Consider the following 133,076-nt stretch of genomic DNA (forward strand, 5'->3'; position numbering starts at 1 on the left):
TGCCCGAGCAGTAGCACTGCCGCAAGGTTCAACATACCGGCACAACCACGTAATACCCGTTCTTATTTTCAGGAAACACAGTAATTTTCTGCAAGGCATAGAAGAAGCCAGATAGCTAAACTTGGATCAACAGCCCTTTCTCAGCCCAAATCAAGTATGTGAGGCTCTGTGCTAAACTAGCTGTAAAAACGAATCCTTTGTCACGTCATGTGTTAAGATTCCCTGTAAAGATTTGATGAGCATGCAAACTAATTTGGACAAACATTAAAACTGCCCTTGTGATAAGATGATCTTTATGGTATCAATAAAGTATTATTTTTTTCACATGTATTTTTGATTCAAGTTTTGTTAAAATTATTTATAGCAGATTTCTCATGTAAAAAATACACTTTCAAATATTTTTACATTTATACATTCAGTCAAGCCTTTATTTAAAGATGGCAACATACAATATGAATTCAAAGTTCAAGTATCCTTTATTCAAGGTTCAAAAAGTGTACCACACTGCATTATTGCAAAAGATCAATGGTACAAAACTTGATGCAGCTGGTGAAAAGGCATTAAAAAGTTGATTTTAAAATGTCAATATAAATTACAGGTACAGTACTTTGCAAATTTTGCATTCCAAATTGCATCAATTCAATTTTTAAAAATAAAATTGCCCATAGTAGAAACTCCTGAAGATAAGGCAGCTGTTTTATAGGCGAGGTAGTTGGTATCAAGGGATTTCCATTTCTCTTTCAATGCCTACATACTTGAGGGCATCAGCCTGACTATATCTAGAACAAAAAGAAAAATAATTTGCATTTGTTTTTAAAGCAAAGTGCCCCAAGAATACTATGTGTGTGTATATGTATATATTAAAAGTTTTATTAAAAACATTTAACAGTAATAATAGGGTAAATTAAATTAAAAGAAAATGAGAAAAATAAAGAATAATCTAAAAAGCTTTGAAAAGCTACATTTAAAAAGAAAAGTGGGGGGGGGGATATAAAGTAATGGCTTCCAATCTTCTTTACAACAGTTAAGAAGTACAATTATAATTTTAACTTTTCTCTAAGTTGGCATCATGACTCTATAATCTATTCTGGCAAATCAAAACCATAAATCATTAGTTCATTTTTTTATTTTTTACATTAAGGATTTTCAGTTACTCCAAGGATGTATAAAAAGCACACCATAGAAATGAAATTAATTATCCCTACATCAAATAATTTATGAAGCTTACAATTAATATTTCTGACTATACATATTTTTGTAATTGTTTATTGATAAAAGCTAGTAAAAGTATTCTCATAATTTACATACTGAAATGTATTATTTCCCTGATTTAGGTTTTACCATTATTATCCCTACCTGTAATCAAAAAAGAGCTCTTCACCAGTCTGAATGGCTCTCTTAGCAAATATGCCTATTCTATGATCTCCATTAACCATCATAACTGTAAAAGAAAAAGTGAAGTTAAGGAAAGGTTTTACAAAAATCTTCTGTTTAAAAAGTATGATATACTCCTGTAACAATATTCACCTTTTGCATAGCAGTTGGGATTGACTGAATGGTTTGCAAATCTTATTTTGTTACCCTTCCGTGTTGCATCAACCACAAAATCTAAATTAAAAACAACAGATAAATTCACAGCTGCCTGAAAAGTAGGAAATATAGTAATATTCTTAGAAAAAAATGATTCATTCTGCAAGTATAGCTTTGTTTATGTCACTTGAATTATTATGCTATAATTACTGATTTTGCTTATAAACTTTCCCTGCATCATAACTCATGATGTATATTTTTATCTGTATTTATCAGGTATTATACATAATATTTAAATACTTTCTATAAAATATTCTGGGTATTTTCATCAAACAACACTTTTCTGGTTTTCATGAAGTGCCATTTTTGCGGCTCACATCTATAAATTAGTCTGCTTTTTACTATTGTTTAACATTAAAATATTTTCTTCCATTGTTAAGAACATTAAACATTTCAAACTTAAAATCTTAGCAATTCTGATTAGATAACTGGAAGCAACATTAGTATTGTGGCCAATATTTGAGTTAAGAAATATGAATAAAGGAGAAGGTTAAAGACAGCAATATACACACCATTATTCAAATTGAATAGAAAGCTGCACATGTATTTATCATACACTTTCCCTCTTCTGTCTGCTTCATCCTGAGAAATAATCTGAAAATAATATTAAGATGGTTTTGGTAACAGGCAGAATCTCTTTTGACATAATGGATATTTTAAAAAAGTGATAGAGCCATACGTTCCGTATTATTCAAAACCTGCTCTGAGCTTTGTTCTTTCCTTTCCCAAGCAAAAACTTAGGCAACTGTTGATAGTGCTCCTGATTTATCTGATCAATGATAATGGAAAACACACCCCTACAATCTCTAAAAATTGCTTGACCCTGGAAAGATGGTACCAGAGTTTGAAAACTATTGTTGGTGTTTTTAATCCATCTTTCAGACCCTACTTTTTGTAATGCCTTGCCTTAGACAGAATGTACGAGCTTTTTATATACAATATAAATTTTATTCTCAGTTGAATATCAAATTTACAAACAGCATTTTTTGTATCTTAAGCTGCTCCTTTAAATTTTGAGAACATGTTGTCCTAATACTTTTCAAAAGGTTTACTTGAATATGCCAAGCTACAAAATACTAATTTATTAGCAAACAAACTGGTGAAGCTGTTCCTGCATCAAGCCCTTCCTGCATTTTAATATTCTTCCCTTACAAATTTATTTTATTTGTTGTTTTCCTGGCTCTCAAAATGGTGGCCTGGAATTACCTCACAATTTTTTTATGTCAATGAAAATTCTTCGCAATCTTGCAAAGAAAGATGAAACTGCACTTCACAGTGCAACATGCCACAAGTTATCTGTAGATTAGAAAGTGGATCATGTCATACTGTTTTCCTGCCTAGTGACTGAATAAAGAAGTTTTTCTATACATTTGATCCATTGGAAAAACTGGTGGAAGAAATTAGACTCCTGGCCCAACTGATTTTCAGATGATCCTCTAAACCAGTGGTTCCCAAACTTTTTCAGCCCACTGCCCCCTTGGTGCTACAAACTGATCCTCAGTGCCCCCACAGTGGTGGAATTCAATTTTTTTTAACTACCGGTTCTGTGGGCATGGCTTGGTGGTCATGGCTGGGGGGTGTCATGTGACTGGGCGGTTTGCATGACAGAAGGAAGATAGTAACAGTAAAATTCAAAACTGTAACAATTAATTGCACATTTATTCAAAATCCAATTTAAAAACATTAGTTAATGTTAATTCAACAAAATTGTTGAACATGATCCAGTGATACCAGGTTTTCAAAGTCTGATAGTCATTTATCAAGAAACTTAGTAAATAGTAACTTAGTAAACTCAGTAAAATTTAGTAACTACTTCACTGTTCTTAGTAGATGATAATTCCTGTGTAGATATTGAAAGAAGTAATCTCAGTAAGGTATTATTACAAAGCACAAAACTGCAACAGATATCATTAAGATATCACAAAGTTACACAAAAAGTTGTTCTTGTAAGAAACCCAAAATGGATAATAAACACTTTTGTCTTTTATCTAAAGTTTTTCATCTTTAGATCAATGCCCTTAATTATTTTTTCTCTACCTCACAAACATACACATATACCAGTGGTGGGTTTCAAAATTTTTTAGAACCTATTCTGTATGTGTGGCCTATTTTGTGGGCATGGCTTGGTGGTCTTGTGACCGGGTGGGAATGGCCAACTTGTAAAATGTGGTGAAACTCATTTAACAATGCTCTTGCTTAGCAACCAAAATTTTGGGATCAATTGTGATTATAAGTTCTCTTTCTTTTTCTTTCTTCCTTCCTTCTTTCTTTTTTATATCTCTCTTTTCCTTTCTTTCTTTCCTTTCTTTTTCTTCCTTCTGTCCATTCTTTCTTTCTTGTGTGTCTCTCTCTTTTCTTCCTTTCTCTTCCTTCCTTCCTTCTTTCTTGTCTATCTCCCCCACTTACTTTCTCTTTCTTTCTTTCTCTCTCTTTCTCTTTGTCTCTCTTTTCTCTCCCTCTCCTCCTTCCTTCCTTTTATTCTCTCTCTCTCTCTCTCTCTCTCTCTCTCTCTCTCTCTCCCACTCTCTCACTCACACACACATACCTTCCAGTTAGCAAAAAATTCTGTTTTGCCAGCTGGGAAGCTGGCAAAGAAGCCTCATTTTCCCTGCCACCTGCAGCTCTTGGAGGAAGGATGAAGGGAAGCTAGCTCCGCGCCTCATCTCTGCCTCCTTCCTTGAGAGTTGGTTTCGGGGACGGCCAGCCTCTCCGGTCACTGCACCCTTCACTCGCCTTTTACCCAGAAGATCTGCCAGTGGGGTGCCTGCCATTTCATCTCCCGAGAGAAGCTCGGGGGAGACATGCAAATGGCCACAACTCGAGGCTCCTGGTGCCCACTGCTGCTCTTCTGCTGCTCCCAGTAATGCAGGCTTCTTGGAGAGCATTAAGTTGCAGGCGCACCGATTCCAGCAGCTGCATTTTCCCTTGAAATTTGCTGTCCCAGCAACCCGAAGGGGACAATCTCCCAGCGGCATCTCAGGCGCTCCCACCCTTAGCTGCGAGGAAGCGAGAACGGCTGGGTGCAGTTTGGCACCTCCCGGCTCCCCTCAGATCATCGAGGGGCCTCGTGTGCCTGCTCGCTCACATGAGCTACGTGCTTCCAGCAGAAATGGGAAGCATGGGGATTTTAATGTAGTAGGACAGGGGAGGCTGGAGCCGAAGGTTAAATAAACAAATTTGGTTTCGTTTCCTTGTATGGCAAGAGAGAAAGGTGCCTGAGACGCTCCTGGGAAAATGTCCCCTTCAGATTACTGGAACAGCAAGTTTCAAGGCAAAACCTAGCTTCCTTGCGTGTCAAGAGAGAAAGTTGCCTGAGACGCTGCTGGGAGAATGTCCCCTTTGGGTTTTCCCCTTACCGGCCCCCCTTGCCTCTTAGCGCCTCCCTTGCTTCTTAGTGCCCCCCCCTGCCATCCCCCTTGCCTCTTAGCGCTCCCCTAAGTCATCCCACCTCCCCCCAGGGGGCGGACCATCCACTTTGGGAAGCACTGCTCTAAACAATTGAGGATGATTAACTTGAAATTTGAATGGAGTCACTGAAGCAGTTGGTGTGATTTTAAATGGACTCTGGGTGATGAGAGAGGATAGGAAGCCCTGGAGGAACATTGTCCATGAGGTTACAATGGGTCGGACACGACTTTGCAACTAACACAACGACTTGAAATTTGAGTGATGGGGAGGAATCCTATCAAAATCAAAAGGAACGAATCCTACTTCTGTAAAATCTGTACATAAGCTTATAGAGAGACATAATGTTTGTGCAGAAGGGTGTCAACAAAACTATTTTTATAATCACTTGAATACTGAGAATGAGGAAAAATAGATATCTCCCTCTGTGTGTCTATTTGTGTCATCCTTATGGGGCTATTTTTGTGTTTCTCAGAGGAAAAAAACAGAATTGAAATATTCCCAAGCTTTCATTCCTAAAACTATCAATTATTAGCAACATCCTTTCAAATTACTATACCTCTATCACTTCTAAACCTAGGGATATTTAGATATTGTATATTAGAATGCAGGATATTTTTTCTTAAAATATCATCCAATTCCCCTTCTCATCATGTATACAACATTCTTCAAAATTCTAATACAAACCAAGCAACATATGCTCTTTCATATGAATGTTTATAGATCTATCATCTCTCCCACATTACTTATTTATAAAAACATAAAACTGAAAAAGATGTAGTTATTTGGAAGAATTCCCAATAATTTGGATGTAAAATGCTAACTATGCAAAACAGTTGTTCTTACCTCTCCACAATATTCAGAGATGAATTCATTTTTCTGCACTGGATCCTTAATGAAAATCCCCCAGCCTGCCACATCAGAAGGTGCTAGCAGCAGATGCTACAGAATGAAAAAGCAAGTGCCTTAAACAAGCCAATAAAACTAAAAAGATACTTAATTCTAACAAAATACATAGTATGCAATATTAAAAGGGACAAAAAACAAGCAATGTAGTTAAGTAATAATAAATGATTTTGTTTTAGTGCTTATTCATATATAGTGAAGTTCTGACAGGCAGACTCATAGGCATTAACAGAAAATACAGTTTTGAAACACAAAATGATTTTCCATTGAAACTTTGCATCATCATGAATGCGGGTATTTCAAAACTGCAAAGGCATCAATGAGGCAGCTATGTCTCAGTTAAAATTATACCTCATATAGGAGCAGCATTTCACTCAAAGTTTATTTGTATTGTGTCACTGCTACTGTATTATCTACAAGGGAATTCTATAAAGGTCGGAAAAAGAACAATATAGCACTAATTTTCATAGAGCTGTGCCATTAAAAGCAAGCTTTAGTTAAGACATAAAAACTAATCTCTGGCAGTCCTATAAAATTCCACTGTGAAATATAACAAAAATGAATATATTGTGTATTAGTGCAATTTCCTATTTTTACACAAGCTTAACATGATGAAACCTTCAGAATAAACTGCTATTACAGAACCTTCTGCTTTTCACCACTGAATTTATTTTGTGTTGCTTAATTTCTTTTAAAATGAAAGTAGCAGCTTCAAATGTGCATATCTTTTATCTGTGTAGATAATGCTGTATGTTTACTAAACAACAAATTATATTGGGTAGTCTACCATAAGAGTATTATGTTTATGTGCCAATCCTATTGTATATTTGGTGGTTTCTATGTTAGAACAGTGTTCCAGATGGCTGATCACACAAACTACAATATACAAGCATTTGATAACTGAACTTCCAATAGTGTATGTAAACTGTGCATTGAGAATATACAATTTCTGAATATACAGTTTCACACATTCTGTAGCTGCAAACATGAAGTAATAAAACTAGAATGGTTTACAATCCTAACAAAAAACACACTTAAATGACTCTCCAACAAACTAAGGAATATAAATTAGGGAGCAGGTTATGTAAAAACCATCTTCCACTTTCTTGAAGAAGAATGCTCCATGCTCTATACATTTTGCAGAGATCTCTATCATGAATAAAGATAAAATGTGTCATCTGTTCATAAAAAGTTGAACCACCTTTTTGGACCCTCGTTGAATGCTGCAATTCTTGCAAGACACGTTTTTACTATCCCAATGATCAGCTGCTCCACATGTCAAACAGAGATCTGGATCACACTCACGTACAGCTAAGTAGCAAGGACACTGCTTTGTATTGCATTGTGCTTTACAACGGCATCCAGGAAATCTATTTTGGCCTTTAAAAAGAAAAATGAAAACTGAATCAATTTACTTAACTCCTATTAGAAACTGCTATATTGCATTTTTTGCCTCCCAAAGCCCCGCCCCCTTCACCAAAATGGCCATGCATAGCCTTATGGAGGCTTTCAGAGGGCTCATGGGGGCTGGGGAGGGCAAAAATGACCAAAAAAAAACGGCCCGTTTCCCCCCCCAGCACTCTATAAGCCTCCATAAGGCTATACCTGCAATTGTTTTGACTAAAAATGGGCCTGTTTTCATTTTTGGCCCCCCACCCCCTAGGAGCACTCTGCAAGCCCCCCCAAGCTTATTCATGGCTTTAAAGAGGGGGGGCATTTTTACAAAAAACGGGCCGTTTTTGGGAGATTTGCAGAGTGCAAAAACTTTTTTTTTCCTTTTGGAAAGCTCTTTTTTTTAAAAAAAAATAGTCTTTATTGGTAATACATATAGTATTTCGTGGCCTCAATACAGGACCACCAAATATGGAAAGGTGCCATCCCTTCTTCCACATTTCCAACACAGTGGGGATAACCCAGGAAACATTTTGGCTAACTTTGTTGGGGGAAAGTGCCATCTATAAACCATCTTGTATATATTTTCTTTAAACAGTATAGATACCGTAAGTTTAATAGTCTTACTCCATAGATCCCACCATTTACCCATTTCAATCTCATAGCCAAAATTTCTCTCCCATGCTATTAGAAGGCTTTTATCCATCTCTTCTTTAACTTCTTGACAGGTCAAAAATTGATAGATCTTCGACAACATTTTCTTATCTCCGCCAAACAAAATCTTATCCAACTCCTGAAGGTTTGGGGAGATCCCAAACCATTCCTTATCGCTTTTAAACCTATTTCTAATCTGTAAATATTCCCACCATTCCAGATTCCTGCACTGCTGCTCTAATTCCATTTTTGTTTTCATGTTGCCATCTTCTATGATGTCTTTATATATTATGTTTCTTGTCCAATTAAATATACTGGGATGCGTTAAGGCCGCCAACGGTGCCAACCAACATGGAACCCTAAGATAGTACTTTTTCCTCATCTTTTCCCACACCCCCATCAAAATCTTCCGAATATAATGTCCCTTGAAGTACCTATGGGGGATATCTCTTTCTTGCCAGAGGGAGGCGTGCCATCCCTGTGGGAGGTCATATCCCTCTATAGCCAATAAGCGCCTTCTTCTCAACGTCACCCAATCCTTCACCCATGTCATAATTGCTACACTATAATACGCTTCCCAGTTGGGTACTCCGAAGCCTCCCAGTTCTTTACGTTTTTGCAACATTTGGGCTTTAATTCGTGCTTTCTTGCCTTGCCATATAAAGTGAGCCACTATTATCTCCAAGGATTTAAAAAACATTTTGCCCAATTTGGTCGGTGCCGTTTGAAACAAAAACAGAAATTTCGGTAGTACATGTGTCTTAACTGTTGCAATCCTGCCCATCAAAGACAGTTGTTTACCACTACAATTAGTCATATCCTTAGATACCTGTTGTAATAGTTTCATATAATTATCTATTTTGATAGAGGAACATCTCTCCCTAAGCCAAATTCCCAAGTATTGTACTTTATGGGCCATATTAATATAAGTCATATTCTTAATTAACAGTTTTGTCTTCTGTTTATTTATACGTAACTCCGCTATCATACCGTACTCCTCTATTTTACATAAAAGCTGTATCCCAGAAGCCATAGGATCCTCTAAAATAAAAACAAGGTCGTCGGCAAAAGCCTGGACCTTAAATTCCTTAGTGAAAAGCTGTTTAACTGATTGATGAGAATTACATTGATCAAGTGTTGTGCCAGCAGAAACAAAGTCTTAGGTGCTGCAGATTGTCAGTGATTTCCTTCTCCAGCACATGGATAAATACACCTGGAAACATCTACCTACCTACCTACTCTCTCACTCTCTCTTTCCCTATCTACCTACTGTATTTCTCTCTCTCTCTCCCTCTATCTACTTACCTACCTACTTTCTCTCTCCCTACCTATCTATTGTATTTCTCTCTCTATTTCTCTATCCATGTACTTACCTACCTACACTCTCTCTCCCCATTACCTACTATATTTCTCTCTCTATCTACCTACCTACCTACTCTCTCTCCCTACCTATCTACTATTTCTCTATTTCTATCCCTCTACCTACCAACCTACCTACTCTCTCTCTCTCCCTATCTATCTACTGTATTTCTCTCTCTCTCCCTCTACCTACCAACCTACCTATTCTCTCTCTACCTATCTACTGTATTTCTCTCTCTATTTCTCTCTCTCCCTCTACTTACCCACCTACACTCTCTCTCCCTCTACCTACTGTATTTCTCTATCTCCCTCTCTCCTCTTTATCCCTTTATCTATCTACCTACCTAACTACTCTCTCTCTCCCTACCTAGCTACTGTATTTCTCTCTCTTTCTCTCCCTCTCTATCACTCTATCTACTTAACTACTTTTTTTTTAATTTGCCTCTTCAAAATCTTGGTGTGTCTTATACTCTGGTGCGTCTTATACTCCAAAAAATACGGTATCTGGAGATTACGTATCTAAACAGTTCAGGTAGTAGCATGTACAAACACGTCAAACATTTTAGATATATTTTAATCCTCCATAAACTCTCTGTTTGTGAAAAAAACCTATATGCTGCAAAAGATCTGGAGACCTATAATAGAAAATCCTTCAGAAACATTTTCAACTTTTCAAAGTTTAAAGTTAACTTTTAAATGTAGGTGTACAGGAGATATAGGATGCAGAACAAAAAAATAGTTTGGGCCATAACAAAAATGAAATGTGATTTATATTGAATTAAATTTTTAATATATACAAGTAATATTCCTTATAGTTAAAATAATCCTTTTCACCAAAATTATATCCAGCTGAGGCAATTTTTTGATGGGCTATAGAGGCCAATATAGTTTTCCTAGAGCTGGATATGGTCCAGGACCTGAAACTGTGAATCTGTCTGCTTCCATGAATGATTGCACTTTAGAATATTCTCTATAAATTTTTTTATAAATGCCTTCTCTGAAAGAATACAAAAAATACTAGGAAAGATTCTTTTCTATGATCTTATTCATTATTGCTGATCTTCATAAAGAAATAAAAGCTTCAAAAGAACAGAATCGGGGGGGGGGACAATTGCACTGGGAAATGTTAATGGCTGCTACGATTGACACAATAACTGCCTGTTTTAAATGATATTTATCTACAATTTAACTAAGAAAACAAAACATAGAATCATAGGGCTGGAAGGAACCTCAGAAGTCTTCTAGTCCAATCCCCTTTTCAAGGCCGAAACCTTATAACATGCCAGTCAAATGGTTGTCCAATCTGTTTCTGAAACAACTAACCTGTCACTGAGTTTTGTTTTTTTAAATCCAGTCTTTCAATAGGAATGACTATCTACTCAGTTTCCTTCCTCTGATAGGCTAACCTTAATATCAAAGTTTTCAATTGCAGGGCTATTGGTTTTTTTTTTTAAACTATAACAGCTCCAAACCAGAAACAGAAGAAAAAAATCAGCTAACTAGACAGGGAATATGGAATGAAGTGGAAGAGCTTTAGCAATTTTCCCCGGATATACTTTCAATTAGGGATCATTCTGTCTTGAATCTTCTACCATTTTCTATCACTGGGAGAAAACTTCAGAACAGCACCAAAAAAGCAAATTGTAAACTCTTTTTTTCCATTTCCTGCCATCTGACCAGATTTTTTAAAAATCAAAATGAATTATTAAACTTTGTTAAGCTTTTCACAAGTATGGCTTTAAATCTTCATCAGTGAGACAACTTCTTGTTCAAATCATATTAAAATGAAATTTCCCCAATACTTACATTCTGAACTGCACTGACAGAACTTTTCACAAAAGTTCTGTGCAATGACACACGGACATGAATTGTCACAAGGCTGGCGTGGATGATCACATGGCTGGTAGTTGTAAACATGATTAGATGATCCATCTGAACAACAACAAATGTAGACATTATGAAGGACAAAAAAATTGATAAATGTTCTGAAGAATATATTTTCAGCCAAATAATTACATAAAACCCCTGCACATCCTTATACATTTTCAATAATTAGGGAAAGATAAGAGAAATAATCTAAATTCAATGCACTTAAACAGAATCTTTTAGTACTCCTATCTTTCCCTTTGTTGAGCCAAAGGAGCAATATGGAAAAGGTATTTTTGTCTCCTGATGCAAGAATGATAAAGACACACCATTACTGTTTGTCTACTATAAGATTTTTGGGAAAAGATAATGTTTCATGTTCTGGAAGTGGATGAAGCCCAAAATCTTCCCACTTCCCTGCTATATTCTTAGAACTGAGAAAATACTATACTGAGCCTAGAATCAGTATAATTTCTATTCCTCCCATGTAGTACAATCAAATCAAGGTAGCTTTCTGACTTAAACTCAACTAGAATATCCTTAGAGACAAAATGTCTCCATATACACACTGGAACCACTTTTTTATTAAAAAAATTACAGGATAATAAACAAAAACAGAATTTCAGGATATAAGTTTAAAGATACTAACCCTTCTTTAGCTGTATCTTTCTGCAATGAGCAGCCCACAGTCTATAAAAAGAAAAACATACAATATGGTTAATAGGTTTTTTAATATGGAAAATGGACCAAATTCAAGCTGCATTTTAAAAAATAAGATATTTTGTATCACTTTCAGAAACAAGTGTCATAATATCACCTAAGACTGCATTATTTAAAAATAATACTAATCAGTGAATTCAGTCTCTTGCAAAAATGAAGAAAATAGTGAGGGTCAGTTGGTGCAATACAGTGCAGTGCAGTGATGGAGGGTTGGATTAAATCTGTTGGAGAAGGCTGCTTTGCACCCTTGAAATCTCCAGGGTGTTTGGAGCTACCTGCAGGACAGCTGTTTTGCAGTCCACTGTGAATGCTTCCCAGGTAATTCAGCTTCATACTGCATTGGAATTTTCCCAAAGCATAGATTGGGGGGGGGGGGGGGAAGGCAAGTGGGAGAGTTGCAGTATCCCTGTGACTACTCATAGGTATAGGCATACTTCCAAGCACCTGAACTCTGCTTACATGACTGCTTGGAAGAGATGTGTGCAACAGACATAATTTCAGGCACAGATTGTATGTGCATTTGTAAATCAAGAACTACCTGTATAGGTCAAAAAGAATGGGCTGGCTCTGTGGTTTCAGATCATTCACAATATACACTGCTTGAATGGAGACAATCCTTTAACCAGCAGAATACTGACTAGATAGAAATGCTTACAGCTTCATATTACTACCGGTCTACAAAAAAAATAAGATATAGCCATTTTTTCATAGAAGAAAATTAGATTTTATATGGGTGGGTTCACTAAATAAAGGCAGTAAAGTATAATTGCCTTACAGATAAATGTGGAAATACTGAGGGACCCTAAATTCAAACTGCTAGTATACAGCTGTTTACACTGACTACACATTTTTGTGTTTTCTAATGATGAGCATTCTGGGCGAGAGGAAACATAAATGATCCAATCTTGATAACTGGAAAATTCAGAAGTCAGCAGATGAATATCATCCCCACTATTTGTTATGGCATTATGAAGATTCCATACTCATTTCCCTTGACAATACAGTTCAGCTGATTGATGCGATTTAAAGTAATTTTCATATTTGTGGCTTTAACTATTATTTATTTTTGGTTAGCTATCTTCAATGATAGGTCAGGATACAAATTAAATAACAATTGGGATAGAAATTATCTATTATTTTACAATCACAAATGGTGAGATGATGACATAATGATTTCAACAAACAAGACACAGCTAATTTCATCCCCCTTTCTCTACACTGCCACATTTCACTGCAAATTTTGGCACGGAAATTATTTTACAAAAAATCCATTATTTATATTTGTTTTAAACTTTAAAAAATTAGTATAGGAACATTTAAAGCATTTTTAATATATCTCAAGAAGTCTTTATATTAAGGACATTTTAATGCATTTCAATTTCTATACTGATTTGCAATAGATTCTTCCACTATTGAAAATTTTCTGAAGCAATCCTAAAATGAACTATTAACAAAAAGTAACACTTTATACTTTTTTTATTTGTCCCATTCCTTTCATTCTTATTTTTTAAATTCTTTTTCCCCATTTTAAAATGTTGTGGGATGGTTGATATATTATTGATTTACCTGTGTTTCCTTTTTTTCTTTCTTGGAGGAGTATCAACATCTTCAGCAGGTGCTGGAGCAATAATACTAGATTCCTTTACTCTAAATTCATATACCTGTAAAATATTAATTATCTCCTAAGTTTCATTGCAATGTTTTATTAAGCTGAATTTGATATATTAATGGTTTCCACAAAATCAGATGCATTTAAATTACTAAATTTCACTAGTAGTATTTTTGAAAACATTTTCAATATTTATGCTTACCTGCCTGCATGTTTTGGTCCCAATTAACCTAGCTATTGCACAGAAATTGTCATAGTAGGTACCAATGAGAACCCTGAACATAGAAGCTTCAGCACCACTCCAGTCAACATTTTCTGGAGGCTCTATATTTGGCTTCATCTTGATTGGTGTTTGACACCTAGAATTTGCTTCTGCAATATCAAAAGCAAACAGTTTCAAATCTCAGAAATCACGGCAATGATCATACCAAAAAACAAAACAAATAATCAAGTATCCTACTTTCAGTAACATACCATTTTAAATATAACCTGGTAAGTAATGTGTGCACTTTACAGCCAGCAGGCATGACCAAAGTGAAGAGATTATGGGAACTGTAGTCCAAAACATATGGAAGACTTCAGATTACTAATTCCGATATACAGCACTGTATGATGTTATTAAACTCTACTTTCACCCCTCAAATTTCTAAAACAAATTTTTATTTTATATTTTCAATTAATGGCACATCTAGGACTTCCAGGACCTTTTAAAGAGCAGTAGGTTCACAAACGTCATTTTGTAATCACTTTCTGAAATTGTCTTATAGCTAATGGAGAATTTCAAAATGCAAAGCCGCCTGGTGAGTTTACCTTCATTCCAGAATAAAATAAAAGTTATAAGCTTGAGAATATTTTTAAAAATGGCAAAAGGCTAAATAAGATTTTATTTCAATCAAGTTATAAACAAGCTAAAGGACAAAACAAATTTGAATGTTTTGCTATAGGATTTTGGAAATACTTATATAAACAAATGACACCTTCACAGGAAATAAACTATCTTAAGTCATAACAGAAATTTGAGATTTTATGATTTTAAAAATTGAACACCAAAGGGGGGCAGATATTCTAGATATAAAGGAATGTTGAGGGAGACAGGGTATGGTATGATACTTAAAACATTCCAGGAGATATTTCAAGAATGGAGACACTATAGATAGACTATGTTCAAAAGATGTTAAAGAAGAAATAAAAAGTGTGAAAGAGAATAGTCTGAAAGATCTATAGGACAAAGAACTGAAACAAACCTCATGTGATGCAGAAATATTAGAATATAAAGAAACTGTTGAAATATACAATAAAAATGTGTGTACCCAAACCCCAGTCCACAGACCAGTACCAGTCTGTGATCTGTTGAGAACCAGGCAGTGCAAGTGGTAGGCTAATGCTCAAAGTTTGATTTATGAATATGCAGGATCTAGGTTGTATGTGTGAAACCATTCCCTTGCCAATGCCACCAACGCTGGTTCATGAAGCTAGAAAGATTGGGGACAGCTGGATTATAAAATAGAAATGATAATTAAAGTGGAAAAACAAATGATGAGAGAATGACCATGATCATGACTCCTTAGTGGATTTACAAGAAAGTTTTCTGAAGCTCAAATAGGCAAAATAAAAACTGAAGAGAGATCAAATCCTATATCCAAAGTTGATTGAATTAAAGATCAAGACTGCTAGAACCAAAAGGATTAGGTACAAAGTGAGTTTGTTTCACAAATGTTAAAATAAGACATACTTCTTTAAAATGTTAGCTACTCTTTATGGATTTTTTTGCTGATATCAGAACTGAAATATTAATGATTGATGGATTGGTATATAGATAAGGCATGAGTTATGAGAACAGATACCTGTGTGCAATCTTACAGGGAGTGAAGAATTCTAATTTTGTTTGTACTTGAGATGAAAATCAGAGGTCACTTCATTAAATATTTCTCTTCCCTTTTTATTTTTTTCTTCTTTTCTTTCTTTTCTCTTGCATTTTCTATTCTCTCCCTTCCTCCCTCTTTACTCTTCCTTTCTGAGTTTGGTTTTTATAGTCTTTTTTTTAAAAAAATCAATAAAATGTTTTTAATCTATTTATGGTACAATAAGAGTAGCAATAAATACAAATGTCATCAATCATATCCTCAAAAGATAGGAAATTCTTAGGGCATAGCTGTGTCAGGTTTGACTGAATTATTCATTTACTCTTGACAGAAAGAAAACAAAAAAGCCTAATGTGGAGAAGGTGATTGTCTGAAACAGGGTATGCCAACATAGACAAACAAGCAAAATAATTTTGCTCAGTTTAGATGAATATACTTGCATCCATAAAAATATGTAAAACCAGAAAAATATATTCTGAAATTTTCATTAATTACATTCTGAATTTAATTCTTATTACCTAAAGGATTTTCAGTAATTTAAATTACTTGTGAATTCTGGAAGGTGCACAATAGATGATGACTATATTATAGAACTCAAAACATAACAGTTCAGGAAATTTTTTATAATGAAAAATTAACTTCATTATTTTCAAAAGAAGGTGGTACTTTTTTTTCAAAAGCAGCAAGTAGTATAGCCCTACAGTAGAACAACTGAACTTTGATCCAATACTTCCAGCCCAACATAAACACTTTTAACAAATTTAGCAACATTCCACAACTATCTTACCAGAGGAGCTTGAAGTCTCATCTTTTTTCTCTTCTTCTTCTTTATCATTATTTTCACCTCCAGTCTCAGTTCCAGCTTCTCTGTCACTGTCTGTATCCTTTGATTCTAGAACATTTATGGTTGGTGTGCTGGGTCTACTGGTATTATTTGGAAGCCTTCCCCTTCGGCGACCTCCTGGACGCTTTGGTGGTGTTTTTATTCTCTCAGCAGTCAAAGCAGCAGCAAACTCTTTAGCTCCTTCCTGACAGGCACAGAAATATTTCAGGATATAGGAAAATGCATAGAGAATAGAAGCTTACTAAAATGTGATTAAAAAACATTGGTCTAGTATTAAAAGCAAATTTATATGATAGATCAAACTACAAGTAAGATTGCAAATCATAAAGGTAAATATTAAATTATAACTAAAACTTTAAAAACTTTGATTTATTCCTATTAATTCCCTGAAGAATTCTGTACAATATTCAGATGATTTTTATTACCACAAAGAAAATTGGGGTTTAATATGTCATGGTGCAGATTCTATCAGCTAGGAAAACAACTCAAGAAATTTGTCTGCATGGCTAGGATGGGCATGGCTGGGTTGGGCATGGCCAGCTCCCACTGCTACTGTGTTCCCTCTCCTTGGTTAGGTTGCTCATGATGTGTGCGGAGGGCAAAGTGTGTGGGTCAGATGGAGGCTCACGCCCTCTCCTTGTGAGGTGACCCAGCTTTGTAATCAAAGCATCGTCAGCAATAGGATGGGAATCCACCAGGAAAGGTCTGGAGGATGGGACAAGGGAATGGCTAAAGGCAGCAGGACTGCTGGTGGCCAAGTGTGAAGATAGGATTTACTTCAGACCCTCACTCTCTCATTATAATCTTCTTCCTTTTTTCCCTTTCCTTCTTTTTCCTTCCTTCTTTATTCTCCTTTCTTTCATCTTCCTTTCCTTCTTTCCTTCTTTTTCCTTCCTTGCTCTCTTCCCCTCTTTCCTTCTTTTTCTTTAACTTTTCTACCCCTTCTTGTATGCTCAAATGCAAAAGGGGAAACATTTCTTGATGCCTCTTCGCCTTGTGATCACATGCCACTTTTGTTAGTAGTTTGTGACCACTTAAAAAACTGAGAACAAACCAGGCTCAGTTTATCCCATACTTGCATTTCATGGGGGTATCCATAGACAACAGTATACTTTCAAAATGATGGCTCTGATAGTTAATCAGAGCTCCCCTGTTTTTTATGTGCAACACTTTTAGCATTTAAAAGAGAGATAAGATAGTTGCTTTTCTATTAAAGCATAATCATTAAAAGGGCTGCCCTCTAGGGACCCTGCCATGGTCTAATTCAGACTGGAAATATAGCACAGGAATCAATGCTGTCCATGGCCCAGAGTGCCAATCGCTTGTGCGCGCAGGCCTTTCTGTTTGAGTGCACCTCTCACACCCGAGTGCAACTTGCCGGAGTTCAACACACCAGAGGAAGAATAAGACCCTGTTGTCCCATGGAGCACGTATGCATGCAAATGAGGTGTCTGCATGCAAATAGGCGCTTGCAGCGATCTTTGAAGGCAAGCCTGCTGCTGCATCTCCACTTTCTTCAGCTCAGACGCAGTCGGGGCACTCAAGCTGCTGGTAATAATCCCCCCCATCCACAGTAAACCAGCATGCCTGACCTACTCCCTGCCTGGCCAGCTGACTGACACAAAGGTTCACCATTCTTCTTCTCCTCCTCCTCATTCAAGTGGTGGCGCACTTCATGGAATAGGGATTCATTCCTCCCCTGGTGGTGGTGAACTCTGGTGGACTGGACACGGGTGTGAGGGGTCTGACATTGTGGTGCTGCCTTGCTCAATTGAAAGCTTTGTTTCTGCCCTCAGACAGGCTGTGGAATCAGAATTGGAGGGCACAGGAACCAACGCTGTCCATGGTCCAGGTGCGCTGCTCACTTGCATGTACCAGCTTTACTGTTTGAAGGCAGGAACAAAGCTTTCAACTGGGTGAGGAAGCAGTACGGGGCCAGGCTCCTCACATCAGGGTCGCCGCACTGTGGGAAAAATGAGACACCCTGTTGTCTCTCTCTCTGGTGAAAAAACAATTCTAGTGACCATCTCTCAAAAAACACATTGAAAGCTATGTAGCCAGTTGCCCAGTGTGTGCATCAGCCTAAAGTCGTCCAGGGAAATCCATGGGACTACTGCAAACATGAAAAATCCCCATGCCCCTTAGAAAGAGATCTCTATAGACTTTCAAATTTCCTGAGAATGCTACAAACACCGTAATTTGGGTGGTTGCTGACTTGTTCTCAAAACAAGTCCACTTTATTCCTTGTTCAAAGATTCCAGCAGCCCGTAGCTTAGCAGAGCTAAGCTATTTGTGCAGCATATTTACAGACTTCATAGCATTCCTGATTGAAGTATTTCGTACAGGGGGTGCAATTCACCTTGTTCTTTTGGTGTGAATTTTTGAAACTCATGGGGAACACCCAAGCCTTAAGCCCCTCCCACCACCCTAAATGAATGCAAACGAGCTAACTCAGTAGTGGAACAGTACCCCAGATGTTATATTAAATATCAATAAGATAAGTGGACTGATTTTTTACCATTTCCAGAAGTGGTATATAATAATTCAGAGCACAGCAACACTGGATATATCCCCTTCAAGGTAGCTTCAGATCAGAACTTCATAGCAATTGCAGAACTACCTTTGGACGAACCCCAGAACCCCTCATTACAAGAATGGATACAACAACTACAAAATTCATGGCCAGTAGTGTGCAAAGCGCTCGAGGAAGTGCAAGCCTACACATGGCAAGCTGATAAAAGATGAGCCAAAGAGACAGAATATATTTCTCCACAAAGTAAATACAGTGTACCCAACAATTCAAAAAACTGGACCCTAAGTACATTGGTTCCTTCTGAATTAACAAAATTATCAACTCAGTCACGGCATAATTAGAATTGCCCAAAAACCTGTAAAGAATTCACCCCATAGTTCATTGTAGCCTGCTGAAACCAGAAGTAACCTCTCCCCTTCGACCATCTCCTCCCACACCACCCCTTCCTATTTTCTTATAAGGGGAACAATTTGAGCTGAAAGAAATTTTGGATTCTCAAAAACACAAGGGCAAGATCCAATACTTGATTACATGGAAACATTTTCCTGCTTCCCAATCCAAATGGATTGATGGAGTTGACAAACTCCTTTGTGCTTTCCACAAGAAATATCCCAACCATCCAAAAGGTAGGACCTCAATTGAATATTTAAATTTCATTTTTGTCTTTTAGGGTTAGCACCTTTGCAAAGAGGGGAGAGGAATGTCAGCTACTCATCTTTGCTTTCTTTGAAGCTTGCTAGCAACTCCCATAACCAGGGGGGAGAGGGCATCTGGAAAGGAAATCTGTGCTGGAGGTGTAAAAGAATGCCATGGGAAATTGGGGAGTGTGGACACTAATAGAAACCAGAGGTGCAAAACCAAGCCATCTGCCGAGCTTCAAGAATGCCAGTTTTCACCAACATGAGAATCAGATATGTTTGAACTGCTCTCTTGGTGGGGAGAGGTGTTGACCTTGGGGGTTGCTTTCAATATAGGACTTTGCAGTTTTTCTTCAGAGCTTGTCTCATCCACACTGCACTCAGCATCTCTAGTAAAAGCAGCTATTCTCTAAAACCTGTGGAGTCGAGGGTAATTCTTTCCTAGGGAGTAATTGGGGCCATTCATTTCAACAAATCCAGCTTCAGTTTCTCCCTAATCAGAATCTGATTTATTTTGAAGTTTTGAAAACAAAACTTCAATATATTAGCCAGCCTTATAGTTTACTATTAGTTTACTATTTATAAGTAGTTTATAAATAATTTCTGCAAGTCCTATTATTTGTTCATTTATCATGACACAAAATTTTGAGGTATGTTTTTTTAAATATCATTTTTACCGACCATATTTTTTGTTTTATGTCAAATTAAGTATGTTCTTTATTATATTTTGATTACTTATTTTATGTTTTTAATGATTACATGAAATATCTAAAATAGGCACTTAAATTTATATGCATTTTTTTACAATAGTACCTCTAAAATAACGAGAGAAAAACTTAATTTTTCTATATTTTGATAACCAACTGAAATAGTGTTTATTTTTCAATATGATTTGCTACACCAGGATATTTTCAACGAAGATTTTATGTACATTTTTATTTCTAAAAGATACTAGGTGATTTTATTTAATAGAAGAAATAAAACACAACAGCTTTCCAAATTTATTAGATTTCTTATCATCAATACAAATAATACTTAACAGCTGAAAAAGGATATATCTTTATCATCGCATTAGGATTGCTTTTATAGGGAAGTAGGACAACTGCCTCATATTTTTACAGCTTGTCATGATGTCCATGAAAAGATATGGTAGCTGTTTTTTTCTTCCTCTGTGAGGAACAAAGTGCACCCATGAGGCATACAGATAACTTAAGAAAGATGATAATTAGAATTTAATTTACACCCTGTAAAAATCTTTTATTGTCTTGAAGAAGTTTTAATGTATAATGTTTTGGGATTTAATAAAGTAGAAAAATTGCTTCTCCTGATCAAATGAAAAACGAGTGAGATACTGAAAAAATACTAGGCTTGAACAGCCTCATGCATATTTCCAAAACATTTGTAGACTTCTGAAAAATAAAAATATTTCTGGGGAAGAGGAGCTGACATTGCAACAACACAGCATGCAATCCTGGAGCTCCAAGATTGCAGTTGATACCTTTGCTGCTGGATGGACCTTTTGGACCTAAACCGTCCCGAAGAGACAGTGATAGGTAAGAGTACGTCCTGCTGATCTCAGGGACACTGCAGAATCCCTGATTGATCCAGGAGAATCTCTTTTTGCCGACGACAGAAGCGCAGCCATTGAAGCTGCTGAAGTTGGGCCAGCTCCGGAATGGGAAGAAAACGGAAAGAGAAAGTGTGTTCATCTGATGAGGAAATCTTATTATTATAAGAGACTACCCCCAAAAAAGTTTAAGCTAAATTAAATTTGAAAACAGAAGAGAACAAGCTGCGAAATTAAGTTACATTAGATAGTGTATTATCCTTTTTTTTTAATTTTCTTTTACGGATGGAACTTTTGCAAATGTTTCCTATTCTTTAAATTGAACTGATTAGTTTTTCTTCTACTACTTTTTATATATATTTTTATACCTATGGACTAAAATCTTTATCCTTATTTTTATAATGCTGGATTGGATGGTTTTTTTCTTTTGCTCCATTTAAGAATTTTGTTTTCTTAAGCCTGGAATAGAAAGAAGATATAAAAGGAATACAAAGAGGGCTGTAATAACAGAGGGAAAGGAAGTAACACTGCCACTGCCACTGCCACTGGAGCCTAGAGGCTTGGAAAGCTTGGAAATATTGTCTATTCTTTTTTCTCTTTGATTATTTGATTTTGCATTTCAAGGTTCCTCAGCTTGTTTACAGAGAGTGATAGTGAGAAGAGCATGGGTTGTTTATACAGGTGCTTCTCGGGAGCTTCATTGGCAGCTGGAGTGGAGTGAAAACAAAGCCTTGTCTTGAAAGATTATAAATGAAATTGCTTTAAATTTAATAAAAAGTTTTGAATGCCAGAGTGGCAGTGTTTACAAATTGGAAGAATGGTGCAACATGAAAAAGAAACTTTAACATTGCAAAAGATTGTGTTGAAATTCAAAAACTATTAGAAATAACAGAGAATTGAGAAGAGATTGGAGAACATAGATCTCAGAACAGCAAAATTTGATGGAAAAATTGAGGATGTTCATCAAATGAAGAAAATGGCGGGCAGAGTTCTAAAAACTGAAGGGAAAAGTAAACAGAGACAAGAAAATTGTTGATACTGACAGTGAACTGAGCGTGGTTGGAAATGGAAAGAGTGGAATATGGAAAGGGGAAATAGATGGACTGGAGCTCTACCCCAGATCTCAAAGTATAGAAGAAGAAAAGAGAGAAGAATTGATGAAACTAAAAAGAAATTTTGTCAAAAGCACTAGTGATAACCAAAGATAAGCTGATCGAAGAAGCAGATGGAGGGTTTCGAGTTTATACAAGATATGCAATAAGCAATAAGTTGCAAAGAGGTGCATACAAAACTTACTAAAGAAATAACCAGAATACTAATGCCACAAATGGCAAGACTGCACTATTCCGGGAAAGACACAGGTTGATGTAATTAAAGCTTATAATAAAAAATTAAGTCAATTTAGTTACATTTAGAGGATCATGTATAAAATGAAGTGATAATGGCTACAGTTAAATAATTGATAATGATGATAATGCATATAATATATGTGTGTGTGTGTGTTTGATAAGAAGAAATTTGATATAAATTGCAAATAGTGAGTACAAAAGAAAGTTTAGACACTCTGTTATTAAATATAACCAATTTTTAATTAGAACATGTTATAAAGATGTAATATAATTAAGTCAAATTTAGTTAAATTTAGAGCATTATGTATAAACTGAAGTGATAATGGATACAGTTAAATAATTGATTGATAATGATAATAATGCACATATATGGATTGGTTTGATAAGTGGAAATTTGATATAAATTGCAAATGGTGACTACGAAAGGAGGTTTAGAAACTCTGTTATTAAATATAACCAATTTTTATATAGAACATGTTATAAAGATGTAATGTTACTGGGATGATATTGGGAAGAGCTAATGGAATGCCATTATGTGGTCTTGCTTTAAATTTGGAATATTTTATATAAAAGGATGTAAAAACAGTTATAGTCAAGTGAAAGTTGAGGTATGATGATAGTAATATATATAAATATACTTGATTTAAAATATATGATTTGATATGAATTGTAGGTGATGACTGTGGAAAGGATGCATGGATGTTTTTGCAACCAATCAACACCTTTCTACAATTTGTAATGGAAGATGGTTTTGTGGGGTTTGTGTGTATGTGTGTAAGTCTGTTTGTGTTTATTCAAAAATAAAAAAAATCTTTATAAATGAAAAATAAAAATATTTCTTACCGAAAGCTTAACAGTAGACAGAAAGTCTACAATAAATTGATATGCACATTATTCAAATGTTTTTCATTTGTAATTTCAATCTTCACTCAAATCCTTTGGTCAATTACATACATACATACATACATACATACATGAACAAATTACAGTAAAGAGCCCAAATTTACACTTTTAAAAATTAGCATTCAACTATACACACACACACACACACACACATTTTCAGGAATGCTGCCAGTTTGTCACCCAAAATAAGTACATTATAGAGCTAAGACTACTTGATAACACGCAAGTTTGTTATTTAGAACAAGAAATAACTTTTCAGTAGAGATATGTAAAATATTCCATCCATTAACAGCCTATAAATGGAACATCTGAACTTGAGTGGTCCTAACATTTCTATTTTTGGAATTTTGGTTGTATATATAAGAAAATGGGATTATTTTGTATTGAGACCCTGACAAGGATAAGGAGAACGATAGAAAGAAAGCTTGTGGATGTTTGGAGAGATCTGGTAGGATGTCAGCAGTGGCAAACACCCCCCCCCAAAAGGGGGGGGAATTATAATGGTATGTAGTAATGACTTAGGAAGATGGGAAGACGTAAAGATACTGCCTAGGGAAAAGACAGTGAAAGGGCACAATCCACAAGTGCATAATGTGGGGAGACTGGAGTAATTGGAGGAGTGGTGGTAGTGTGTAAGACAGAAATATAGAAGGAGTGTATGAGACTATCCTGATGCTCCCATTTCTCAGTACATTTTATCAAAACTACTAGGGCAAATCAACTGATATGTTTCTCTTTGTTAAGACAATAACTCTTGGGATAGTAACAATAGCTGGGAAGGTAAATACCTTGAGGCTTGCTAATTATGAATATTTACACACATAATCTATTATCTATGCATTATGTATGATTATCATTTTTCCTTCCTTTCCTGAAATGTACAGATATGAGTGCATCCTTCTGACTGCAGGAATCCTTTGCATTATTTTCTGGAAGAAAATTTCTCCATTGTACACTGAATAAATAACTGCAGTGGGACTTGAATATTGGTTTTTTTGGGGGGGAGGGGGGGGTTCTACGTCTAATTCCATATACACCTAATTTCATAGGTGTCAAACATGGGGTTCACAACTTCCAGGTAAGAACATGGACAACAAAGGGTGAGTGTTGTAAGACTGATCCCATATCCCTTCCCACTGCCACATAAGTGCATCCCTTCTGTTCCAATTATCAGTTGTCTTGGTCCTGTTGCAAGTTCAACTGAGCAACAACCAGAGATGTCCAGAAAGCAAGGCAGAATTTGACTTTGGAAGAATGAGTGTGACCTTTCTGTATTGAGTAGAGACTGACCCTTGAGGCTCTGTTCAAACTCCCCTTTTTCCTATTTTTTCAATGAATGAAGTTCTCTAAGCTGATACTCGGGCAGGCAGGGAAGTGTATAAGGGTGCTTAGGCAGACCTGTGATTAATGAAAGAATATTTCCCAAACAGATAAATTTGTTGTGGCCCAGGGCTGGGAATGAGCCTAGAGATATATAAAATACCTGGGATGAAGGCAATTGGGAAATTGCAATCCCAAGGTGTCTTTCAGGAGACTCCATAAGCTGGTTTATGAAACATTGGACTGGGTGTGGTTAAATATATGGAGCAATGGAAATAATAAAACTCAGTGGTCATATTGGACATTGGAAAATTGACAAGTATCCTGGACACCTTTCATCAGAGGAAACATGGTTGCAGTGGAACTCCTTTTGATACAAAGCTTCTGGGGGCAGTATGAGCTCAAACTGAAAGGTTTTTAAAAACTACACCCTTCACCACTTTCCTTGTTCTACTAGTCTCATCCTACTTTCAGAGAGCTAAGGATGGTCTTGGCCTTCAGGAAGACAGTGGAGTAAAAATGTAGGACGTGCAATCATGCAGGGTGCTTCCCCCTATAAAGCACCGGGAAGGGTCTATTGAAGAAAGAGCTATGTTTAGCTCTGACTAAGCAGATCAAGTGTTCAAGGAGCGTATGAGCATGGGAAAGAGGAGAGCCTTAGAAGTTCACCACTTTCTAAAAAAATATTAACTGTAATGTAATGACAAGAACAACAACATGAAAAGCTACATCAACTGAAAGCAAGTAACACTACCACGGAAGCAGCTGGACTGCTGTCTTTCAAAATCATTTGATATAGTTATTTACAGAAAAAACTGGCAGATATTTTTGGATAATTATGATAAATAATATCATATTTATTGTATTTCTGGAGAAAGATTCTCGGAAGAGACCCCATCCCCAAAATTCTCAGACTATATAGAAGATAGTAAGAAATAGGTATTTTCAGACTTGTAAGACTGATGTCACACACACACACACACACACACACACACACACACACACACACAAACCCCTCAGGTAAAACAGACAGGAAATACAACCAGATAATTCTTCTGGTATGGTAATATGGTAATTCTTCTTTATTGTAAAGCTACATTAACAAGTCTGAAAGTACCTTCCAATCCCTCCTCATCTCTCAAAGTCAATCCCATTTAGCATTACAGAAAAAGAGGAAAAATTCTGGTATGATTGTAAGGAGGAGACTAGCCAGCCAAAACATTAACCTAATTTGAAATAATTTAATTTAATATGAGCAGAATCAAAATGATAAAGTAAGAATAGTTAATATCATTTTCTGGGTAGATCACAAATTTCTCCTCACATCAGAAATTACAATATTGACAATTTTTGGTAGCACTATGAATACATGCTCAAGGCTTTTGGAGCCTGCATGTAATCCTGGGCCACAAATTGTACAGATATGAGTAAAAATGTATATATTATAGTGTGTTGCATATTATTTTGGCATTTAGCAAACTACCAGTCTCACTGAATACATATATCTATTTTACTTCAGTTCAAAGAATTAAAAAAAAAAAGTTAAGGAAATAAAATAATCTTACCAGATGTTGATAACAGTGTGGCCCACAAGGTTTATTATCTATTGCAGTTTCTGTATTTTTCCGTTTGTAAGTATTAGGAGTCGCATGGAATGCTGCAGAGAATTTTGAAAGAAGTAAATAAATCTGGAAAGTTTATCTAAGAGTATTTTTGTAGTATAATAATAAGGCTTCATTTATTCTTTCTCTCAGCAACAAACTTAATGTAATAAATCACCATTACTCATGATAAAGGTATTTATAAATAATACAATGGGATGACTGCAAATTTCAGGTACCTCCTGAATATTGGAATGCCTCCAGTATGACTTTATTGTATGTAATTATATGATAATTCTGTTTAATAGTTGTATTACTCTGACCTATCTTTGCACAAATAATCCTTATATACCTTATCAGAGGATAATATTAGATGTCCACCTCTTGTATTAACTGATAAATCCATTAAAATAGTTTGGAGGTGACATTAAGATTTCAACATTAAAAATATTATCTTTCCAGATTGTCTTTTTGGAATAGTGGTATATGTTTTCAGATTTTTTCAATCCTTTCTGGAAGGAAACTTTTTTAAAAAATTGCTGGAGAACTAGTCTTTCAACTTTTTCTAAAATCTTGTAACTTGGAAATACAGTGTCATGCAGATCACTGTTTCGTTTTACTCTAGTTCCAAGTTGCTAAAGACTGTTTGGCAACTGTGATAACAGGACACAGCTAATCAGCTAGACAATGTTGATTCAGATTCAGATTCACTAATACACAATATGTAGTTGGTTAGTGTAAATTCCTAAGTCAATTTTGTTTTTATTTAAACTTCCTTAACCTGGTATTCTTCATATGTATGGTCTTTGATTCCTTACTACGCATCATTTTGCTTGCTTTTTTACTTACAAATAGCACATAAAAATAAAGCATTCTTAAATCATAGTCTGGTAAAATAACCACAATGAAACATGATTTCATATTAACTTTCCACGTAAGTATTGCATATTGAATTAAACTGGTAGCACATGCAAAAATTCCTGGTCCCAAAACCAAAGAAATTGGAAATTGATTTCAGGAAAGGACTAAATGATCATGCACATTTCAGTTATAGAAAAAAATAGATCATTGAAACATTACACTAATTATAATACTGTGTTTCCCCGAAAATATGACATGTCCTGAAACTAAAGTCTTGCCACATTTTTCACGTGGGCAAAAATATAAACCCACCCCCGAAAATAAACCTCATGGACAATCCCCCACTCCGTCCAGGCAGAGCACTGCTCACCGACATAGTGGTATCCTGAAGGCGCCAAGCCGCAGGAGTCGGGGGGGAGAGAAAGGCGCTTACATTGCTTGGCGCCTTTGGGATAACGCTAGGTTGGGGAGTGGCATTCTGCCTGGCCGGAAGGGGGAGTTGCCAGGCGGCTGTTCCCTTGTGAACTGGTTCCTGAAGAGCCGGGCACAGCCTCAGGGGCGAAGCAGTCATGAGGTGACCAAGCAACTGCCCGGCAACCTCCTCTCCAGCCGGGCAGAGGGCCATTCACTGACCTAGGGGGTATCCCTAAGGCGCCAAGTCACGTGGCGCTCTGCCCGCTCCCCAGCTCCCATGGCTTGGCACATTAGGGATACCCCATAGGTCAGTGCATGGAGCTCTGCCCGGCTGGAGAAGGGGGTTGCGAGAGTGCTTGTTCCGCCCCCAGCAGGCATGCCTCCTAGCCTCAACATATCCGGGCCCAGCTCTCCCTGCAGCCGCCGGCACGCTCTGAGCATAACATCGTCTCTGGTTCCAAACTCCAACACTCGGCTGCCGAGTCTTCCAGCAGTGTTATGCTCAGAGTGCGACGGCGGCGGCAGCTGCTGCAGTGAGAAATGGACCCAGACATGTTGAGGCTAGGAGGCATGCCTACTGGGGGTGGAACAGACGTTCGCGCAACCCCATTCTCCAGCTGGGCAGAGCTCCATGCACTGACCTAGGGGGTATACCTAAAGTGCCAAGCCACGGGAGCTGGGGAGCAGGCGGAGCACCACGTGGCTTGGCGCCTTAGGGATACCCCCTAGGTCAGTGAATGGCGCTCTGCCGGCTGGAGAGGAGGTTGCCGGGCAGTTGCTCGTGAGCTTGGTCACCTCATGGCTGCTTCGTCCCTGAGGCTGAGCCCGGCTCTTCGGGAGCCAGTTCACAAGGGAGCAGCCACCCGGCAACCCCAAAACAATAAGCCCTCCCCTATAATAAACCCAAGGCCATATTTTGTAACTAAAAAAAAAATTAAGATCCAGTCGTATTTTCGGGGAAACACGGTAATGTCATTCTACTTGCCATTCAACTTGCCAAAGAACAAAGAGTATGGAAGTAAAAAAACGCTACCTTCTTTGGATTCTCTAGTGCATATAACAGGAGTAAACCACCAGAATGTAACATTTTAATTATTTTTCCTGATAATAAAAATATTTTAAATTCCTTTTCACTTACGATGTAAAAAACAATCATATTTGAAACACCGTCTACAAAAAAGAGTATGAAAAGAGTGTAGACTTTGCTCCCTTTGAACAGATTTGGCATTTGGTCCATCTATGTTTGGTGTGCACTCAGGAGGAAGTGCTCCTGGAAGCTGCTGTTCAGTAAGTTCTTTGTATCTACAGAGAAAGTAAACATTGCTATTATTTTATGTGATTTAAAAATGGATTTTACCGTACTTTCAAGAAATACAGAGCCTACCATCTCAATGAAATAAGTACACGACATTTAGCAAGAAGCCATATTTTAAATTTGGAAAATTAGATAAAATAAATAGCTTTTTGTAGTATACTGCAAAAGTAAACCTTCATCAATTAGTGATGTTATACAAAAAAGAAAGATGTTATCTGATAATATGTCAGCATTGGACAATAACATTTCCTATTAATAACAATACAGAGAACATTTATTATGTATTCCTTGGACTTACAGCCCACAAAATGCTAAAATGAGCTTCTATGGTATTTCCATTTTATACCAACAGCAATCTCATGAGATACATTAGGTTAAAAGAGAGTGCTTCTTTTTAAATTACCCAGTAAATTTGATGACTAAGATTATACTTAAAGTCTTAATCTAAAACCTTAATCACTACACTAACTGGTTCTTGATTTTATAAATATATTCAAAATGTAACCATTTTCACCAAGTCAAATAGTATGTTCTTCAAACATTTGATCAATATTAACAGACTCAGACAATTTGGAATACCAATCTAAGTCTACATTTAGCAAGCAAATTTAAACACTCTGTTTAAGCTTCTCTACATCCTACAATTTGCTATGACCATGCTACATCATCTTACTTTTCTTTCAATTCTTCTGCTGTACCCTTATCAGGAAACATTGAAGAAATGGCTTCAAATATCTTATCAGAAGGAAACTTCCGAGGTGGATGACACTCTTTCTCTATATAAAAGAAAGAAAAATCTGTAAAGTTACATCTTAAGATATTCATTTAAAAGGAAACAATTTTTTTGTTTGAATTTTAACTGCTTTTAACTTTTGCATTTGGATTTTTGTACATATGTGTGGTGCTTTAACTGTAAAGGAAAGAGGACAAAAAGGAAGGGAAAAAAGAAATTCACAGTTAAATACAATTTGAAACAAGCTCAGAAGAGACTAGAAAATTTTATTTATCCAGAAATGTGACAGTTAAGATTTTAGCTCATTAAAATATTAAGTCAGATTTTTTTAAGTAATTGGAAGAGGAGACTGAAGGACTGTAGGATCTGATTATTAGAAAGCTTCTAAAAGGAAATGGAGGTCTGCTTTCAATAGTTGCAGATTGTGGTCACTATGTTGATTGACTGGACCCTGCAGAGATTATGTGAGCAGCAATGTTTTTCCAAGTTTCAGTGAACCACCAGTGTCACTAGAGTTACTGATAGGACTGGAACCAGGGGAATGGAACCCTATATAGAACTCGATTCTTTAACTGGATTATCTGCTGCAAGAACTGATCTGCATAACAAGAATTTGTTATGACCTTGTTATGGCTGGCAAAAGAAAAGGTTACTGGGAAGAAATGGACGATTCAACAGAATCAAGGGGGTGTCATAAATAGATGCTGACAGTATCTTCTCTACCTAGGAAAGTAGTGGTTCTTCTTCTTGGAATGAAGCTCTGATGTAGCAAATACCATTGTTACATATTTGAATGAGACAGTCATAAAAAACAGTTGCATTACATTAAAAGAAATGGCCAATCCAAATGGATATGGTTCAGCTTCACAGAAAACTCAAGACTGTTGAAAAAAAATTGTGAAAGTGGTAAGGTAAAGATTTTTGTTATCTGACAAGATATTTCCAAGAATAACAAGAAAAAGAAGGCATTTTTGACAAAGAGTAACAAGGGGCTTGAAAAACTATTAGTGGGATTAGAGAAAATTGTATGGAAAGCATTCAAAGATGTCATTGAGGATTTCCTTGCAACTAGAGAGCACCAAACTACATTCAACTGGTTGACAAACATCTTATAATATATAATACCATGAAATGCAACATGTCACTGAAGATTCATTTTCTGCATTCACACTTGAACTTATTCCCTGAAAATTTAGATTCAGTCAGTGATGAACATGATGAAAGATTTCACGAGGACATTGCCACAATGGAAAAACAATACCAGGACAAGTGGAATCCATCAAAGCTGACTTATTATTGTTGGACATTGTAGCAAGATGCATCAGTCACCAAGTGACAGACGTCCTGGTAGCGTAGTAATTAGAATGCAGTATTGCAGGCAAACTCTGCCCACAGTCTGGAGATCGTTTCTGGTAGGGGTCGAGGTTAATTCAGCTTTTCATCCTTCCAAGGTCAGTAAAATGAGGACACAGGTTGTGGGGGCAATATGCTGACATTGCATACATGGCAATATGTAAATTGCCTAGAGAGTACTATAAAAATTATGGGACAATATATAAATCAAATGATCACTCCTGCAGCCTAAAGATTCTTGTTATCAATATAACATCTTCATTTAAGACCAGCATGAGATGAGTAATTTCCTATTGATAAATATATGATCCAATTTCTATAACATGGGGAGTATGTTATTACATTATTTATTCAAGATGTATAGAAATAAAATTGTATGTTATCTTAACCAATTCCTCTAGGCTAGCTGAGAGGCACATGGATTTTTGTCTAACAATGTTAATAGCCATCATATCAAGCTTGACTAGAGGGTTAAAAGCATTAAAACTTGTTGTGCACTATTCAGAAATCAAAAGTTTGCTGTTGTTTTATTTTATGGTAGTTATTCATTGAATAGCCATAGAATTTTTAGAACGTTGAATGAATTTAGTCATAGGATTAATCAAACTATAATAAATGAGAAAAACAATTTTAAAATATAATTTTTGAGTCCAATTGACCAGGTCATGTTTTAATTACTTACAAAAAAAAGCTTCATTCTCCATGGGTGAGAAATGCCCATGTCATGGATTTTCCTGAGATGTTTAGCAATTGCAGAAAATTAGCAAGTTGAAAAGATGGTTTAGGTTAGGTTTGGTTTATCTGGCTTGTATGCCGCCCTACTCCCGAGAGACTCAGGGCGGCTAACAATAAGAAAGGGAAGGGGGTACAAAAATAAAAACAACAATTAAAAATTCAGCAGCATAACTTCGGATGGGGCTGGATAATTCAACAGCCCCAGGCCTGCCGGAACAGCCAGGTCTTAGTTGCTTTGCGGAAGGCCGGAAGGGTAGTAAGGGTTCGGATCTCAACGGGGAGATTGTTCCATAGGGCCGGAGCATCCACAGAAAAGGCCCTCCCCCGGGGAGTCGCCAGCCGACATTGGCCGGCAGATGGAATCCGGAGGAGGCCTAGTCTGTGGGATCTAATAGGTCTTGGGGAGATGACTGGCAGGAGGCGGTCTCTCAGGTAACCAGGTCCGATACCATGTAGGGCTTTAAAAGTAACAACTAGCACCTTGAAGCGTGTCCGGAGACCAATGGGAAGCCAGTGCAGCTCGCGGGGGGATAGGTGTAACGTGGGTGTACTGAGGTACATCCACAATAGCTCGCGTGGCTGCATTCTGGACTAGCTGAAGTCTTTGAACACTCTTCAAGGGCAGCCCCATGTAGAGCGCATTACAGTAATCCAGTCTTGAGGTGACGAGGGCGTGAGTGACTATCCGAAGGGCCTCCTGGTCCAGATAGGATAGCAGTTGGTGCACCAGGCGAACCTGGGCAAAGGCCCCCCTGGTCACAGACGACAGATGATGTTCTAGAGTAAGCTGCGGATCCAGGACTCCCAAATTGCGAGCCCTCTCTGAGGGACGTATAATTTCACCCCCCAGGCTGAGAGATGGAATAGCTGGACCATCCTTGGGAGGGAGCATCAATAGCCACTCGGTCTTGTCGGGATTGAGCGCAAGCTTGTTCATTCCCATCCAGACCCTGACAGCCTACAGGCACTGGCGCATCACTTCTACTGCTTCACTAAGTTGGCACGGGGCGGACAGATACAGATGTATATCGTCCACATATTGATGATATTTAATCCCGTGCTGGCGTATGATCTCACCCAGCGGCTTCATGTAGATGCTAAATAGGAGGGGGGACAGGACCGAACCTTGCGGCATCCCGTAATTGAGGGGCCTAGGGGTCGATCTCTGCCCTCTGACCAACACCAACTGCGACCTGTCCGAGAGGTAGGAGGAGAACCACCGAAAAATGGTGCCTCCCACTCCCACCTCCCGCAACCGTCGCAGAAGGATACTATGGTCGATGGTATCGAAGGCCGCTGAGAGGTCAAGAAGTACAATGATAGAGGAGTGACCCCTATCCCTGGATCGCCAGAGATTATCGATCAGCGCGACCAAAGCAGTTTCCGTGCTGTAACCAGGCCTGAAACCGGACTGAAAGGAATCCAGATAATTGGTTTCATCCAAGGACCATCGGAGTTGAAAGGCCACCACTTTCTCAACAACCTTCCCTACAAAGGGGAGGTTGGAGACTGGACGATAGTTACTCAGAATGGCTGGATCCAGAGAAGGTTTCTTCAGGAGGGGTCTCACCACCGCATCCTTTAGGAGGTGCGGGAAGGACCCCTCCCGAAGAGAGGTGTTAACTATCGTCTGGATCCAGCCACGTGTCACCTCCCTGCTGGTCGAGACCAGCCAGGAGGGACACGGGTCCAGTATACAGGTGGAGGCACTCACCGCTCCTATGGCCTTGTCCACTTCCTCAGGAGCGACAAGTTGAAACTCGCTGCATAAAATTCGCTCAAGACCTTCCCCTGGTACCTCGGCTGGTACCGTGCAATTGGAGTCCAGATCTGTCCGAATCCGTACGACTTTATCTGTTAGAAATTGAACAAATTCCTCAGCTCTACCTTGTAAAGGGTCGTCCGCATCCCTCCCTTTCAAGAGGGAGTGGGCTATTCTAAACAAGGCGGCTGGGCGCGATTCAGCAGATGCAATAAGAGCGGCAAAATGCGCACATTTCACCGCCTGTATTGCCACGAGATAGGCCCTGATAAAGGCTGTCATCAGTGCTCAATCTGACTCGGAGTTACTGGCCCTCCAGCGGCGCTCTAGGCGTCTCTTTTGGCACTTCATCTCCCGGAGTTCCTCGATGAATCAAGGAGCTCTCCTGGATCCACTACCTCGGAGAGGCCATAAAGGCGCAATCCAGTTTAGGGCCCCCGCCGTCGCTGTACTCCAAGCAGCAACTAAGGACTCCACCGGATTGTGGATGAAAGTGTCAGGTATTTCTCCAAGTGCCGTCTGAAATCCCATAGGTCCATCAGGCGTCTGGGGCGGAACCACCTAGTCGGTTCCTCCTCCCTACAGTGGGGGATTGGCCACTGAAAGTCAAGCCTCAGTAGGAAGTGATCAGACCATGACAAGGGCAAGATCTTAATGGTGAAAAAAAATAATTCTGGATATTGAATAACTACAGATGATTTAAATTGTGAGGTACCATTGGAGTACAAGTCCAGATGACCATGTCCAATCTAATAAATGCAAAAGCAAATTTGGTGCTTTTTATCTTTCGGTTTAGTACCTAAATATCTATGGAACTGTCTTCAGCAACTACAATTAAACATCTATTATTTTTGTGCCACAGAAAGCTATTGATAGTGCCTTATTTTCAAGAAATAAGAAGGGCTGAGAACAGGAAATATTAGGTTTTTCTTATCAGCACCTATATCCTACACTTTAAAACATTAAAACTAGGTTCTATGGAATTCTAAGATTCCCATGAGACTTTGATGGGTTTATTTGAACTTCAATCAATATTCCATCACTGGAGTTTTACTTCTTGATTAGAGCTCCAGAATTTTGTTTTAAACAATTTACATAGCCTTCAAAATAGTATGAAAATTTCTACCCTAGAAAGCCTTTTTCTGGAAGTTAGATTAATCTTAACATCTTCATAAATGATTTAGATGAGGGGATAGAAAGGGAACTCATCAAATTTGCAGATGACACCAAACTGGCAGGAATAGCCAACACTCCAGAAGATAGGCTTAAGATACAGAAAGATCTCAACAGACTTGTAAACTAGGACTATGTAACAAAATGAAATTCAGGGTGAAAAAAGTAAGGTTTAGACAAAAAACTAACCCTAAAATAAACAGGTATAAAATAGGTGATGCTTGGCTCAACAGTAGTAACTGTGGAAAAGATCTTGGAATCCTAGTGGATAATCATTTAAATATGAGCCAGCAATGTGCTGCAGCTTCTTAAAAAACTCAACACAGTACTAGGCTGCATTAACAAAGGGATCAAGATCACATGAACTATTAGTCCAACTTTGTAATGCCTGGTAAGATCTCACTTGGAATATTGCATCCAGTTTTAGTTGCCATGATATAAAAAGAGTGTTGGGGAAAGAAAGAAAGAGTGTGGAGAAGAGCAAACAAAGATAATTAGGGGATTGGAGGATAAAACATATGAAGAACAATTACAAGAATTAGGTATGTCTAGTTTAATGAAAAGAAGGACTAGGGGTGACATGATAGCAGTGTTCCAGTATCTAAGGAGCTGCCACTATTCTCCAAAGCACCTGAAAGCAAAACAAAAAGCAATAGATGGAAACCAATCAAGGAGAGAACCAACCTAGATCTAAGGAAAAATTTCCTGACAGTTATAACAATTAAACAGTAGAACAACATACCTCCAGATGTTGTGGATATTCCAACACTGGAGGTCTTTAAGAAGAGACTGGAAAACCATTTATCTGAAATGGTATAGGTTTCCTGCTTGAGCAGGGAGTTGAACTAGAAAACTTTTAAGGTTCCTTCCAATTCTGTTATTCTATTATTACTTTCTGCCATAGCTTTCCAGAAGTTGATGAAAGCAGAAGGTTTCTGATGGAGTGATTGGAAGGTCCAATCAGCAGAAGAATTGCTGTCACCACCTATCTTTTGCAAGTTGCTGGATCTAATTTTTATTTTATTCTATTTTTTGCTTTTTTGTTGTTAACCGTCAAAAGAACTTGGACATTAAATTGTTACATAAAGTTAGCAAATAGATAAAATGTGAACAGGCAGAAAAGCTTCTTTATTTCTATGGTTTTTACATCTGTCCTGAAAACCGATTCTTAGAATAAGACCTCAAAGTAACAATATATGATGGGTATACATCTTTCTTACTTAAACTCTCAACCAGAAGAAACAGAAGAGTTATTGTGTATGCCCTCAGACTGAAGATTTCAGCACCCCAAAAACTATTTCAGTATATATAGTAGTATGCATTTTATACATTACTGGATTACAAGATTGCATAATTTGTAAAATTAGAAAAAATAGTTCATATATCTCCTTTCCCACCAACTTTCACTATCAGGGCAATTATATCTTATAAAATTAGGTACAATTTATAAAGCACTATAGAGTTTAATTCCCAGTGGACTTTTGAACGTCATAAATTCTATAATAATTATAACAGTTGCATGCACATGATGAGTCCCAAAAAAGATAAAACTAACCTATACTGCCCCTTGGTGGTCAAATAGTCACTAAATATTAATAAAACAATCATAAGAACCTTGAAGAGGCGTTTGGACTAGAAGACCTCCAAGTTCCAACTTTGTTATTCTATTATAACCCCAGATTTTTTTCAGGTCAAATAAAGTTTCTTTTAATGTTTCTCTAGAGTTTCTTTATAGACCTAAATAATTCTTATTAACCAATCTAAATTAGCATTAGTTTCCCCCTATCTTAGATATTAGAAAAGAGGGCCTTAAAATAGTAAACTTTTCTTAAAAAATAAATTATAAAAAGTTACCAGGAAGAAGTTGTGGGTTAATTAGTGTATGTTAAGTGATGCACTGAGAAGAGTGAGAAAGTGGAAACAACCTGAGAGTCAACAAGGAAATAATAACCAAAGGAACTGATATGAATGAAAGTTATAACTGACCACTCAAAGGAAAGGAGCTAGTCTACGCAAGTTGACAGTGCTGATATAGATAGACCTCGCTTAATTAATTAATGCCACCAGATTGCATTTACAATTGGTTGCACGTCCCACATATGACTATATGGCAGTGTTTCTAACATTTTTGTTGGTTTGTAGCAAAAAAAAATGCCTATTTAGAAGAATGGATTCACTTAAGATCCATGTGGTTTGCTTAACAAACACAGTGAATCATCATTATAAAAACAGATGTAAAATCGAATCAGGTCATGTGGTAACCTATTTAACAACTGAAATGCCTTATGACCAATTGTGATTTTTTTTTAGCGATAACTACTATCTGTACACTTACCCAAAATAAATGTCTTGCTCTTCAATGGTAAATGCTGTTGGTATGGCATCCATTACCCAGGATTTAATCCTGGATATAGTTCTGATGTGGACTTACAAAAGTAATGGCTCAGAGAAAATAATCACTCTATCTCTTCCAACAGTGTTTTCATGTAACTATATGATGCAATAGGCTGGATGGAGACTAAAAAGTAGTTGTGTTCTCTAGGAATTCTAACTTGCTGACTTACTAGATAGAAACAACATTCAAACTCTTTTGCATCACCTTCTCTTGCCTGCCCTATACAATATTTTTTTTATTTTTAGAAAATTTCCTTTCAACATATTGCATTAAATAATTATAGAAATACAAGTGCAGTTATATTTATTAAAATAATTAAGTAAGTACATTTTTATTTAATTTATTAAATTAAAGGCAGTTAGCATTATTTTATTTAACCAGAAAGTGGGAATATGTACAAACAGTAAATTTCAAGAATTACTACTAGACAAATTAAATAATTCACGATTACTGCAAAACTCCCTTTTTGCACTACTGTATTGCCATCTGCCTTTTGTTTTTGTAACAGTTAAATTTGCTAATATGTTGTTCTTGCATTGGATACAAGAGTAGCACTCCCCCCATTATTTCAGCTTGTCTTGGCTACATACATACTTCAGAGAATATATTCAATTTGGTATTTCTTTCATGGAATCATGCTGTAATCTGGTGATATCTATGCAGTTTTCTTGGCAACAATATGGATGCCTTTTTCTGAGATGTGTTTTACAAGACTAGCTTTCTGAGATCATCTATTAACCCATCAATATTGTTATATATTGGCCTGCCCATCTTTAAGTCGTTTTAAAATAATAATAGTCACAAAATTGTATTGTGTTTTGTTAATATTTCAGAAACATTAATCATCAGTAATAATTAAAAGGTGATGCTTGATGGCATTCATCTTTAGACACCATTATTTCTACTGACATTACATCTGAAAGTATGTATTTTGATTATCAAACTTTCCTTGTTTAGTCAGTCCATCATACTACAAATATCTTTAAATATTATTAATATACCCATTCTGTTAGTCTCCCCTGTTTTCAGTTTTTCATTTCTCTCATCAAGATTGTCATCATCATCATCATCATCGTCGTCATCATCATCATCATCGTCATCACTGTACTGACCAAGTGCATTGACTAACTCCACAAATATTTCATCATTGATGAATCCACACTCTGAAATTTAAACATATTTTTTTTTAATGAAGCACATTTTTATTAAAAGGCTGGGTAAAGAAAGTTAGCTTACTATGCAGAAAAAATAACACAATTTCTTAAGCCTGAAACAAATTAAGCACTTAAATGAGAGTAGGTGCCATGGAGTTTACAACATGCAGACCTGGGTATACATATCCATATAAAAGTAAATGTATGTGGGAAAAACAGCATTTTTCAGAATTTTTCAATTTACTAGGTAGTGCTTTTTATTTATTATTTTATTGTTTTCGTTTACTATCAAATAAAAATTGAAAGAACTATGCAAGATTCAAGGTTAGACAATAGCCTAAAATCCTTTATTTATGAAGGAAATGTAAGACTCCTATGAATAAGTTATCAGCTTAATATTCAAGACAATGAACACACATATCAATGCATTAAAACTCAATGTCAAAAATATCATCAGTGTAACAAAGCAGATTTCCATAGTAATCAGGTGAAACTATCCAATGGGAAAAAAAGGATACGAGAAATGGAATCACAAAGAATTGCAACCATGTTATTTGATGTAATGAATGCTTTTTCAGGAAGAATGCATGATATATTTAACAGAGAGACTGTATTAACTAACTGGGGAGTAAATGCTCAACAAAATGATAAATCATAACTTACCCCTATCTCCATGTACCTTTCCATCATAATTTTTGATTAATTCTTCAATAAATGTTCCATCCTGATCAAGCACTTCATCACCCATATAAGGAATGTTATGTAAAACTGTCTCATCCTCTACCTAAAAAATATTGAAATATGATGAAGTAAACATTTTGCTTTTGTGAACAAAGATAAAATGCTGTAAATAAGGAAACCATACATAAGTCAACATGATATTCTAGAAACTAGTATTGACAATATTTCTGAATTTGATAGCTGTCATGATCTCAAGGCGCTCACTCACTCTCAGTCTCTCTCTCTCTCCCCCTGCCTCCCTCTCCCTCTCTCAGGAAGACTGCTTTAAAACAAAAACATTCCCTATCTTCTGACTTCTTTTGCCAGTTTCCAACCAATTGGTACAATGGATTTGCTTAATGTCTCAATGACTGGTTTATAGCATAGCATTGCAAGAATAACAACAAAAGGAATAAATAGCACTAATTATATATATATATATATATATATATATATATATATATATATATATATATATATATATATATATATATATATATATATATATATATATATATATATAAAAATAGGAGTAGGTTGCCAAGTGATCAAATTATAAACATATAATTACAGTGGCACTGCAACAGTTATAACTTTGAAGGCCAGCTGTGACTATCATTTCTTCAACACCATTATATATATATATATATATATATATATATATATATATATATATATATATATATATATATATATAAAAAATAGGAGTAGGTTGCCAAGTGATCAAATTATAAACATATAATTACAGTGGCACTGCAACAGTTATAACTTTGAAGGCCAGCTGTGACTATCATTTCTTCAACACCATTATATATATATATATATATATATATATATATATATATATATATATATATATATATATATATATATAAAAAAAAAATAGGAGTAGGTTGCCAAGTGATCAAATTATAAACATATAATTACAGTGGCACTGCAACAGTTATAACTTTGAAGGCCAGCTGTGACTATCATTTCTTCAACACCATTGTAACACTGAACAGTCACCAATGGAATAATTGTTAAGCAAAGACTACTTGTGGAAGGGGAGGGGAGGGAAGAGCTCCCTGCGCATTATAGGCTGCTAGTCACTGCCAGCTACAGAGACAGGACTCACTTCCGTTTCAATGCTGAGCCAGAGCTGTCAGAAGACATTTCTGACGTTATGTGGCCAGTATGACATCACAGAATGTACTGAGCATTGATATTATTTATTATCACTTAGGAAATATGAATTTACAACATAATATAAATCTGACATTCATATTTAATATAATCCAGCAACTATAGTCTACAAAGTATATTGATTTGATGATTTTAATTTCATAATTTTCAGGATCATAATCACTTACCATAAAATTTTGTTGAAGAGGTGACCAAGAATACATTATGGGAACTGAGGCAACAGCATTCAGAGTTTTGAGAGGAATAACTTGTTTTGGAAAGTCTAAATCACTGCTGACAGAACACTAAGAGAAAAGATAACTAATAGTAAATTGTTTTCAAATTAGATACAGCAATAGCAAAAAAAAATCCTGATTTTAGCAGAAATCAATGTTTTCAAATGATAATTTGAACAATTCTTTTAAAAACATTCACAGATGTAAGTATACTCAAACAGAACAATTGCTTTCACTCTTATGGGTTTACATATACATGAAATATCTATATAATTTTTTGCATGTAAAAGAACCAGAAGATTTTGATCATTCTCTAAGAGGGCTAGGATAATAAACAGTCATGTAATTTAGAGTTTAACTGAATTGTATATGCTACTTAAACCAATCTTTCTTTTGAGGAAGAGATGCACAGTGAATATGAATTTCATACATATCAAATAGAAGAGCCTTATAGGTATTCCTTGACTTATGATCATTTGTTTAGTGACTGTTCAAAGCTACAATGGCAATGAAAAAAATGACTTACAACCAGTTCTCAAACTTGCAACTGTTACAGCATTCCCATAGTCACATGAACAAAATTGGCAACTGGCATGTATTTATGACACCTGTGGCTTTCCTGGATTACATGATCATTATTTGTGATCTTTCCAACTAGCTTCCCACAAACAAAGTCAATAGGGGAAACTGAATTAATTTAATGATTGTGTGATTCACGTACTTACTATGGTGATTCACTTAATCGCTGCAAAAATGGTCATAAAAATAGGTGTGGCATTTAACTACTGGTTCATATAGTGATAAAAGTTTTGGTTTTATTCTGGTTATAAATTAAAGACTACTTATATTTAATATGAAAGTGGTCAACTAATTGCCACTAAGGATGGGGAAATTAGTTTTCATCAAGAAAGTTCTTCCAAGATTTTTTCCTCACTTCTCTCTTTCTCACTTTCCTCAGCCTTCTCCTTTTAATTTGGTTTTATTTTACTATCCACCAAGATTTATAAAAGAAATACTTCTTAAGGCTTCTGTTCCTTCTCATATGGAAAAGAAAGAAAGCCAATGGCTTTATAACAATTACCAAGGGAGAAAATTGCCAAGTTATACAGTAAAGAGATCATGGATTGAATTCCCAGAAATCAATTCTATATATAAAAGCAAAAAAATGAAGTTTTTTCTTTGCCAGTTTTATGTGAAATTTATTTATTTTTCCTAGTTAACAGATAGACACAGTAATATCTACAATTACTCCTCACAAATAAAGAGGATAGATGGAAGGAAATCCTTTAATGCTGACATGATCAAGGATTGGTGGATGTTAATATTGGTCTCTTACCATAGATATATCAGATTCTAATGCGAGGGGAACATTTACCTTTTTATAGTTACCTCCCACTGCAAGGAGAACCCCATTTGACTAGTCTGCAGCATTTGACTAATGGATCTAGTGGGGTTCAGAGAGAACCTGGAATTCTTCCCAAAGCTTTGGATCACAATCCAACTGACACCTTAGTAACAATTGGAAATAAGTGAACAATGATAGTTTTAGATTAAATGGTGTCAGTGAAGTATCTGACTATTCATGGAGCTCTCCCTGGTGTTCAAGAAACTTCAGAAAATGAAACAAGAGATATCTAAAGTGCCACTGCAGGAAGATAGAAATGAATTTAATTGAGAATAGGTAGGTATCTTAGGTATTATCTTGTAGCAACAAGATGGTGAAGCAAGTTTTCTTTCCATCTCTTATTGCATCTGCAGATACCTTCTTTATATGTAATGCAGTGGGAGCTCTTGCTGGACCACTGTGTTGCTTGTGTTTTAGGTCCTTATTGGTCAAGGCTTCCCAATAGGTGAGACGCAGTTAGTTCAAGTAGTGATTTCTGCTTCTTTCATGTATAGAGTAGTTCCACCTTCCTTGAAGGAGGCAGTGGTCAGTCACTTTTTCAAGAAGTCTTCTTGCATTCAACAATGTTGGAAATTTTTCATTAATTCAAAGATGGATGGAACAATGGAAGGATTGGATAATCAAGTGTCTAGAAATAATAGGAGTAAGTAGAAACATCAGAAGCTTTGTGCAAAGATAGATGGCACAGTTGCTGGTCAATAGTGATAGAATAAAATAGGGTAAAATTAAGAATCTTCCAAGGAGTCTCAATATTGCTACACGGTTTGTCATTGCACTGATTCATATGTCAACAATACTGAATAGTTCAGGCCATCAAACGTCAAAACTATCTGCCAAGCTATCCCATCTCCTTTACATGGACAATTTGAAACTATATGGATAAATAACATCTGAAATAGAATTACTGCTCAATGCTGTCTGTATTATAGCCAAGATATTGAAATGGAGTTCAGCCTGGACAAATATGCCATGCTTATCAAATGAGAGAAAATAGTGAAAACTGGAGGAATCAAGATACCCTGGGAAATAGCATCAAGAGTTTGGATGAAGATAGTCACTATAAATACCTGAGCATCCTTCAAGCTGACGTCAAGCACACTGAAGTCAAGAAAAAGATTACAGGTGAATTCATCAAGAGAATCAAGAAGATCTTAAAGTCCAAACTCAACAGAGGCAATACCATCAAGGCAAACAACACCAGGACAATTCCAGTCACTATATTCACAGTTAGAATAGTGGACTGCACTCAAGCTGATTAAAGGCCCTGGATAAGAAAACTAGAGAAATAATGATAATAAATCATGCTTTCATCCACACTTGTTGACAGAACTACTTACCAAGGAAAATGGATTGGTATGGAATTTTGCAAATACACCAGACAGTTGAAGAAGAAAAAAAGGGGATTGGAAGGATAGTGAGGCAGATGCACATTAGGAAGGCCTACTGAGTACTGGAGAGATCAAACTAGCTTATAAAAAGGAGCAAGAAAGCATGGAAAACATTACATGGGCAGTACTTTAAAAAATAGCAGGGAAAGCAAATAATAACAAGACCTGGCAATGGCTAAGAGCAGGAAAGTTGAAGAAAGAGACAGTGCAGCTAATTCTAGTTGCACAAGACTTAAGAACAATTGCATATACCAAGACAGAATTGAGAAGACAGCAACAGATAGCAAGTGCCGCCTCTGCAAAGAAGCTGAAGAAATAATGGATCACATAGTTTGGTGCTGCAAGAAAATTGTATAGATTGACTACAATGACATGACAAGGTAGCAACAATGACGCATTGGAAGATGTGAAAGAAAGAACTGGTGGAACCATAAACTAGAGAAAGTAATAGAAAATGAAGAAATACTCTGGAATTTCAAACAGATGGGCACCTGCCACATAATATCCTAGACTTAACAATTGTCAATAAGAATGAAAAAAGTCTTGACAGTGGATGTGTTAGTACCTAGAGATAGCATAGAAGAGAAGAAACTGCAGAAAACTAGAAGAATACAACAATCTGCAAATAGAAACAGAATGACTGTGGCAAAAGAAAGCAAAGGTAGTACCAACAGTAATAGATGCTTTGGGATGAACATTACTTGAACATTGACAGATTTATCATCAGCCAATTGAAAAGGCAGCTTTACTTGGAGCAGCTTTCATCCGGTGGTAATATCTGTAACACTATCAAAAATCCATATATACCTATCCCTGGGAAGAACTCAGTAAGTGGACAAAAATGCCAAATCTAGTCTGAATATCTGGCTGACTGTGCAAAGGACCATAATAATAATAAATAAATAATAAATAAATATTTTCAAAGGCCCTGAAAGAAGATTATTTTGATCCTTTTCAGTTAGGATTCAGTTCAGGTTATACCATTGGTCATAGTATTTTTTGGACCAGCTTAATTGATTTCATTTTCATTTCATTTCATTCATTTTCATTTTATTAACTTGTATGCCGCCCACTCTCGGAAGACTCAGGGCGGCTTACAAATAAAAAAGGGAAAGGGGAATATAAAAATAAAAAAACAACAGTTAAGAATACAACAACATTCATAACACAAGATGGGGCTGGATAATTCAGCAGCCCCAGGCCTGCCGGAACAGCCAGGTCTTGGTTGCTTTGAGGAAGGCCGGAAGGGTAGTGAGAGTCTGGATCTCAACGGGGAGATCATTCCATAGGGCTGGAGCAGCAACAGAGCCTCCCCCGGAGGGGTCGCCAGACGACATTGGCCAACAGATGGAATCCGGAGGAGGCCTAGTCTGTGCGGTTTGGCACTGTTGTAGTGTGTTTTCCTTCAGAAATAGTTTCAGTCAATATCTGAGAGACGGAGAAAGATCTAGTCCTAGATTCCTCTTATATAAGATACCCAAGGGGGTTCCACCACAAAACCGCACTCGACTAAACCGCGCTCGACTAAACCGCGTAGCTGACGTCATCAACAGGGCGACAACAGCGCGGAGACAGAAGCACGCTGTAAACCCTAAACCTAAAATTAACCCCTAAACCTAAACCCAACCCCCCTAAACCTAATCCTAAACCTAACCCTAAACCTAACCCTTAACCTAACCCTAAACCTAACCCTTAATCTAACCCTAAACCTAACCCTTAACCTAACCCTAAACCTAACCCTAAACCTAACCCTTACCTTAAGTTGAATCGGCTTGCTTTCAAAGCGCTATTTAAAGCGCCCTTCTTTCTCTGCGCTGGCTGTTGTCGCCCTGTTGATGACGTCAGCGACGTGGTTTAATCGGGCGCGGCTTAGTCGAACGCGGTTTTGACGGGTCACGACCCAAGGGTACCTCTAGAATGATAATTGGGAATAAATGTGGGAGACAGGGAACACACTTTACAACCAGCAAGTAAAATACATCTCCCTCCACAAAAGAAGAGGAAGGAAAGTGCAGGGAGCATTTCAAAGGGGACCCTCCTTAGTTTTTCAGAGAATAAAAGAAAAGAAGGGAAAAATATTTTCATTCTGACAAGAGTCTGTTAATATGCTTATAATTATAATTGTTCGGGGGCTTCTGGTGGTGACGTCATTGTGCCTAGAGCGGGGTAAGGGAACTCTCCTAACCCCTAACTCTAACCTCTTCGTTTGATCAGCAGATCAAAGGGGATACTCTGTAGACGCTGGGGTGATGGCAAATCCCCTGCGGATAGGAGAAACCCCATAAACTGGCGAAGAAATATCCTGCCTTTTGGTTAGGACCTTAGCAATGGCGGCCGCATAGAAGGAAGAACAGAGATAGAAGCAGTTGTAATCGGATGCTTGTTATTATTGCTTACAATCCAGAGAGGAGTGCAACGCGAAACTGGCAGAGAGAGTGTGCTGGGAGAAGAAGTAGCTGGGAGAGAGGCTGTTTTTACAGTACAATTTTGCCGAGAAGGAGCGGAGCAGAGAGGCTGTGTTAGAACGGACAGGAAGGGACAGCCGGAAGAGACTAAAGATCAGCCACAGTAAGAACAAAAACCTGACATGGACTCCAGAAGATAAAAGTTGCTGAAAAGAGTTGGAAGGTTCAAAGAAGTGATTGCTTAATAGACGGGTTGGTTTACCGGAGTTCCCTTTTCTTTTTGCTCACCAGTTCTTCTGCTGCTGTGTTGAACTTTTAAGCATTTTAAGCATTTGATATTTATCTGACTAGGAGCTTGGAACAGAGATCTGTCTGGAAATAGACTTTTGCTTCGTGGATATTAACAGTGATTCTAAGGAGAGAGTGACACCTAGTGGACTGTAAATTTGAATGGTGAAGCTTGTCGTAAAAGAACATAGAGAGACTAATTATCAGAAGTGAATACTTGTATAACCGATAAAATTGAGAAACATTTATTGATATAAGATAAGTGTGTGATATATAAATTTATAATATATATTAATCAAATTAATTAAATAGAATACTACATAGGAATGTTTAAGTACTGAAAGGTGATATCAAGGAAGGTTAATAGTTGAATTGTTGCTGAATAGTGGATTATACAATTATTTATATTATTGATATTACTGATAAGTATAAACAAGGTTAAAGTTATAGCCAATTGTGGGCAAGGACAAATAGGGGGTTAAAAATGGCAACCTCAGTAAAATTAGGGAAAAAGACCACACCCAATGTGAGTTCAGCAATACCCCCCTCCTCAAACCAAAGGTCAATCAAGAGTGTGTGGGGGTTGGAGAAAGCTGAAAAGATGGCAGAATCAGCAGGACCAGCACTAATGATGCAGTACATGCAATCAATGCTCCAATTGATACAGGAGACTTTGACAAAAAGCTAAGAAGAGTCAAGGAAGAATCATAAAGAATTAAAAAATGAAATGGGAGAATTGAAAGGAACTATCAAGAATGTAGATGATAAAATCGAAAAGATACAGAATGCCTTAGCAATCAATGAACAGAAAATTCAATGTATGGAAAAAAACATACAACACTCAGATCAGAAGATGGGAAAGATGGAAATAGAATAGACAACTTAATAAGGAACTAGAATTATCAATAATCAGACTTGAAAACGAAAAAGCGGCATTCTACCTAAGATTTCAAAACATACCGGAAGAGAAGGAGGAAGACCTGAAAGAAAAAATGATTAATACCCTCACTGAATTTCTGCAAAAAAAAGAACAGGAAGTGGGAGGGAATATTGATGAGGCTTACAGGGTGAATACTAACTACGCAAGAAGAAATAGACTCCTGAGAGAAGTGCGTGTAAGGTTCGCTAAGAAAACTGCCAGAGATGAAGTGTACAAAAAAACTAGAGAAGAGACGATTATACTACATGGAAAAGAGCTGACCACGCTTAAACAGATGTCACGGAGAATTCGGGAACAACGTAGGCAATACCAATTCTTAACAAACGAGTTAAATAAAAATAGAATAATGTACAGATGGTTGGTACCAGAAGGGGTTATGGTATCTTGGCAAGGAAAAAGATATTAGAGAATTTAGAAGAAGCACACAAATTCTATGAAGAACACTGCAATAGGAAAAGAGAACAAGAAAGCAAAGAGGAACTAGAATGAAGAGGTCAAGAGGAAGAAACATTAGAAGACAGCGGAAGAAGCAGGAGAGAAGAACAGAGGCAAGAAAGAGAGAGAGCAGAGAAGGAAGGCGCAAGAGGGAAAAGTCAGATACAAACTAGAAGTAAAGAAACAATCTCAACTAAAGATGGATCAAGAAATAACAATTATGTCGATAAACTTGAATGGACTGAACGCACCAAAAAAAAAAAAAAAAAAAGAGCCCAGATGTTTAATATTCCTAAGAAATTGAAAGTAGACCAGATATGGTATAGAAGGATGGAGCAAAGAAATAAAAAGCAATGAAAGAATAGAACAACTCTCAAAAATAATAATTATGAATAAAACAAGGGGGTCATGATTGGTGAAATCAAATCAGGATGGTAGCTGGCATATAGACTGTAGAATGATAGAGAAAAAAGGAAATGATATAAAAAATGGACCTGTGGAAATAACACCCTCAAGAAAACATAAACTGGATTTGAAAGAGACACCTATAACAATAGAAAAAGAAAGGAAGGGAAGAAGGAAGGAAAGGAGGGGAGGAAGGAAGAAAGGAAGGAATGGAGGGACGAAGGAAAGGAAAGAAGTGGAGGGTGGAAGAGAGAGAGAGAGAAGGAGAGATAGTAGGAGGAAGAAGAAATGTGGAGGCGAGGCAGGGGAAGAAGAAAGAAATAAGGAGAGGTGGGTGGAAGGGAGAGAAAGAGGAGAGGAGGGAGAAAGAGAGAAAAAGAGGAGGGTAGGAAGGAGAAGAAAGAGGGTAGAAGTAGGGGAGAAGTAAGGGAAGGAGAAAAGAAAAGAAAGAGAAAATAAGGTGAGATGTGGAGGAGAGGTAGGGGAAGAAGAAAGAGGTAAGGAGAGGTGGGTGGGAGGGAGAGAAAGAGAAGGAGAGGAGGGAGGAAGAGAGAAAAAGAGAAGGAGGGTAGGAAGGAGAAGACAGAGGGTAGGAGTAGGGGAGAAGTAAGAGAGGGAAGAAGGGGAAGGAGAGGAGGAAGGAAGTAGAGGAGGAAGGGAGGGAGAAAAGAAAAGAAAGAAAAAATAAGGTGGTGTCACAGCAGGTGTGAAGGATAGTAAACAATACATTCCAAATTATACCTTATATCCTTTTAAATGGAATAATAATAATATAAGAATGGCAAAGAAAAAGAATAATTATGTGAATGTATACCTAGAACTGTATGTAAGAGAATAAATGACAGTAAAAATATAAAGCACAATATAGGTAAATAATACTTGATCATTAGTAGCTAAGTATAAATAAATAAAGAAATGTATATAAAAATGGATAATGAATAACGAGATTATGAACCTAAGATAGAAATGTATAGAAAGGAAAACACTAACTGCAAAGAAACCGATTCGGAACTTTTGTATGCTATACGATGGAACTTATTGTTCCTATGTTGTTTTTAAGTTACGTGGTTATTTTTGTTAATGTGTTTATGTGTTCTGTTGATGTGCTTATGTGTATAAAAAATTTTTTAAAAAAAAATAATTATAATTGTTCTTCTCTGAACTACCCAACAGGGCTAATATCTCTCTACATTCCCATTTTCCTAGTCCATATAAAATGCCTGGAAAAGTTCATTTGTTAGCATAAAGTGAAGTAGCAACAGTATGCTGCTCATATTCATGTATGCATCTCTACTCCTAGCCAGACAAATGATGCAATCAAAATATTTGGACAATGCCAGGAGCTTATGAGGGTCTGGACAGGAAGAATAGGTTTGTGACACAACCCTAGCAAAATTGAGCAGCTTTACGTTTTTGGAACCTTTGAAGGGGAAGATTTTGTAATCTTTTATTCTCAGTGAGTTAGCGCATCTCTGTGTGTGTATGTATGTGTGCATGCACGTGCGCACACACACACATACGTACACCCCTCTCCAAAAGAGCACAAGCAGAAACTCCTTTTGGACTCACAGCTCTGATTGAAAAGTAGTTAACAGCCAGGCCTATAACTGGTTCAATATTCATTCTCATACCCCAAATGAATTACTGCAATATGGTCTGCGGTGGGGGTGGAGTGGCTATCCTTAAAAAGCACCAGAAGCTTTGTCTGGTCCAGAATACATTGGCACATGCACTTCTAATACACCAAGGTCCATCCAGGTTACATTATTGTTGCACAAGTTGCATTGGATCCCAGTCTGCTTCAATGTGCAATTCAAGTTTGGCCTGGAATAGGCAAGATTAATTGTCAGATCATCTATCTCCGAGGGTGTCTGCCTCTCCCACAAAATTGGATAAGACAAGTGAATGCCAGGACCTTTCTATTAAATATTATCCTGCAGGACCAAGTTTATGCTTGACTGTTGTAGTGCCTGACCTATAGAATAGCCTGTCTCCAAAATCTGGAGGGTGAATGTTCTGATCTCTCTGGCCTTTGGTAAAACTGTGAATATTAGACTTTTAATGTAGGTGCTGGGTCAGGATGTTACATTAGCCCAATATAGGTGTGATTTGTAAGGTAAATTTATTATAAATGTTGGTTATTGTATTATGATCATTTTAATTCTGCTTTTTGCTTGATATATAGTAATTTTATATTGGTTTTTGCTAATCATTATCACCTAAAAATAGGCAACCATATACATTTTCTAAATAAATAAACGAATCCCTTTTCTTCCATATAATTTTATATAAATTAGTTGCCCAACTCAAAGGAATAAAGTTCCTAAGGACAATTCATAAGCACATAATGTCATATTGCATGAATAAAAAAGCAAACTAATTTTCCTCCAGTAAAAAAAGAGTTGACAACTTTGTAACTGGGTTTCCACAACACAGGTTAACCAACCTCCCTGGTCCCACGCAATGAGCTCACAGAAGTCATGATGTGTACAGGTTGTATCCGGCGTTGTTTCCATTCTTGATTTAAGATTTCTGTTCTTTCTTGTATCTTCTGACGATTATAATTAAACATGCTCTGGAAATAAATGGTAGAAACAGAGACTATATCCTCATAGTTTTTTAATTATCAGGACTTCTGAATAATATACATTTCACTGTTAAAGATTAGTATTTTCATTAGATGTATATCCACTATATGTATCATACATATTTATATACAGTAACATAATTTAAATTTTAAAATACACTAATTTTCAATTCTTACAGCTATTAAGTGAAACTGAGTTTTCCCCATTGACTTTGCTTGTCAGTAGATGACTGGGAAGGTTACATGTCCCAGTGATGACATAACACTGGGACAATGCAACTGTCATAAATACACGTCAGTTGCCAAGTACCTGAATTTTCATCATATGACCATAAGGATGTTGCAATAGTTGTAGATGTGAAAAATGATCATAAATCATTTTTTCAATGCTTTGTAACTGAACAGTCCACTAGGTCTATTAATATGTAACAACATTCAAATATCTCAAAAATGGCTAATTAAAATCTAAAATTTAACCGTTTCAGGCAAAACAAGATCAAACAAGCTATAAAATATTTTATTATATACTATTATATCCATCACCATACAGCAGAATGCCAACACTACAGGCATCACAATCAAAGATGTATAAATGTGATTGAAGGATGCTGAGGTAAATATCTTGCACAACCCTTAATATCTTAAGAGTATAATGAATAAGCTAATGGGAAGCCATATTAATTAATTATCTAGAACTGAAATAGAATGAAATCATAAAGCTGGTATCTTTTACTATCAACTTTCTTAATCTGTTTCTAGTCTCAGATTTTGAGTTTTAGGTACAAATAACTGGGAAGAAAAGAAATAAACTATTCATAGAAAAAGTCTTGAAACTTCTTATGTACATGCAGAAGTTTTTAATTTTGCACATAATGAACGAAAAACATTGAGCTCATATATTTATTAGTGAAAAATATTCCTATAGGATGAAATTAAACCAAAAATTTAAAAACATAAATCATTCTACCAAACTACCAATTTGTATTTTTTCAAGCAATCATTTTAATTATAATTTTCAAAATATATTTAAAACTATTATTGTGTGGTTATTATATTCTGCATATAAATATGTCCAGATCACATGTGGATATTAATTTAATTTTTCACCAAATTGATTTTCTGAGCAGAATTAGAAGCAAGTCAAATTTTACATATTTTGGAAAGTCAATTCTATTAAATTTAACTGACTTGTCTTCAAATTAATCGCCACTTAATTTTGCAGCTAAATTTGACAAGACTCTATATCTTAATTACACCATGCTTATAAGTAAAGGCACTTGAGAACTATACTAATTTCACACTCAAAAACTGACTTAAGCTTATATTTTTTTTCCAGCAACAATCTTCTCACACAGCTAGCCAATTTAAAAGCTAAAGAAAATTTCAATAGGAGATGGCAACATGACATGGCTGAGTCTATGTAAAGTAAAAAAAAAAATCATATAATAGTCATTCTACTATTAAACTCCAAATTGTATGATCAAGAAGATTAAAATTATACATTTTTGATATATATGCATTATCTTTATGGTAACAATTTTTAGAATTTATCTAAAAGAGACAAAAATATCAAATGGAAAACAGCTAAATAGCCATACCAGGAACAACTGCTAAGAAAGTCTTATTATTTAATACTGTTATTGTGGGTTTCCTTCGGAATCAGCATATTTTAGTTACAACTTAAAGTAACAAAAACAACTAGAAATACTTTTGTATCTTTGGAATACGAAATGAATTACCTTTACTTCATCTGCTCGCCTGAACCTCTTGAGCTGTCTAAGCCTCATATATTCTGATTTCACACGCCTCCTCCAACAAGTTGGTCCTTTCTCAGATTTCTTTCCAGTCTGACCCATAGTTACACCTGAAAAGAACAAAATGTGGATGTAAGAGCAAACACAATCAGCATTCTATATTTAAGTACATGACCTGACATTGATTATGTAAAAATGTATATATAAATAAAAAGCTTATGCTTACGGACATCACTTGCCAATTGGAAAATTCTTTTCCTCGTTAGAAATTCAAATCATGTATTGTTCATATCCCTCAGCAAAATAGTTACTCCATTCTAATGATGCTGGATTCAAGATGCTATATTGATAGCAGATAGTTATGACAGTTGCTATTTGTAATTTCAAATACTATCAATAAGTGGAATCATTTACCTTTTGCTATTAGAAAAGGGTTGATCAAAAGATAGTAAAAAATATGTGCAATTTCTAGTCATGAAAAATAATTCAAACATCCCATCAATAGGTCATAGGTAGGGGGTGGATGTAAAAGTAATCATCATTAGCAGTCATGGACATAAATTCTCATTCTGAGATTACTATTATCTCATGAATAAGGCCTCCAATTTTATCTGATTGTCATATTTAGAAGAATCCCACCTCCCCACTGACATTGTCTGAAGCTGTCTGGGAAGATTGCAAATGGTGATCATGATGTGCCTCCCAGATGCTGCAACTGTTGTAAATACATGCTGTATTTTGATCATGATACTTGAATTTTCACCACATGCCCATGGGGATGCTGTGAAAAGTCATAAATGGGAGACTTAATTGTAAATCACCATTTTCAATGCCATTGTAACTTCAATCACTAAAGGAATGGTCAAGACATACATGTGTGTGTGCAATATTTCACAGTAACTGACTTTTATCCAGAACTGAGATTCTTCCTACAGCTTTGACAGCTAGGATCAATAATTTTGTAACCTCCGGATGGCAGTAGAGAACAATTTTTTTTACCAGTTGAAGGCTGATAAGCAGCATTATTAAGAATAAAAAAGATCCTTCATTATTATTTTTTTTAAAAAAAGCACTTCATTTTTCAGAATCAGAATCCAGCTCCAAGAGTCTTCTAGTCCAACACCCTGCTCAAGCAACAGATTCTATATAATTTGAGACAAATGCTGTCCGGTCTCTTCTTAAAAACCTCTCTAGATTAGCCATACCCAGTTCCTGCAACCATTCTACATGTTTTATTCTCCAGGCCTTTAATCATCCTAGTTGGTCTTCTCTGCATTTTCCAAAGCCTCAACATTTTTTTTGTAATGTGATCAAAACTGGATGCTATATCTTTTTTAAAGGGAAGTTTAAAAGATTTAAAAGATGTTATGGCAAATCCAATGTTCTATTTTCCCACTGTGGCTGAAAGGTATCTATAAAGAGAATGTAATAGAGCTGTCTTCAGAAGGTTCGGTAATACTTGTTGTGCATAATTTATTTAATATCAGCTGTTGTTAGTTGCAAAGAGTTTACTTAACATGAGTGCTCAAAGAAAATTTCTAAAGGAATCCAGTAAGACAGTCCTTGTTTCAAGAGTCTTCTACTGAAGAAAGCTTCTGACAAGACCCAACATTTAAATTATGATACATCAAATCAGGAGTGTAGTACCTATCCAAGCTAACTTGATTTATTAAAGGCATATATATGATGACTATATTCATTTAATCAGATGCATGGAGCATGTAACTCTTGTGATGCCTCATGCAAATAGTCTAAAGAGCAAGCTGTTGCTTCTTTATGTTATTCAACAGCATTAATGGATAACATAGCTGAAGTAGCTGCAGCTGTAGTAGGAAGTAAAACCAGTAAGTCAAACAACTGTATCATTTTCTAGCAGTGCAAGGTTTGATACACCTGGAAATTATCATAGGGTACTTTTATAATGAAAAAGATTCTGCTATAATATAAGACAAATTGATAGTTTAAGCAGCACTGGTCCTTGGTCTTCTTGAGATAGTTTGATGGCTCATCAGCATCCAGCTTAGACTATGGTTTTTGAGGTGGGTGGTTAAAGACAAAGAATGGTAGGCATTACTCTTCCATACAATTGGACTGAAATAAAACAAGGAACACCCAAAGAAATAACAAAAAAGTTCCACAGGTATTATTTGGACTTTGTCCCTTCTCCCTTCTCCAATATTGCTAATATTCCAAAAGGCAATTTAGATGCTGTTTGTCAGAAATACAACAAAAACATGCACAATAACCTTATTTAAATTCTGAAATGAAATTTTTGAACTGTAACTTCAGTTATATTACCCATAAAGTGGGAGATATGTGAATAGTACAATCTACAATTGTAAAAAATAGGAACAATACAGAACTGGAAAGTGAAGCCCAATTGGAACAGTTTATCTTACTTTTTTTAATGTGAAATCCAAATGTTCCCTTTTATACAGATGCTGATTTAAAAAAGCAGCTAATAATTCAAGTTATCTGAATAGTTTATGCTTCCTTTTGCACAATGATAGTTTTCTTTTGAAATGATACTGAGATGCAAGGCTACGATTAAGAATAAAAACTTAACCGGAGAGCATGTATTCAATAGTTAAGCAAGGGAATCATATGGGCACCCCCTTTAACAACTGTCATGATTTTTAATTCTGGACTCAATTGTGATTGAATGTATTAATATAATATTTATCCTTCACAAACAACTGAATGTCTCTTAGATGTTTTTTTCAAACATCATTCTGAACACTTATACTTAATATAAGCTTATAAATTACTGCTTATACAATAAACAACTTTTAGTGTATGTTAGGTATTTTGCATGTAAGAATCTATAAGCTTTCATAAGTAGAAATAGAAATATTTTTGAGAAAATGAAATGCTTTAATAGGAAAAATAATCTAGTGATTTTTCAGAAAAACATTCTGAATACCAAAGAAATGAAAAATTAGTACTCCAATGTCAGCTTCACTTAGATATTTTATAGGAAAAGGTGGTAAATGAAGGCTCCATAGTTTTTAAGCTATATAGAAAAACCTATCTTTTTAATGTTTTATCAAATGAACTAGAATTACATCTTAAGGGTAAGTTTTCTGTTGTTAGTAAATGGTTTATCACTACCATGTCCAACTGTGTCACAAAAAGCATGATGATGGGGAAGAAGCCCAAGGATGTAGTATCCAGCTGAGCAGGAAGCTGTGAAAAGGGTATCTATGTTGTGGCCTGTCAGCCACCAGCTCCTGCAGAGTCAGATGAGGTGGCGTGGGAGTCAGTGTCAGCATCGAGGCAATCTGAGAGCTCCAAGGGAATGGAGCTGAAAAGAGAGAGGGGGGGGAGGGAGGGAGGGAGGGGGAGGGTGGAACTTCGGCCGTCCATCAGCCTTCAGATGGGGAATCAACAGCCCCAGATCTGGAGAAGGCTGATGAGGAAGAGGAGAAACAGGAGGGTCCAGTGCCTGATGTGCGGATGGCAGAGGAGAGAACAGTGGAAATCTGTGGGCCAATCCTTGGGAAGAGCCCAACCCTAGCTCTCAAGATAAAAGGCAGGGGCAGAGACGAATAGATATGGCACACAACTATTCATCTCCCTGCCAGACAGACTTGTTAGCCTGTGGTGAGAGACAAACTTTTTGCCAGGGCTGCTGATGCTCCTAATAAAGGAATCTTTGAGTTAACTTCAGAGGGTTTGTCGTGTTTGGGGAATGGGGTTACAACAATCTCAGGGACTTGAAGAGAACCTGGGAGGCCCAGTGCAGGCCATGTATAGGTTAGGGAGGTGTTGCAGGTGTTGTGCACCACCACCCTGTGCATGTGTGCATGATCCCCTTGTGCCCCATTTTGGACTTCCTTGCAGCTTCCTGGGAGCAAAAACAGGCCATGCAGGGGGGTGGGGGGTGTTTTGCAAATTCATTGCATTATGGATGTGGCCGTGCGTGTGCTATCGTGTGTGTGTGTGTGTGTGTGTGTGTGCTTTGGCACCTGAGAACAAAAAGGTTAGCCATCAGTGGTACAGACTTTCCTGCTTGAGCAGCGGATTGGACTAGAAGACCTCTGAGATCCCTTCCAATTCTGTTATTCTGAGAGGATTTAAACCTCCCGCCCCCTACACATATGCACTTCTCCTGCATGTGCTCTGCCCCCTGCGCATGTGCGGCAGATACCCAAAAATCAGTTGGCCAGCAGGAGCCTCACACACAAGGGTGGGCGGCGCGGTGGAGCTGAGCTAAGGCGACAGCTCATGTGCCCAGAGAGGGCTCTGCGTGCCACCTGTGGCATGTGTGCCTTAGGTTTGCCATCATGGGTCTAGATAAACTCAAAAACAATTTCATAGGATTTCTTGGATTTTTTCATTCCAGTGATGAAAAAACATTAATGAATACAGAGGTCAATTTTCAAAATTTTACTCATTTAATTGTCATGCCATCTAATCTACTAATCTATTTAAGAAATGATCTGAGATAAAGTTTATCTGGAAAAATCTATTTTTGATAAATCCATGCCAATTTCGTATCATTATGACTTTGTACTACAAATCTTACATTTTAGATATGGTAAGAATTTAGATAGGAATATCATTTTTAGTTCATTAGAATTATTGTATTTCTAAACATAAGATTCATGTTTGACTACATTCCATAGTAGTTTTCCTTAAAGAACTTCAGCATTACATGGATTATTTTCAGAGGTTATTTTTCTGATAATCCTGCAATTTCCATTTCCTTAACTATACTTTCAGTATTAGTGATTATCAGGTCAAGGATGATTGAACTTGTGTCACTATATGCTTCATACCTCCAGTCATCATTAGTAGTAGTATTGTTCTTTCTTTCTAATTATCTACATCCAAAATATTTAACCATCCTGAAATGTGACTCAAAATAAGACCCCATTACTACATTTCCATTTTCTTGTATAGCAGATAAGCACTTATCTGAAGATTTTTCTTCAGGATAACTTGAATCCCATGTGATAAAGTTTAAAGCCATTCTCATGAAGCTCACCACATTTAAGACAGTTTGCTTTTAACAGATAAAAGATATTTCATACCTATAGTCTATGATCTAGATAATTAAGGCTATGGTCCCAGAAAGTAAGTATCATCACCACCATATCCACAGTCATTCACTTGTAATATAATTCTCTCTCTTCCAGTGTTCTTCCACAAACTGGGAAGCTGGATGATAAACTATTCATAACTTTTCTTCCTAGATCTTCTTTATAGTATCTTGTGTCCGTGTAGTTAATAATTACTAGTGGATTTGATAAAGAGTTGAAAATAGTTTTGTGGCATATCTGGCCCTTACTTTTGCTTCACAATGGGCACAATCATTCTGTATTTATTATGATTCCTCATAATAGTAACTATCCTCTTTAGGAAGCTGTATCCCTAATAGCCTTCAATGATACCCTGTCCTTGTTGCCTATCCTGCACTGCTGTTTATCTTAACTCAAATCTTATCTCATCTGCAAAGGTCCTTCAAGTGTTTCTAAGTTTTTATAAAGTCTTGTCACTTGCTTCTTATACATTGGACTTGCCACTTTGTTCTCCTACTTAGATAGAAGTGTTTCTCTTGTTAATTATGGCAATTGCTTCTTTATCTAATAAATGACTGCTTTTTAGTATAGTTATTTGCTGCTCCCATCTTTTGACTTTTCCTCAGATATCCCTACAAACTTTCAAATGCCTGGTTGTTTGCAAAACCCTAAAATATGCCATATACATTGCAACTACAGCTTTTGTCTTCACTATTGTTTAAGGCATCTTCTCAAGTTAATCAAGTGTTTGCTATTGAGAACTGCTGATAGGACCTCCATTAAGAGAAGGCCATTTTTTCTTACTATATCTGAGTCTGACAATGTGAGGTGATCTATAATTTTTTAGACAACTTACTGACACATCAATTCAATGATAAAACATTGCTAGAAAATGAATGGTAGGAATAGAGACATTACCTGACCATATAATACACAGAAAACACTTTATATTATGAAAGGATTAACATGCTTTCTGTGCTTTTCAAATCTATTTATATATCAGCACAATTTTCTTGTAACTTTTTAAAAATTATTTTTTCAGTACAAATTATTTGCACTGTCCCTTTATTCAATTACATATATATGACAAATCCTTAATTTTGTTATTTCAGGACAATTAGTGTTAGCTCAGAAATAGACGTACTAGGCAAAAATCAGAAAACCAAAAAGGGAATATGCCTAAATTTAATTTACACCAACACTATTCATTACACTCCTCCTTAACTTTCTAACTTTCAAATCATCTTTGCTTCATTTCTTCCATACAATTTGTATAGTCTTTAGTGTTTTACTATTTAAATCTATACTTCCATACACAGCCACAAAAGTCCAAGTAACACTAATGCACTCTTTCTGATATGTATCTTAATTTTTTCCCATTATTAAAGCTATCCTTCATTTCCACAACCATCAATTCAACTTCAAAATTCCAGGATACTTTCATTTAAATTTATGACATTCTTCATTTTTCTCTTAGTTTTTTATACACTCACATCTATTCTTCTTTAATTTAATTCATTAATTTATTCTATTTTGCATTTACTCTCTTGTATTCCATGCAATCTTCTACAGAATAGGTAACTAGGTTACTAATCTTAGTCATATCCTTTTCATATACAATCTTCATTGGGTATGATTTCAGTGAGCCTTACCTTAGTTTGGCCGGTTTATCAGAAGCACCACTCATTTTTATCCCAGTCTATTCATTCTAGTTTATGCAAACTTGATTCTCTTATGAAGCCAACATATTGTTATTCATACCCCATTACCTAAAAAAGTACAGGCAGGCTTGTATGGCAGGAATTTTCTTTTTTTTCATGCCATAGAACTTGCTTGTTAAAAGTAAAGTCTCAGAACCCCTGATCAACTGGCACTGCTTAGTGATAGAAAGTTGGCAATAAAAATGATTTAATATAATTTATGCTAATTTATGCATTAAAATTATTAAAATTTCATTAAAAAGCATGCATCACTTATTCCATTTATTCCAAGCATACAAATTTCACTATTTCGATGTACAAAAATTAAAACGTAAACTTCATAATTACTCTATTAATGTTCTGGCCAAATAAATCAGTATTCAGTGACTATTTTTCCCTCAGAAAAATTATTACAGACAGCTGTGGCTGCATTCCAGATATTTTTTTTAAGTTGATTTTTCCAAAACCTTATCAAAACCCCTTTTTTACATTATGATAATGTGATCTGCTTTGGTCATCTTTACTGCTCCCTCCCTTTGCAAATATCTCTGGTATTCACTTCAGTGAGCCTACCCATATCCCTGCAACTGCTGGATATTGAATTTAGGCAGATAAGAAGTTGTTTTTAAAATCCATACTGCTCTATTTTGTCAATGGCAATATTTGCCACTCAGGAAATCTAAAAATTAATATTCCATATATTTAAAAAGAACTGCAGTAGATTTGAAAACTAAACTATTTAACTCATTTAATTTCAACTTATTGTGGCACTCCTGGACTTTAATGAACTACAACTTCAGCAACTTTAAGCCTGGTACTGTAGTGTAGCTCGGCAATCTTTAGAGATTGCTAGTTCTCTGCTTGGGTTTTGGTATTTCGTTTTTTGACAAACTATCTTTTATGCTTGTCAAGTGTGCTTGTAATGTAGTGAGATAAAACTGTGAAAACGTTTTTAAAAAGCAAAGCATAAATTTAAAAATTCCTGATGTATGTGACACAGCCTTATCATGCATTAATAATGTTCAAAATTCTTAAGGAAGTATCTTATTTAATTCTGATTACACTGTATCAGTATATACTGACAATTCACGTATGTCTGTACAAAAACAGTAATATGGACCAATTAGTATATTAAAACACATATTATTTATTTGATTATAGCCATCCCACTCCAAACGACGGTACTTACTGATGCTAATGTGAAGGGTTACTACAGTAAAGAGCAGGTATTTTATTATATAGTTTTGTTTACATTTTCAAATAATCTGTATATGAAATACACACAAGCCAGAAAGTCTGTCATTATTTTCCTCACTGTAACAAATACAAAGCAATAAACAATTGTCTAAAAAAGAAAGTACACCCACTTTGAGTTCTATGGATTTATGTACCCTGTTTCTCTGAAAATAAGACAGGCTCTTATTTTCTTTTGACCCCCCAAAATAAGCGCTTGGCCTTATTTTCAGGGAGTCTTATTATTTTTGTGGTGCAGGAGGCAGTGAGTGTGGTCATCTCATGGCTGCTGCTGTGTTGCAATATTTTCGGGAAGGGCTTATTTTAGCGCATGGGTTCTAAAGCCCGATTGGGCTTATTATCTGGGAAGGTCTTATTTTCAGAGAAACAGGGTATTAGGACATAATAAAAATCATCTGGTCCTTACCTGTTCTTAAAAGTAGGTAAATACAACCTCAGTTGAACAACAATGCATGATATATTGCACCATGTCATCATTTATTTTACAAAAATAAAGCCAAAATAAAAAAGCCAGTTGTATAAAACTAAGTAAACCTTATGATTCTATAGCTTGTAGAAACACCTTAGCGACAATAACTTGAAGTAATCATTTTCTACATGACTGCATTAGTCTTTCACATTGTTGAAGAATTTTGACCGTTCTTTATAATATTGCTTTAGTTCATTGAGATTTGTAGGTATTTGTTTATGCTCCCTTGAGGTACTGCCACAGCATTTCAATCAGGTTGAGATCTGGACTTTGACTGGGCCATTGCAAGACTTGGTTCTGTTCTTTTTCAACCATTCTGTTATAAATTTGCTGGTGTGCTTGGGATCATTGTTCTGTTGCAAGACCCAATGTCAGCCAAGCTTTTTCTGGCAGACAGATAACCTCACATTTAACTCTAGAATATTTTAATATACAGAGGAGTTCATGATCCATTCAATGACTATAAGGTGTCCAGGTCTTCTGGCTGCTAAACAAACCCAAATCATCACTCCTCCATCACTGTGCTTGACACTTGGTATGTTTGTGCTGATAAGCTACGTTTGGTTTTTGTCAAACATGGCACTGTGCATTATTGCCAAATATGTTCCTCGCTTCTGTCCAAATGACAGTGTTCTAAAAGTCTTGTGATTTGTTCACGTCAATTTTGCAAACCTAAGCGATACTGCTATGTTCTTTTAGAGAGAATAGGCTTTCTCCTGGCAACCCTGCTAAATAAACCATACTTGTTCAGTCTTTTTCTAATTGACTGTCATGAAACTTATCATTTAAGAAACTGAAGTTTGTAGTCTGAGATGTAACTGTCATATTTTTTTTCAATTCTGAGTCTTGCACGGTCTGATCTAATGGTGAACTTGGTAAATCTACTCCTGGGGAAGATTGGCAATGTCTTGAATGTTTTTCACTTATGAACAATCTTCCTCACTGTAGAATACTGGACTTTAAATTGTTTTGAAATGTCCTTAAAAGCCTTCCCAAATTGATGGGCAGCAACAATTGCTGATCTCAAATCATCGCTAATCTCTTTACTCCTTGGTATTGTATTAACCTCAAAGCCAGAGACCAGCAAACTCCTAAAACTTTGGCTTTTATAAAGGTAGCTATACTTGCTGATGAGCAACAGATGAAGGGCACTTGATTAGCAATACCTGGCTGTTAAATAGTCTGTTCATATCGATGGAAGCAGTAAAGATGTATTAGTTTTTCATAGACGGCTTTTCTATTTTGACTTTCTTTTTGTAAAATAAATGATGACATGGTGTAACATGCCATGTGTTCCTGTTCATCTGAGGCTGTATTTACCTACTTTTAAGGACCAGATAATTTTCACTATGTTCTACATAAAACCATACAACTCAGAGGGTGTACTTTCTTTTTCACATCACTGTAGACAAGACCTTTTTCAATATAATTATTGCAGAAGGCATTTACCTACCCAATATCACTTTTAGTCAGGTAAATGTAACTTTTAAAGTTCTTGCTCATTTTATTCATAATCATTTAATGATTTCAAATGTTAATCCTTTTACAGCCACAAAAAATACTACAAAAATGACAATTTTCTTTCTTAAAGAAAAACCTTTGTAGGTTATATGCTATAGGAAACTATATAGCAGTATTAATTTCATACAGTGAGCAGAGCTGCTAGTGATCATATAAATCAACTGGAAGTTTTTAGATTAATTTTAAAAATCTGCTAATTAAAGTGAACAGTTCAATTCAAAATAAACAATCTTATAAATATGCAAATATTTACAAAACTTTAAGTGGCACTTCTTAAATGAGGTTCTCTTTCAGTACAGTATAGAATGTTACTTCCATAACAGTACATATTGAGACATCTCCAGGGATTATCTGAAATAAAAAATACTTCCATTGATAAAATATTCTTAGCAAAAATACATTATGGGTTAAAATTGTTCAGAATAATCACTTTGCCATATTGTAATCTGCTTACAAAATCTAAGTATTTTAATATTAGCACTTTAAATATTGATATTTAAATCAGAAATGAACTGAAGTTCAGCATTTTATTGTTTTTTTCACCAATACTGCTCTAGGATACACTTACTCATCCCTATTGGGAAGTCAATCTTTTCTACTCAAACACATTTATTTCCAAACAATTACTGCAGCCCAAAATAGAATGCTGTGAAAAAGAGAATTATTGAATTTGAGTAGAAAAAGACAGGAATACATTCTTATCTCTAAAAATAATCAGCTCTGCCCCTTCCTTCTGCAGATGAGCTTCTGACTGTTCATCCATTTACCTGTTCAGTAACATTATTTTGTCTACAGATCTTGACATACTTAGGTGGTTCAGAGAGCACCAGTGTGAACAAAGGATCATTTTCATTCAGCACTTGTTCTCATCACATCCCAAGAGTTTGCATCTCTTGAAAGCATTCTTATAAAAAGCTGGTTCCTTACTTCTCATTAAAGGAAATTGGACAGGAGATTCAAACTGACCCTCTAAATATTCTTTAAATTCTCTTAAAATAACTAAATAATCATATACTATTCATGTCACCATTTAGAAATGTTTAGTTATGTGCTAAGTGCTAAACGAAGAAGTAAAATTACAATGTCTCAATTTCGAGGCAATCTCTGCTTCTCCGGAAAACACCTTCCATTTCTCATACATTCACTTCCACCTCGTTATCTAATCTCCCATACGTCCTTCTCAGTCATCATCCCCCCACAATTTATCTTCATTTATCCGCAGACTTGCTGTATCTTCACAGCCTCACTTACCCTACCAGTACCCCTTCTAATTCAAGCCCTACTGTATTTAAATAGAGGAGGGGCTTTCAGAGACAACTCTCCCAGACTGCCCTTCGTAGCAAGCCCCACCCCTCTTGCCCTATAGACAACCCCCACCTTAACTTGCGTGGGTCCCATCCCCCGCCCCCAAGCACGACAAAGAGCCCCTGAGCGGGTGTGTCTTTCCCGTCCTCTGCCCCTCGCCCGTTTACTCGCTAGCCCACTCCCTGGTAATAGCACCTACTGCCGCCGGTGGCTTCCCGCCCACCGCGCTGCCTTTCACTTTCTGTCCGAGCGTCGGGTTCACTTCACTGATCTTCCCTGTCTTCTTGTCCCCAGCTTCGGACAACAGAGCGCCAAACCCCGCGGCGGCCCAATGGCCACCGCTCTCATTGGAGAAAACCTGCCGTCGTCGGGATTGGATATCTCTCCCCCTCCCCGCCCAGCAGTGCTAGGCAGCTACCAATCGGCGGCAGAAGGAGGCAGTGTCAGTGGCAATGTAGAGGTGGAGAATTCGTTTCTCAACTCCCCCCTCCTCCCCACGTGCGGGGCGGGAAAGGAGAGGGAAGTTCTTTGTTCTCGCGCTGGCTGGCTAGAAGAGATGGGGAGCTTTCTCCTCTTTTCAGAAACTTAATACCCCCCCCCCTTTCTTTACCGGCAAGGTCTGGTCCCGTATACTTTGCGTAAAGAGGTGGCTGAAGCGTGAAAAGTCTTCTTTCTGGGGTGCGATCGGAGAAAGAAAATTCAAGCCGTGCTTTAAACAGAAGGAATAAGTGTCCTAGCGGAACATTCGCTCATATCGGCTCTTTAAATCAGGCTACCGTTAACGGTCTCAATAGCTGGAAATCCCCCCCCCCTTTTTTTTTGCGCGCGCGCGGAAGTGCCAGTGAGCGCGACTGCTGTGGAACACAAATGAGCGCCTCGAGATTGGGCTCGGTGCCCAAATCCCGCCGTCTCCTGTTGTAGTCGCCGCCTACTCGGAGAGTTGCTGTTTGCTCCAATAATGAAACTGATGTAGGCAAAGCGTTGTCGAGCGAATTTGCCCAAATATTTCCCTTATTTCGAACAGTATTATATTGCATCAGCGTATATTCAATACCCACATTATATCAAGAAATACTTAATAGGTGGATGGTGCTTTTGTTTTCAAATTCAGCCGCAAATCATATTACATAATAACGTAGACAAAATTGGCAATTATCTTGAACTTAGAATTATATATTTCCCGCGCCTTAGAAACTTAGGCTGCAACTGCTATAAAGGCATGTATACATTTTTTCATTAAAATCGATAAAGTTGAATTGTGGTGCACTCATTAACCTCATGCCACCCATGCCTTGGAGACAATTGTACTTCAGAGTATGTAATTTGGGCTGATCGGCAGTAGTATATTTTATCTTGAATGCAGCAGGTAGTACTCAACTTACAAAAACAATTGAGCCCAAAATTTTTGCTGATGTGAAACATTTATTAAATGAATTTTGCTCCATTTTATGACTTTTTATGCTACAGTTAAGTGAATTGCTGCTGCTGTTCAGTTAGTTAAATGAATCTGGCTTTCCCATTCACTTTGCTTATCAAAAGGTGATCACATGACCCCAGGATACTGCAACCATCCTAATTTTGATCACCTGACTGGGGATGATGTAATGGTGGTAAGTGAAAAATGTTCATCTCACTTTTCTCAGTGCTATTGTAACTTTGAACAGTCACTGAATAAACTGTTGTAAGTTATTTTTATTCAGAAGAAAGCCTTACTGGCTTTTTTTGCAGGACATAAATTTTCAGTTAACCATGATATATCAAATTAGTTATTAAAGTCAAATGAAAAATTAGTCTAAGATGAAATATAGAGAAAACTAATTTAATGGCCATAGGTTGAGCACCCAAACACTACCTATCATATTTTTACGAGTATGGCACACCTTTGAATTTTCACTGAATACAGTATTTGTTTCCTCCTGAAACACCACCCCCTTCACTAAAATGGCTGTGCATAGTTTTTAGGAGCAGAGTGCTCCGAGGGGCTGGGGAGGGCAAAAATGAGTGAAAAACAAGCCGTTTTTTGCTCAATTTTGCCCCACCCCCACTATAAGCCTCCTAAAGCCTATGCATGCCCTTTTTTTTACAATAAACAGAACCGTTTGGGGGGGGCACCCCCAAGAGCACTCTACAAGCTTCCTAAAGATTATGCCTGTCCTCTTTTTTTAAAAAAATCAACAGGCCCATTTTCATGAAAAATGAGCCATTTTGGGGAGGTCTGCAGAGTACAAAAACTTTTTTTTTAAAATTGCCTCTTCAAAACCTTGGTGTGTCTTATACTCCAAAAAATACAGTATATGCTGTACATAATAATAAATTAAGATATTGATCGATAAGCTCTCTCTTTTAGGACTGATCATCTACAGTAAAGGTACTGCAGTCAAGAAATATTCTGCAAACCCATACTTGGTAAAAGGGGCAATGCATCTTAGAAAATATACTTAGAAGCTGTGATGTGTCAATACATACAAAGATCAGATTTGTACAAGAAGAGTTGTGACAAATATGGAAATGAAAGTTCCCAAAAGGAGAGCTTTCAACCATGAAGGTCTAACAGTCAGGACAAAAGTTCTGGAAATAAATTTACAGTATCCTATTTTCTATGCCAATTAAGGCAGGTTTCAAGCAAGCAGAAGCCCCAAAATTCTTCACAGCCATGGTTTTCCTTTAAGTTACTGACTGCACATTTCCAAGGGATGGCTCTTGAATATGTCCTAGCTCTTATTTTGTGAGGCCAAATGGAGATTAGCCAGTATGCAATCCAGGCTATTTAGTATTTTAAAATTATACACAATGAGCCCTGGGACTCCTACTCATGAGACCACCAGTACAACATATCCTGCTTTACTGGGAACTGGGCAGCATCATTTGTGAGTCACAGTCAGGGCTTGGGTTTTGGAGATCCTTTCTGCTAACTCTTCAAGTGGGGGAATTGTGCCCTCCCCCATGAAATTAGCAAGGAGATATGACTGCTTGGGCTTTAATGCCACAGAGAAAAAAATCACTTGGGGAAGCTTTGTATGGAGGTAAGAGGAGAAGATAGTTTCAGTCTAATTCTGAATAGGATTTCCCCGTGTGTGTGGTGTGTGTGTGTGTGTGTGTGTGTGTGTAGCTGCTTCTACAGTACAGACATTTTGGACAAATTTCCCTCCCACCAGACAGAAATCTAAGGTGTTCAGAACTTGCTGTGCCAGCCACTCTCAAATACAATCCTTACATGAGTACAATATAACTGAGACAAGAAAGGAAACCTTACAATTAATTTCTGTGAATGAAGCCAAGAAAGAAAAACCTTACAGTCAATTTCCACCCCCATAGTCTTTACAGCTGTCTTCTGGGGATTGAAAAGAGTCTTTCTGTCTTACTTGTCCATCTCAGGGTCCTTTCTGCTAGGTGGTATGCTTGGTGATAAGGCTGGTCAATCAGGCTTGGGAAGGTCTGCTCCACTCTAGCTGTTGTGATGACTTTCTAATGGAGGGCTGGATTCAAACCCAATTCCTGGCTCAGTGAATGGAAGGTCTCCTCTAGAAGCATCTGGATCCATGTGCTCTACTCATCTGTGCAGGGCTGAAAGACATGAGAACAAGGTCCTCTCCCCCCTTTCTGGTTGAGAAAGGCATTATAGGGGAATAAGAGATGGAGAGAAAGAGTGGGGTGGGTAGATGGCTTGCAGGCAGAGTTTGAAAAGGAACAACAAATCAGTATTGCAGTTATTAAACAGGTAAACTGGTAACAATATGGGGATATCACAGATGAGAAAAGGGAGCTGGATTCACATGCTTCAGGAAAGATATGAACAGATGAAATCATTTAAACACATACAGTAAGTGCAAGACTGATTTTTTTTTCGGTAAATGAACTTCAAACATTCCCTCATAATCTTAGGTTGTTACTTTAAAGTGCAGAGAGGGAAGGAAGGAAGAATACGTTGCTTTATTCTGTTTTTGTTGGCCAAACAAACACAAGACAAAGGCTCCTTTTTTTCTTCCTTTCCTCTTCTTCACTCAGCTTTATGGGCCCAACAAAACAAAGCAAAGGCAATTTCTGCCAGTGTACTCTTTTCTTTCTTTGAACAATTTAAAATTCTTGTCTTTTTGGATTAGAGATATTTTACAATTACAATTACCTTGAGGGTGCACAAAGACCTAGACATACACACACACAAAAACAAGGAGGCCAAAGAGAGGAAAACAGAACTTTGAGGTTTACACACACATTAGTCATTCCTGCCATAAGTTAAATTAGGGAATTAGGCACAAATTAGGCACAAATCTTAACAAACATACCATGTGGTTGCATAGAAGACAGAGAAAGATACAAACAGACAAGAAAAAAACAAAATCCCCAACATTTTTCCTTTTCTTTTAAATACCTTTATTTAACCAAATTGATTTTCGTATGTCATCCCTCAGCAAAGCTGATTTCTTACATATTTTTCTTTCTTTTTATTCATGCTGACTAGGACAGGCATCTGCCATTTGTCCCAAGCCTCAATCAAATCTCCAATGGGGGTTCCTATCAAGACCTTCAAACTACAGTCCCCATGTTCCCCTTCCAATGCAGGGCTCACTTCAGTCAAGTCAACAAGGTATCAGTTTTGTGGACTGAAAAATGTCTGGGGGAGACTCCGGTTTCCTTACAGAGTATGTGCACTCCCCTCAAATGGAAACTCAAGCCAAGTTTTTGGACTTGGGGGAAAAACCATTCAGGAGCACTTGCCATCCCCCCAGCAGACAAGTACTGGCCCTCCTAACTCAAGCCATAGTTTTCGGACTGGGAATAGAGACAGAGGTGGGTTCCTACCAGTTCGCACCTATTCGGTAGAACCGGTTCGTCAAATCTACCGAACCGGTTAGAAGAGGTTCCACCAGTGGACCCGGAAAGCAGGCCACACCTACAGAAGAGGTTCCAAAAATTTTTGAAACGCACTAGTGGTCCTTGGATATGATTATTCTACACTATCATGCTCATATTTATAAAACTCAGTGCCTCTGTGAAAGGTAAGGATGACTACTGCGTTTGTGGTGCAATCAGAACATTGCGTGTGTTGAATTAACGCAAACCAAAGATGCCTTTTAAAAAACAAGTTTACATCATATTCTTATGCATGCCAGTGCTGTGTGTGAGGTAATTTAAGGTGGTTCTGACAAGTGTCGTCGGCATCTTCATATCCGGTCACATGGGCGGCAAGCCACTCCCACAAAGGAGGCCACACCCACAGAGTAAGTTCGAACAATTTTTGAAACCCACCACTGAATAGAGACCATCCAGGAGGACTTGCTGCCTGGCAAGCAGGTACTGGCCCTCCTACATTTTACAACTTCACAACTGCACAATTACCTAACTAACTAACTAACTAAATTCACAATTACCTGAAAATCCTGGGGTTTGCTCTGGGATACACTGGACAGAAACAACAACAACATTTTTTTCTTCCCACCCTTCAATCACTGCCTGCTCGGCTTTCCTTCTTATATACAGAAGCTCCCACACTCTGATTCCCCCTCCCTTGCTTTCGCAATCCTGCCGGTCACTGCTCTTTCAAACTAGCAGCAGGTTGGGGGATGGCTAGAGGCCAATAGAAATGAAATCCAGCTTCTTTCCAATGGTGAAACATGCACACATGCACACCCATTCTTCCTCCTTCCCTAACAGAAGGTCCTGTGCTCTGGCAAATCCCCCATACTTTCCAGACTGTTTCTGCGGTTAGGAAATGCAGAGGAAGCAAGATCCAGCTGTGATTGGGAGGATCCCGTCTCTCACACACATGCAGGCATACACACATTTTCCACGCTTTTCAATGCTTTAAAATTAATTTAGAAGTACTCACCTTCTTTCCAAGCAGCCTTTGAGCTCAAAACTCAAACCTAGTTCCAAATGGCCAAGGTGTAGGAAAAACCCACCCACAGACTCAATGGGGTCTGTGCTAGCAACAGAGGCTTACCTGGGCCATATCCATTGGTTAGGTTAGCTTGGAGTCCTATCTTTGGGTGCCAAATTGTTGAAAGAAATGTCCTTCTGGGTTCAGTTCCAAGTGGGAAAAAAGCCAGTGGAAACATGGAGGCTGCTTGGAAAGATGGTTTAATGGTGGACAGGATCACATGGCTTGAGTTCCTGAAACAGGACCACATGCTTCAAGATGTTGGGTGAAGAAGAAAAAAGGGGGGAAAGAGGATTGCTGAGAGTTCCTGAGTTTTTTTATACTCTCTGTTTGGTCCCACCTCTCTGTTTCCTGTTCCTTTGTAAGAAATATATTCTGATTGGTTGTCAGATTCCCAGGGGCGGTTGGTCTTAGCTAACTTTGTAGGTTGTGTGTCTTTTGAGTACCAAGCTTGGTTGAGTTCCCTGATGCCATGTGGTGAGTTTCTGTTGCAGATGGGTCTGCCTGAAGGAGGTAGAACTTTGTTATGTAGAATAGATTGGCTCATTTACTGGCCCATTGACAAAGGTGGGGGGAAGCTATTAAGAGTGAGTCTGTTTCCTACCTAAAAACATGTTTCTCTGGCTCCTCATTGACAAGAGTGGGGGGGATGAGTTTCTGCTTCCATTTTAGGGGCAGCTATTCTGCCCTTTTAATATTTCCTAAAATAATTCATTTTCTAGGAGAGGTGGTTGCTAACTTCCTACACCATGATGCTCAGTAAGTTGAAAGGAAAGAAAAAAAGATAACTAATAATAAGCTGGATGGGCTTAATTATAGGAGAGATAGATGCATTGTTGGAAAACTTAAGAATCAGGCTAGGACAGATCATTATGGAAAAGGTCTATTTATATGACTATGTCAGATTTGATGGCATATAATCATAGATTAACACAGTTCACAGCAATTTTCTTAATTGCTAGTCACTTAATAAGGATTCAAAGTTACAACCAACTCCCCAAAAGTTATTTTTGACATATCCACAGAGTTTCAGTGCTTTGTGTACATGCGCTGCATACACATGCAGAGAGAGGGGGGAGGGAGGAGAGAGAAAGAGACCAGTCAAATGATCACATATTAACAACTGCAATAACCTACAATAGAAATTCTCGGCTCAGCTGTAATTTGGAAGACTACAGTTGAGTCTTCTGGATCACAATAAAGAGAATTAACTCGCTGTGGATCTGGGTATTGTTTGAATGCAATTCTTGTGTTCAGAAGAATAACATTTTTTCCCTACAATGGAAGACATTGCTGATTATAAACTCCTTAAGGGAAGAATTTTAATACTTTGTTCATATGGTTGTGTTACCTGCTAAAGGCACAGTTGATGCTAAATAATAAAGGAAGATACAAGTATACAAAAAAAAGAATATAAGTTAAAATCAATTAACATGCATATCATTGCATTGTTTTTATTTATTTCATGATGTTCTTGGATGCTCAACTCTAAATTATAAAGAAAACAATTACACAGTTATTGCAAACAACTATTACAATAAAATTATTATTTTGGGTTTAAAAGTTAATCTAAGAATGTATTATTCTAGTAGAATTTTCAGAAGAAAAATTTGAAGTCAGAAGGATTAGAATTTGCAGGTGGTCAAGAAATGTGTTTCTATAATGAAACTGAGAAAATGTTGAAACAGAAAATATTATGATTTGCTCAAAATTGTTTAAAGGAATGTTTGCTTTCACAAATACTGTATAAAATACATGGTATAATAAAATATGTGCAATACATATTGTTAAGTCCTCGGACTTCCGACCTGGGCTGAGCCAAGTTTCACTGATTGGTTCCAGCTAAACGTAGCTGCAGATTGGCGGGCCGCCCGATAACGGTCTTACAAATAGCTGTCAGACTGTCTCTTGTTTGTCTGTCGTAGTTCTATGCTAGCTTGTTAATAAATGGTTCAACTGCAACTTGGCGTCTGGTGTTACCTGCGAACAAAGCACTGACGATGAGGATGGCAGGATTCTCGACCACACATTTGTTTGCTGAGTACAGCCCAGACCATGAGGCATGGGACGCTTTTTTGGAGCAGTTTGAATGTTTCCTGCAGGTGCAAGATTTGGCTGAACTCTCCCCTGATAGGAAACAGGGAATTTTTCTAAATTCCTGTGGGCCTGAAATGTTCGCAACTGCCCATGCATTGGTCGCGCCAACCCCAGTTCATACTGTTACCTGGGATGTTTTATTGGACAAATTAAAAGGGCATTATGCCCCCGCTCTCTCTCGTTATGCCCGACATTACGCCGTTCGATATTACCTGCAGCGGGAGGGCCAATCTATAAACCATTATGTTGCTCTCCTCTGGGCAGCGGCTGTGAATTGTGAGTTTGTAAACCTGGAGGAGGTTCTATTAGAGCAATTTATCTGCGGCGTTAGGGATGTGCGGTTACAAAGGCATTTGATTTCTCGAGCAGAATTGACTCTCTTCCTAGCCGTGGATGAAGCGCGGGCCTCCGAGATGGCTGGCTACATGACTTCCGTCCTGCAGAAGTTTCAGCAGGGTTATGTGCCATCTGTCCAGCCACCCTCAGTTCACCACCAGATCAGGGATGATGAAACTCTTGGCTCTGAGGCTGCTTCCGGGGTTGGCCGCCTAAAGACAGTGGCCCGACCTCCTCAACCTCAAATTGGGGGGGGGGGGGAGTTGCCTTAGCTGTGGTGGCAAACATCTCCGCTCTCAATGTAAGTTTAAGGCTGCTACTTGCCACCGTTGCGGCAAAAAGGGGCATTTGGCCGCAGTATGTGGGCTCCTTCGCCCTGCCCCACCCCGCCTATTAACCAGCCCATGGGCCGTCACAGCAGCATTTGCTCAGCCCACGATGATAGTGACTGTCTTTCTGACAATGTGTGCGGGTTTGATGAGTGGTCTGTGAGCTCCGCATCTGTTGCACAGAGGGGTCGTTCAAAGATCTACCTCGTGGTTTTGATTGAGGGACGTGAATGTGAGATGGAATTGGACACGGGCTCCGCGAAGACTATCATGTCGTGGCAGGCCCTAGAGAAGATTCTACCCTCCATTTGTCGGGACCAGCTCGTTTCCTGCCCTTGCCGCCTTCGTGACTATCAGGGTAATGCTATCTCCATCCTAGACTGTGAACAATTTACTGTGCAATATGGGACTTTCAAGAGTCAATTGCCCTTGATTGTTGTGGCCCAACCTTTGGCTTTACTCTTGGGGATGGATTGGTTTAGGGCCCCGGGGTTTACTATTGAGGGAATTCATACTATGCGTCATGGGAATCTATTCTCCTTGCTGGTGGATAGGTTCGCCGATGTTTTCGACAGCTCTCTGGGCTCTTATACAGGTACTCCTATTTCCCTCAGCCTTGATCCCCAGGTGGCACCTATTCGCCTCAAGACGAGATGTGTTCCATTGGCACTCTGGGAGAGGGTGTATGCGGAGATGGACAAATTAGTCTCCTAGGGCCTGTTGCAGCTGGTTGATCATGCCCACTGGGAAACCCCTATTGTCACGCTAGTTAAGGCGGATGGTTCAGTGGGGATTTTAAGTCAACTTTGAATAAAGCCTTACAGGCCCATCCTAACCCTGTCCCTTTGGTGCAGCATGTATTGCACTCGTTGGGACAGGGAAAGGTCTTTGCTAAGCTTGATTTGGCAGAAGCTTACCAACAGCTGCCAGTTGACGACGTCACCATGGTTGCGCAGACCATTGTTACTCATGCTCCATGGGATCAATGGCGTCGTCCCATATTTTGACAATGTTCTAGTCGTAGCGTCAGGCAGCGTTGAGCTTGCCCACAAGTTGCACCAGGTTTTTCTACGATTCCGACTGGCTGGTCTGAAGCTTCAAAAATCAAAGTATTGCCTTGGAGTGCCATCAGTTGAGTTTCTTGGTTTCTTGATTGATAGCCGGGGCATACATCTGACCCCTTCCAAGGTCGACGCTATTTTGGCGGCTTCCGTTCCCACCTCCAAAGCTGATTTGCAGGCATTTCTGGGGTTGCTTAATTTTTATTCTGTATTTTTGTCCCATAAGGCCACTGTAGCAGAACCCTTGCACTGGCTACTGGATAGCTCGGCCCCATGGGTTGAAGGGACCATGAATCTCAGCCATTTGCAGCTGTTAAGAATTTACTGACCTCTTCTGCTGTGTTGGTGCAATACAGCAAATGGCTTGCCTTAGTATTGGCCTGCGATGCTTTGCCCTTTGGGGTGGGTGCAGTGTTGAGCCATGTTTTGCCCACTGGCCTTGAGGCTCCAATTGCGTTATATTCTCGCACCTTATCGCAGAGCGGAATTATAACCAACTCGATAAGGAAGCCTTGGCAGCCGTTGTGGGAATTAAACGATTCCATTACTACCTTTATGATCGGCCATTTCATCTGGTGACCGACCATAAGCCCTTATTGGGTCTGCTGGTGAGGAATCACCCTACCCCGCCGGTTTTGCCCCTGCGCATGTTGCGGTGGATGGAATTTTTGGCATCCTACAACTATTCCCTGTTTTATAGGCTGGGCAAGGCCATCGGGCATGCAGATGCCCTCAGCCGTTGCCCTTTACCCATCTTGGTTTCAGACCCCGCTCCTGTTTCCACTGTTTTTCTAGTGGATGACAGCGATCTACCCCTTTCTGTCATTGATATTGCCTGTTATTCTAGGAAGGATGCTCTGTTGTCCAAGGTGTTGGAGTGGGTCCAGCGGGGGTGGCCTAAGGGGCCGGTGGTGCCGGCCTTTTCCCCTTTCCTCCACTGCTGTACAGAGCTCTCTGAGCTCCAAGGTTGTTTGTTTTGGGGGACCAGGATTGTAGTGCCGGCGGAACTGCAGGCTATTGTCCTCGCCTGCCTCCATGATGGCCATCCGGGCATAGTGCGGATGAAGGCACTTGGCCATGCCTATGCCTGGTGGCCTAATATGGATGCTGACATTACGTCCTGGGTTCAGCGATGCCGTCTGTGCCAACATAGCCGGCCGGTTCTCCCCGCTGTTCTGGTTCATGACTGGGGGACGCCACGCAGCCCATGGTCTAGGCTCCATCTTGATTTTGCAGGGCCGTTGGAGGGACATACATATCTCTTCGTGGTGGTGGATGCGTTGTCTAAGTGGATAGATGTTTTCCCCATGACATCCATCACCTCAGATGCTACAATCAGGGTGCTGGGCAAGCTGTTCGCGACGCATGGGCTGCCGGATACTATTGTATCCGACAATGGCCCGCAGTTTACGCCCGCTACCTTTCAGACGTATTTAGCCTCCTTGGGTATTAGACAGGTTTTTATGGCTCCTTATCATCCGGCAGGGAACGGTTTGGCAGAGCGAGAGGTGCATTCAGTTAAGACGCATTATTTCGCCTTGGCCCTGGTAGCTGGCGCTCTCGCCTTGCCATGTTCTTGCTAGCGCAACATACCACCCCATGCCAGAACACGGGCAGGAGCCCAGCTGAGATTTTGATGGGTCGCCGGCTTCGCACTACATTGGATAGAATTCATCCTATTTTGATATCGGGCTGCCACAGCTATCCCCTGTCTGTAGGGTTTTTCAGGTGGGGGGGTTGGATTTTTGCACAGAATTTCGCAGGAGACCCTAAGTGGCTGCCAGCAATTACCCTAAGTAATTGCTGTCACTGGGCCCTGTTCTTACAGGGTATGCCTTGACGATGGCAGGCAATGGCAGCGTCATATAAATCAATTATAGCAGCGGGGTTCTGAAAACCCTCTTGATTTCCACTCCCAAGAGGACGCTGACCTGGCCTCTGACGTCACCTGCCAGCCATGCTCTTCACCATTTCCAGCTTCGCCTCCTTTACAGCCCGACTTGCTCACGCTGGCTCCCATACCAGAAATGGGTCATCCTCTTACGGGGGCGGAGTCTTCCGTGGGCCATCCTTGCCCATCGGGTCTGTTGCCAGAGACCTGTAACACTCCTTATCCTCCATCAGTATCATCCCCCAAACTGCGCAGGTCGGGGCAGATCCGCTGTCGGCCTGCCTATCTGTCTGACTATGCTTGTGCGATCTGGGGGGAAGGAGTGTTAAGTCCTCGGACCTCCGACCTGGGCTGAGCTGAGTTTCACTGATTGGTTCCAGCTAAACATAGCTGTGGATTGGCTGACCACCTGATAGCGGTCTTACAAATAGCCGTTAGACGGCATCTTGTTTGTCTGTCGTAGTTCTATGCTAGCTTGTTAATAAAGCTAGCGTCTTGTGTTACCTCGGCTTGTGAACAAAGCACATATCTTTAGAAATTTTGATTTATCTGTTTTAGATGTACAATCACCATATCCAATATTGCTACATGTTGTGCATGAATGTAGATAATTTACCTGATTTTTCCCCATTTTAAGTCCTTTTGTAAATAGAAAATGTTCTTAGTAAAAATTAAAAGACACTTCTGTATAAATATTTCCTAGAACTTATTATTCATTGCTATAAATTCATTGTATATATTGCATTCATTGCTATATATTACAAGTAAATTTGCATTTGATTTTTCCATATTTCAGAAAGAAGGTTGTATGTGCATACAATAGTTCTGTACAAAGCATTCTTTCAAATTCATTCTTTCAATATATATTGCAATGTACAGCTGATGTAAGTAAAGCACCTCTCTATGTATATTGTACTGCACTTACACATAAATGGGATGTGCCACATGACCACCATGGTGGCAATTTTTTCTTGGTGGTAATCAGGAATGTTACTGTTCTTTTAACAACAGTTAACTCTGAATAAAATTCAGTTGATTTAGCAAAGAAGTGATTTATATAAATCTATATAAATGAGTAATGCTTTAATTGGCAAGTGGTTTTTCCATTGGCTGGTGATGTTGCTAAAGTCGGAGGAGAGCAGCCATTACTGTAAAACAAATGATAATAATGTTCTCTAGATGCAAGTCAGAACAATAAGGCTGGCAATAGGAACACCAGAATTTCTGGCTGTTTTTCTGTTAACTCACAAATTCAAAGAAACTTATGCTGTGGGAAAAAAGTCTTATCTACACAAGCATTTTTATCTGGCTGCATGAGTTTTTAAGGTAAATAAGTTTGAACTATTTAAACTTCAAAAAACAATAACTTATTAAAATAAGCCAAAAATATATAGTTCATTAATATGACTAATTTTTAAAAAGCACGTGTGGGGTTACATTTTACTACCAGATGATAGAAAGGTAATTACATGTAAAATAATATAGGACTATCACATGAATGGAGCATAGTGGTTCACATGGTTAGGATGCTGGGCTGGAGGTTTACAAGCCTGCATTTGAGACTCAAATGCTGCTATATGGCAGAGTAAGTTCCCATCGTTCGCTACAGTTCCTTGATAGGGACATGAAAGGAACTCCCATGTGCATGGGCAATACTGTGGGCAACTGTGATGTCACCAGCTAACCCTTTTACTCTGGAAGTGCTTTAAAAGGTGGTTCCGGCATGACCAGGATAGGAGGATCACATCAATATTTTTGTTATAGCAGAAAAGAATTAATGGGCACAAGTTTTAAAAATCAAAATGAAAACAAGAATACATTTATGTTAAAATGTTTCAGTTTCCCAGGCTACAGGTGGTTCTCAATTTAACAACTGTTTGTTCAGTGGCTATTCAAAATTATAACAGTTCTGAAAGGACATGAGGCCTGCTCTAAATTCTGATTGTTGCAATGCCCATGACCCTGTAATCAAAATTCAAGCACTTCATAGGTTTACAACTATGAGAGCACTACATCTCCCCCACTCCCGCTATAAACTGGAAGGCTAATCCCTCTGTAGTAAAGTCAATCTTCTTCAAAGCTACAGAGGAATCTTTCTCTGGCTAGGCAGAAACAAGAAGATTGTCTTTCTAGCCTTGATGAAGATGCAGAAAAGGGAAAAGGATTTGGACTCAGGTGTAGTACGGCAGGGCAGAGTGAAGGCCCAGACTCTCAGGAATGATTGTGAGGAGAGGAGACTCACACACTGGTGGACCTAGTCAGTCAAGACTTTTTGACCTGCTGCAGGTTTTTGTCTGGCCATCTGAAGCCTTCTGCGTGTGGTAAGACATAGAGAATGATGAGTAGCAGAAGGCCTTCTCAGTAGTCGCCCCGACCCTTTGGAACGAACTCCCCGTGGAGATTCGTACCCTCACCACCGTCCAGGCCTTCCGCACAGCCTTGAAGAACTGGCTAGCCCGTCAGGCCTGGGGATGAAGATAGTTGCCCCTCCCGAATGATGAATGCATGTTGGTTACTGTTTTTATTATATGTGTCTTTGTTATTGTCTGCATTTCCCCTTCCCTGATTTTATGTGAGCCGCCCTGAGTCCCCTCAGGGAAAAGGGCGGCCTACAAATGTCAATAAAATCAAATCAAAATCAAGGAGAATAAGAAAAATGTGTGCTGGTTGCCTTAGCCAGCCAAGGCTTCCCAACCAACAGAGGTTTCTGCATGCCAGTGAGCTCAGGGGTTCCCAATGCTTCCCCACCTTCTGAGGCACCTCTGTGTGATCACTTAATGACTGCAATGGGGAAAGCTGAGATCTTGGTCATTGAGCAAAGCAGTCACAAGCATATCTCACTTAATTATTACAGTGATTTATAACCAACATTTCAGTCTGTGGTCATAATCATATTGAGGCAGAGAACTATCAAGACAATTAAGCTTAATGTTTCTGAAATAGTTATCTTTTCAGTTACATCGCAAGAATTAAAATATCCAATAATAAGTGAGCATAGCCATAGAAAAAAAGCATTGTAATCTGAGTAAAAGTAAATGAAACTTTTAAAGTTAAACAAAAGACCGTTGGCTTACCTGAACGGTCGTTTTCGGGGCACTGCAAGGAGAGTCCAAGCGTGGGTTAACACAGCCTATCTGCCCTTGGACTGAGTGATGTTTTTCTGTTGACCACCCCTCCCTTTGCCTCTGCATGCTCAGTTTCAAAACGAAGGAGACAGTCCTGTAATCAGTTACAGTCAATACAGTCACAACAATCAAGGAAATAAAACCCCGGGCGGGATTGGACTCTCCTCGCAGTGCTTCGAGAACGACCGTTCAGGTAAGCCAACGGTCTTTCTCCAGTGCACTGCTCGGAGAGTCCAAGCGTGGGATATGCCCAAGCTATTGAGTCCCAGGGTGGGGAAGCGCCGGAACCTCTGGAACTTCAGCTACTCGTTGTAACACTCTTCTCCCGAAGGAGGCTTCGGCTGAGGCAAAGGTGTCAATTTTATAGTTTTTAATGAAGGCGGTGGGGGAGGCCCACGTGGCCGCCCTGCAAATGTCTAGAATAGAAGCCTGGGTTGCCCAGGCCGCAGAAGCTACCGCGCTTCTAGTAGAGTGTGCGGTGACCTGGCTCGGAGCCTTCTTGCCTTGGTGCTCATACGCCAGTATGATGCAAGCGTGCAGCCAACGACCCACTGTGTGTGATGAGACCTTGTGGCCAAGGGATGCAGGAAGGAAGGAGATGAAAAACACCTCTTTATATAGGTACGCACTGCACGTCTCACATCCAACTTATGCCATTCACGCTCTCTAGGGTGAGAAGGATTGGGACAGAAGTTCGGCAATATAATCTCTTCAGTCCTGTGAAACAGAGAGTTAATTTTCGGGGTAAAAGACAGATCGAGTCTCAGAATGACTCTGTCGGGGTGAATCACGCATAGGTCCTCCCTGACAGAAAGAGCTGCCAGCTTGGATACCCTGCGTGCAGACGTGATAGCCACCAAGAAGGCAGTCTTGATGGTTAGGTGGCACAGGCTGGTTGTACGCAAAGGCTCAAAGGGGTTTTTTGTCAGAGCCTTCAGCACCAATGGAAGGTCCATGACAGATAGCGGTGAACAGCCGGAGGACTGATGTTTGCAGCTCCCTTAAGGAAAGACTTGATCTGAGGGTGTTGACTCAGAGAACAAGAGGAGCCCCTGGCCAGGATGGTGGACAGCGCTGCGACCTGACATCTAAGCGTGCTAACAGCCAGACCCTTATCCAGACCCCCATGCAAAAAATCCAGGGTCTGAGGTATCGAGGCGGATACCTGCTGCTTGTATCGTTCAAATGACCTGGTCAGAAAATTTTTGCTTCCTCAGGAGTTCCCCCTCAAGTGCCAAACAGCTAGTTGCAGCCACTGGGGTTCCGGATGACTGATGGCCCCCTGGCTGAGTGAGATTTGGTCCTGAGGAATTCGCCACGGTCTCTGAACCGAGAGACTGACCAGGTCTGCGTACCAGGGCCTTCTGGGCCAAAAGGGAGCCACCAAGAGAAGGTCTGCTCTTTCGGCCAGGAGCTTGTTCACCACCTGAGGGATAAGAGGTAGAGGAGAGAACGCATATAACAGTCCCTGGGACCACACAGACCTCAGCGCGTTCGTTCCCTCCGCCAGAGGTGAGTGGTAACGGCTGAAGAAACGTGGGAGTTGTGTGTTGTGTGTGGCAAACAGGTCTACTTGCGGTTTGCCGAATCTCCTCACGATCTGCTGGAACAGGTCCGGGTGCAGGCGCCACTCCGAGTGGTCGATGCGTTGACGGCTCAGCCAGTCTGCCCCCCGATTGCTGGTGCTGGAGATGTGATCTGCACTGAGAGAAGCTAGATAACACTCTGTCCACTTGCCCAGAGCCTCTGCTTCGAGCATCAGAGCCTTCGAGCGAGTGCCCCCTTGCCTGTTTATATGGGCTTTGGTCGCCACATTGTCTGTCTTTAACAGTACGTGAGCCCCTTTTACAAGACTGCCAAACCTTCACAGAGCCAGTCGGGCTGCCCTCAGCTCCAGCCAGTTGATGCTGTGGGCAGCCTCCCTCTGAGTCCACTGGCCTTGGGCAAGGTGACCCTGACAATGGGCACCCCACCCCAGAAGGCTGGCATCCATGGTAACCACGAGTCTTTCTGGCTCTTTGAAGAGGCAGCCCTTCCTGACTGCCTTGGATCTCCACCAGGCCAGAGAGTGGATCACCTTCCTCGGGAGCCGAACGCACCTGTGGGAGTTGCTGATCTTTGCCCTCTGCATTGGCAGCAGAAACCACTGCAGCTCCCTGGCGTGGAGCCGAGCCCAAGGAACCACTTTCAAGCACGATATCATAATCCCCAGGAGCTGAGACAGCTGGACGATTGGTACTGACCTGGCAAGGCTGCAGTGCTTCACTCTGCATCTCAGGTTGTATAGTTGGTCCGGAGACAGAAATACCTGGCAGGAGGTGGAGTTGATGACTGCACCCAGATGCTGTATACAGATGGATGGATGGAACTGGCTCTTCTCCATGTTGACAGAGAAGCCATGTTTTTGGAGCATCTGCACAGTCAGTGTGACATCGTGGGAGCCTGCTCAGTGGTGAGAGAATGAATAATTATATTGTCCAAATAACATTCCAGATGGACCGGATGGCTGCGGAGATGGGCTGCTAACACTGCTAGTATCTTGGTAAATGTTCTGGGTGCAGATGATAGCCTGAAGGGAAGCGCCTTGTATTGATAATGCTTCCCTTCCGAACAGAACCTCAGCAACCGTCTGTGGGCCGCATGGATGGGGACATGCAGGTAGGCCTCTTTGAGATCTATGGAGGTCAATAGGTCCCCCTCCCTCACACAGTCTAGGATGGAGTGGAGTGAATGCATCTTGAACCTCTTGTAAGCCAAATGCTGATTCAGGCGTTTGAGGTCCAAGATGGCCCTCCATCCCCCTGAGCGCTTCGGCACAAGGAAGAGGATGGAGTAGAATCCCCTCCCCTCTTGATCTCTGGGGACTGGCTCTATCGCCTCTATCTGAAGGAGGTGGCGAATTTCTGCCCTCATGCGATCCCTCTTTTCTGGGTTCCTGGGAGTGGGGCAATGAAGAAACTTCCTCTGAGGGAAGGTCAGAAAGTCCAGGACAAGGGCCCTCTGAATGGTGTTGAGGACCCACTTGTCCAATGTTATCTCCTCCCACCTGTTGGCATACAGCCGCAGCCGACCCCCAATGGGAGGACCCTGTAATCATCACTTCCCTTTACGAAAGGGGCGGGAGTTGCCACTATTGTTTCCACCTCCTCGGAATGGCTTCCGAAAGGAAGACTGGGATTGATTAGCACAAGATCCAAAGGAGGATCTGTCCTGGTGTCTATCCCCCCCTGTCTGAAAGGATCTCTGGTAGGAGGAAGGGTGAGAAGATTGTCCTCATTCCTAATTCCTATAAGGTCTCTTACGGAAAGACTCTGACCCCTTACGCTCGCCTCTTTTAAGAGTTGCAGGAAGGATTTTTCGTTTGTCTTTAGTTTCGGTGACAAACTTGTCCAGAGCATCTCCGAACAAAAAACCTCCCTTGAAGGGAGCCGATGCCAGTTTCCATTTGGCTTTCATTTCGGCTTGCCAATGCTGAAGATATAGGAGCTGGTGAGAAGTAATATTGGAGGCGAGGGCCCTGGATGCAAATTTCACAGCTGTCAGAGAGGCATCCGCCAAATACTCAACAGCAGTAATAATTTTAGTGAGCTCATGGTGCCATCTAGATTTCTTGGGGGGGCGGCTTAGATCTGAGCTGCCGTAGCCAAAATAAGGTAGCCCTGATAAAGAATGAGGCCAAGGTGGATGCCTTAATGGCCCAGGCAGACGCCATATGAGTTTTATGGCATGCCTTCTCCGACCTCTTGTCCTCTGCCTTCAGTCCCTCTAAGAGCTCAGCTGGCAGGTTTGAGTTGGATGTTAGGGATACTACTCGGGCATCCACCTCTGGAAACTTCAGGATGTCCTCCATCTTCCCTTCCAGGGCATACAGGGACCTGTCTCCCCCACTGGGGTTGGTCAGCGTGCCTGGCTGTAGCCACTGGCGCTGAACCACATCCATAAAGAGGTCAGGAACAGGAATGACCTCAGGAGCTGACACTATTTCTTTAAACAGCCCATGCTTGTGATCCTTGGATGTAGAAGCCTGAGCAGCCTCAGGCTTGGAAGTGGGGCCTAGTTCCGTAGCCGTCATAGCTTTGTGCAGGATTGATTTAAATAACAACGGCTTGAAAAGGCCAGTGAAGGCCGGCTTGTCAGGGGTAAGATCTTCGTCTTCAGAGAGAATGAAAACTTCCCCCTCCTCCTGCTCAGAGCTGGAAGAATCAGAATGAGATGAGCTGGATGAATCAGAAGTAGAAGCAGGTTCTTTAGAAGTGGAGGCCTTGGGTTGACGCTTCTACTTGGGGGCCTTGGACTTGCGTGAACCCCCTATGCTTGATTCCTTCAGGTATCCCTTGGGAAATGGCCAAGGATATCACCTCCCTCATCTCAGCTGAAAGAGCAGGACTTTTACCCTTCTTTGGGCATTGCTTGCTAGGCCTGTGGTGGCCAGCTCTGCCTGAGCTGGATTCACCCTCCTCACACAGGGAATCCTGGATGGAGTCACGTTCCCCCCGATGGAAGAGCTAGGGGAGTCAGGGTAGCCCCAAGAAGCTTCTGGAGAGGGATCCCTGGATCTATATTCTTCCCCAGAAAGGAATTCGCTGTCCCCAGGGGATTGGGCCACCCGACCAGTGGGGGAGATATCCCTGCTGCGATGGGTAGGGGTAGGTTCCGCCACCTGATAGGGCCTAGACACCTCCCTGGGTTCCACTGTGGCTCTGGCAGTCCCTGGAGAAGACCTGTCACTAGAGCCCCTTTGCCTTTCTTAGTTGAGGGATCCAGCTTGCTGCGCTTGCTGGAGGGCCCTGCCTGCTCCTCTAAGGCCTCCCTGCATTCCTCCACCATGCTCAGGACACTCACGGGGCCTGGAAGCTAGCTGATGCTGGGATGGGCTCACGTGGTGGCCGAACGGCTCGAAAGATGCCTTGCAGACTCTTCAGGAGGGAAGGGCCGTCTGTTGGCCGGATTCTTTTCTCCCACCACTCTTGGAGCCCCGAGACTTATCTTCTTCAGAGGGGAAGGTTAGCTGGCTCCCCGGACTAGCCCCAAACCTCCCTGCAGCGTTCTGCAGTCGCTGAAGGCCGATTGGAGCTCTCCCTAGGCTGCCTAATATCTTCGCTCTCCCACGAGCTAAGCTGCCGAAGATCTTCGCTCTCCCACGAGCTAAACGTCCTCTTCGCACCTCAACCTCGCTCTGGAGCAATCAAAATGGTGGCGGGTGCACGCGCAGCCTCCTCCCGCCACTTTTTGCCGCCTCAGAGAGAAAAGCGTGTGAAGCGGCCAACGGTCGCCGCTGTTGCCGGGCAGAATGGAAACCGCCCTAGCCAGCGGCGCAAAGGCCTGCAAAGCTTCCCTGTACGGCGGTTGGGGGTGAGAGCCTGGACCTATGGCCGGGACGGCCTCCCACCGCCCCCACCGCTCGCCAGCAGCTGCTGGACAAACGGCTCGCAACTCCCTGAAGCTCTTGCGACCAGCAGAGTCAGGGAAAGCCCGGGTGCCCTCTCAGCGTGATTCAAACCTGCACAGTAGTCAAATCAGACAATGTTCCAAATATCCAGAAGTGCAATGGTGGTCCAATGTGGGAAAACACTCCAGTCTATCTGACCTCGGACTGGAGCACTCCCAAAACAGTCCCAATGGGCGGACTGAGTTTTCAAACTGAGCATGCAGAGGCAAAGGGAGGCGTGGTCAACAGAAAAACATCACTCACTCCAAGGGCAGATAGGCTGTGTTAACCCACGCTTGGACTCTCCGAGCAGTGCATTGGGTAAGACATTCTCACTGCTTCCCAACGTTCAGCTTGACTATTTTATTTATTCGCTGAGAACAACTAAAAATGAAACTGTTATTTATAATGTATCAAATGCTCTCCTGCCATCCTGGTTTTTCTTGAAGGTTAAGGCTTATGGGATATTATTAGCAATATAATTTTAAAAGCAAATTTAAAATACAAGTAAAGTTAGTGAATGCAACAGTACTACAAAAACCATGTTTCAACTATTACAAAGTCCATCTTGTATGGCCCTCAGAACTCACGGAAATATTACAGGTTATCTTTGAAAGTGTCAACAAACACCATGGATTTTTAACATGTAACAACTGTTAATAGATAAAGAATTTTAATTTACGGTATCTCATGCATATAAACAACCTGTCTTCTCTCTTTCTCCTACCTGTTCCATCCCAATTTTAATTTAACACTAGCCATCTCCTTGCTGTGATTCACAAAAGCTTATGCTCTTGAATAAAATATATTGCTGTGAAAAAGTGCTACTAGACTCCTATTTTTGGCTACCATAGAATACTGATTTATCTCACAACAAGTCCAGCCTTCATTCAAGTGGAAGACCCACCTTATAGGCCAATTTAGATTTGTTTTATTTCCATTCAATTGTATCTGCTTTTCAGAGACTATCTAGATTTTCTTAGCAATATTTTCAGAAGCGTCTTGCATTTGCCACCCTCTTAGGGCTAAGAGAAAGTTACTAGCTGGCTTTGTGTCTAAGGTAGGACCAGAACTCACAGTGTCTGGTTTCTAATCTTATGCCTTAAGCACTATATCAAACTAGTTCTATTAATATTGTATTTCTTTTTTTAAAAAAAACTTATTTGGCAGAATATGATCTGAAACAGTTCATATCAATATAAAGAAGGCAGAAATGTAAAAACATGTTAGGAAATGAATGTCATTTTGTATTCAATTCAGGCTATTCTGTTCTCTTCTTTTATAGATGAAAGCTAGAATCATCTTCCTCTTCATCCTTATAATCTCTACTGTTGTATGTTTTTGGTTATATGAGAAACAAGCTCATGCACTTCTTTCTTTCCTATAAATTGGAAATAGCCAGGTTGAACTCCCCCTTTGTTCATTGCTACCATATCTTGAATACAAGAATCCTGTTTTACCAATTTAAAGAAATACCTTGTTTTCAGTTGCATCAGCTTGATACTACACTTCAAAAATGACATCATACATTTGGAACTCATAAATTGCATTTAAAACAGTAATAGTTTAATTTTGACAAAGCAGAAATGTTGCAGAAATGAGACCAAACCAGCTCTTTGTCGAAGGGAAAGGTTTATTGAATGGATAAAGCGTCGGGGCATTCTTGCTCAGCTTAACCTTACCTATGTGTTAACCTTCTACTTTATTCCCCCCTTTGAAACTCTTATGACTTTTCAAGAGAAGTTTCACAATCACCTACGCCTGTTATTTTTCATATTCCCACATTGACATTATCTGGGCTACTGCTTCACTTTTTTGCTAATAACGACAGGCTGTTAGATATGGTTCGCACAAAAATGGGGAGGACACATGGGAGAATAACACAGCCAGCAGCAATTAGACCAATAAGGGCAACTATGGCTTGCAAACCGGGTAATTTAGGGAACCACCCACTAAAGATCTCTTTGAAATTAAATCCACTGAATTTCTGATCAGCATTATGGGTAAGTTGTCTCATTTCCGTAGTTAATTGTTTAATAACTTTCCCTGTTTCATCAATCTGTAAACAACAGTTAGAGAGGTTAAAGTTTCCACACACACCTCCCATCCTGCACATTGCAGTGAACCTGCACAAGGTAACCATGTCGTATGTCTGGCTATAATCCAGGTGGTGTCAATTTTACACATATACTTATGGTTGTGTTTGTATGCATCCTTCCAGGAGTCGAACCCACATCCCACTCTACCTGTTTTGCCTGGTTCGTCTATGGCCATGCAAGGATCAAATTCCAATACTATCCTTTCCTTTCCTTGTTTAAGGTGGTGTGATTTACATATGCATACAGACCTTCTATCTTTCCATGCCAGGAGAGAGGAGGCGGGTTGGTTTGAATGCGGGTGAGGGGGCGGTTTGGGGCTGGCACCTCCTTCACTCATTTGGGCAGGCAGAGAAAGAAAGAGGGTGCACGGTAAAGCATCCCCGCCACAAAGGAGAAGGGGAATGCCTTCACCCTAGGTTTTCACACACCTTTCTTTCACCACCTGCCCGAACGGCAAAGGAGGCAGTAAACTGCCTGCTTGCCTGCATTCAAACCAGCCCACCTCCTCTCTCCTAGCATTGGGTCTCAGGAAGGAAAGGGAAAGTCCCTCCCAAGCCCGGCTTCTTTCCTTCCCTCCTGCAGCATCAAATCATAGGGGGAGAGCATGGACTGTTCAGCAGCGATGAGGAAATGGAGGTTTTTTTGCCAGCCTCGTAGCTGGAAAAACAGACATTTTCACTTCAGAGAACTTGGTGAAATATGAGGCAGGAGGCAAGCTGCGGTAAGAACAGCTTCTTTATTTAGAACCCAAAACTATGTACAAGCGATTCAGCACCTTTCCCTGCTTGACAGCTATTTATTTGACAGCTGTCAAGCAGGGAAAACCAATAGGCATGTCCCTAGCGGCCCGTGCTCATCCACGCCGCGCCTTAGCCAATCAGGATGCGGCTTGGCTTGTTGCTGGCCACTAGGTCATAAGTCGAGGACTTTTCAATCCTCAACACCCCTTCCCTATAGCGAGAGCGCATGTGCGGACGTATAACATGCGTACTCGCTCAAATAGGTGGGGCGCCGCTGAACCTGCCCCGAACGCCTCAGTTGGATCGGAGTTGTCGAAGGAGTGAGTCGTGCTCATGGTGGCTCCTCCCCAAAGGGAGTGGATCTCTGAGTGACACCATTTTGGACAGGCCCAGAAGGTGGGTGCAACAAATCAGGTAGGCCGTGCTGTGGAGGCGCGCTACTAGGGGGAGGAGTATACCCCGGCTGCCGGTAGACATAGAGCCCATACTAGATCCCCCACCCCAAAGAAACGAGGAGGCACCCCCAGGTTGCAAGGCTGCTCCCTTGAATAGAACAGATAAAGCCTATCCAGGGGTTTTTGCAGGCGCCGACCCATCAGGAGCTCCGCAGGGCTTTTGTTGGTAGTGGGGCAAGGGGTGGAGTGCTGGCTTAGCAGGTAAGCCCCCACTCTTGCCAGCCAGTCACCCCATTCCATCCTGCCGAGGGCTTCCTTGGCCAAGCGGACAGCGCGTTCTGCCCGGCCATTGCAGGCCGGATGATAGGGGGCGGTTGGTGCATGCCGGATGCCCTGCAAGGCCAGGAATTCCTGGAACGCGGCAGACGTGAATTGAGGGCCATTGTCAGACACCACGACGTCCAGCAAGCCGTTTGTCGCAAACAAGCGGCGCAAGGCCCTGATAGTACTCTCAGCGGTGGTGGAGGTCATGAGGACCAGCTCCACCCAGCACGAGTATGCGTCCACCATGACCAGGAACACCTGGCCATGAAAGGGTCCAGTGAAATCAATGTGAAGCCGTGACCATGGCCCTCTTGGAGCCTCCCACTCCCTAGAAGGGACTGCTGGAGGGGCGGGGCAGGAAAGTTGGCAGGAGGAGCAGCAAGCCACCCAGGCCGCTATCTCAGCATCCAATTGGGGCCACCAGACAAAGGTGCATGCCAAAGCCTTCATGTGTGCTATGCCCGGGTGGTCCCTATGGAGCTGAGGGAGGACCTGGTGGCAAAGGGAGGGAGGAATGATCACCCTGTCTCCCCAGATGAGACACCTGCCATGGATGGCTAACTCCATCTGGTGGATTTTAAAAGGCCTGAAGGCATCCAGCACCTTCCCTAGAAGCCAACCCCTGAGGACCCAGGAGTACACCTGGGACAGGATAGGGTCGGCTAAGGTGTTGGCCACCACATCAGTGGCGGTAAGAGGGAGGTCTAGGGAAGCGATGGACAAAACAGAGGGAAGGCACCGGGGAATGGTCGGTGTCCAGCAGGGGGCAGCGGCTGAGGGCATCAGCATGCCCGAGCTGCTTGCCAGGATGGTACAGCAGCGTATTCATATACGCTGCCAGGAATTCCATCCAACGGGTCATCCTAGGTGAAAGGATGGGAGGGGTCGGCTTGTCCCTGGCCAGAAGCCCCAGGAGCGATTTGTGGTCCGTGACGAGTGAAATGCCGACCATAGAGATAGCTGTGGAATTTCTTAATCCCAGACACCGCAGCCAGAGCCTCCTTGTCAATCTAGCTGTAGTTCCTCTCAGCCGAAGAGAGTGTCCGGGAATAGAAAGCCATGAGGGCCTCCGAGCCATTTGGGAGAACATGGCTCAGGACAGCCCCCAGATAGAAGGGAGAGGCGTCACCTGCAAGCGTCAGTGACAACTTGTCACTATATTGGACTAAGACAGCCGCTGACGTAAGCATGTCTTTGACAGCCGCGAACACATGCGCTTCACGGCTGCTCCAGTGCCAGACTGCGGATCAGTCGAGCAACGGATGCAGCGACTCGACTAGTGACGCCTTGTGTGGCAAAAATGGTGCGTAAAAATTCAGGAGGCCCAGGAACACCTGCAGCTCCGCCTTAGAGGAGGGAGTGGGGGCGTTCCTGATGGCAACAACCTTAGAGGGGGTAGGGTTGGATCCCTTGGGTGTCAATCATGAAGCCCAAGAACTCCACTCTTGGCACAGCAAAGGAGCATTTGCTGCACTTTAATTTTAAGCCCACGCCCCTAAAACAGTGCAAGACCTTCCTGAGCACTTTGATGAATTCTGAGCGGTTGTTTGCAGTGATCAGAACGTCATCGAAGTAGGGGATGCCAGGGAGCCCATGGAACAGTTGCTCCATGAAGCTCTGGAAGATCCCGGGGCAATGGAGACGCCAAATTGGAGGCGGTGACAATGAAAAGCCCCACGGTGGGTGACGATGGTCTGGGCCACTGCCGCATCATCATCCACCGGGAGCTGCTGGTACGCCTGCACCATATCCAATTTGGCAAGGTGCAGCTCCGGCCCAAGGAATGGAGCAGATGCTGCACCACAGAGACTGGATAGGAGTTTGCCTGGAGGCCGAGGTTTATGGTGGACTTGTAGTCAGCGCAGATCCTGATGGACCCATCGGCCTTGACAGGGACCACTATTTGGGTCTCCCATCTAGAGTGGACAACGGGCTCCAGGACACCCTGCGCCAACAACTTGTCCAATTCCGCATCAACCTTCGGCCTCAAGGCAAAAGGCACCCTGCGAGCCTTCAGCCTAATAGGAGCAACCCAGGGGTCAAGATTAAGAGAGATGGGGGTCCCCTTGTATTCCCCCAGCTGGCCATCGAAGACATCCGCAAACTCAGCAAGGACATCCTCTAAGCTGGGGGAGGAGCCAACCACCGATGCACCCCCTAAATAGTCAACCCCAGGGCAGGGAACCAGTCCAACCCCAATAAGGCAGGCAAAGCATTTTCTACAATTAAAACAGGAAGGCGGCCATGAAAAGAGCCGTAGTCCACCCAAATAGGGAAACAGCCCAGGGTAAGAATTAGAATCCCCGGTAGTCTCTCGGGGAGGTGTTAGCCGGTGCCAGCTGGTCATGGCTGATCTTATGTCACAGCTGGATGAAAGATGACCAGGACAGCAGGGAACGGGATGACCCAGAGTTGACTTCCATCTGACAGGGCTGACCTTCCAGGTGTAGGGACGCCAAGATCTTCTTTGAGCCAGCCGTGGTTTGGCTGACCGACTTCCTGGGATCATCAGGCAGGGTCACAGCGTAGCAGTCTTCGGCCTGCCGCTGTGGCCAGCAATCTGGTTGGCGGCGAGGCTGCGCCAGCGGTGTAGCCTGTGGCTGCTGGGCAGTAGGAGCTTGCAAAACAGCCCGGCAGACCTGCGCCAGATGCCCTTTTTTACCACAGCAGCGGCAGACTGAGGCTTTGAAAGGGCAAACGGAACAGCTACGTTTGTCCCCACAGCCCAGACAGAGAGCGGTGGCAGGGCCAGCAGGCTGAGGTGGCAGGCGCCTCGGCTGGGCACGGAGCAGGTCGTAGTCAGGCTCGTCCAATGGAACAAGTTTGTCTATGAGGCAGCCACGGGCAGGAGGAGGAGGCAGCTGGAACCTCTGCATGTCGGCCATGGACTGTTCGGAGAGCTCTGCGGCTCTGGCCTCGTCCACGGCCTGCTGCAGGTTGACCTCAGCCCATGCTAGCAAACGGCGTCTCAGGCGAGGGTCTTTCATGCCGCAGACGAACTGCTCCACTAAATTGTCACCTAACTCAGTAAACTCGCATTAGATCATCGCCGTACACAGAGACTGAAGGAATTGGCTGACAGTCTCCAATGGCTTTTGTATGCATTGCTGGAATGCGTAACGGCAGGCGATCTGTGAGGGAGTAGGAGCATAATGATTGTGGAATTTAGTCATTAAAGTCTCCCAGTTCAGTTGGTAAACTGGTAAGGGAGAGGCTAGGGCTCTGGCTGAGGCAAACATCGCCGGTCCATAACAACTGAGGAAAAAACTACACTTTTTTTCAGGCAACAGGTTGTGGTTCTTCGAGGCGATGAGGTAGCATTCGAAGCACTCCAGGAACCCAGCCCATCATTCGCCGGAGGTTCCGAAGGGAGCGAACCGAGGCAGCGCTGCCATCTCGTAGATCGTGAGGCGTGGGAGGAGGCGAGAAAATGGAGGAAAAAAGTTCTTGAGGGTCTCCACGGCCTCTTGGCTAACAGCCTTTCACTCGTCCTAGGTGGCTGTTCAGCTGAAGCGCCGAGATCCCACCCTTGTCGCCAGATTAGAGGACTCGGCGAAAGACGAGGCAGGAGGCAGGCTGCAGCTTCTTTATTTAGAACCCAAAACTATGTACAGGTGATTCAGCACCTTTCCCTGCTTGACAGCTATTTATACAGAGCTGTCAAGCAGGGAAAACCAATAGGCATGCCCCTAGCAGCCCGCGCTCAGCCAAGCTGCGCCTTAGCCAATCAGGACGCGACTTGGTTTGTTGCTGGCCGCTAGGTCGTAAGTCGAGAACTTTTCGATCCTCAACATTCACAGCAGCGGCTGAAGCACAATGGGCAATAGCAGCTGAGCAAGGGAAGGAGGAATTCTGGGAGTCCACAAGTCTTAAAGCTGTCAAGTTTGAACACCCTTGGGGTTTTTTTGTAAAGGGTTAGGGGTGCAAGGGTCTTGTAAATTGACAGCTTTAAGTTTTGCACACTTCAAATGCTAGAGATCCTGAGCCAAAATGACTGGAGAAGGAATTCTGGGAGTTGAAGTCCACAAGCTGCTTAAAGCTGTCAAGTTTGAACGCCCTTGGTTTTTTTTTATAAAGGGTTAGGGGTGCAAGGGTCTTGTAACTTGACAGCTTTAAGTCTTGCACACTTCAAATGTCAGAGTTCCTATGCCAACATGACTGGAGGTGGGATTCTGGGAGGTGAAGTCCACAAGTCTTAAAGCTGTCAAGTTTGGACATCCCTGGGTTTTTTTTGTAAAGGGTTAGGGGTGCAAGGGTCTTGTAACTTGACAGCTTTAAGTCTTGCACACTTCAAATGCCAGAGTTCCTATGCCAACATGACTGGAGGTGGAATTCTGGGAGGTGAAGTCCACAAGTCTTAAAGCTGTCAAGTTTGAACGCCCTTGGTTTTTTTTGTAAAGGGTTAGGGGTGCAAGGGTCTTGTAACTTGACAGCTTTGAGACTTGTGTGCTTCAAATGCCAGAATTTCTGAGTCAACATTTTGGTTGCTAAGCAAGAGCATTGTTAAGTGAGCTTCACCACATTTTACAAGTTGACCATGCCCACCTGTTCACATGACTGTCACACAATGCCCACCCGGTCACATGACCGCCAAGCCACTCCCACCCAGTCACATGACCACCAAGCCACTCCCACCTGACTGCCAAGCTGCTCCCACAAAACAGGCCACACCTACAGAATAGGTTCTAAAAAAATTTGAAACCCACCACTGCAGTGTACATGTAATAATTCAAACAAGTAATAATAAACAGGTCATTCTGATGAGAGTTTAACATAATTTATCCATGCTTAATGCATGACACACTAGGAGAATAACAGAACCACAGAGCATCCTGTGATTGCATACATTTGAAGCTTTCCCCCTGTCCATTCATTGTTTCTTTTACTCCTTTCTATTCTTTCACTATTATATCTTTAGCTCAACAGACTACAGTAAAGAAGTACATTTTTCAAATAAAGTATAGTCAGCACAAATGCTAGAGTGGTACAGTGTGTCATAAAGATTTTGTACATTATATTAGCTATAGAGATAGTGGCCTTTTAAGGCAGTGCACAAGTATATGGGAAAAATCAAGTTGCAGCATCATTTCTATGGTTCAGATTAGATTTATTTTTTGATATTGCAGTGTAATTAACTAATATCCATAATAGTAACTTGAATACGTATTAATATATAATCATCTTTCTATTCTGCTTGCCATTCAGTTTAATATTTGAATTAAATATTTATTTGTCATCTTTACAAAAATTCTGTTTTCGGAGAGGGGAGGTTTGAACTCATTGCAAAATTGGTGTGGAGATTTGAGGTGAAGGAAGAAGATATTGTTGAAGTTAGAGATGCTAAACAATCAGTATTGCTTTTGTGGGAGCATTTGTGTACCGCCAGAGGATTTTGGGAGAATGAAGAAGAGCTCACAACAAGAAACAGACAAGTGGGACTTCTCATTGGAACAAGCTAGCAGCCCTTAAGAGCAATAAAATATTGAAGAAAGATGCTATCATCATGTGTATTCCTGCCGGAAGAGGACTCAGACTACTAGTGCAAACTATCAAATTGCTAGAGGAAAAAGTGGAGGGTCTAGAGCAGTGATTCCCAACCTTTTTTCGGCCGTGCCCCACCTAAGCATATCTAAAATTCTGATGCCCCCCACCCGCCGTGACATATAATTCTTAGTATTCTAAAAGTCAACTCCTACTCACGTGGAGGAAGCCTAAAAGGCCATTAGCTTAGTTTAAACAAGGTTCTAAAGAACATGGCATCCATGAAAGAGAAAAATAAAAGAATAAAAGACAGTAGAAGTACTGAGGAACTTAAAAAATAATAGTATGAAGGGATAAGAAAAAAACAGCAAATAAAGTTTCAAAACATATAATAGAGAACTGAATTGCATAAATATAAAATAATTTTAGCGAAAGCTTTTTCTGCAATACTTTGATCATATTAATTACTATACATATTAAAATAAAAGTACCTAGCAAATTCAAAATACAATTTGAGCTCACCTCAAGATCATATTTATAATGCAATTCCTATGCATGTCTACTCAGACATAAGTACCATTGTCTTCAATCAGGCTTAATTTTGAGGAAATGTTGTAGGACTGCAGCTTTAGTCTACTTAAGTTAGTGAGATTCTTGGATTGATGCCTGCTTCAGACAGATATTATGTTAGGCTCCAATTTAGTCAATTTCATTCTCAAGTCTCCTCATTCAGTGACATTAAAAGAAGATGGCATAGAATGAGGGAAATTTAAAAACATTCTTAGCTTAATTTATGAAAAATAAGATTGTCATGAATGAAAGGGGGTTGTAACCTATGACCCCCCCCCCTACTTGTCCACTCAGTTTGAACTGCATCTTAGTGGGGAAATGCTTTGGTATTTCAGTAGATGGAGGTGAATCACAAAGGCCTGCCAAAGCCTACCCATGAGTGGCCCAGCCCCAAATTGCTCTGAGAAGAACAGTCTTGTAAAACATGGCCTGGGAAAACACAGGCTAAAAACAACTATAAATCTAACAATTTCTTACTTAAACTTAAGTCCTGGTTCTGTATCCTCACTGGGTGTCAGCCTCTGCTTCGCTACTTGCTTTCGGCTGTCATTGAAACAGTGAGGGGAAGGCATGGTATTTGGGAGGGGAAGTCTTAAGTACAGGAGTGATTGTAAAAAGGGAGTTTTGTTCTCACCATCTACTGCGCATGCTGGAGATAGTGAATTTGCCCTCCAAGGCCAACTGTCCGGCATACTAACCTGATGATGCTTTTTGAAGATGAAATCCACATGACACCTGAGGGTTGTGCGGATTGGACTATGGGAGGGAGGAGGGAGTTGGGTCACATATGCGGATTGGACTATGGGAGGGGGAGGGAGTTGGGTCACATATTGATATCTATGATTACGTGCACTTTTGCCTCAGATCTTGCTTTGCTTAACTGCTATCTACTCATAACCAGTAAAAGTACTCTTAATTTTGCAAAATGGAGTTAAGTGATTTCTTTCTTGGTTGCTGAGGGAGGCTGGCTTGACATTAAGCAAGATCTCAGTTTCGCACTCATCCCAGAGCTAACACCTTCCAAGGGGAGTGTAAAAAAACCCCAAACTTTCAAAAGAATGTCCCGCCCAGGCAGCGATCAGAAAGACGACATGGGTGCTGCTGCATCCTCGTGCCCTTTGGAAATGGAGCGAATGGTTGGACTAAACTTGAAAGAATGATCAGTCCACCCCAGGTGGTCATTGGGAGTGGGACAGAAATATGACCTGAGGAAATTCCGGCTAGAGTTACCATAAGGCGATATCGGTGACCAGCAGCTGCTTGGCAGGATGCCAATGAGGAGAACCTTGTGATGTCCCAGGCTATGAAACTCTTTGAAGAGGCTTGGGAGAGGCAACGTTTACGGGAGAACGGTCCTGAAAGAGAGGCTGATCTCCCAGAAACAGAGGAGAGAACTGCAGAGACCCTGTTCTGCCCAAGGGGGGCTGGGAGGGCAGATGGTAGAGCTGATCAGGATGGAGAAACCCTGGCCCCAGCAGCAGCAGCTGCCAGAGCCATTCCAAGAGGGGGATGGCTAAAGTTCCTCCGCTTGGTGAAATTTGGTGGGGAATCAAAAGACCTGGGATTTTTCCTGGTTCAGGTCTGGAATTTCATGCAACAGTTCATAGCGGACCTCCCCACAGAAGAAGCCAAGGTAAGAGTTGTTACCATGGTGCTGGAGAACAAGGCAGCAGTTTGGAAGGTTGCCCTGCATAACGATGACTCCCCCTTACTGAGAGACTATAATAGATTTATGGCTGCCCTGAGGAAACGCTTTGATGATCTGCTCACAGAGCAGAAGGCTAGAACCAGAATGAAAACCCTTACCCAAGGAAAGAGCCCAGTTGCTGAATATATACAAGAGTATCGTGAATTGTCTGTTTATATGCGGGGGTGGTCTGAAGAGGCTCTGATGGACAGCTTCATGGACAGTTTAAACAAAGATATATACCAGAACTGTGTAAACGGGAGGGGGGGGCACAGCTTGCAACGCTGGTATGAATTGGCAACGGACGTGGAAATTAATTTATCCTGCGACAAGTACCGTGAGGTCAGTGAGAAAGAGAAGGCTACCCCTCCCCCCAAGGAGCTCCAAAAGGAGGGGAAAGTTGGTCTGCAAGCAAGCCCCGGTCGATCACCTGTTTCCGTTGCGGGAAGGAGGAGCACCAAGCAGCAAACTGCCGCACCAAAATGGGCTCAAAGTCCCATGCCGGGGGGGAGAGAAAGCCAGATAAACAGCCTGGGAAGAGAAGGGATACTACCATGAAAAGGGTGGAGCCTGCTGCGCAATTCCTTCCCACTCCAGAAGAGGAACCATCTTCCTCATCGGAGGAAAGTGAAACCAAATCTGACGACGGACATCTGGTAAGTTCCCGATCGGGCCCCATGACCATCCCAGTAGAACTTAAAGTGCCCTCTACTGGAGCCCAAGCAAAAATGCTGACCCTTTTAGATTTGGGTTGCACACGTTGCATCATTAGCCCTGAAGTGGTGGAAAAACTAGGCCTGAAACTGAGAACTTTGAAAGTCCCCATTGCTTTTTGCCAGTTGGACGGGTCGATAGCTGGGGGGAGCCCTGCCCATTTTGTGACTGAACCAATAGATATGTGGATGGGAAATCACCAGGAGACAATAAGTTTTATTGTCACACTGGGAATGGACCGGCCTCTCATACTGGGCTTATCCTGGTTACACAAATGGAACCCACACATCAATTGGAAGAAAGGGTGGTTGCGCATCCGATCTGCTACACCCCCTGAGGGAGAAGGGAGGGCTCCCAGTATTGCTAATGCTGAATCTAACCTAGCAGCCGCAGTGTAAGAAAAAATTGTGGGGGAGGAGAAAATCCCAAAAGAATATTGGGACCTAAAGGATGTTTTCAGTGAAAAATCCTCTGATAAATTGCCCCCTCACCACGCAACAGATTGCAGCATTGATATCCTCTCAGGGGTAAAACTTGCAAAACCCCAAATCTATTCAATGACCCCCCACGAAATGGAAGAATTACGGAAGTTTATTGACAAAAAATTACAAAGGGGGTTTATTGAACCTGCTAGGCCATGAGTGGCCGCTCCACTGTTGTTCAGAGAAAAAAAAGATGGCTCCTTTCATCTCTTATGTTAATTACAAAAATCTTAATGCTGTATGCATACAAAATGTTTACCCCCTCCCTCTGATGAAGGACATGTTGGCCCAATTGAGTAAAGGAAAAATCTTAACAAAATTGGACCTAAGAGAGGCCTATTACCGAATCAGAATTAAAGAGGGAGATGAATGGAAAACTGCTTTCAACTGCCCACTTGTTTGTTTCCAATTCCGAGTACTCCCATTTGGCTACAGGGGGCACCAGCGGTTTTCATGCAATTAATAAATGAGGTTTTGCATGATCACCTGTACAAGGGCGTGATGGTCTACCTTGATGACATCCTTATTTACATGGAAACATGTGAAGAACACGTGACATTGGTACGATCAGTACTCAAAAAATTCTGGGCCGCAGAACTATATGCTAAATTGTTTAAATGTGAATTTCATCAGGAAAAAATTGATTACCTTGGCTATCGCATCTCCCACAACAGCATCGAGATGGACCCAGCAAAAGTCCAGGCTGTCACTGAGTGGGTGCCCCCTTGTACCCGCAAACAATTACAAAGTTTTTTGGGATTTGTGAATTTTTATCGTCAATTTATTCCCTCATTCGCCAGCATTGCTCTGCCCATTACAAATCTCCTAAAGTCAAAAGCGGAGGCCAAGCCCAGACCGGGGAAGCCATTGAATTGGACTATGGAATGTCAAGCCACATTTGAAAAACTGAAGCGACTCTTTGCAGCTGAACCCATTTTGAAACACCCAGATATGGATGCACCATTTATCATTCAAGCTGACGCCAGTGATGTGGCGTTGGGAGCAATATTACTTCAAACGAACGCTGATGGGAACCTGCAGCCTTGTGCTTTCATCTCTCGCAAACTAATAGAGACGGAGAGATGGTGGGCTATATGAGAAAAAGAAGCTTTTGCTGTCAGGTGGGCTTTGATGACCTGGCAACATTTCCTTGAAGGGGCTAAACACCCTTTTGAAGTATGGACTGATCATAAAAATTTGGAGGTGTGGTGGGCGCAACACTTCAACTGGTTCAACTTCACTCTCAAGTACATCCCTGGAGAGAAGAACTTTATGGCTGATGCTTTATCCAGACTTTCACAATGCAACAGGTTGAAGCTGAGCGTGGTTCACCCAGTCATCCCAGCGAAGAGTCTTGCTGCCCCGGTGGTTACCAGAAGCCAAAGCAATTCAAATTTGGAGGTCACAACAGACATCATCTGCAAACTCAAGGAAGGCCTTGAGTCTGATGACTGGTTCAAGGAACATTCAAATGAATGTACTATGAAGGATGGACTTGCTTGGGTAGGGGCTAAATTGTATGTTATTGCTAGCCTGAGAACTTTTGTTCTTCAGTGGGCCCATGATTCCTGGATGGCAGGCCATTTTAGTTTTGTATCTAGTTAAGAGGCAATTTTGGTGGCCTTCATTGAAAAAAGACATGGAGTCCTACATGGCCAGTTGCCCTATATTTGCTGCTACGAAGCGCCCATCAGGAAAACCCCAAGGCCTTCTCCAAGGTGTGGCCTGTCCTGAGGCCCCGTGGAAGGAGATATTGATGGATTTCATTGTCGAATTACCAGAGAGTCTAGGAAATACCATGATTTGGGTCATCACCGACCTGTTTTCTAAACAAGTTCATTTTGTGCCCTGTTCCAAGATCCCATCAGCTAAATCGTTAGCTAAGTTGTTTATGTATACCATTTGCATGGATTACCGGAACACATAATTTTGGATAGGGGGGTCCAGTTCACTTCCCTCTTCTGGAAGGAATTTCTGAAGTTAATTGGCTCTGCCCAGGGGCTAAGCTCCGCCCACCATCCTCAGAGTAACGGTGCTTGTGAATGGACTAATTCTGTTTTGGAACAGTACCTCCGGTGTTTCATCAATTATCAGCAGGATAATTTGGCTGAGCTGTTACCACATGCTGAGGTGGCATACATCAACTCCGTGCACAGCAGTACCAGTTTCACCCCTTTTAGGATTGTGTTTGGACAGGACTTTGTACCTATTCTGGAATTACCCTGAGAAAAGCTGCAAATTTTGTCTCTCTCTGAGTGGAGTGACCAGCTCTGGCAAATTTGGCCCATGACCCGCAAAGCATTAGAAGCTACTTATCGGGCGCACAAGAAACAGGCCGACAAAAAGCGTGGTACGACAAAACCGCGCTGGTCAAAATCGCGGTGATAAAATCGCAGCGCTAAAGCCGCGACGTCATCACCGCCACGACAACAGCGCGGCAACAGAAGGGCGCTTTAAAACGGCGCCACGGCAGAAAGCCGACTTCATTTAAGGTAAGCGTTAGGATTAGGTTTAGGGGTTTGTTTTAGGGTTAGGTTTAGCGTTAGGGTTAGGTTTAGGGTTAGGTTTAGGGTACTGAGTGCTTGGGAATGCGCGATTTTGCCCTCCGCGATTATGTCATCGTGGTAGGGTCGCATTTTTCCTTAGCGCTTAGAACGGCGCGAATTAGTCTTTGCGCTTATGTCCGCGCAGAAGGGCTTCGCGGATTTGTGGTGGAACCGACAAAAAGAGGGTGAAGAGTATTTTTGTTTACCAAGTTTCTCCAAACAACCCAGAAGTCAAAGAAATTGGGGCCAAAGTACGTTAGTCCGTTTCCTATTGTGAAAATCATTAATCCTGTTTCTGTACGATTGGAATTACCAAAGCATCTTAACCGGATTTATCCTGTGTTTCATGTGAACCTCTTGAAACCGGAGCACACTTCCTCTTTTCGTGCGCCCCTATCTGCACCCTCTGCCCCTCTTCTAATTGAAGAAGAGCAACATTTTGAGATTTCTTTTATTGTCTCGTTCCTGGTTTTTTTCTGGTTTTTTTTTACAGGGATGACTTCTTTTCCTGAAGGAGGGCTGGATGTCAGCCTCTGCTTCGCTACTTGCTATCAGCTGTCATTGAAATGGAGAGGGGGAGGCATGGTATTTGGGAGGGGAAGTCTTAAGTACAGGAGTGATTGTAAAAAGGGAGTTTTGTTCTCACCATCTACTGCGCATGCTGGAGATAGTGAATTTGCCCTCCAAGGCCAACTGTCCGGCATACCAACCTGATGATGCTTTTTGAAGATGGAACCCACATGACACCTGAGAGTTGTGCGGATTGGACTATGGGATGGGGTTACCAGGGAGCGGGAGTTGGGTCACATATTGATATCTATGATTACGTGTGCTTTTGCCTCAGATCTTGCTTTGCTTAACTGCTATCTACTCATAACCAGTAAAAGTACTCTTAATTTTGCAAAATGGAGTTAAGTTATTTCTTTCTTGGTTGCTGAGGGAGGCTGCTTGACACTGGGCTTCCCCCAGCAGCCATCCACTCTGTCTCCCCACAAAGCAGCTCCCACTGCAACCACCAGCAACAAAACCCACAGGGGGGGGAGAGAGGGAGAGGGAGAGGGAGAGAGAGAGAGAGAGAGAGAGAGAGAGAGAGAGAGATTCTGCCATTCCCATGATTCTTAGTGGAAACATATCTGATTGGCTGGCAGTTGCTCTGTTCTCCCCCAGCTGGAATATCCTTTTCAGACCAGCCCCTAGGAAATGCATTTTAACAAAGACAACAGTAGGTAATTGAAACACAACTGTTTCATCACAAATATATAAGAAGAAATAGTGGGCTTTCAAAAATTCAGTTAATAGCTCATTTTCATATTGCCCACATTAAAAATCAAATTGCCCCCCTGTGGGGCATGGGCCCTATGTTGGGAACCACTGATCTAGAGGCATATCTAATCACTTGGAAACTTTCAGGGGCGGGGGGAAGGAAGCCCCTGAGAAGGAAAAAAGGTAGTATGTTGTCCTGAGGACAAAAAAATCTGAGAAGAGTATCCCTGTCACTGGAACTTAACAATCAATCAATTTCAAACCCTCTCCCAGGAAGAAGACATGCAGGCATCTGAAAAGGGTTCTTCATCAAATATTCCAGTAACAGGAAGGAAAGTTACGCAGACAGTCCAAACATGAGGTGTCTATTAGATCTCCTAATTTTCTAGAGGGAAAAGTGTGTTGTACTGATCAGTGATTCACTTTTCAGAGGAACAGAATCAGTAGTCTAGAAACCAGACAAACTATCAAGGAATGTGTGTTGTCTTCCAGTGCAAAGATAAAAGATATGACAGAGAGGATTATCCAACTAATCTAGCCTACCGATTATTATACCTTTCTCCTCTGTCATGTTGGGATACTACAGAAAAGATCCTTAAAAATATCAAGGGACTATGAGGAGATAGGCAGAAAGGCAAAAGGCTTAGGAACATAGACAATGTTTTAATACATATTTCCAGAGGATAGTTAACCCCATAAAGGAACAGAGGATTTCAAAGGTTAATTACTGGCTCAAGGGATGATGTTACTGAGAAAACTTTGGATTGCTGGACCAGAGTACCTCAATCTTTTCGGTTTTGCGATCAGAGGGGTGGAAAGAGGATGGCTCTGCACAAACAGCTGGTAAGTGTCTGTGCACATGTGCAGCTCCATTTGCATGAGCATCATGCAAGTGTGTCCGCCACTCATGCAAATGGAGTGTGCATGTGCTCGTCCACTGCTCGTGCAAGTGGGGATTTGTGTGCGCGCATGTGCACTCACACGCCACTTCCATGGCCGGTTGCAAACACCTCATGACCCAATTGTGGGCTGCAACTCAGAGGTTGGGAACCCCTGGTTTACATGATAGGCTTCTAGCAAAAGAAAGGCTGAATCTCACAAGGAGTAGGAAAAATGTGTTTGGAACACATCTTGCTCAGGTCATCTGAAGGGCTTAAATCAGTGGTAAAATTCATTTTTTCTTAGTACCAGTTCTGTGGGCGTGGCTTGGTGGGCATGGCAGGGCAAAATCTCCATTCCCTCCCCATTCCTGGGGAAAGAATATTGCAAACTCTCCATTCCCACAATAATCTGGGGCCAGCCAGAGGTGGTATTTGCCAGTTCTCTGAACTACTCAAAATTTCCACTACCGGTTCTCTAGAACCTGTCAGAACCTGCTAAATTTCACCTCTGGCTTAAACTAAAACTGGAGGGAGGGATGGAGGCCAATTTTTAAAACTAAATCCAAAGCATAAACTTAAAAGCTTGCCTCAGAAAAGAGGCCATTGATTTATTCTTCAGAGCACCAGAAGTAGGACAAGAAGCAATAGGACAGTCAACCTGAAAATAAGGAATTTTCTGACAATGAGCACTATTAACCAGTGGAGCAGCTTGCCTGATTTGTGGATATTCCATTAATGGGGTTTTAAAAAATTGACAACCATTTGTCCAAGGTGATATGAGATTCCTGCCTTGCAGAGGTAGGTTTCAGGTGGTATGGTCTGTAACACGCCGGATTCACCAAAAGTGGCCCCAGCAGCAATGGGACATGCTTGGGGAAGGGAGAGCCGAAACTGACTGCCTGGGATTGTGCTTCAGCTGCCACTGTGAAAATGTCTGCTTTGTCAGTTGGGAGGCAGGATGGTTTGTATACAGGTGAGCGGGCGGTTTGGGGCCGGTGCCTCCTTCACTCATTTGGGCAGGCGGAGAAAAATAGGAGGCATATGATAAAGCACCCCACCACCAAGGGCGAAGGGGAGCACCTTCGCCATTGACTATCACAAACCTCCTTTCTTCCCCCCGGGCACCCGAACGAGCAAAGGAGGCAGTAAATTGTCCGCTTGTCTGCATTCAAACCAGCCCGCCTCCCCACACAGACTCTCTGAAGAGGGAGGGAAGGTCTCTCTCAAGACCTTGTTTGTCCTGGTGGCACTCTGGCGATAGCAGCTGAGCAAGGGAAGGAGGAATTCTGAGAGTTGAAGTCCACAAGCTGCTTAAAGCTGTCAAGTTTGAACACCCCTGGGTTTTTTTGTAAAGGGTTAGGGGTGCAAGGGTGTTGTAACTTGACAGCTTTAAATCTTGCACACTTCAAATGTCAGAGTTCCTATGCCAACATGACTGGAGGAGGAATTCTGGGAGTTGAAGTCCACAAGTCTTAAATCAGTCAAGTTTGAACATACCTGGGGGATTTTTTGTAAAGGGTTAGGGGTGCAAGGGTCTTGTAACTTGACAGCTTTAAGATTTACGTCCTTCAAATGCTAGAGTTTCTGAGCCAACATTTTGGTTGCTAAGTAAAAGCGTTGTTAAGTGAGTTTCACCACATTTTACAAGTTGTGCACGCCCACCCAGTCACATGACTGCCAAGCCACTCCCTCCCGGTCACATCACCAAGCCACTCCCACCTAGTCACATGACTGCCAAGCCACTTCCACCTGGCCACATGACCATCGAGCCACTCCCACGAAACAGGTCACACCTACAGAATAGGTTTTTTGAAACCCACCATTGCTGCCTTGGGTAGAGAGTTGGAATAGAAGACCATGGTCCCTTCCAATCCTATGATGCTATGAGTATAGTCAATTGATGAAAACAGCTGGGAGTTTTGTTTTATTTTTTTTTATTCAGATTTGCGGAAAAGAAATATTTTGCACAATGATAAGTCTATTGATTGGAGGACAGTTTTTATGTAGCCACTATAGTTTCATGTAATGACTTTATGTATTCATTAGAACAGTGACAAAAATAGATATTTTGCATCTAGAATAGTGACATTCCTCTTGCCACAATTATTAAGTGAATCATTCTAGTTAAATTAGTAATCCCGTTGTTAAATTAATCTGACTTCCCCACTGACTTTTCTTGTCAGAAGGTTGCAAAAGATGATCACATGAACCTGGGACACTGCAATTGTCATAAATATGAACCAGTTGCCTACTATCCAAATTTTGATCATGCGACCATGGGAGTGCTGCAATGGTCATTAGTGTGAAAAACATTCATAAGTCAGTTTTTTCAGTGGTGTTGTAACTTTGAACGATCACTAAATGAACTGTTGTAAGTCGACAATTATCTGTAAAGGTTGGAAATCAATAGGGTTAGCATCTTTCCATAGCCTCAGATTTTAAATTTAGGATTTTCAGAAAACAAAAAAATGCATATAGATAAAACTGATTCAGACAGGAATTTCTCATCAAAGAACAGTTAGTTGAGTAAAAGTGTAATTAGCATTGTGCTATGATTCATCCTTCATTCTGTAAATTTAAGATTAATTACTTATATCTGATTAATAATGTCCTATGTACACGCTCAATTCTTGGATGGATTAAATAGAATCTCTATATCAAAAAGCAGACCCATACCATCTTATGGCCTGCTAGGAAATCTTAAATTCTTGTAGAATTCTAGGCAAGATTTTTTTAGACAATATCTGTGATTTTAGCAGCACTATAACTTTATTTACTCCACCCTTGATTATTTTTCTTATGCATTTATACTTAAATCAATGAAAATGTATTTAACTCTTTAATTTTAAAAAGTAATTATATTTATTGTTTTAAGATTGATCTGTCTCTAAAGGTGGGGGAGGTGATTTCCATAGTCACATCTCATGCTCCAGAAAGTACCATTTTAGAATTTATTCCATTTTTAACCCCTTTATTTTTCTGTTATCTTCCATAAGAAAATAAACAATGAAATTCCTATACAGTATGTTTCGCATACAATAACAACCTGATATCAAAGCAAAAAGGTGGAGCCCCAAGCAGTAAAATTTAGAAAAATCTCTTTCAGAAATTACTAAGATTTCAAGCTTTAATACCATAGGCTTAGAGTTTCCATCACTATTTTGGATAATTAATTATTTGGATAATTAATTATTTGGATAATTAATCATTTGGATAATTAATTATTTGGATAATTAATTATTTGGAAATAATATGTGTAGAGATTGGTTTATTTTCTCTGAATGCCAAAGTCTAGTTCTATTTCCTTAATTTCTGGCTGCAATGCACACTATCCAGAGTCACTCTGAGAGTAGGATGGGCATTGGATAACAGACAGATATTCCATTCCAGCCAGAAGTCTGGCTCTACTTATTCACATCAACTATTTCAAGTCAACCCAGCTAACAAGAGATAACAATAAGGTTTACTTAGATTTTGTTTAAAAAATAATTATATTAAGAATTATGAATTAAAACAATAAAAATCAAAAGGGAGGGTGGAGGAAGGAAGGGAGAAAAGGAAGGAAGGAAAGAAGGAAGGAAGGAAATGTGAAACAAGGAAAAATAAGAAAAAGGCAAAGAAAAAGAAAAAAGAAGCAACTTGCAAGCAGGTTAAAAACAATTTTAATAGCTCATCACTTAAGTAAATAAAACATAATCTCAATTTTCCTCCTAGCTCCTATCTTAAATAAGGGAAACAAGATTCAAATGTTAATACATGACATTTTGTTACAACTACCGTGGTAGAGAGCAGAAGACTCTTACTTCTTCTTTCTGACCAGGATACTTAACATATCTTTCCAGCTTGACCAATTTTGTACCATCCATTCTACTTACAATTGAAAAGTAGTACAAATGTTGGTAACTGCCACTATTATTTATATTATGCTACTTTATTATTTATTTTATTTATTTATTTATTTATTTATTTTATGTAGCTTTATTATATTTTATGTTTATATTTTAATTTTATTAACTATAGGTTTGTGTATTTTTATTATATGTAGCATTTTCAGGATTGAAAACTGCAATCAAATTTTATTTGATTGAAAAAGGATGAAAGAGATCTGATTTGCTATATATTTTTTAAAAAAGCTCTGGTCTTAACTTTTTAAATTTAAAACTTTTTTGGGGGGGCTAGGAAAGCTTTTCTCTATATTTTTTGAAGCTAATTTGTTTTGGTGCTTTTCCTGTCTTTGAGAGAAGCTATTTATTACTATCTGTAAAAGTTCCAGCTGTAAAAGTTTACTATTGAAATACTTTGGACTATATTAAAATATAATCAAAAAGCTTACAATATATCAAGATAAAGCTTATTGGGACAGAAATAATATTTTTCAACTTACAAGTTCAGCCTGAAAATTTGGATAAAAAACTTGATAAAGTAACAATGGTTATATAAGATGGTAACCTTACTTTTTTCACCATTGAATTTCATTTTGTTAAATAGCACCTGTTACTTAGGGACATATGTTGTTAAATTTACATGCTTCACATGCTCACCGGGGATTGGTTGCCCAAACTCCGGGAAATTTAAACAACTGTCATTGACCGGCTGGACTGCCGGAGCTTCTTAATTTACATGTTTTCACATGCTCACCGGGGATTGGTTGCCCAAACCCTGAGAAGTTTAAACTACTGTCATTGGCCTGCTGGTCTGCTGGAGCTCCTTAAAAGGCGAGCTCCAGCAGCCCAGCCGGCAGAGCTCAGTCACTTACTCTTGCAATTATAAGTGCTGAACTCACTCGGGCCTCTCACCTGCTGCTTCTCGCCGATCTAACACTGGCGACAAAAGACAGAGGCACCTGAGAATCCTCGTTGGACAAGCAGCCATTTCGCACAAGGACCAAGACCCTGCATCACAGCACGAGATGGCATCACAAGCATCCCCTGCACCAATGATCTTCGACCAGCAGACAGAGGACTGGCACACATACATGGGGCAATTCCAGATGTTCCTGAAAGCCAACAACTACCAGGACCAGCCGGACAATAGGAAGCGGGCATTATTCCTAAATTACTGTGGAATGAAATCTATAAGATGGCACAGACGTTGATTGCCCCAGCAGACGTAGAAACCATCGCATGGACAACCCTACAATGCGCCCTGGAAGACCACTACGCACCATCTGCCACCCCCTTGGTGAGCTGGAACGAGTTTTACCACTGGCGCAAACGGGAAGGAGAGACAGTGAATGATTTCGTGGCCAGCCTCTGAGAAATCGCAACCCAGTGCGAATTCATCAAACCAGAAGAAATGATGAAGGACCAGATCATCCTAGGAATGAGAGACCTCTCCTTGCAAAAGAAACTGCTAATCAGAAGGGGAGTCTCATTCAAGGATGTGGTCGAGGAAGCCCGGGCAGCTGAGTCATCGGATAATTTGGCAGTGCACGTAAGGAAAACCAGTGGGGTACACCAAACATTCAGGGAACCTGACTGGGTATCCAGAATACGGAGTATGACAATGAAGGGGATGGTGCCAATGCCATCCACTGCGAGAGGAGACAAAGTGCAAGGGACATAGAGGGCAGACAGTCATGTTGCCCAGCCTGCATGGGATTCCATTCAATAGCAGTGTGCCGTTTCCGGGAAGTCATCTACCACAGATGCCAGTGGAAAGGCCACATTGCCAAGGCGTGCAGAGCCTTCCAGCCCACCCTGTCCCATCCAAGACCCATGGTTTCACAGGGGAGACAAAACAACCCACAACCCGGCCAACAGCAGAATAGGCAGAGAGAAGAACAGTACCAAGCCCAGAGGGAGATCCATCACACCACTGTGGGCCACTAAGATGACTACGAAGGAGAAAAGTTCCATGCCATGGTGAACATTGAAGGGGGACCATGCAAGATGGAGCTGGACACAGATTCATGTTTTATGATCGTGTCCCGGCAGACCATTAAGAAATTGAACCCAACAGTTAGCAAGAAGCTCTTCAAACCACCAAACATCCAGCTCAATGACTACCAGGGGAATCAGATCCAAGTCCTAGGAAGAATGCGGGTCGAGGTGGTGTTCCATGAATTCCAGGGCCATCTACCCCTCATGGTCGTTGCCAGCTACCAGCTATCCCTACTGTGAGTGGAATGGTTCAGGCCCCTGGGGCTAGACATCACCAGCCTGCATCGAATCTCAACCCATGACCTGGATGGGCTACTGGCAGAGTTCACAGATGACTTTGATGGGGGCCTAGGTAAATATACAAGGAAACCCATTTAATTTAACCTAGACCCCCATGTAACCCCAATCAGGCTCAAACCCCGAGGGTTCCCTTTGCTCTACGGCCCAAGGTAGATGAGCAATTGGACAAACTAATTGCCCAAAGAATCCTCATGCCGACTGACCATACAGTATGGGAAACCCCAATAGTAACCCCATGAAGCCAGATGGTTCCATTCACCTCTGCACAGATTACAAGTGTACGCTGAATAAGGCCTTACAGCAAAGCGTGTACCCAGTGCCAGTTGTGCAATATCTGTTGCATTCCCTAAGAAATGGGAAAATATTAACCAAACTGGACCTGGCCCAAGCATACCAATAATTGCCTGTGGATGAAGCCATCGCAGAAGCATAGATGATTGTGACCCACAGGGGAGGTTTCAAATGAACCAGACTGCAGTTTGGAGTCAGCGTAGCCCCAGGACTGTTTCAGTGTTTTTCACCCAACACATCACCACCCATGCGATCACCAACAAAAGCCCAGCAGAGCTGTTGATGGAGAGAAGACTGAGGTCCAGACTTGACCGGTATCACCCAGACTACTTTCCAGAGTACCCCCTGGATTCTGCTCGACCAACCCGGGAGTTCAACATAAACAACCAGGTATTCGCCCACAACTATGCCGGGTACCCGACTTGGCTGGCAAGCTGAATCGTGGCCGTCACTGGGCCGAAGTCGTACCGAGTGAAGCTAGAGGACGGATGAACCTGAAGGAGGTATATCGACCAGTTCTGACACCGCCTCGGGGTGGTGAACTGAGGAACCAGGGCAATTGGACCACACCCGCCAACTCAAAACAACTCCCAGAGAACCCCAGGTCTCAGCCCCACGGAGCATGCTCAACTGCCACCCAAGAAGCAGATGGACAGAAATTGCCCCCATCAAGCCAAGAGATCGAGGGACAACCATCCAATCCAAGCCACAAACACATACGTGTGTCCAAAGCCATCCCGCAAAGAAATGGCATCTCAGGAGCTGAAGGAACCAAGCCGGAGCTCGATTTGTGGGCTGAGGAGCTCCAGAAGGTTCCTTCCCAGGCAGCCGGAGGAACAGCAGACTTGACCGCACTGGCCGAGCTCCCAGGGACAAGTGACCTGCGCAGGTCAAGTAGGAGACAGGCGTGCCCCGCCTGCCTGAAAGACTACGTCACCTACATAGGCTAGGGTTTGGATATTGTTCATTCTTGGAGTGGAGGGGTGTTACATATGGACGGACATTGTTAAATGTACATGTTTTCACATGCTTACCAGGGATTGGTTGCCTAAACCCCAGGAAGTTTAAACTACTGGCATTGGCCAACTGGTCTGTCGGAGCTCCTTAAAAGAGCGCAGTCACTTACTCTTGCAATAAAAAGTGCTGAAACTTACCCGCACCTCTCACTTGCTGCTTCTCATCGATCTAACAGCACTCAATGTTCAAGTCTGTTAAGATCCTTCTGTAACTTAAGCCTATCTTTTGCAGTGTTGGCTATTCCTGCCAGCTTGGTGTTGTCTGCAAATTTAATGAGCTTCCCATCTGTATCCTCAGATGTTGAAGAGTACTGGGCCTAAGAGCAAGCCTTGGGCTACTCCACTGCATAGTTCCCTCCCTTTAGACACAGTTCCATTAAGGTCTATACGTTGAGTGTGTTTCATCAGCCAGTTACAAATACATCTGCTGGTGATGATGTCTTACCCACATTTTTCTACTTTATCTAGTAGTAGGTTATGGTCTACTTTATCAAATGCCTTACTAAAGTCCAAGTAAATTATATCGACAGCATTCCTCTGGTCCACTAATTTTGTCACTTTGTCAAAGAATGCAATAAGATTAGGCTGGCATGATCTGTTTTTGACAAACCCATGTTGGCTTTTGGTTATTACTTTTTTTTGCTTCTAGGTGTCCACTGATTCATTGCTTGATTATCTTTTTCAGAATCTTCCCTGGTATTGAGGTCAGGCTGATATGTCTGTAGTTTTCTGGATCTATTTCCCCCATTTATTTATTTTTTGAAGATGGGAACTACATCAGTTCTTTCCGAGTCCTCTGGCAGTTCCCTGCTGCTCCAGGATAGATTGAATGATGAACTGAATTTTTGCAAGAAGATTGAGTTTAATTGGTAATAATTTTATTATAATCAATCAGAAAATAAATGCTAAAAGATGTTGTTTTTTAAATTTTAACATATCAGTTCAGAAAAAGATGGCAAGGAAGTAAAAGACAGTAGAGAGAAAGCAGAACTGCTTAATTCATTCTTTACATCTATCTTCATGCAAAAAGAAAAAAATATAGCCAAATGTACTAAAAACATAACCATAAAAGATAGACAGAAATAAAAATTAAAATAAGCAAAAACATTGTAAGAGAACATCTGTTTGTTCTGGATGATTTCAAATTATCAGGATCTGACTGATTACATTCCAGAGTTCTGAAGGTCGGCAGATGTGAACTCAGAACAACTGAACCATATCCTAGAGTACCAGTGAACAACCAGAGGACTGGAAAAGAGCTGATGTGGTTACTATTCCCCCCCCCAAAAAAAAGTGGGGGGGAAGGACAGATTCAGGAAAGTACAAGCCAATCAGTCTGACAACAATACCTGGGGAAATCCTGGAAAAGATAATTAAAAAACAGATTTGCGAATACCTAAAAGCGAGCAAAATTATAAACAGAAGCAAACATAGGTTTGTCAAAAACAGATCATGCCATTATTTCATTCTTTGACGAAGTGACTAAATTAGTGGATCAGTGAAATGCTGTGGACACAGTATATTTGGATTTCAGTAACACGTTTGACAAAAGGAAACAACAACCTACTTTTTGGTAAGCTAGAAAATTGTGGGATAAACAGCATCACCATAAGATTGATTTGTAATAGGCTGACAAACCACACTCAACATCTACATGGAGGGAAGTAAGCAGTAGGGTACCCCAAAGTTTTAGGCCCATTACTCTTCAATATCTTCATAAATGATTTAGATGAGAGAACAGAAGGAGAACTCATTAAATTTGCAGACAACACTAAACTGGCAGGAGTAGCCAATACACCAGATGATAAGCTCAAGATCCAGATGGATCTTGACAGGCTTGAATACTGAGCTCTGTCTAACAAAATAAAAATCAGTTTAGAGAAAAGTAAGGTTTTACACTGAGGCAAGAAAAACTAAATGTACAAGTACAGATTAAGTGAAATCTGGCTCAAAGAGGGATCATGAAGTCCTACTGGACAACCACTTAAATATAAGGCAGCAGTGTGTAGTCCTAGGTTGCATAAAAGGAGGATAGAATCAAGATCACATCAAGTATTAGTACCATTTTATAAAACCTTAGTAAGACCATACTTGGAAGACTGCATCCGGTTTTGGTCACCTCATTATAGAAAAGATATAGAGACTCTGGAAAGAATGCAGAAAAGAACAACTAAGATGATTAAAGGCTTGGAGACTAAAACATATGAAGAACTGTTGCAGGAATTGGGTATGTCTAGTTTAATGAAAAGAAGGACTAGGGGAGATATGATAGCAGTATTCCAATATATATGAGGGACTGTCACAAAGAAAAAGGCATCAATCTATTTCCAAAAGCACTAGAAGGCAAGACAAGAAGCAATGGATAGAAACTAATTAAGAAAAGAAGCAACCTAGAACTAAGGAAAAATTTGCTGACAGTGAGAATTATTAATCAGTGGGTGGTTTGCCTTCAGAGGTTGTGGGTGCTCCATCATTGGAGGGTTTTAAGAACAATAGGACAGCCACTTGTCTGAAAGAGTAGTGTGGTCTCCTACTTAAGCAGGGGGTTGGACTAAAACACCTCTAAGGTCCCTTCCAATTCTGTTATTCTGTATGTTACAATTACAGCAGGCTTTTTTGTACATTTTCTGTGGATTTTCTTCCAGTGAAATACAAGACTAGAGTGTTTTGAAGTTTATTTTTTTAGTATGTTTTTGTTAAGTAGATTGATATCAAGCTAAGTGTATTGGGTAAACAATGTTGTAGAAATTTATAATTTGTGTGCCTGCTTCACAAGTAGGGAGGAGTTCATTAGGAGTTCTTTAGACATCAGTAGTCTGAGATTCTCTGCCCAGTTTATTGGTCTACATTCTTCAATAGTCAACTTGGAAGGATAATTTATGTTTATGTTTGTTTTGTTTTTAATGTTCTTTTTGGTGTAGTCTTATTTTTGCATCTTTTCCTTTTTTTGGAGTTTATATTTTAATGTTTTGAATAAAATACTGGTTCAAAAATAGTGATTTAAATATTGATATAAACAGTATGGGATATTTTAATTCTCCTTTCCTTGGGTATGTCTTCAGTGATAATATACAATATTTTATGAGTGGCAAGCAAAATAGTAGAAGTATAACATATCCAGTAAAATATAGTTTTAATAGGATGAAAATTTTTCAAACAGGTTAAAAATTAAAAGATTTTGATATTTTGAATAATCAAAGGATTTTCTTTGCTATTCATTCTAATGAAATTAGCTTTTAATGGAGCACTTACCAGCAAATCTATGGTGTAACTGAAAATGAGGTCAGAGAAAGTAAGGAAGAACTATAGCCATTTAGTAGTTGCCATTCTCTTACATGATATTGGCCCAGTTTCTACAGAGACAATAGCAATTTATATGCAAAACAATGTAAAATTGAAAGTTACACAAATAATGATATTAAGTTTGTATCTTACCTATCACTGAATTGTTAAAATTGCCTTGTAATTAAAGGTCTTATTTAAATGAGGAACATATATCTGCAGATTACTTTCATTTTTTAAAATTGTCTTCCACAGTTTGAATGTTGAATATATTCAGCATGTATTCAGGACAATTCAAAAAGTTGCAGAGAAAAAAGTTAGATGTTATATGTATAATTAACCTCCATGTCCAACAGCTTCATTTCATTTTTGTTATTTTGGTGTGTTTTTTCTCCTCATCCACATCATAGAACTGTATTTGAAAGTAAAATAAAAATAATGATTTTACATTGCTAACATAAAAAAAGAATTTTTTAAAAGCATGGAAAGGCATTCATCATTTCTGTAGATGATGTGTATGATTTGAAGACATCACTGTTTTAGAATTAATGACTATGAAGTCATATCTGTTAGCTACTACTAAAGCAATTTGTCATAGTAAATTAATTGTTTAAAAAGATGGTAGATATGAACTTAGTTGGATTAAAGTGTTTGTTTCAATCCGAGTTTGTACTTTCCCAATTTGTTTAAATTTAAATCAATTTAAACCAAACAGTAAGTAAAAAGTCTTCCATGTATTTGTCATATAAACAGTACATCTAGTTCAGTTTTGAAAATTATGTACAAGAGAAGCCTGATTTTAATCTGCTGCTATTAATTTTAATACTCTAGGAAGTATCTCATGATCCGTGAGGCATGAACATATTAATATTTGCATTTTAAACAGAAACTTATATTATTTTCTATAAACTGCCAACAGTTTTTCTTCTATTAAAAAAAACTTAGGGAGGGTGATGTTAGCGGTAGGAAAGTGTTAATTTGTATAAATCAATCTATATATTTCTCATTGGGATCTCTCACCACTGTAGCAACATTGCAAAGAAACAGTAACAATTAGTATTTTACCCCAAGAGTGGGTGTATGTTGTTTCATTCTGGTAAAAGCAGAAATGGGAAAAATGGTTAGCAGCAATTCTCAGTTTCTAATTTAGTAAAATCAAACTGAAAGTAGATTGAAACTGATGAAGAACAGTTCTTTGAAATATTTCCACTGCTCAAAACTGGTGAATATGACTATAAAAATGCAACTCATTAACAATTTGTCATTTAACAGAAAGACATGAATCATTTAAGTAAGTTAACTTCTGTCATGGTCTCATCTAAAACTTTTCAAATTGGGTAACCCCATTAAGCTTCTGCACCAAGACAAGGCAAAAGTTAGACATCCGTAGCCTGAGATTCTTTGCCCAGTTCATTGATCTACATTTTTCAATTTGTTGCTAAATCTAAGGTCAGAATATACAGGGCCATATTGTTCATTGGGAAAAGATATTCTGAAGAATATCTTAATATATGTACCTAAATAATATTGGAAAAAGAACAGATTTTTTCCAATTCAAATGAAAAATGTATATTTATATTAACTGTCTCAGTTATTCATATGATTCTAGGCAATGTATGATATAATAAAAAAAAACTACTAGAAAACAGTAAACAAAGTGCACACATGTGCGCACATGCACACACACACTAAGACAACACTAGAATGAAGAAATAAAATTGTAGTATACATGCAGAGTCACAACATGATGACTAGGGCATGAGTGACTAAGTGGAGGACTTTCTGATTCAAGAAGTATAAAACTGTTGCACAACATAAAGTTAAGCAAAAGCCCATGTAGCCAAGATTGACACATGCTCCTTGAGCGGGAGTTGTGAGTCCAGAAAGAACTCAAGGGTTCACCCAGATTATAAACCAGGTCCATCTGTGACAGTTCAAATCCAGATAGTAAACCCCTTGATCTAGAGGAGCCCACCACCCACAACCATTCCATTTTTGCCATGGATTAATTGAAGCCTGCTATTCCCTATACAGATCCACATATCTCCAGACATTGTGAAAGAACTTCCATAGCCTCAACAAATTTATCTGGTATGAATATATAAAACGGGGTATCAGATGCACACTGATAATATGTTTTGACATTGGATAGTCTCATCTCTGCAGTTTCATGTAGATATTAAATAAGTGTAGAAAAAGCACTAAGTCATGCAGAAACCCCACAGAGGAAGAGCCACAGGCTGGACCTCTCATTCCCTATTAAAACTTTTTAGGACCAGTGATTGAGGAAGAGTGAACCAGCACACACTGTCTTCTCCACAGTCCCAAAGCTGGCCAAAATGGACATCAAAAGCCACTGAGAATAAGGATAGATGTATTAACTCCATCCCACTCTTGCCAGAGGTAATCCAAAAGAGTAACCAATGCTGTTTTGTTCCAAATCCACCTTTACTAAAAAGGAGTTGTGTGATATTAGGCAAAAATTATACAGCATGGTGGGTCAAGCAACAGCTTCTTGAGTAGAGTATACCGGGGTACCTGGTAAAAAGGTACCAGTAACACACCTTCCCTCACTAGGATCCCTGTCACTTTCTGGGCAGCCTTGACCAGTCAGGAGAGGCATTGTCTAATCACAGATGGTCATATTTACAACCCTGAGAATATGCCCACTACAATCAGGATCAAACTGTTTCTAGATAATTGGGAAGTCCATTCTCTGGGCATCTCCATGCCTTCAGCATGCTTGGCCTGCAACTGAGAACAGATTTGAGCAGATTTATTTACTAGATGCGCAGAGAATCCTCTGTGCAGCCCAGTAAACCTCCAGGACCTCCATTGGGCTTGGATGGGCTTAGGAGGAGGGCTTGGATAATCTTAAACACAGAGGTGAGTTTCTACTACTTCGGACTAGTTCGGCCAAACTGGTAGTAACTTGGTGGGCTGGGTCACTGCCAAGCCCCCGAACCAGTTCTCCTACCAGGCCACCATCCTGTTTTTTGGTTCTGCGCATGCACAGAACAATTGTCAGTGCAAAAATGTTTTTTTAAGGTTTTGCGCATGCGCAAACCTTTTTATTTGCAAATGTGCATGTGCGCGGAGCATGTGTCTGGCATGTGTGAGAGTAAAGTGAGTGTGTGCGGGCAAATTTTTTGATGCACCGAATCAGCAGTAATGCCAGCCGCAACCCACCCCTGCTTAAACAGGTCTACAACATATTACTCTGCAAATGCAATGCAAACAGAGAAATATTGACATTCTGCAGCTCTTACTAATACAAGGTAGGCCTTAATAGTGGCTCTAGTTCATGTTATGTTGGATTTATCATGTGTTCCCTAGCAGTGTTCTAGATATCTTTTGATCCTTTTTACCACCTTCAATTCTTTTGTAAACAATGAGAAGGGCTAAATGGGTCAAGAGAGGTTCCAAGGCCCTGACCATCTTCCTAATCTAGGCAGCAGTCAGGGCATAGGACCATGCAACAGATCCTCAGGCATAACTCCCAATTTCCTTTGGAACTCCATTGGCTCCATCCATTCCAGGATTGGACCAATAAAATATGTCCTATTTTTCTATAATGGGTCAGCATAAGAGAATCTCAAAGCCCAGGGACTATCTATGGTGACCAAGATTTTTTTTTTTCACATTGCCATGCTCCAACAAGAAACCATGCTTGATGTATGGCCACTGCTTTGATTCAGGTTGTAGCTTTCAAGTTCATCTATTTTATGACATCCGAAATGAAGATCTGGTTCATCAATTTCTCCTTTCTGTATTTTACATCTGTCATTTCCCTCCACTCTCAGTTTGCTGTCAGTGTCAACAATTTTCTTATCACTTTCATATGTCTCTGTTATTTTTTAAACTGTCCTCAAACGTCATCACTGTCCCCATACTTTTTGTATTTTGATCTATAATTTCAAGTCTCTTTTCAATTCTCTCTGTAATTATTAAAACTTTTTGAATTTCTAAAAAAAATATTTGCAAAGTTAATGCCTTTTCTTCTTCACATTGTGCCATTTTCCAGGTTATAAGCACAGTCAAAACATCCGAGACTTTTTAGGTCAAACAAATTCAGTGGAATTTTTCAAATCAGTTCAGTTCAGTTTATTAAACTTGTATGCCACCCTATTCCCAAAGGGACTCAGGGCGGCTAACAAACCAATAGGGAATGGGGACAATACAAAGAAAACAAACAAGACAAAAAACAAAATACAGAAACAGATTAAAAAACTCCACAACAGCCACAACAATTCGAGTGGGGCTAGGAACTCATCAGTCCCAGGCCTGCCGGAACAGCCAGGTCTTGACGGCTTTGCAAAAAACCTGAAGGGTGGTGAGGGTCCGAATCTCCACGGGGAGATCGTTCCTGAGGGCCGGAGCAGCCACAGAGAAGGCTCTCGTGGTCGACAGTCGACATTGGCTAGCAGATGGAATCTGGAGGAGGCCTAATCTGTGGGATCTAATTGGTCGTAGGGAAGTAATTGGCAGGAGGCGGTCTCTCAAGTACCCAGGTCTGATACCATGTAGGGCTTTAAAAGTAACGACTAGCACCTTGAAGCGCATCCGGAGTCCAATAGGCAGCCAGTGCAGCTCGCGGAGGATAGGTGTAACGTGGGTGTACCGGGGTGCACCCACAATCGCTTGCGCGGCTGCATTCTGGACAAGCTGAAGTCTCCGAATGCTCTTAAAGGGCAGCCCCATATAGAGGGCATTACAGTAGTCCAGTCTTGAGGTCACAAGGGCATGAGCGACTGTTCTCAGGGTCTCCCGGTTCAGGTAGGGATGCAATTGGTGCACCAGGCGAACCTGGGCAAATGTCCCCCTGGTCACAGCCGACAAATGGTGTTCTAAAGTCAGCTGTGGGTCCAGGAGGACTCCCAAATTGCGTATAATTTCACCCCCCAGCCTGAGAGATGGAATACAAGGCCAATTATTGGGAGGGAAAAACACAAGCCACTCGGTCTTGTCAGGATTGAGTGCAAGCTTGTTTACACCCATCCAGACCCTAACAGCCTCCAGGCACTGACACATCACGTCAACCGCTTCACTGAGTTGGCACGAGGCGGACAGATACAACTATGTATCGTCTGCATATTGATGGTATTTTATCCCGTGCCGCCGAATGATCTCACTCAGTGGCTTCATGTAGATGTTAAACAGGAGTGGGGACAGGACTGAACCCTGCGGCACCCCATACTTAAGAGGCATAGGGGTCGACCTCTTCCCTCCAACCAACACCGACTGCGACCTGTCCGAGAGGTAGGAGGAGAACCACCGAAGAACGGTGCCTCCCACCCCCACCTCTCGTAACCGCCACAGAAGGATACATGGTCGATGGTATCGAAGGCCGCTGAGAGGTCAAGGAGCACTAGGACGGAGGCATGACCCCCGTCCCTGGCTCTCCAGAGATCATCGATCAGTGCAACCAAAGCAGTTTCCGTGCTGTAGCCAGGGCAGAATCCAGACTGAAAGGAGTCTAGATAATAGGTTTAATCCAAGGACCCTCAAAGCTGAGAGGGACCACCACTGCCTTTAAGAGGGGCAGGAAGGACCCCTCCCGAAGAGAAGCGGCAGCTATCATCTGGATCCAGCCCTGTGTCACCTCCCTGCTGTTCGCGACCAGCCAGGAGGGGCACGGGTCCAGCACACAAGTGGAGGCACTCACTGCTCCCATGGCCTTGTCCACTTCCTCAGGTGTGACAAGTTGAAAATCAATCCATAAATTCTGCTCAAGACCCTCCCCCGGTACCTCAGCTGGCTCTGAGCAATTGGAGTCCAGGTCTGTCCGAAGCCGAGCAACTTTATCCGTGAGAAATTGGACGAATTCCTCAGCTCTATCTTGTAAAGGGTTATCTGCATCCCTCCCTTTCAAGAGGGAGCGGGTTATTCTGAACAAGGCGGCTGGGTGTGACTCAGCAGATGCAATCAGAGCGGCAAAATATGCATTTTTTGATGTCCAAATTGCCATGAGATAGGCTCTGATGCAGGCTCTCAATAGTGCTCGATCTGATTCGGACTTACTGGACCTCCAGCGGCGCTCTAGGCGTCTCTTTTGGCATTTCATCTCCCGGAGTTCCTCAGTGAACCAAGGAGCCCTCCTGGATTTGCTACCTTGGAGAGGCCATAAAGGCACAATCCGGTTTAGAGCCTCCGCTGAGTTCCAAGCAGCGACCAAGGCTTCCACCGGACTGTGGATGAGAGTAATAGGTATAACACTAAGCGCCGTCTAAAAGCCCGGAGGGTCCATAAGGCGCCTGGGGTGGAACCACCTAATCGGTTCCTCCTCCCTACAGTGGGGGATTGGCCTCCGAAAGTCAAGTCTCAGTAGGAAGTGGTCTGACCATGACAGGGGCAAGATCTCAATACCCCTCAAACCAAGATCACAACTCCACTGCTCTGAGAGAAATACGAGGTCGAGCGTGTGACCTGCTGAGTGAGTCGGGCCCCGGATTACTTGGGTCAAGCCCATGGCTGTCATGGAAGCCATGAACTCCTGCGCTCCATCAGAGTGCTCGCCGAGCGAAGGCAAATTGAAATCCCCCAGCACCATAAGCCTGGGGAACTCAACTGCCAGCTCGGCTACGGACTTGAGGAGCGAGGGGAGAGCTGTTGTAATGCTGTTGGGAGGCAGGTACGTTAACAACAAGCCCACTTGACCTTCAAGGTCCAACTTCACCAGTAAGGACTCACACCCAACAAGCTCCGGAGCAGGGATCCTACGAGGAACTAGAGACCCTCGGATAACAATGGCCACTCCCCCACCCCTTTCCTGGGGTCGCGGCTGATGAAGCACCTGAAAACCCTCTGGGCACATCTCAGTGAGGGGGACTCCTCCCTTCGGGCCCAGCCAGGTTTCAGTAATACATGCCAGGTCTGCCCTCTCGTCTAAAATTAGGTCCCGGACGAGGGGAGCCTTGTGAACCACAGACCTGTCATTTAGCAACAGCAGCCTGAGACCAGGGTCCTGACTACTCACGCCATCTGGCCTTGGAGTGGAACTAATAGGGCCGGAAGGGGGGATCTCTGTGACGTAGCGAACCCTCCTTCCCCGGTAATGGTTAGCCCAAAAGTCCCCGCCATATCTGCCCCCCCTGTTATGACCGTAATGCTCCGGCCCACTCCTGTGTCCACGGTCCTTCCACTCTCCCCCATGGCCACCGCGTTCCCTGGCAGGCCCTTCGACTCAGACATCCAAGGATGGGATTAGACCTAGACCCCCCTGACACCTCTGCAGAGCACTCAGTGCAGGAGATACCCGGCTGTGGTCCCAGCCTTCTCAGACATACACAACCATACTGTCAGACAATCCCCACAAACAATTTAAAACAAAATAACAACAGTATAATTAATAAAAGTGGGTACATTCAATCAACCACAATCATACCACAACACTCTCCATACAAATTAAAATTTTAAAAACTGCGCAGTAGTGTCAAATGAAATTTGCTCAGAAATTGTCCTGATATGGAAGAGAAAGTTAATGTCCCGATCCTCTCCCAGGGGCACAGGGTCCAAAAGGCTGAGAAAAACAGTATATTAACAACAGCTGGAGGGGGAAGCACACTCCCCAACCACGTCCTCTTTGTCCATTGCCCTCTCTCTCTGCCGGGATGGAGATGTAGGGTAATCGGCAGAGGCATAAATGGGGGACCCAAAAGGGCCAGCGACAGAATCGTAAGTCTCAGCTCACTCCCCAATGATGATCCGGAGGACAAAGAGAAGGGGAGGAATAGCTGGAAGGCAAGCAGGCCGTAGGCGGCGGATATAAAAACAAGAGTCATAGAGCCTGCCATGGGCGACGACTAGCCAGGATCAAAAACACGGCTTCCTACAGGAACAGGAGAAGCCAAAGGACTAACCCCACAATGATATAACCATGATGGAGGAGGTGGGGGAACCCCACTCTCAGCTGAGCCGCAACGCTGTCAAACGGTGACAGCAAACCTGTAGGCCATCAGGCTAGCAACCCCACCCCCCATCCCTCACCCTAACCCTAACCCTAGCCCTAGCCCTAAACCTAACCAGCCCTAACCCTAAGCTTAAATCAAAGCTTTCTCTTTCCTTCAAAGGAACACCTGTATCAACAAACATTACTGAGCCTTTCAGTAAACAAAGCTTATAGCTTTATATTGCCACTAGATAGCAGTGTTACCTCTTTTCCATCTGTTTCTGCCCCTCTATCAGAGAGAGGAAAAGAAAAAAAAAGTGTAAAAAATATGCTTCATCCTAGCCTTATGAGAGAAGAAGCTTTTAATCCACGAATACAAAAAATGGAGAAAGTATAGAGGAAAAAAAAAGAAACCAGTCCAGTTTAAAATTAAGAGGCATATGTAAAGAGTCCATCCATAGAAAACAAACAAAGTTAAGGTAGAAAAGATAACACGATTGTCTTAAACCAGAGTTAATTCGCAGCTTATTTTCTTCTGTCTTCAATTTTATTTTAAATTCCAATTCTTTTGGGTTTTCCCTTCTCTAATAATAAAAATTTTTCTCACCAATTCGACACACTCCTATACTGTTTCTGTTTCAGAGGCTTGTCCCAACCTTTGGCAGCCATTTTGGTTGCTTCACTTGTAGCTGGCAAAAAGAGCTTTCTCCTGGATCAATCAGGGGCTTTGCGATGCCCCTGAGATCAGCAGGACATGCTCTTCTTTATCACTGTTCCTTCAGAACAGTTTAGGTCCAAAAGGTCCAGAAACAGAGATATTGACAGCAATCATGGAGACCCAAGATTGAATGTCGTGTTGTTGCAAAGTCAAGCCCCGTCCATCCCCAGCTGAGTTTATATAGTTATTAAAACTTGCAAGTAAGTTTAAGGAAGTTTAAGGATGTTTTCTATTATTTAGTGCTGAAAAAACAAGTTCCCACATACCAAAATAAATGGCCTTTCTTTGAAGTTAAAAAAGAGGCCTAGAATGCCATGTTAAAGAGCTGATATCATCTTTCAAAATGCTAATTATGACGTCCAAAATTACAGAAGACAATTCTTCCATTTGGTTCTCAAGCTATTTATATTATATTATTGTTAGCAAGTAAGCAAGTGTACAATTAGCATTTAAACTACATGGGATCTTAGACCAGATTTTAAAAAGTTGTTGCAGGTTGTTTGACAGGCAAACAAACAAACAAACAAACAAACAAACAAACAAACAAACAAACCTATTAATTAAGGCCATGTTGGAATAAAATAAGGAGTACCAGTGTAATAATGCCAAATAATAAATATTTCTTGAAAATGTTTACAGTTTCTAGTTAGGGTAGCAAATACTTTAATTAACTTTCGTTGTTGTGTAATTAAGCTTTCATGAAACATGCAGACAACTTTGAGTAATACCATACAAATTCCCTATGCTCTTCTAATAACTGATATAAGGACAGCCAGTTTGCAATACTATAACTTTCAGAAAAAAGGATTTCATCCTGAAGCAGCTTATTGCTCTGTGAGGTATCATTAAGAAAGTGTTCAGAAGTTAGAGATTTACAATAAATGCAGACAAATGATGGATGTATTTGTTGCAGGATCCAATTTGGATCAATCACCAGAATCAAATGTTTAGTCTTCCAAGCTTTCACACTTGTGCTGGAGCCCATCCTCAGGGAACTTCTCTGCACATTCCAGTAAAGAGAAAATCCCCTGAGGATTGGCTCCACCCAGAGTATGAAAACTTGGAAGACTAAGCCTCTGATTCCAGTGATTAACCCAGATTGGATCCTGCAACATTATCCTAGGACATGTATGTATATTTGCCTTCATTGGTAATATCTTTGTTTTTTTAATAGTTTACTCTGTGTAACTGTATGACAGGAACGACTTCCTTGCATGTTCTATATGTCTAAATGACTGTTTAATCTCTTGTGGTGAGAGCAAGTGAATTCCCCCTGGCCTTAGGCAAGAAATGGTACAAATTTCTTGCTAGGACTTTGGTAGATTTTTAAAACCATGAAAGCAGGAAGTCCATCCATATCCATCAAGTAGTCTAATAGTTTCAGTGTTATATGTCAAGGCTTAGACAACATCTTTAAAATGTAGGGACCATTATGTTTGGCTATTTGCCCTATGCAGGTAGTGTTTTAATATCCCAAACTTCTTCATAATTTGTTGGATTAGTCTAAGTATAGCAGAAATACTATTTGTATATTTAAGCAATTGATTTCCTTTAATAATTATTGGGATATTAGAATGTTCCTGCATAATAGTGAAATCAAATATAATAATGTGATTTACCTACCAATCAATACATACAGAACTGAAAAAAGAGGACATCCCTTACCTCCATGGAGTCTTCAAATAGGAAAGCCAACTATTATATTTTTCAATCCACTTGGGGTGAATAAGAATTTTATTCTCTCAGCCTATTCCACTTCCATTTACAATATAAAAAGAAGCAAAAGTCCAAAGTCATGATTGCTTGAAAATAATAAGTTTACAAAGATTTTTTAAAAGTTTATCAGGCAAGTTCCTAGAGTGTAACAGTATCTACTTGTGAAGAATCCAGAAATTTTTCCTTTCCACAAGGACAGTGAATTTGGGTAATCAGCAAAAATCTGGAATGGACCTCCAAGGTTGGACTGAGCATCTTGGAATGAAATTTTTAAGTAACAAAACATTTCCTGGCTAAAATGAATGCCTCTGGACACTTAGAGGAACTGTAGTCCCCACTGCCTTCCAGAACCCTCTGCTGCTTCTGTAAGGATAGAAAGCATTTGGCAGTTAGTTCATTCCCCTCAACAATGGATGTGATGAAATAGCAGAGAGGCCCCCATTTATGAGTTCTTGGCTTAGAAGAAAGTCCTGGAAATGTTCACATATGCTCCAGGAATAAAGCTAGTCTATAATAATTTGTATACTATAATGTCCTTTCACATGTAACTGCTGAGCCAAAATACATAGAAAAGCACATAAGGCGATTGGTTAACCCTTAGGAAGAAGAAATCATACCAAGAAGCATCATAGTGACATTGCAAGTTGCAGTTCCAGCACTAATAAGTATAAGAGACTTCTCATAAGCAATAGCAGAGGGAACCCAAAGCAGGTACAAAGACAACAAGATAATTGAGCAGCTTGTTTAACAGTCTGATCAGCAAAGTGATTGCCTTTAGCGATAAAAGAAGAAATGCATCCAAAAGTGAAATGACCAGGTCCTTGTGAGGTGACTGTGAAAAATCTTCTCAACTTCCATAAACACATCTATAGCATAGCAAAAGATACTTAAAGTAACTGAAGATATTAGCAGTTTTGTCTCTGGTAATACAATAAACATAAATTAAGGCAGTAAATTAAACTGCTCAGGCTCCCAAGGAAGGTTCAACAGTACTGTCCAGCAGATTAAAAAAAGAAAATGCAGCCCATGCAAAATGGATCTTTTAACTACAAAACACACACACACACAAACACACACACACACACACACACACACACACACACAAACCTTCAAAGATGTTGAAATTTTCTTGTAAAGTTTAAACTATTTAGAGTACAATAGACTCCACTTGATTACAAACTTGTCGAGTAAAAGAAAGGCATGATTGAAAAACAGTGTATCAATAGTTGTGATTAATGCACACATTTCTTCAATATTCCACATTTCAGTTATCCTTCCCAGTTCCTGGAATTCAAAATCAGCTTCCCTGAGATGCATAGCCAACAAAGAACAAGTAGTTCTGCATCAAGTAAACACTATGAGAATGCTTACTGAAAGCAAAGAAAAGTAGTCCTTTTCTTTCCCATGTAGTCATAGATTAATAATATATTTGTGTACTGGAGAACTGGAGACAAAGAAGTTCTGATAGATTTTTTTTTTTTAAAGAATGTGGACTGAAAAGAATTATAGCTACCAGAAACAAAGTCACAATTCAAATAAATCAATTTTTAGTCCCCCAAATGTGAGGATAAGACAGTCTCAATGTTTTACTGTTTGCATCTGCACAAATAAAAGTACTTAGTGAAATATTGAAGCAAACTCACAGGACTGAATTTGAAGTGAATGAAAAATTTGCAAAAATCCTGAAAAGGGGGAGGGAGAGAGACTTTATATGGAAATACATTATATTATATTATATTCTCCCATTGTTGCTGCCCTGCTCTTCCTTCTCTTTCTGACCTTCAATAAATGGAAAGCAAATGTTATAGCTTCTGATGGAATGGATGCAATATCCTAACTGTGGTCTTACTAAAGCTTTACAAATTGGTACTAATTAAGGTGACCAGACGTCCCGTTTTTTGTGGAACAGGCACGCTTTCGCATAATTTGTCCCGTGTCCCGGGGCATTCTTAAAAAGTCCCAATTTTTGTGACCGGACCCAGAAGTAAGCCTGCCCCATCCCCAGCCCTGTATACCCATCCCAGCCAGCCGATATTTTGTTCTTTCTGTCTCCCCGTTGCTCAGAAAAGCAACTCTGGGAAGGTCCTTTGCTAGCAGGCAGGTTCTAGGACGCCTGCCGCCACCAAAGGACCTTCCCAGAGTTGCTTTTCTGAGCAACGGGGAGACAGAAGGGACAAAATACCGTCCGTTTTCCCCGTGCCACGAGGGCAGCAGGAAGACTAGGACAAGGATCTCCTCTCGGCTCCAGCCTGAGAGAGAAGCAGTAGAGAAAGGTAAACCAGCATTTTATATTTTATTTGCTTTATTTGCTTTCGGCTCGAGCGGGGTGGGGAAAACACCTTGCCAGAGGCTGCTGGAGAACTCTTTCCGAAGAGAGGGTTTGAGAACTGGGCGGGCGAGATTGGAGCGGGCAGGCAGGGAGCGCACTTTCTCCCCTTTCACATGGCCCGCCTTTCCCCACAGAGCCTGTGGACACGGCTGCTGGCTATGCAGGTGGCCTGGAGGGAAGCCCCAAACCTCCTGGCATGGACCTGGTGTTGGAGATCCATGTTTCCAAAGCATAACATTATTTCACTCCTCTCCCATTTTCGGGGAGGGGGAGCTACCAGAAGTGGGTGGTGGCCACTTGGGAAATATTTGTGTCCCTGGGAGATCTGCTCTTCCCCACCCATTACCTCCGAAAGGGAGGCCAGGCATGGGAGAGAGTGCTAATGATAATGACCGATTCTCTCCTGTTTCTGTGGGTTTGGAGGGGTGGGGAGAGAAGTTAGGAGGCTGACTCGCTACAATAAGCAGTGACCATTATTTGGAGGAAGAAAAAAACGTAGCCGTGCGATGGAGATTTGCTCTTGCAGAATCTGCATCATCTTTTTTCCCCAAATTTTTTAAAAAAGCCTTTTAAACATTCTTATTCCTAACGGCAAAAAAACCCCATGAGGCTTGCTGGAGAATGGAGCGGAGGTGACGTGCGAGGGGGGGTGCCGTGGTGGGGGGGAGATGTTGCTGAAATAATTCCATCTATCAGGAACTCGGAGGTGGGGGGGGGAGGTTAGTGGGAAGCCTTTCCCAGCCAGACGCCAGCCGTAGCTCTGAAGTTGCTTTCCTTTCTAACTGAAGCAACAGATGTTTCCCTTGCTTAACATCTCAGCGTTTTTCGCATGCGGCAGGCTGCAAGAAAGAGGGAGTGAAGACCTTTTCTGGATTGCTGCAAAGCAAGTCTGGGGAAGTCCTTTGCGCCGGCTAGAAAAGGTCTTCACTCACTCCCTCTTCTTGCAGCATGCCCCGATGCGAAAAACGCCGAGATCGGTGCATTTGGGGCTGCTGCTGCTGCGACGTCCAGGGAGGCTCAGCTGGTCTGGAACCCATCCGGGGGGGGGGGAGGGATCGCCATCGTGTTACTTGTCTTCCCGGATGGGCTGGTAAGGGGATAGAAAAGGTTTTTCTCCAGTCCCAGGTTTCAGCTTCTTGGCCTCATTATCTCTTTCCAGCTTCTTTTGTTCAGCTTGTAATTAAGGTTCTTTGTTATGTCTTAGGAAAGATCACCTGGTTAAAAAGAAGGAAGAGGCTCTGCTGGTCCGGAGCCCATCTGCAGGTTGGGAGGGAGGGAGAGACACACAGAAAGACAGACAGGCAGAGACACAGAGAGAGACACACACACAGAGAGTGAGTGATTAAGTGACTGAGTGAATGAGAGAAGACAGACAGACAGACAGACACACATATACACACAGAGTGACAGAGAGAGGAAGGGAGAGAGATAGAGAGAGAGAGAGAGAGGGAGAGAGACAGAGAGAGACACACACAGGGTGAGTGATTAAGTGAGTGAGTGAATGAGAGACAGACACACACACACATACACACAGAGTGACAGAAAGAGAGGAAGGGAGGGGAGAGAGATAGGGAGAGAGGGAGGGAGAGAGCTTTCAATTTGTAGGGATGTAACCTCGCTGTTTTTGCTTGCTCTCAAAAAGATGAGCAGGGTTGAACCTGGCTAATAATTGGAGGGGAATCCAACTGGGAATCTCAGTACTGTATATTTAATAGGAAAATATTAAAAATTGTCCAAAGGCAACAATGACAATTTCCATACTACTGCTAAGAAAATTACAACACATCAATAAAATTATATGAGCTGAGTTTAACTCAAGAGAAACTTTTCTAAAGGTAGACAGTTATATAACAATTCCAGAATTCTGAAAGAACAAGCTTGTTCTATATGAAATTTAATACTACAGCAGAATGAAGTAACACTGAAGATGTGCAGGTAGTTCTCAATGCATGACCACAATTGAGCCCAAAATTTATGTTGCTAAGTGAGAAATTTATTGAGTTTTGCCCCATTTTACAATTTTTTTTGCCACATTTGTTAAGTGAAAAAACATTTTTTTAATCAACACCCCCCCCTCCGGTCAATGGTGTCCCTCTTTACCAATGTTAAAATCTGGTCGCCTTAGTACTAATACTTCACATGATCTTTATGTCTGTTAGTACAGCCTAGAACTGCATTGGCTTTTTTGGCAGCTGCCACACATTGCTGCCTCATCTTTAAGTGATTGTCCACTAGGACTCCACGATCCCTCTCATAGTTACTGCTATTGAGCAGTAATTTTGCTAAGTGATATAAAAGTTGTGTGATATTGCTAAATATAGTAAACTTATAAATGATATGAAAATTGTGTGATATTGATAAAATGATATTGCTAAATGACATGAAAGTTGTGCAATATTGCTAAATAAAATATTGCTAAATGATATGAAACTTGTGCTATTTTTTAAAAATGTGGGTTTTTTTTACTTACGTGAAATATTGCCTGTCCTTTTCCAAAACTGAGAACACCAATGTTATTTCTAGATCTCTGTGTTCAATCTAGTATGAAGAGCAAAGCAGAATAAATACGGAGATAACTATGCATTACTGCCATCTGCTGTAATTTCAGTATAACCCTTTTAGCATTGTATGTATTAGCAATGGAGAATTATCTACTTTTCAAAGTGTGAAAATAGAGAGACTATTTTCTATCGTATGAAAAACAAATATCTCAAATACATTATACAATGTCATAACTTTTGCCTTATTTCTTTTCCAAAGCTATAAATTTGTTATCCGGAACATCTTTTTAGAATATACAGGAGAAGAGAAACTGCTTTTCATTAACTTACTTACATTTCCCATCATGCATTTTCTGAAATACAATAGTGTTATTTCTTGATTATGCTATAAAAGACAAGCTAATCCAGTCATCTCTCTCTAGTTTCTCATATACACTGAAACCACGCACCAGTTTTTCTTTTGATTTGTTTATTTAAAAATTAAATTAATCATCCTAACTTAACAAAACCACATTGTGAGAACTATATATAGAAACTGGGCAAGCCTTTTTTTCTGGCTGGTCCGAAAGTAGTGGGTTACCAGAAATTATTACTGTTAGTTTCACTAACCCTTCTAAGTTCCACCCCACTGCTAACCTTGACTGGTCTTTTGGTGTGGGTGTGTGTGTCCCAATACTTTTTCTGCATCTACTTCACTTTACCTCTACCTCTAATTTTTTTTCTTGCAATCTGACCTCGAACTATCCTACACAGTTGTGTCATACCAATTAAGTCAAGTATGTATTTGTCTGAATATATATAGATATTAATTTGGAATGAGTATTTTCATCTATTTTATTCTTTTACATATTTATTTATGGAATTTATATTCTGTCTTAATCCAACTGTATATTAGGCACTTTACAGTACTTTTGATACGCAAACTCACAAAGTCAGGGAAAAACCCATTGTGAAATGCTACATGACTTTGTTGTCTGTTATTATGCTTGGGGGGTTATCAACTGAACATAAAGAGTAAAGAGACTGAAAAAACAAAAGTAGTTTTGATTAAAGTAATGTGTCAAACTCCTCCTTAAATGCTGATATTTTTCTAAAATGTGAATAATGTGTTTATTATACAAAAATGCCGCCAATCTCCATTTGCCTCTTATAGACACTTTGATAGTATGTCAATTTAAACCAGAGAGTATTATTCATTATTTGTCATTGTTGATAATGCTGTTTATTTTCCAAGTGTGATTATTATGATACAGATTCTTGAAAAAAGATCTACATTGCCTTTGTTACAAACTAATTTCCCTGCTTTCCTTTAATAAACCCAGTTTATTCTATAAGCAATTATGTTGACCTTATCTGCTAATATTTCTGACTACATGTAAGCATGCACAGAGCATCAAAAATGGGATGTGATGACTTCTGGGCGGGTGGGTGGAGCCTCCCACCGCCACTGCTATCGGTTCGCTTGAACCGGATAAAACTGGCTGAATTGCACCACTGTATTCAACAGAGTGATGGCACAGGGAAACATTATCTTTGTGCCTAACTGTTTTGGCATGCAATGCACCATAGCTGTGTACTGAGGGGGAGAAGTTGAAACAGTGATGTGAGGGGCCTGTAGATATTTTCTCAGCCCTCTTTTTGGTCGATGAGGTTTACAGATCCTCACTGAAAGTCAGGCTGGTTGCAATTGTTTTTTCTGCAGTCCTAACTATCTGTTGAAGTCTGTACCTGGCCTGTTTGGTTGCTTTTATTGAGGTACAAATGACAGACTTAATAATTCCTCTGTAGAACTGTGTGAGCAGATCCTTAATAATGTGAACATACACTGGAACAAAATAAAATCAAATTTCTAGTAGAATTCAATATTATATCTTGTCCTAGTTATATTTTGATTGATCTCTCATTTCATCTTGATTTCATTCATTTCTGAAAGCAGAGGGATTCAGAGAATAGCTTCTGATGATAACAGCTTCTATGCAGATTGCATAGAAAACTATCCCCCAGATCAATTGACCATAAGGCATTTTCTTACTGTCAAGTGAAAATTGCACCAGTAGACTTACAAGGTTTTAAGCATTTTTGAGAGAAGCATGGCAATCAGAAATTCTGGTGCAGTGGCCCTGTAAAGGGGGGGGGGGGGACCCGACATGCCCCAAAGGTTCATCTGCTAAATTTCACTTTAATTACAAAGATACTTTAAAGATACAAAAACTATTTTAAGGAACACTGAAGACAAGAAGTGATGCTCTATTTATTATGATGAAGAGTTCAGTGGGGAAGAAAAGTTGTTTGTTGTTTTATTTAGTTCTTATTCTTTCTGAATTTATTTTAGAGAAAAACTGATATAAAGTATTCTCAATCAGACACAAAGGCAACAACAATTTTTAACTAATATTAGCCCTAATAAACAGGAATTGTGCTTCCACAGAAAAGGAAGTGTTACCAAACAGCAACGTTGATAAAGACGTTTTTATGGCTACAAATGTAATGAACTCTCGTACTTCACATCGGTTTCAAAGCTGTACTGGTTGAAGCAAGATCACAAAAGCAAAGGAGGTATATTTGCTGCTGTTTTATCAGATTTCTGCCTTATTATGTACTTAATTCACTCTTCAGAAATTACGGGCAGTATTTTTGTCTTAAGGACTTAACCATGTTATTTTTAGAATGTTGGCAATATTTTTAGCAAAATTTATCACAACTTATTACGAGTAAATTCAAGGACTGTAAAGATTGAAGAACAACACCTCCGTCCATTTGGATTTTTCTGTTTGCCGAAAGCAGCCATTCATTTGCATAGAATTTACCCAGAAGACCATTCTTTCTTCTTGTCTCTAGTAACAGAATTCTTATGTCTTTTTTATGTTTATAACAACTAGGAACCATCGTATAACAAATAAAACAAATATTATATCCTGAAAAAGAAAATAACTAGATTAATAACTTCTAAGCATGATCTAAATATATTTGCTTCTAACAGTTTTATATTCAACTTGAAGCTGAAGTTACTCTGGCTGGTCCGATTGCAGTGGTGCTTATAATTAATTGATCACAGGCAGTTACAGGTTTCTTTGTTCTTTCTCCACTCCCACTGCTTCACTTGACTGGTCTTTTGATTTTCTACTTTATTTTAATTTCCTCTTCTTTTAAGAATAAAATTTATATTAATCTCAAAATGCATTTATGGATTGAATCACTCTACTTCTTTAATAATTACATTATTATTGTTGTTATTGTTATTATTGTTATTACTGGAATTACATTTAAAACAGTTAAAAATTGACAAAATCACCATCAGTCAAATGCAAAAAGCCGCACTGCTTGGATCTGCACGCATATTACGAAAATACGTTACGACGTCCTAGGCCCCTGGGTGGGGCCCGACTAGTAACCAATGCCAAATCCGGCGAAACAACTGGCCGCTGTGATACAATTGTATAATAATAATAATGATGTTTGCTTAATCAATTTAGCATGCCTTCCTTATATCACTGATCCTTTCCATATATTTCCCTATTTCTACCTTCTGTTTTTGTCAGCTAACCATTGATAAAATAGTCCCAGGTCAAAAAATATTCAGTTTCTTTCTTTTCCTTAATTATAAGTGTTAGCCTATCCATTTCTTCACATTCTAGTATTTTTTTTAATCACATTTTCATCTGTTGGGATCTCTTCACTTTTGCATTGTTGTGCAAATACAATTCTAGCTGCAGTCAGTACATGTAAAATCAAATGTGCATTCCCTTTATTATACTTATGGGGTAAAATGCCCAACAAGAATATCTCTGATTTCAAATCAATATGCTGTTTTATCATTTTTTCCAGCCATGTGTGTATTTTTGTCCAATATTTTTTCACTGTTTGACATGTCTCCCACATATGATAGTACAAACAAACTAGGTGTCTGATGGCATTTCCAGTATTTTGTAGCTATATCCTTAAACATCTTTGCTAATCTTGAGGGTGGAAAATGCCATCTATAAAACATTTTATAAAGATTTTATTTGTATGTAGAAGACATGTGAATATATAATTTCTATCCCATAATTTCTGCCATTTATCTAACACAATCGGATAACCAAAGTTTTTAGCCCATACTAGCATTGTCTCTTTTATTTTTTTCCTCTTCTATGTTAATATTTAACAAAGAGTTATATATTTTGTTTATTAATTTTTCGTTTGTCCCCTTTTCATCTGATCTAATTCTCTTAATTCTTTATAGAAACCATAGATTTATCATCCTTCTCATACCTAGATTGTATCTGCACATATGACCACCATGTTATCTCAATCCCTTGATCACTTAATTCCTGTTTAATTTTAAGTTCCCCCTTTTCATTTAAGATATCTTTATATCTAGTAATATTCTCCAAATCCAAACAATTTGGATAAATCAGTGCCTCCATTGTGGAAAGCCAGACCGGTATTTTCAAACAATGTTGTTCTTTAATTTTCTCCAAATATCCTTCTGGGTTCAATTCCAAATGGGGAAAAAGACACTGAATTCATGGAAGTTGCTTGGAAAGAAGGTTTATTGATGAATAGGATCACATGGCTTGAGATTCTGGGCAAAAAAAAAAGGCAGAGATTTTTATGCCCTCTATTGGGCTTTGAATTTGAGCTTGCATCCTGATTGGTTATCAGACTCCCATGGGCCACGCAGAGATAACTTTGTAGGTTGTCTTTTGAATCCCAGGCTTGGTTGACTCTTGCTGGGTGATGTAATGAAAGGGCTTTGAGCAATTCCTACTATGGCTCTGCCTGAAGGAGATAGATCTTTGTTATGTAGAATAGACTGGCCCAGGCCTTAATGGCCCATTGACAAAGGTGTGTATGTGTGTGAGAGAGTTTCTGCCTCCCTTTTAGGGGAAATATCCTGTTCTTTTAATATTTCCTAGAATATCTTTTTCCTAGGAGAAGGGTGGGTGCTAACTTTCTACATTCTCATTCTAATAATAGTGCATCATATAATGATAATAATAATAGTGCATAATATAATGTCCTAATATAATGTATTTGGAAATAGCTATGTATTTTGTTTTTTACAGACCATAAAAAGCATGCCAACCCAGTTGGAGATCATGTCCCTCGAAGGCAATAGTCTTTTGTGTCTCAATCCAATCCATTCTTTCACCCAAGTATCGAAGCCTGGTAGTACATTTATTGCATCTTTTGAATGATGGGTAAATGTGGTTTATCTTTATGTGTCTATTGATGGTTGATATTTCTGAATGCCAAGCTTCCAAGAATTCCCTAGCATTTTTAGATTTAGCTTGTTCAAGAAGAAAAACCCTGTTCCCACCAACACTGGCTGGAAAAGTTACTGTATATAAAGAAAAACCAAATCTGATACTCTCTAGCACTGAAATTACCTAGTTGCATGTTGATATTTCTGCAAGCAAATAACCAAGCTCAGAGGGCACCAACAATATTACAGTTCAACCCTAAGCTAAAGATATTTTCTTCTGCTGTTAGAAATATTTTAATGTGCTTAAATCATTGTGTTGAGCAAAACTGTGGCTTGTTAGCTTTTGAGTCAGCATAAAGTCAAACATTGTAGTCTGTCAATATTTTAGAGATTAGCATTATATGGTTAGTGAAATATGTGGATCAGGTTAGTCAAGTCCCACCCTGCAATTAAATATAGTCATCATTGATATTAATATAATTCCAAAGTATATTATTTCACATGAAGATCACAATTGATTAGCATAAACTTAAATTAAAAAAAAATTCATCTTGCAATTTGTGGAGTATTACCAAGTCACAGTGACAATATCTTCCAGTAGTCACATTTTGTGGGATGTACAAATCAGTCATGATTGAGTTCAAATTCATATTTTGAAGATAACAAAACTCTATGGAATTAAGGTGAGATTTAATCCAATAAAAGATTTAAGAATAATATATCATGGCAAGCACTAAACAGATCTGCAGTTTTAACAGAATGGGATGAAAAAGGCAGGAATGGTTGACACTTTAGATGGCACTTTAGATGACACTTTACATGGCCTTGTTTTAGCCAGAAATCTTTTCAAGACATTTTTTAAACTCTTCCCCATGTTAACAATGAGCATGAGAGAAGACAAGTAGCCCCCAAAGTGTCCACCAAACAGCCTGTTGAATAGCTGGGCAGAACTACTACAAAAATGTTTTCTAGAAATAAAGAAATAAAAACTTTATTAAAGACCAAACTATAGGTGAAACTCAAAAAATTAGAATATTGTGCAAAAGTTCGTTTATTTCAGTAATGCAACTTAAAGGACCCGGATTGTTGTTGGGGGCAATATGCTGACTCTGTAAACCGCTTAGAGAGGGCTGAAAGCCCTATGAAGCAGTATATAAGTCTAACTGCTATTGCTATTAAAAGGTGAAACTAATATATGAGATAAGACTCATTACATGCAAAGCAAGATAGTTCAAGCAATGATTTGTCATAATTGTGATGATTATGGTGTACAGCTCATGAAAATCCCAAATCCACCATGAGAGCAACTTTTGCATCTCATTTGGAAACCGAGGACCCAGAGTATGGAAAAAGAATGAAGAGGCCAAGTAAGCACAGTAATCCCATGGTCGTTGAACTAGGTTTTGGTGCTTTTGGCAAAAGTTGCTCCCATCAGAAAAGATGACTTTGGACCACTGAACAACAGGACTTTAGACCATTGTGCTTCATTAAGACCAGGATCAATGCAGTCGTCTACAAGGAGATTTTGGAGCACTTCATGCTTCCTTCCGCAGACAAGCTTTATGGGGATACTGACTTCATTTTCCAGCTGCCCAGATTGCCAAAAGCACCAAAACCTGGTTCAA

General features: G+C 40.2%; 1 protein-coding gene across 6 annotated transcripts; it reads right to left on the reverse strand.

Annotated features, from left to right (window-relative positions):
* Positions 1–414: 414 nt before the first annotated feature.
* EZH2 (enhancer of zeste 2 polycomb repressive complex 2 subunit) lies at positions 415–63,365 on the reverse strand. 6 transcript variants are annotated; one of them, XM_032235806.1, is made up of 20 exons: positions 63,213–63,365; positions 51,726–51,850; positions 49,873–49,974; positions 40,086–40,202; positions 38,677–38,797; positions 37,861–38,022; positions 29,382–29,484; positions 28,532–28,695; positions 26,083–26,174; positions 16,151–16,391; positions 13,704–13,873; positions 13,459–13,553; positions 11,822–11,862; positions 11,113–11,238; positions 7,103–7,281; positions 5,842–5,937; positions 2,103–2,184; positions 1,528–1,608; positions 1,357–1,441; positions 415–779 (listed from the first exon to the last, which is right to left on the reverse strand). In XM_032235806.1, exons 2-20 carry the CDS (start codon positions 51,840–51,842, stop codon positions 719–721), a joined length of 2,235 nt encoding a protein of 744 aa, XP_032091697.1. In that variant the 5' UTR covers positions 51,843–51,850; positions 63,213–63,365; the 3' UTR covers positions 415–718. The 6 variants fall into 6 exon arrangements, with proteins under 6 accessions (XP_032091697.1, XP_032091694.1, XP_032091698.1 ...); XM_032235803.1 differs by having other exon boundaries at positions 49,846–49,974; XM_032235807.1 differs by having other exon boundaries at positions 63,209–63,365.
* Positions 63,366–133,076: the final 69,711 nt, after the last annotated feature.

Source organism: Thamnophis elegans, chromosome Z (genome assembly GCF_009769535.1).
Source record: "Thamnophis elegans isolate rThaEle1 chromosome Z, rThaEle1.pri, whole genome shotgun sequence".
NCBI lineage: Eukaryota > Metazoa > Chordata > Lepidosauria > Squamata > Colubridae > Thamnophis > Thamnophis elegans.

Coding starts and splice junctions, on each gene's coding strand:
- EZH2 (XM_032235803.1), bottom strand. CDS start 51,842: ATGGGTCAGACTGGAAAGAAATCTGAGAAAGGACCAACTTGTTGGAGG. Junction 13,874..16,150: donor TGAGACTTCAAGCTCCTCTG/GTAAGATAGTTG, acceptor TTGATATTGCAG/AAGCAAATTCTAGGTGTCAA. Junction 1,609..2,102: donor TCTATTCAATTTGAATAATG/GTGTGTATATTG, acceptor TTTTTAATTTAG/ATTTTGTGGTTGATGCAACA.